This window comes from Aythya fuligula, chromosome Z, assembly GCF_009819795.1.
Source record: "Aythya fuligula isolate bAytFul2 chromosome Z, bAytFul2.pri, whole genome shotgun sequence".
In the NCBI taxonomy this organism is placed as follows: Eukaryota; Metazoa; Chordata; class Aves; order Anseriformes; family Anatidae; genus Aythya; species Aythya fuligula.
Genome location: NC_045593.1, coordinates 47,979,144 through 48,123,322, shown reverse-complemented (window position 1 = coordinate 48,123,322; position 144,179 = coordinate 47,979,144). Strand labels below are relative to the sequence as shown.

Genomic DNA, 144,179 nt, shown 5'->3' with positions numbered 1-144,179 from the left:
AGGTGGCGGGGCCCAGTGTTGTGATGAACAGAGATAAATCCAGCTGGAGGCTGGTCACTAGCAGTATCCCCCAGGGCTTAGTGTTGGGGCCAGTCCTCTTCAATATCTTCATCAATTACCTGGATGAGTGGACTGAGTGCATCAAGAGTTTGCAGATGATACCAAGGTAGGTGTGATCATTGATTTGCTTGAGAGCAGGATGGCTCTGGATAGGCCAAGGCTAACTGTCCGAGGTTCAGCAAGGCTCATCAAGGTCCTGCACTTGGGACACAACAAGCCCACACAGCACTACAGGCTGGGGGAAGAGTGGCTGGAAAGCTGTCCAGTGGAAAAGGACCTGGGAGTATTGGTGGACAGCTGTTGGTGGACTGAGTCAGCAGTGTGCTCGGGTGGCCAAGGTCAACAGCACCCTGGCTTGTATCAGAAATAGCATGGCCAGCAGGACTAGGGAAGTGATCATCCCCTTGTACTCAGCTCTAGTGAGGCTGCACCTCGAGTACTGTGTTCAGTTTTGGGCCCATCACTACAAGAAGGACATGAAGATGCTGGAGCCTGTCCAAAGAAGGGCAAGAAAACTGGTGAGGGGTCTGGAGCACAAGTCTGATGAGGAGTGGCTGAGGGAGCTGGGGTTGTTTAGCCTGGAGAAAAGAAGGCTTGGGAGAGACTTTCATGTACTTTACACATACCTTAAAGGAGGTTGGAGTGAGGTGATGCTCTTCTCTGAAGCACCAAGTGACAAGACAAGAGTAAATTGCCTTAAGTTGTGCCATAGGAGGTTTAAATTGGATATTAGGAAAAATTTCTTCACTGAAAGTGTTGTGAAGTATGCTTCACAACTGCCCAAAAGTAGATGAGTCACCATCCCTAGAGGTTTTCAAAAAACATGTAGACGTAGTGCTTAGTGACATGGTTTAGTGGTGGACTGGGCAGGGCTAGGTTAAAGGTTAGACCAGATGTTCTCAGAGGTCTCTTCCAACCTAAGTGATTCTGTGATTTATTTTTTCATGTTGTTGTTGTTTGGTTTGTTTGTCACATATCCTCCTACTTTGGGTAACTAATACAAATGAGAAATGCCTTCTTGTCTGATTAAGAGTTCTCTGCAATTTGCCCAGATAGGTGTCCAGACGGGTCTTGAATATCTCCAGACTCCACAACCTCCCTGGGCAGCCTGTTACAGTGTTCCGTCACCCTCACTGTGAAGAAGGAAATATATCAAATTATATAAAAATTACATAGATATCAAATTATATATAAAAAAATATCAGATTATATAAACCAAAATTCTGCATGCATTAAGCAGACACACACACATAGACCATCAATTTTAAACTTATTTTTCTGGCTTAAATTTCTGACTAACTCAAAACAAACAAACAAAAAAAAACTTTTACTTAAAACATACGTGGTAAAATACACCTAATTTAAACAAAACAAGCCTGTTCGTTTTTTTATTACTAACGTATAGAAATTTGGGAGCTGGTGTAATTTAGTGATAAAAATGGATAATGAGAACTGGAGAAACACATGGAAAAGTTAAGGTTATATGCTGAAAAATAGCAGATAACCACTGTTCCAGGGCTAACACCTGCATTAAGCTGAACTCTCCTTGTATTTAGTCTAGTGTGATACCTGGTGAGATTGAAATATCCATTCTCACAAGTCCTCAGGAACTGTGAATCTCTTTTTGAAGTAAACCATTAAAGATTTAGAAGCAAAGTCTGAACCCTGAAAGCAGGTCAAGAGATAGGACTTCACAATGTGGGCACAAAACAGGGCAGGGAGAGGAGGTTACAATGCAGTTTGCCACCTTTTCCTTCTCTCACCTTGCAAAGCTAAGGACCAAGCTTGTCTCCTGCTGCTGGATCTCCAAACTGGTGACTGAAATTATTTGCTGACTACATTTTGTAAATGAGTACAGCTGGGATTATCCAGACTGCACACAATTGTCCCATCTAGTTCTTTCCTTTAAGCTCTAGCAGATCAAGTACTTTCAGCATAGCACCTAGTGTCCTCAGAGCTTCTGCTGCGTTTTGTTTTGGCATGCAACAATTACATAAGGATGTTCTAGGGTGGGATTGAAATCAAATAACTCAAGCCTATTGTCTTCTTTCAAAGGATAAATGTGCCAACGCTTTCCAAAACAAATCTGGTAAACAGATTATAAAGGGTGGCTTGTTTGGTGAGCAAGAAGCATTCTACCTGGATTTCCAGGCTGCAATTCTCTGGCTTTTCCAAAGGTGAGCAGAGCAGACAATTGAAGAACAGAATAAAAATTGTTAAGTCTAAGTTATTATACTTTTGTGCATCACTAGACAAAATATGCTGTGTAGCGAACAGTCTACATTGCAGGTCCATGTCAGGCAGAATCAGGTCACTTCTTCAGCTGTACTGGAGAACAGAGAGCAACAGATTTTCAGCCCTCCATGAATACAAACTCTGACTTAAAGCAGTACTAGGGTTTATATAAATTTATAGCAGACAAAAAACTGCTCTGCAAAGGGGCCTGACATGGCAAAGCAGCATCTGTGTGGAGAAAAACTTAATTCCAGTGGGTGTACTGGTTCCACCCCAATAGTTCAGTTCCCACAGCCATACAGCCTCCACCTACCTCCATGCAGCTCCTTCCAGCTCTTGCTCACAATTCTGCTATGCCCCCTTGACCCAGTTGAAAGCATGTAGAGGCCTGCTTCCATGCCAGAAAATTGGTTTGGGGCATTTGCTAGGAGATGCAGTTTCTTTCATAACTGTAGTTACAGCTACGTGTACATCAAACAGTTCATTTCTTGTTTCTATACGTGGAATGCTTCTGCCTTGGTCTCTGCATGTGCTCTCTCCTCCTTCTGCACCACACACAGTAAAATACTCCACATATATTCAAATTCTTGTGTGAGCTTAAATGTGCAATTGTTTAGATTTCAAAACAGTTACCACTTGGAAAAGGCAAGGTCTGTTCTCCTAGAAGAATGTGATAATGTGTCAACTTCAAATCTAAACTGAGACACTATTAACATGAACACTAAGTAGGTGATAGTTGTTAATTAAGGGTTTTAGCAAAAGCAGTGCTCTTCCTAAACACAGACTAGCTGCATTGCTGAATAACTGAACACGGAACCAGGGTTACAGATGTGTGTGTTAACATAGATAAGTAAACAAGGACTGGGACACCAGGATAGAATCAAGAACTCAAATCATTCTCTTTGTCTGCCCTTCCAGTTTTTTTTCTGTTCACCACATAGGACTACCTGTCATAGCTACCTTAGGAAGCCATAGGAAAAATACACCTGATTTTATATCATGGAATTCTGCTTTGGTATAACTGACAATGATGCAGCCACACACCTTCAATGTACACATACTACACTGAGTCACAAAATGCATTGGCATTGCATCAACTTACTTGGAGTTCCACGGCAGCCTTCAAACATCTCAGTCTCTAGAGACGGCGTTGTTTTTTTATGTTATTCCAGAAGAAACTGTGAGCAGAGAGGGCACACTATTTGCACTACAGGTTTGGAACCCCAAGTTACCTTTTGAGGCTTGGAAAATTGTTTTTAATCTCAGAGTGAGAAATAAACATAATGAGTAGATGGCTGTGAAGAAGAAAATTTGAACATTGACTCAAAATATCCTCTTTTATGTCCAGGCAGACAAGCTTATCTGCTAAATGAAAGACAGAGCCTCAACCTATCCTGTTAGTAACTTGGGTATATTTTAAACCAAAATACCCAAAGTACAGAACCTCACTAAACAGCCTGATTCAGATCCACTTGTTTAAAATAATTTATTTTAATACCATTCTGATTCAAGAATAGTAATACTAGTACATTTTATATTTTCATGGAAATTGCATATTAACATTGTACGGATAAAAGTTGAAAACTGTTTTCTTTGATGCCCTATACTTACATCTCAGATTATTAATATACGAAGATTAGCTATGGACTATGCAAAACAATCCTTTATCATCTTATAGGATATATTCATTTATCAACATCTTACAAATCTACACAGGAACAATTGCAGTGTCAGCATGGCACAGATATTTTCAGGACAATACTTGTCTTATTCACCACCTGCCTGTAGTACTTTATCTAGTTGAATTGTCAGGACTCTTGTCTAGGACCCAGTGTTGCAGGAGTCTGAGAACACTCTTGTGCTAAATTATTTCAACTTGCAGCTGAAGTATTTCTTTGGGATTGTACCACTGTGATTAATTATTATTACCACTATTATTTAATACAAACAGCATATTCCATAGGAACTTCTTCAATGCACAGTGAGAGACTTCAGAGAGTCATGAACCGTATTGAACTTGATTTAGGGAATGTTCAATGAAATTGAGGAGGTAGAATGCGTAAATACATCTGTTTGGGTTCACTTATTTCTATGTCTATCTTCATAGAACCTGACAGAACAAAATTTAGGGTTGCTCATTTATTATTATTACCAACACAAAGAACACGGAACTGCTAGAGCCGACACTTATCAGCATCTGATCTTAAAACACAAAATTAAAGTTTAAACTTTTAATAAAAGATTAAACATATTAAACTGATAAATTTATGTTCAAGAAATCATTACAGTATTTGAAGAAATTCCCAAGAGGGCAGTAACTACTTTAGATCATTATTCTTCAGCCCAAATTTCAAAATTTTATTGTTTAGGTGTGACAAAATTGTTAATTTCATTTTTCCTATTTCTAGAGAAAATAAAGGAGTTTTGATAACGATCACTATTTTCTGCCTATTTTCTGGTATTTATCATGGTTCCATCACATTCTGGCGTAAGATTTGCAGTCGTTTTTTTTGTTTGTTTGTTTTTTGTTTGTTTGTTTGTTTTGTTTTGTTTTTTTGTTTTGTTTTGTTTTTAAACCAGAGCTCCCATAGAACCATCTAGACAGGAGACACAAAGGCTAAAATATGCAAGCCTGTGTATTCCTTTCATTGCAAGTCATACAAAAATTGCAATCACATGGAAGAGCAAACTTTATGCTGGCCTTGTCTTTGGATCTATCAATGTGTTCTGCTGAACTATACAAATTGTAAAAGTGACTAAGCTGTTCTTACTGTTTAATGTATCTTATTACAACAGTGCTCAGTACTAACAGTAGCCACAATATATGTTCTACCCAAGAGACAAAAACTAAAAGTACTGAATTTAGTACCATATATCTGACTTCATGTGGATCAAAGACCTTTACTTTTGATTCCAAAACATAATTCCAGACCAGTAAGAGGTTGTTGGCGGACAAAGAATTTCAGAAGTCATTTGGAAGGAAGCATGACTGTCAACCACAGGAAATCGCTCTACTAGGCAAAAATTGGCATACGTGCTATTTGGAAGACACACTGCAACCCTAGGTGAAGTGCCATCAGCCAGAGCCAAAAAAAACACTTCCTACTTAGCCAAACATGTGAACCTTGCTTTGGACAAAATGTGAAAGAAAAATGCAAGGCTTCATCAAAGTATTTTGTCAAAGTAATGTAAAATTAATACACCTTTTGTAACAGTTATTTTGCTTTTATTCTTTTCCTAACAAAAACATGCATTCAGGCTACTCCCGCTTTTAGCGGCTAGATCCAATGACAGACTATTAGAATTGCATTAACAGCTAAATAATGTAGTATTTTAGCACAATTTAGAATGACCTGAAATTCTGCAACTAGATAAATGAACTGCTTTTTGCTCTGTAATACACAGAAAAATATTCTTGGCATTTTATTCTTGGTTCAGTGTTCACTATTTGAACCACAAACTGACAGTGACTAGTTGTTGGAACTGAAGTGGACCATATCCCACTTAACTTTATTTAGTAATCATGAAGAAAGAATTGAATTATAACCTTCAGGTATGACTGTGACACAGTTTTGAACTGAGAATAGATGTTAAAAAAAAACATTGTAGTTCTGTCTGTTTTTCTGTTCTTCCACAAGCCAGGTAGCAGCAGTATTAGGGCAGGAGAGGTACTGCCAAACAGCATTCAAATTATAGATAATACATTGTCAATGACAACTTTTTTTTTTTTTTTTTTTTTTTTTTTTAAAGTTAGTGCCCTTTACTGAAAACCACATAGGCACATGGCTAAATCTCAGTGACCATTGCAGTGAGATGAATGCAAACTTAACTTCATCTAAAATCCCTTCATTTTTACTATTTCAGTTACTGTTTTGAGGGTCCCTATAAAAGCATAGGAAACTGTCCACAGCATGATTTTGTGGTGTTTTTATTTTGTTTTAACATCAGATGTTGATTTGATATTTTAACAAATAGCATTTACAATTCAGGTTAATATGTTGATACATTTAGTTCCCAATGAACACTAAATTAACACCAAATTAACAAACCTTTACTATTATCTCACTGAGATCTGCCCCTCTAATTTCATGTGGTGCTGCTAATAAGTATTCTCCACTACCCTATATTTTAGTGTAAATTTTTAGTGTAAATTTTTCTCAAGTATACATTAATTTAGCACAAGGGAAACAAATAATTCAGATTCTAAACACTGATATGCAAACCCAGCCCTCAATGAGTCTCAAAAAGATATTTCATAATATATACTTTAAATTCATCATAAGTTAAAATTCAGCTAGGAAATTTATGTTACTGAATCAACGTGTCTGAATTATTCAAAGGACCTGATTAAATCTGAGTCTTAAAATCCTGCATTCTTCCATTTGTGTACACACAATGTACCAATCTACCTGGGTCAAAGTGATGCCTGACATCTGCCAATAAGTTACTGTGGATGCTCTTGCCATGATTTTCCACACTCAGGTACCATGTGTAAAAACTTTTTCTGAAATACTTTTATTATTCTTTTCTCATCTCCTGTTTGAAACGCATTTGCCATTAGCTGGTCCCAGAAGATCAGGCACAGCCTGCACATTACTTTCACGGAAAATTCACTAGAGAGCTTGGCATTCATTAGCTTAGAACCTGAGAATTGTTTATACAGTTACACAGTGAAAATTAGAAGTTGCCTGCAGTATCCCCACAGTTGTCATTTAAAGAACAGTTATCACAGAATTTTCTAGGTTGGAAGAGACCTCAAGATCATCGAGTCCAACCTCTGACCTAACACTAACAGTCCCCACTAAACCATTTCCCTAAGCTCTACATCTAAACGTCTTTTAAAGACTTCCAGGGATGGTGACTCCACCACTTCCCTGGGCAGCCTGTTCCAATGTCTAACAACCCTTGCGGTAAAGAAGTTCTTCCTAACATCTAACCTAAAACTCCCCTGGCTCAACTTAAGCCCATTCCCCCTCGTCCTGTCACCAGGCACGTGGGAGAACAGACCAACCCACACCTCGCTACAGCCTCCCTTGAGGTACCTATAGAGAGCGATAAGGTCGCCCCTGAGCCTCCTCTTCTCCAGGCTGAACAAGCCCAGCTCCCTCAGCCGCTCCTCATAGGACTTGTTCTCCAGGCCCCTCACCAGCTTCGTCGCCCTTCTCTGCACCCGCTCAAGCACCTCGATGTCCTTCTTGTAGCGAGGGGCCCAAAACTGAACACAGTACTCGAGGTGCGGCCTCACCAGAGCTGAGTACAGGGGGACGATCACCTCCCTAGCCCTGCTGGTCACACTGTTCCTGATACAAGCCAGGATGCCGTTGGCCTTCTTGGCCACCTGAGCACACTGCTGGCTCATATTCAGCCGACTATCCACCATCACTCCCAGGTCCTTCTCTGCCTGGCAGCTCTCCAACCATTCCTCTCCCAGCCTGTAGCTCTGCTTGGGGTTATTGCGCCCCAGGTGCAGGACCCAGCACTTGGCCTTGTTGAACTTCATGCAGTTGACTTCAGCCCATCGGTGCAGCCGATGATATGAGATGCTCTGACTCACAACTCTTGAACATTTGCCACATCTAATATTTTTGACTTTAATAACTTAGTTTCTCTGGAGTACTTGCTTTTTGACTTGGTGCACATGACCTCTTTTACACATTTCCTTCCACACAGACACACACTCATCAGGGGAGAAATATTTTTTCCTACGTTAAAGGAGAGTGACACAGTTACAGTAAAATCATCCACACACCAATTTCAGACCATCCTTGCTGAGATTCCTCATGGTCAGACAAAGATTCCTCAAGAAAAATAAAGAAACTGGATGACAGGCAAGCCAAGGCCCCGGGCAATGAGGACAGAAAGAATGTTGCAACCAACAACACAGAGATGAAATGGGAACACTTCAGGCACAGGCATGTAAAGAAGGGAGTATGCACAGAACAGCTTCATGGGGAAAGGTCCATTCTGGGGAATCAACGAACAGGTGCATCTCAACTAATACATGCAGCATGGGAAACAAACAGGGCAAGTTGGAAGTCTGGGATGATAGAGAGGCCTCCTTGGCATCACAGGTGTGGTGGGACAGCTCACAAAACTGGAGTGCTGCTGTCAATGGAAGCAGACTCTGGGAAGTGCAGGCTAGGACAGTGAGGAGGGGATACTGCACTTTGTGTGAGAGCAGCTGGAGTTTGTGGAGGTCTGCCTTGGTACTGTTCAGCAGCTAGTAAGAGCTTACAGACCAAGAATAACAGCAGACCAAAACAGGCACTCTAACAGTGTGTACCTGCTACACACCACCTGATCAGGAAGATGACGTTAACTGGAGAGATAACTTACCTTCCAGTGCCAAATTTAGAAATCCAGGGGTAAAGAGAACCTAGCAAGACTTACATAAGTGTTCCCAAATATAAAACCAGAGAAAGTATTTCATCAGTACTGACAACTAAACATCTCATTTTCAGATTAGGTTGTTAAAAAAAAAAAAAGAACTTTAGACTTGTATACTTCACAAATGTTTATTAAAGCAAACAATTTAATTTGATTTTCTTGACAAAATGTGTTAATCCCCAGAGAAGATCACCACAAAAAATAAGTTCGTGAACGAGATCTTTACTGTACAGATTTTGCAAAATAAGTTATTTGCATAGATATTATAGTGCTTCTTCATTACTATCTAAAATAGGCTATTCTCTTTAAGTTCTTCTGTATTATCAGGAGTGCTTTGGTTCATTCATGGTTCAGTAGATAAAACACTACAAGTAATTGTAAAATAAAAATTGCATTTTATGACTTACTGGAATAGCTAATCTTCAAGTTGAAAACAAATTTTGTTTTCAAGCAAAGATAAATAATGCAGCCTTACCCTTCTTGTTCTGAAGATGACAATCATTTGAGAGCTCTACAAAGTTTTCCATGATTTCATCTCTCAACTTATATTTAGCTAGAAAAATTCTGAAAGATATCTGCACCCTCAAGCCAGTTCCGAAAACAGGATAGCCCTTTGTCTCTGATCTGTTTTCTTCCCTTGTCAGTAATGACTTCTCCAGTTTGTTTCACAATCACCAGTTTAGGAATTGCTGTAATGTTGTATTTCTTCTTCAGATCACTGAGAGAAAAAAAAAAGTTAAAAATAAAAGACATCATTAGGAATCATTTTAGGAAAACTAGTCTCTCATGAAGGGTACTTGGGTTGCTACACATGGGAGAGCAGAAGGAACGAGTGTCTGGACTTTCTCAGAGTTTGAGGTACAGCACTGGGTAGTATAGAGAGGTGGACAAGGCTGCAATATTATTTACCCAACCTGAACTGGGAGTTTACATCGTGAAACTTAGCTGAAGGAGTTGCAGCAACCTTCCCATAACTGCTGTTCGTAGTCTCCAGAGGAGCAGAGACTGACTCCCGGGGACCATAAAGAGGTCCAGGAAAGTGTGACATACCTTTCCACCTTGTTTTTGTTAGCCAGAACCAGGTGTCTTCTAGTCTGCTTTTGATGGATGGGAGGAAATACAAGAGAACAATCTCACTTAAATTAGAATTAGCTATTACTCCAGTACAGATATGTTGAAGTGGGCCAACTCCATAAAGGTATTTCCTAAAACCTTCATTAAAGTATGGTCCGTAATTCTTCACTGTAAGAAGAGATTGCAGAAGTGTCTTAAATTCCTTCAGTGAAACAGGACTTCTATATAATGAAACGTAAACAAAAGAAAAATTGGAAGCAGCACCACACAGAAGTTGATCAAGAAAAAAATTCAACTCCTCTCTCCATCATGCAGACATTACTGATAGTGGCCATTTCTCAAAGTCAAGAGACAGAAATCCATATAAATTACAAGTAACTGCCTTAAACAAATTAAACAAAACAGTTAAAATACAGGTTAAAAGTTGAAAAGCCTAATAAATAGCAGTGTTCCATGGGAGAAATCAGGATCTATTCAAACAGTTGATGAGTAGGTAACCCAAGAAAAATCTGTGAGAAAATACTTATGAAGGATGGCTTTCAACAGGACAAAACTCAATACTGGAAGTAAAATAATACTTGGGAGAAAGAGAGACAGAACACAAGACATCCAAAGAAAAACAAAAATACCGATGTCAGCAAGAATGACTATAAATCACACACCAGAGATTAAAATGCAGAAATAGCAAGCTATCAGCCACACATCATAAAACAGACTTCACCGACTGTTTCTGTAGATGAGTTGAAAGATATGAGTAAGATGTAAATAATAGAAACATGCAACAATAGGGGAGAATGGAGGAATACTACCTACTAAACCATTTCAGCTGATCATGACATTTGAAACTGAAAGGACAAGATGAAAGATTTCCAGGGAAAACAGTTTAACAGCAACAACAGCTTTTGTTTACTTCCTACAGGACAAAATAATGAGCAGAGAGAAAAAGGCATATGCATTTATCTTCATAGAAAGACAATCTCTTCTACACAAGAAATTCCCCTTAATGATGTTACTGGGATACAGAAGAAATGAGTTTTGTCTTCTGGTAAATTATTAGTTCCAGTAACAAAGGAAAATTTAGGACACAAGCCAGAAATAAAACAATATTGAGACTACAACTTAAAAAAACACTAGCACTAACAATTTGTTGGCATTACTTTTATTTATTAATAACACAGGGCATTGAAAGAAGTTTGTTTTTTGGCATCACAGGACAGAGTTCATGTTCTATTTCATTGGACAACAAAAAAAACAGTATGTTGTTGAGCGTGCTGTTGAAAATAGGAGCCTTGAATGTTTTAAGGAACTCCAGAACCCATTCACAGTCCTGACTCCAAATCAGGCAGAAAAGCAGAGATGGCATATTTGAAGTTTCTTCCCTTGCTTATGACAACACTGCAAAAACAAGTTGTTTCCAAATACACAAAACAGCAAAAAATACTACTTTCACACAGCGGCAAAATAAAAGTAAACTATTTGTTGGATACAAACAGGAAGGGAAACGTTCACATTGACTGTCACAAAGTCTGAACCACACCAGTGTCTTTTCCCATTGTTTTCAAATTAAGTGAGACAGTCTGAAAATTATCTGCTTCCTACCATAGCATGCTCTCAACACGTGTATCCAGATGTTCAGATCAGAGACCCGGGAATCAAACTACGTAGATGCCATTAAATTTGTATTGTTCATTTTGGAAGGCACAAGTTCTAAAAATGCCTTCTAGTCACCCTGAGAAGTGACATTTCACCTTATTAGTGGTATGAATGCAAGAAAACATTTGTAGGCATTGTTAGAAATAATAGATGTTATGCATATAGACATTCTCTACATTTTTCACTGAAATGAGGAGTCTTAAAAATACAAAAAGCAAATCCTCAGCAAAATACGGGCCCAGACAAAACATTCCTGAAACACATCTTTCCATCTTTATTTTTTCCAGGAGAAGGAAAATCCCCAGCAGGTGAAGGATACTGCTCTGCCAGTAAGTTGGCAGAGCAATAATACAAGAAATATTAAAGAAGAAACAATACAACCATCTAACAACAGGTTTGCTTGCTCAGACAGTTCTGGAATAAAAACAAGCTACCAAGAATCTCCACAGACTGTTTTGAAGTCTGCTAAAATGGGAGGAATAAACCAGTCTGAAGCAAGCTCATGTAGAAAGAATGCAAAAGGTCATCACCTCATACCACTGGTATGAGTAACAAGATGGAAGATGTGTTTTGTTGGTTCAGCAGACAACCAAATAGTTTGAGATGCCTAACACAATTGTAGCAGAAACAGAACAGTAGGAAACTGATGTTCATTTCCCATGGAGACTGGATGTAACTAATCAATTGCTTTGCTAAGAGAATGCATATACAGCTTATCCACCCCAGCACAGCCTCTTGTTTACACAGCTCTGGACTGAAGGCTGCTTGCATCAAACCAGACTGAAGCATGCACACAGATTTGGCCTATGTCCTATGTGTTGTGCACAGCTGGTTATAGGAATGGACCTGAAGATGACTGAGGAACACATCTGCAGATAATGCATCTTCATCACCATTAATATGGGTAGAGGTGTTTATGAAAGCTTCTGAAAACCTATTAAGATGACCTTCTCTCTCCTATGGGGATCTCAGATGTTGTGACTCACCTGCCCAGAGAACTATATGGACCATCCACGGGCTAACTCCAAAGACAATTTATGGAGTCACTACCTGCAAGCAGAACATCACATGCTAAAGGGAAATTCAATTTTCTTGCAGTAAAATAAAGTGATGATAACAACATTTTCAAAGATCAGCTGCTGAGATATTCCGAGGTAAGTGTAAAGGTACATATAGTGTCTTTACTGACTAGGGAAACAAAAAGACAATTCAGAAGAGGAAGCTATAAAAAAAAAATGATAGCTAAGAAAGACTGAATGAGCAACTTTTGCTTAGTCACAGAGAACCTTTCAGTCAAATCCTTGAAAATGGCCTTGGCCACACAAGAGAGCAACTTTCATCTGCATATGAAATACAAGAAATGAGGATGTGAAGATTATTCAGGCAAACTGGAACCCATTGCAACTGTCAGGCCTCTGATTCTTGTGAGAAGTGCCTACTGCTGGGCAGTGCTGGCGCAGTCATGGTCTTGTATTTCCCACACTGCCCTGCCACTAAGGAGGCTTGGGGTGGGCAAGAGTCTGGAAAAGGACACAGCTAACCCCAAATGACCAGATGGATGTCCTGTACCTTGTAGCATTATATTCAGCAATAACAGCTGAGAAAAAGGAGGGACATTCAGATTTACAACATTTGTCTTCTTCTTTGGTAAACGCTGTGTGTGATGGAGCCCTGCTTCTCTGGACATGAATCAACATCCACCACAGGGAGTACTAAATGAATTCCTTATTACAAATTCCTTTGCTTGTGTATGCAGATGTGCTTCATCTTAAATTGCCTTTATCCCAAACCACAAGTTTCCTCCACTCCCATTCTTTCTCCCAGCACACTGGGCTGGGTGACAGGGAGTGAGACTGAACATGCTGTCATGTGGTGCTTTGCTGATACCTGGGTTAACACAACATATGTGGAATAATTTTATTTCACTGGTTAATATCTACACATGAGGGTTTCTGAGAGATAGACAACATGGGGCAAAGTCATTATCAGACTGGGAATATAAATAGCATGTTCATACACTAAGGTAATTTTGGCAACATTTAAACAGCTTTCACCTGGAACTGCTTTTGCTCAAAAGCAACAGACAGCTTGCTAATCCACTTCCACAGTGCACGCTGTAATCCACAGCCATGTGTGTTCTTTTAGCAACAAACTTACTCCATTAAGTGTGATGTCACTGTTAAGTGACTAACAAGCATGCACATTGCAAGGATGTGATTCTGTTTTAGTGTCTGATGAGATTTGGGATAACAGTCTGAATAGATAGAACAGGCTACAGCTCAGCTCCTCACAGATAGTTTCACCATCCTCAGATACCCCCACAGCTGCCAATCCACACTCATCTACTCATCTAAAGCTTCTTAATATAAAACATAAGCATACTTTTTTCCCAGATTTTTTTTTTTAGGATTCCAGGTTTCACTGAGGTGTGTCACCCATGTACCCAGTTAAATAGTCTGCTTGGCAGCCTGAAGATCTACTAGCTTGCCACAGACACCTACCTACAGAGAATAACTGATTTCATAGCAGATAGCAGGGCTCAGTATAAACAGAGCAGTCTCCTCACATACCATCATGTAAACAGCAGTCCTCATTTACTAACATTAGTTGTTAACAAATGCTCCCTCCCTCCTTTTCTCTTGTTCTCTACTGTTCCCGCTCTCCTTCTATTGCTCATTTCTTTCTAAATCATCTTTGTCCCCACTTCTGCAAGGATCAAAAGCTTGTGCCTGCAGCAGCAGAATCAACATTAAAGCCACAAGCAGTCAAGGCACCAAGAGCAGTATTTCCTGTTAGTCATGGCACAGATGATATGCAGCAGCAAAGATGCAGCCCCCACGTCAGGGAAACTGGGGAAACTGTCAGAGCTGACAGCACAGGAGAGTCCTGAGATCCTGCTCTGAATTCAAATTTTTGCTTCTCTGCAGGTACATACACTTTGCACACCGCCTCACAGGCTATTTCTAAGTAGGCCAAAATTCATCCCCTATAATCTCCATGCCTCCAGATATGAAATGTGTTTTATCCAGCTTCAGGTTGGCTCTTTTGTCCCTACAAAGGACTTCGGTATATGCTGCAGATGTGTATCTTAAACACTAAAGTCACCAGCTAAACTATTTTAACTAATATACAAAGTATTAAAATATCAAATTGTTACTAGGTTTAGAATTGTGTTCTTAGAACCAAAGCATTTAGCCAGAATTGAAGTTTAACAAATATGCATCCATCTTGCCTAATGTCCGTACGGTTCATTCTGAAGCCAGATTGCCAGCTAATTCAAACTCAGCTTCTTAAGCACATCCACATAGATCCTTATAGTAAAATGCAATAAATCACTTCAAAATCGTTGCTTTCTCATCTCTCTCTATACTTTGTTCGTCCATGAGCCTCTTCAAATGCTACGTTCGTGCAGCTGCCCCAGCAGCACAAGCCATGTTGCTGTAGATGAGTCTGGAGGTCATTAAGGATTTCCACAGACAAGCCGATTAGGTTGCCACCATACCTGTGTTCCACGTGACTTGGGCAAGTCACAGCAGAGTCCGGAACAAAACCCTAATCCACAGAGCCTGAAGCTGTAATTGCATTCCCATGGCCTATGCCAAACAGCGTGCTGCATGCAACACTACATTGCCTTCAGGAAGTTTTCCTGAATTCTGTTAGTATTAGTAGTTGCTAAATACAATTACTGCCCGGGGAGTATTTGGAGAATTATGGAAAAAAAGCTCCTTTTTTAAAGTCTGTTTTTGAGTCAATGGAAATTGTCATTAAAAACAAAAGACCTAGCACTAACTGGTTGCTGACATCCAGGAATGAGCCAAGAAAGGATGAAATAATTCCTGGCTTCAGGTTGTTTGCACTGGAGGTTCTCCAAGTGCACCGACCAAACAGTGTTAGTAAACCCACACCGACCTGAGCGAGCAGCTCGGGAATATGACAGCTCTGTCCTGGGTAGCACGCAGGTGCGGGCCTGGTGTTAAATGACCTCTCTAAGTTACTGGAAGCACTAGAATTGTGTTCTTCATCAACTTTAACTACGTCTCCTAATTTTTTTTTATGCTTTAACATCCTAGTCCATGTTTAAAAGTGACCCAAACACCTTGACTTCGATGACAGCTGTAGCAATGACTCTGTCAGTGTACTTGTACGCGATTTAAAGGGGAAACATCCTTCAGCAGTACTGAATTCACTGATCTCACTGAACACCACCTTGCTGTGCACCCCCCGGACCTGTCCAAGCCCTCCAGCTGTATTCCCCTGCAGCCGGGCGGCTCTCCCGGCTGCCCCCCGCCACCCACCCGGGGCGGGGGTCGCCGCGGTACTCACTGCCTGTAGGGGTCGTGGAAGGGCAGCGCCAGCCAGTCGCCGTGCATGGCGCGCATGTAGCCCGCCATCTCCTCGGCGCTGTGGTCGGAGGAGACGAAGACCACCTCGAAGGGCGCGGGCGGCTGGCTCTCCTCCAGCAGCTCGGTGTAGAAGTCGCAGAGGACGGGGGTGAAGTCGCGGCAGGGCGCGCACCAGCCGGCCGAGAAGTACAAGCCCACCACCTTGTTCTGCAGCGCCTCCTCGGCGTCCACGCTGCGCCCGTCCCTGCCGACCAGCAGCCGCCCCGCGAACACGTCCACCATCTTGGGTGCCCCCCGCCCCGCGGCCGCTCCGCGACGGGGAGCAGGACCCCCCCCGCGCCCCGCCGCTTTTATAGCCGCCCGCCGCTGACTGACAGCGGAGCTGGCCAATGGTCGCGCCGGGATGGGCGAGGCACCGCCCCCTCCCCCCACCGTGAGGCGCTGTTCGGGCGGTAACGGGCAGAAGGGCGGCGGGTGGCGGCGGGTCGGGGTCTGACCCAGAGCTGACTTTTCACGTGTTTCTGTGAAGGTCAGGCCTTACAACTTACTGAAAATAACGAGCGTGAGCAGTAATCCCTCCCGCACCAACGTCAGGGCTCATCAGCTTGCCCTGGGGTTCACCCTCTCTCCTGGGAAGGTCTCACCAGAAGAGTTTGGCAGCTTTTGTTGGGTATTTGACTCTGGATTGCTCTCTAGCACGGGAAACGTTCTGAATTTTGCTTGTATAAAGGTCTGTCTGTGCTCTGTCCGAGCCGAGTAGAAAGTCACATTCTATTCCAGTGCAGTTGACGTGTTTGGCTTGAATACTGCTTATCCACCAGATACTGTGATAGAAATTAATAAAAATAGCATTACATTGCAAGTGTGCAATCTCTTCTGCCTAAAGCAACTTTTGAAGAAGAAAAAAAAAAAAAAAAGAAGTAAGTCTTGGTTGTAGAAGACTTCTAAAATTTAATTAAAGGGGTGTGACAGGTTGATACACCTGATGCATTGTCTTATATTCATTAATTACACATCTGATTAAAAGAGAGTATAGCTTAAACAAGAAGTATCAATATTTCTCAAACCAAGTGCTGCTATTTACAATGGATACTTCAGGTATCTAAGTATGGAGCTATCATATAGAATATTTCACATTAAAACTGTGTATGCAAATGCTTTCTAGGCTGGCTGTTGCTCCTATTTTTCAGCTGCTGGCCCTCAAAAATCCAGCGATTTTACTTTGGGAACAGAGAGTTGTGACAAGTGTGTATTGTGATTTGAATACTGGAGTGGAACTAATGTTAATCATAACAAGTGTGTGGTTAAGTATATTGCAACTAAGTCCACAGTGAAATGACATCCCACTTCCACAGAAGTCTCCTGATCATCTACCATCTATCATATACATCTACTGACTGTATAGGATGCACTGTAAGAACTGAGATACTGGAAGTCAAAATTCAAATCTAATTTATTACAGGAATAAACAGAGCACAGGTCCTCCCTGCCCCTTTCTTCCTGGATCTTCATGAAATTTTGACCTGACCCACCTTTTTGGTTAGTTACCCTCGCTTTCTGTCCTGAGTGAAAGAAACCAGTTCTATCTTTAAAAATTTGGGTTTGTCAGAGAAATCCTAAAGAAGCATCACAAAAATAACACAACAATCTTATTTAAGTATGCTTTATCAAAAGTAACTGCGTGGTTGGATCAATATGATTTGAGAGATCCATCCACCTGTTCTTTCTCTCACCTCTTTTTTATTAAAGGAGTCAAGGGTAATACAAATAAACTGCTAATGAAAAGGCTGCTTGCTTCTTATGCAAAAGTTCATGCATCTTTAAAAAGGCATAATCAGGAGTCTAGTTATTATTATTCTTTTACAAGAGATTTAAATACATGCAAATTACTCTTTAGAATCAGAGTATTTTAACTTATGGCATAGTATCTGACTAATTTGTAATTACTATTCTGGTATTTCACTGAACAAAAAAAAAAATGCTGTGGGCATTTGGAAAGAGTTTTTGATTCATGTGCAATATTTATCCATGTTCATGGATGGCTGATTTATGCTGTTTTGTTTGGATTTGAAAACATCCCCAAATTTTGTTTTCAAAACAGAAGTGATACGTGAAACAATGTAATCATTGCATTTCTCCTATCTCCTATTAATTGTTTCTCCAAGTTTTGAAAGCTGTTTTGTGCTGTTCTCCCTCAGACTTCCACCTGATATCCAAAGTAGAAGATAAAAGCTGTTATAAAAATTTGCCTGTGTTTAAAATAGCACACAAGGGAAGTTCAGCTAACAAAATCCTTCAGATTGCTCTACTGTCTGCCTTCGTGAGACTACCCTCGAAAAAGGACAGAGTCGGGGCCTCCAGAGCCTGGAGAGTCACAGGAAAAGCAAGTCGAGGCTTCCATAGGTTTGTTGTTGGTGTTCCTTCCAGTTTCTCCTTCAACCAGTGAGAACATTTTTCCTCAGTTAATTATGAACTGAAGCAACGATCCAAGGAACTTGTGACCATTCCACCTCTGTATTTTAGAAAGCCATTTAGCCAGAAACTGCACTGTTCCATGAGAAAAAGACTTATTAAGATTGTCTTCTAGGCCTCTGGGCAAGCAGGGAAAAGTTCCCAGGTACCTACAGCTCCATGGGAGAAAAAGCTGTGTGCAAAAGGCTTGAGCTGACAGCTGTTTGTACTGGGGTTTGTGACAAAAATAACAAGCAGACAAGGTAATCCAGGCTGACAGGGAATACAGCTATAAATAATACAGTGTTTTGCGGCTCCCTCTATTTGTAACTCGCTGAAAGCCTGCCACCAGGCAAATCAACCACCACTTATTTCCCTCTGGTTATTCTTCCAGCTGGTAAAAACAATGATCTTGTATATGAGAAGAAAATTGCACTGCCTTCCAAAATCACTTCAGACTGTTTCCCCATTCCATAAGCATACAAGCAAGAGAGGACAGGAAAAAAATAAAAAATGAAAATAAAACTTGTGTGGAAGGTTGTATGGATAGAGCACCCTGTCTATACAGAAGATAGGCACATGCACTCATATTAGCATTTAAAGAAAATTATAAATTATTAGCTGATGTGCTCTAGGTTATAAGCCTCAATGACAGTCATGATAAAGTTCTTGAAACTGTATAGTAAATAGCTACAGAATGTTAGAGAAACCAAATACCTTCCCCAAAAAGCTGAGTGTGATAATCTTTGTCAGGACATTACAGGACATTCACAAAAAAAACACAGTATGATATCACAGAAAGTCTTATTTTGCACCTGCTCTTGATCTGAGTGTTTTGATGTTGTGGAACTTGAGGCTGAGCCTGGGAATTGTAAGGTTGAGTCCTTATGGGTTAGGGAAGTCCAACAAGGCAAGCATCCTGGTGGGGGTCTGTTACAGACCACCAAACCAGGATGAGGAGGTGGACGAGGAATTCTACAGGCTGCTGGCAAAAGTTGCAAAATTATCAGCTCTTGTTCTCATGAGGGACTTCAACTTCCCAGACATACCCTGGACATGCAATACAGCTCAGAGGAAGCAATCTAGGAGGTTTCTGAAGTGTGTGGAAGGTAGCTTCCTGACGCAGCTGGTTAGTGAGCCTACCCGAGGAGGTGTCCTGCTGGACCTTCTGCTCACACACAGAGAAAGACTGGTGGGAGATGTGGTGATTGGGAGCTGCCTTGGGCAGAGTGACCATGAAATGGTAAAGTTCTCTATTCTTGGCAAAGTCAAAAACTGCAGTCTTGGACTTCCGCAGGGCTGACTGAGCTGTTCAGGACACTGGTTGACAGAGTGCCTTGGGAGGTGGTTCTGAAGTGCACAGCAGTCCAGGAAGGCTGGGCACTCTTCAAGAACGGAATCTTAATAGCTCAGGAGCGGTCTGTCCCCACGTACCCAAAGATGAGCCGTTGAGGAAAAAGACCATCCTGGCTGAACAGAGAGTTGTGGCTAGGGCTTAGGAAAAAATGAGTGTTTATGATCTTTGGAAAAGAGGGCAGGCCACTCAGGAGGACTATAAGGATGTTGTGAGGCTGTGCAGGGACAAAATCAGAAAGGCTCATCTGGAGCTCAATCTGACTACTGCTGTTAAAGACAACAAAAAATATTTTTACAAATACATCAATGCAAAACGGAGGACTAAGTAGAATCACCATCCTTTAACGGATGCGGGGGGAAACCTTGTTACAAAAGATGAGGAAAAGGCTGAGGTGCTTAATGCCTTCTTTGCCTCAGTCTTTAGCATCAAGAGCAGTTGTTCTCTGAATACCCAGCACCCTGAGCTGGTGAAAGGGGATGGGGAGCAGAATGTGGCCCTCACTATCCATGAGGAAATGGTTGGCGACCTGCTATGGCACTTGGAGGTACACAAGTCAATGGGGCTGGATGGGATCCACACAAGGGTGCTGATAGAAGTGGCAGAGGAGCTGGCCAAGCCGCTTTCCATGAGTTATCGGCAGTCCTGGCTGCTGGGAGAGGTCCCAGTTGACTGGCAGCTAGCAAATGTGACGCCCATCTACAAGAAGGGATGGAAGGTTGACCCAGGAAACTATAGGCCTGTCAGTTTGACCTCAGTGCCAGGGAAGCTCATGGAGAAGATTATCTTGAGTGTCATCACGCAGCACTTACAGGGCAACCAGGTGATCAGGCCCAGTCAGCATGGGTTTATGAAAGGCAGGTGGTCCTGCTTGACGAACCTGATCTCCTTCTATGACAAAGTGACGTGCTGGGTGGATGAGGGAACGGCTGTGGATGTGGTCTACCTTGACTTCAGTAAGGCCTTTTACACTGTTTCCCACAGCATTCTCCTCAAGAAACTGGCTGCTCGTGGCTTGGACTGGCATACGCTTCGTTGGGTTAAAACTGGCTGGGTAGCTAGGCCCAAAGAGTTGTGGTGAATGGAGTCAAATCCAGTTGGTAGCCGGTCACTAGTGGCATCCGCCAGGGCTTCGTACTGGGGCCGGTCCTCTTTCATATCTTTATCGATGATCTGGACGAGGGCATTGAATGCACCCTCAGTAAGTTTGCAGATGACACCAAGCTAGGTGCGTATGTTGATCTGCTTGAGGGTAGGAAGGCTCTGCAGGAGGATCTGGATAGGCTGCACTGATGGGCTGAGGTCAACTGCATGAAGTTCAACAAGGCCAAGTGCCGGGTCCTGCATCTGGGGTGCAATAACCCCAAGCAGAGCTACAGGCTGGGAGATGAGTGGCTGAGAAGCTGCCAGGTGGAGACGGACCTGGGAGTATTGGTTGATAGTTGGCTGAATATGAGCCAGCAGTGTGCTCAGGTGGCCAAGAAGGCCAAGGGCATCCTGGCTTGTATCAGAAACAGTGTGGCCAGCAGGGCTAGGGAAAGGATCGTCCCCCTGTACTTGGCTCAGGTGAGGCCGCACCTCAAGTACTGTGTTCAGTTTTGGGCCCCTTGCTACAAGGACATCAAGGTGCTCGAGTGAGTCCAGAGAAGGGCAATGAAACTGGTGAGGGGTCTGGAGAAACAAGAGCAGCTGGGGTTGTTCATCCTGGAAAAGAGGAGGCTCAGGGGCGACCTTATCGCTCTCTGCAGGTACCTTAAAGGAGGCTGTAGCGAGGTGGGGGTTGGTCTGTTCTCCCATGTGTCTGGTGACTGGACAAGGGGGAAAGGGCTAAAGTTGCACCAGGGGAGGTTTAGGTTGGATAGTAGGAAGAACTTTACTGAAAGGGTTGTTAGAGATGGAATGGACTGCCCAGGGAAGTGGTTGCGTCACCATCGCTGGAGGTCTTTAAAAGTTGTTTAGATGTAGAGCTTAGGGATATGGTTTAGTGGAGGATTTGTCAGTGTTAGGTCAGAAGTTGGACTGGGTGATCTTGGAGGTCTCTTCCAACCTAGATGATTCTGTGATCTGACTGTAAAGTCAGATCTGTAATACCAGCATGGACCAAGTTTCACTTTGTGATGCATCCCAAGCAGGACAGAACCTGTTTTGGCTACTAATTTTTTTTACTACTATTCTCATTAGAGGTGCTAAAGCTATTGTGATTATTTTACTCCCTGGTTTCCATCTCCTGATAATAATGGAGCTCTTTATTCGGAACATGTGAGCCTTTCTCAAGGGAACTGGTGTTTAGCTCAGAGATGACACTATCAGAAAGGTTGTAAACAATACTCATCCAGAGGAAGCCTCCTGGTAGGTCCCAGGGTAAAATAACTGAGATAAAAATCATCTACCTCTTCCACAGCTGGCACTGTTCTAAGTAGTAAAGGGTTTGATCCAATAAGCATTTCCAGTAGGTAGTCTCTAAAAAGTCCAGTTATCGCTTGCAGTATATAATATTATATACTAGTATATACTGAAAAGTTGTTAAATTTCAGTTGGTTCATAATTCTTAAGCAGTCCATAGGGAACATGTGCCTGTGTAACACAACTGGACAAGCCATGTACACACAGAGTGAAGATGTAAGGCAAGAACTGATTAAGTGTACCCAAAAGGCAGTGTTACGTGGGTGAGAGCTTGTTGAGCTTGTTAGACTTGTATTCATTTTAATCGTTAGCATACAGTATATACAACACATCTACTTAATAATACCCCAATTTAAAAATAGAAGTGACAGACCTGATCAAGGTGAACTTTATTTGGGCAAAATTAAATGTAATCCCTGAAAAGCCAGATTAGAAACTGGCCCTTGGGCATACCACTGTGTTTAAACTGCTAGTCAGAAAGGCAGTCCACTAAGGAGACACCAACAGAAGGAACGCATAGATTGAAGGAAAATGCCAGTGGATTAATTAATTACATAAATAACAAGAATAGATGCAACCACATGAAGTAGTTATTTTTTAATTCACAGACACAACATGGACATTGAGGAGGTCCTTTATGTATTTCACAGTAATAAGCTTTAGAGAAGAGAGTTAGTGTAATTGAGTTATTGATGAGAAAACAGTTAAAATTACTCTCCACAGTGTACACAGTGTCTTCCAAAAGGGAAGGAAGAAAATCCTTTTGATCTCAACCCAATACATTGACCAGTGACCTGTGCGACGAGAGACCACTGCACAAAGATACTGAGCCAAAAGTATTCATTTTTTTCAGGTACAGTCTGTCAGCTAAAATAGTTATAGGATATTCATAGCACTCTTTAGATTTGACACATTTGACACTGTTTTCTAAGCTGAGATCAGAAGACCTGAATACACAGGCCATTATTATATATTGCAGTAATATAAATACTTTGTGAATGTTCCTTAGCTAATATTCTTGGATCTACTCTTCGCTATACAACCTCACTGTGTTCCAACAATGAAAGAAGAAACAATTACTATTTTTTCTTCTCAAGTAGGAAAATTAACCAAATCAATAGCATACAGGTTCTTTAGATTACAATTTTGTATGATTATAGAATCACAGAATGTTTTGGGTTGGAAGGGACCTTAAAGACTACCCAGTTCCAACCCCCCTGCCATGTGCAGGGACACCTTCCACCAGACCAGGTTAGTCAAAGCCCCATCCTACCTGGCCCCTGAACACCTCCAGGGATGGGGCATCTACAGCTTCTCTGGGCAACCTGTTCCAGTGCCTCACCACCCTCTTAGCAAATAATTTTGTCTTAATATCTAATCTAAATCAACTCTCTTTCAGTTTAAAACCATTAGCCCCTGTCTTATTACTGTTATTCAAACTGTCATGTGCCTAATGACATACTGCAGCCATCAAAAGGTGCCTGGGTTCAAAACCAACGTAGCTGAGCATCGATAATTTAGCAAAGTTTTACTGATTTCTTCTCACAGTATGAAAATCCTGATTCAAGCATCCTTTGTATCTAACTTCATCCTGTGTATCAACCTGCCAAACAACATTAGGCTGTCCCAGTCAGTGCTGCAGCATACCTGACTTCCAAACTGGTTCAGTGGGGAAGCAACTCAGAGGGATGTAACACAGCAGCAGCAGCAGGGCAACAAATGACAGCATTTGTACCTGCAGCAACGGAAAAATACTGAAATAAAAATCTGCTCATGTTCATTTGAAATTAAACACTTCCCTCTTCATTCTTTTGCTTTTTTATTTAGTGTAATTAGATATCTCTTTGCGATGAGACCTCTGACTCGTCCATCCCTTCTAGGGTCGGAATCATCCAGCATTAATGAGATCCTGTATTTTTGTGCTTTTCTGGGTATACAGGGCAGTTTGAGACTTCCTGCAGAATCCAGTTTAGTCCTCTAATGACGCTAGCAACCACCATCTAATCCTATTTGTTTCCAGAGCCTTTGATGGAGAAAGGCAGCCTGGCTCTCACAAAGTCTTGAGTATGAGGGACTCCAGTGTTTTGCTTCCGTTGCTTTGTTTCAGTAATTTGGTAGGCGCATATAAAAGTAAATGGCATCACTCTATATAAACACAACCTCTGGCAAAACTCAAATAATGTGCTTATGTCATGGAAAGGACGGCCAGCATCTACTTCTGTCAACCTTGTTAGCAGCCTCTATCGAGACTGACTTTGAATAATTTAATTAATGCAAGGATTTCAGGTGACCATTCACAGTATTGTTTGATGAGTTGAAAGAGTTTTATTTTAAAGAATACAATGATGGTGTTGTTCTTATTTATAGAAGGGAAGGTGACACTAATAAAAAGCTTATCATGTATAGCATACTTTCAGCATATATATATATTTAGCTTGATCCTTAAAAGAGTACTCAGAACGATCTATTGTTTTATTAGATTATTATGTTCATGACAGATACATACTACAAAAAATGAACACAAACACAGAGCATGCATTTGAGTACTTTTTTTTTTTCTTATTCCACCTGTTCAAGTTTCCCATTCTGTAACTTCCTTCATTAGCAAATAAAGGACCAAGGCCTGGGAAAAAATAAAAACAAAACAAAACAAAACAACAACAAAAAACAGCCAACCCCATGCAAGTATTTCGAGGATGAAATCTAGAATACTCTTCTGAAAAAAATCAAGCTGCCAATGTAGCTGACACCTGCTTGTAGGAGCTCCTCATAGGAGCTTTAGCAAAGCACATTGACCCTACTGCAATCACTTGTCTCAGGAGGATGCATACAGAGATAGTTTTCTCTATATATCCTTATTTTCTTAAGCGAATCTCTGCTTTTATTGATTGCAGAAAGGGAATGTTACTTTCAAGCTGAGAGTCACTGTTATTTGTATTGAACAAGCTTTATCTAACCACTATACAATCCCAAAGAACTTCCTCTTGTACAGGCATACACAGAAAATGTGACATTTGCATGCCTTTAGTCTTATGCCTTTTAATTTTAAAACCATTAGAAACCGAGAGCTAAGACAATTAAAACACTTTTTTTTTTTTTTTTTTTTTCACTGAGAAATAATTAACACCAGATAATTGGCATAGGTTGGAAACGCCACTTAAAAAAAAAAAAACAAACTAGGAAGTAACATTGAAGGTCTGTTCTTCTAGTTAATATGGGTTTAGAAAGCAGCAACAGTATTTGAGACCTCAGGAATAACTTTCAACTTGGGTGAATGAAAGACATCAAAGACTCAGGTGTTACCTGTTTAGTCTCTCTATCATCGTCTTTGAGTTTCATATAATTACATCATTTTCAACTACACACAAAATTATCCTAGCTAGCCAAAAGAAAACATCATGCATAAGGTTGTTGAATAGAATAAATTCTTATGCTCTTGAGGTGGGTTGACCTCAGCTGGCCACCATGTCCTCATCAGCTCTCTATCACTCCGCAACAGAACAGCGGAAGAAGATAAGATGGAAAAGCTTGATGGTTGAGATAAAGAAAGGGAGGTCACCTTCCAATCACTATCATGGGCAAAACAGATTGACTTAGTGAAAATCATTCTAATTCATTGCCAATTACAAGTAGAATATCAGTGTAACAAACACGGACAAAAAAATACCCCTTTCCCCCACACCCACCATACACACTCCAGGGCTCAGCCTCACTCCTAAGCCTCCTTCTTCCTCATACTCCTCTCAACAGCATAGGCAGGATGGGGAATAGTGATTGGTATTGGTTCATAAATTTTTGTCTCTGCTGCTCCTTCCTCCTTATGCTCTTCCTCCCCTCCAGCATAGGGTCCTTCCCACAGGCTGCAGCCCTGCAGGTGCTGCTGCAGCTTTGGTCTGCGCCATGGGCTGCAGTCCTTCATGAGCGGACTGCTCCACTGTGGGCCACCACACACGGACAGCCTTTTGGCTGTGACCAGGAAGACCTCTTTTATGGTATTACTCAGTCATTTGCTAGCAATCACAATGCAGTCCAGGAGGCTGTTAATCCTGAAAACAGGATGGTGCCAAGCCACAGGAACTGGTCACTGGAAATGGGGCACTGTGAAGAGGTAGAAGGTCAGGCCTAGGATGTAAGGACCTGGAGGCTCTATGGGTCAGTTAGCTGCTGCTAGGAGGTCAGATGTGTTGCCTGTACAGTTAGGTAGTTTAGTTTTTTCCTCATCCCCCCAAAAAATAGTCAAACCAAAAATAGTCAAAAAAGTCTTCAATGTTCACAGTGAAACCACATCATGTTCCACAACTCAGGTTGGCCACAAACTCTTCCCGTGAGATGCACTTAGACCTCAAAAACAAATAACAGATTTTTAGAACAGGAGGAGTCTATGGTGGCTCAGAGCACTGAGGCAGAGCCTTCCTTCTCTCTTGTGAACCATCTTGCAAAGAGCACTACAGCATGCGACTGGACCAGCCTTAATCTGGCCCAGTAATTAAAGGATTATGGCTTCAGAACTGGGTATTTATCTCCTTACAGCTATGGCAAAGAGCCAGTAAAAAGCTGATTCAGTTCCTGTTGTATCTTGCTGGAGCCTGCTGTCTCACTGCCATCCCAACGTGTGGTTCAGAATTTCAGTCAGTTGGCCCAGTGATCTCTTCACTCCACAGCACCCTTTTCTCTAGCAGACATTTCTGCACCTTTACGTCGCCATGCAGCCATTTCAAATTAACGATTAATGCAAGCATAAACATAAAAAAATAAAATCTCAAAATTGTGTTAGTTATTTCTGAGGTGCTTGCCACCAATATAATCAGATAATTTGTTGAAAAACAGAGATACATCAGAAGGCAGAATCTACAGGCTTCAAATCTCTCTTCAGCAGTAAGGTGCACTTTCCCTTGCCCTTTCTTGACCCAAATAGAAAAAGTCATCAGCATCACTCATCTCTGCAATTTACATCCTGTGTTGAATACTAAGAAGGTTTTTACTTCACAGAGGAGCATCTCAGCACAAAGCAGTAAGGCAAAACATAGCTTTGAGGGAGATGACTGCATGCATCACATTTTCAAAAGTGAGATTTTTAATACTAATCATGTATTTCCTTACCTTCTACAACCTACTGTAGTCTCAAGCCATTTAGATTTTCATTTTCACACTTTCAGGTTATGTCCAAGTGTATGTTGTTAGCAATAATTAGCAGTAATTTAAGCTAGATGTACTTTTGTAATATGAATATTATTGGCTAAGTTGTAAAAATTCAGAATCAGGAGCACATATGATGTTAATTTACGCCATTTGCCTAAGCAATTTGATTATGTTTTACATACAAGAATTTATCCATGTTAAATTAATTCTGTGGAAGCCAGAATGATTTGACTATTCTCCTCATGTACATTCCTAGACTTTTAATATAAAAGACCAGCTGAATTATATTTGGATTTACCCCATTAGAGAACATTGACCATCCCAGGCAATAGTTAAACTTTTTTCTTTTCAGCAACATTTAAAACATTGTTTATTATATACTTTCAGCATCTTTTTGGTTAGCTATATTTTTATTCTCTTGGAATGAGCTCTTATTTCTGGTTTATGATTCAATATACTTCTTCCTTGCTGTCAGAAATACTCTGACTCAATAAGGCTAGGTTTACTTCCTTGATTTTGAAAAAACAACAAAAAAAAAAAAAAAAAAACAAAAAAACACCTACAAACCAAACGGAAACCCTGCCCCATAATTCTAATTTCTCGTTTTATTCCTTCTTTCTGCCAGCTTCTCAGTAAACAGCACTAGAAGAGAACTTTGACAGACAGAACAAATATTATTTGAAAGCAGGAAAAAGAATGAGTGAACAAAACATGAGATTCACAACGAAATATAGTTTCATCCTTTCACAAACTAAGTGTGGGGTAAACTAGGAAGAATGGTTTCTTATAGTGCTGTTGCTATCCTTTTTACACCTCTGAGCACAGGCTCTGATTTATATTATAGGTTTCTTTTGCATTGCTTCTACTATTGATTTTTTCTTTTTCCCTTAAAGCTAAAAAGAAACATAGAATCATGGAAAAGCCTGGGTTCTAAAGGACCACCAAAGATCATCAGGTCCTACCTCTCATGGGGAAAGGGAGCCTGCATGAGATTGTCTAGCACCATCCAACTGCATCTTGAAAACCTGTAGTGATGGGGACTGGATTCTACCACATCCCTGGGGATGTTCCAGTGGTTAATTGTATCATGATAAAACCCCTCCTGATGCAGTGTGTACCAGATTGCCCCATTGTCTTCTTCATGTGGCTCACTGTGACATGAGCGCCTCCATCCTAGTTGTAGCTACCCTTTAATTAGTGGAATGCTCTAAGATGCCCTCCCATTCCCCCCGCCACTTCATGGTGAAAGACCCAAATCCTTCATACTTTCCAGGGCAGGCCCCTCCAGCCTCTGTGATCATCTTTCTGGCCCTGCTTTGGACCCTTTCCAGTCTGTTCACAACTTCATCGAATGGTGGGGACCAGAACTAGACATGGTACTCCATGTATGGCCTGAAAAGCGTCAAGTAGAATGAATCTCCTAATTCCGCTAGTAGTATGCCCTGCACATGCAGTGCAGGATCTAATTTCCCTTCATTGCTGCAGCAGCCCACTGCTGACTTATGTTCAGCTGGTTGCCCACCAGGACCCCAGGTCCCTTTCAGCAAGGCTACCCCCCTAGCTACAGAGGTCCTAAAAGGTTGTTTTGTTTTCTAATTCATCACATTCACGAGTGTTCAATGGACATCTGCTTTTGTAAGTTAAAAATGTCTAGGAGTTAAACAGTGTTTTAAAACCCATTTATTTAGAACTTTTACAGAAAGCACAACAACCAGTATTCCCAGGGCTATGACTCCAGTGGAAGACCAAAGTCTTCATGAAGATAGTTTAAGAAGTCATCCAACAATCAAGCTCAAAGGTATGTATCATGCGTATGGTTAGCGCAGTTCTGCTACAGTTTAGTCCAACTAGTTAGTGCAGCAAGACTGAAAACAGCAAACCAAAACCTGGTTCCAGTGTGGCAAAAGGATATTACTTTTCCTTCCTCATATTTAAAGGACTAAAAACCCCATCACTAAGCCATCATCCACATAAACAGTGTAAGGGAGGAGGGGAAAAAAACACAACAACAACAAAACAAACCTCTCTCCCCTCTCAACATAGTAGCTAGTTACATGAAATAGTATCAATTTAACTTAATTTGCACTTAAAAGTAGCATCAAGTGTGCTTTAAGTTGTGGTGACTTTTCAAGGATAATTACAGAAGAGTATATTAGAATACAACATAAATGGAAAAAAATACACAATGAACCATGCAGGAATTTAGATGTGACATTGTGGAAGCTGCTACTCCACGCTGAAAACAATTCTCTCTGGCAAAGAGAGCAGCCTGATATAATTTAAATGCAGCTATACATTGCTATACAATGCTATACATTGGATAATGATGTACAGGGACATGGAACCCTGGGCAACCTGGTCTAGTGGAACGTATCCCTGCCCACGGCAGGGCCAGTGGAATGAGGTCTTTTAGGTCTCTTCCAACCATTCTGTGATTCTGTGACAGTTTTATTATTAGAAACAAGACTCTTAAATGTCAAGTCAGGGTGGCAAATTCTTAAAAAACAAAAGAAGCCTGCTCAAATCAGATGGAAGAAGTGCATCTAAGAAGCATGCAAGAAGTTAAAATCTTTATTATCCAGTGCTTAAGGATGAAATAACATACCTACCATTTTCTCAACCCTGTTCTTACTTCTCCTTTGAGACCTCCATTATCATAAATTCCATCAGCCCAAGCTCCTCCAAAATACCCTTACTAAAATTTATCCTTTCCTATAAGCAGTGGAATCTGCTGAAGTCATCAGTGGATCAACTGCATACAGCATGAATACTGAAAAAAATATTTTAGTTTTCAAAGTAAATATCTCACCGAGCAAATATGAAAATAATATTTCTTTCTGAAAATAGCCTATTCAAGGAGGAACCTGGCAGATGCGGAAGTGGAGTACAGCAGAACGTAGCTCCAGCTAGGATTCCCACCCCCAGCTCAAAAGTCTGCTGGCATTACTGTCTTCAAAACAGACGTTTAAACTGCTTGTAAATGACCTCCTAAGCAACCAGCTTTCAGGGGCACTTTTATATTACTACAGTAACAGAGAACTAAAATGTCTTTGTTTTCATGATTACTTCCTTTATGAAAAGATAAAAATTACTACAAAACTGATGTTGATTCAACAGCTGTAATACAGAATAGGTTTGGGCATTAGTTAAAATGCTTGTATATCTATTTTTAACCTTAATTTAATGTAGGCAGCTCACACAGATTAACATCCGCTTTTTGATGATGCTTTTGCTCAGCACAAGTCTTAGATTCTCCCTAATTGGCAGATATATGCAATATGCACAGGGACCAGTCTCTCAGGCAACACGATACAATAAACAGGACACTGAACTAAGGGAACCGAGGAAGCTTGGGTATTCATCCCAACTGCATACTGGTATGTTGCATAATCTTCAGCATATATCTAATGAACTTGGTGCCAAAATATGTATTTCAAGGTATCTATACAATACTTTCCATCGTGCTATGAAGGAAGAGGGCAGAATAAAGAAAATCTCTTCAATATTGAAAGCCTGCATTAGTAATTTACCAACATAAAAGAAATAAATCTTCACATGATAGTCTGAAAAACCTCCATGGCTTAAGAAAACTTGAAGCATGGTGATGTTATTTCTATTCATGACTCATCACCTCTAATTTGGATCTACTTTTTAATGGAAAAAGAATTAAGCACATTAATTTGAAGCAAACGAATGTATCACTTAAACATTGCCAAATGCTTCTATTGTTCACCACCACTGAAATACTTTTTGTGTGCTCTGGAAATAGATGCTCCCTCACAGAATAGTGTAATCCCTCAAACAGCAATTTTTCTGTTTGGTAAAATACAATTTAAGCAGTATGCTTTACACCATAGCCAAATTCCATCTTACCAGCGTTTATACTCACTTGGAAAAAAAGAGTAAAGATTTAGCTTTACAACCAACCTTATTTCATAGGGTACTATACCAGCATACATGGCTCAGCATTAAAATAATAAATCTTTTTTAATTAGAAAACTGAAGAAACTGCTTCTTCACAATCTGAAATCACATCACTACATTTTGCTCATGAGAACAAAGTTTACAGTCATAAGTTGCACATAAAGGGTTTATTTTAAATGTTTTAAGGATAGAGTTACATCATAATTATAAAAATTACTTACAGAATTAAGTAACAGATTTAAAGTGTTTATACTTCTAAATGCAGAGAACAGGGAACTGTCTACATTGTTCAAAATAAAATAAAAATAATGAAACCAAGCTCTAAAGATGAAGTCATTACCTAATTTTAAAATGTGAACACGAAGACCTTTGAACTATACACATACCAAGAACCATCCAAATTGCACTAATGATGTAAAATACAAAAAGCACAGCATTTTCAAGGAACCAGAAACTGTTTTTAATGTAATTCTATCCCCCAGAAGCAATTAATCAATTCTATCTGAAGATAAAGCCTCCGTTTTTAAATGATTTATTTAATGAAGGCATCTACCTGTTGCAATAAAAAGGGGTTTCCCCAGAGTCTATTCCTACCTAGTTTAGGGTTTGGCACTCAAAAGAAAAATAAAAAATGTAGTGTTTTACTGATCAGTTGTGGTCTTATTTATTCTTTAACAGATTATGTGGTCCCTTCAAATGCTGTATGACACATACAACTGGAAAATTACCTTCCGTTGGCACTATGCTCGTCTCACCGGTGCATTTAATCCTACTAACAACCATTAAAACAGCACAATAAGCAAATTCACAAAAAACTGAACACAAAATAAAAACAGAACAAAACCAAAACCTAAACATTTTTAACATGCAACTTTAGTTTGTTACATTGAACGTTCTAACCCTCTAAGCATGCAAAAAAGGATGGTCTGCATTTAACTTTTTTTTTTCTTTTAAAAAGTTTTACATGGCAGCCTGACATCACGCACACGCACACACACAATATACAACAATACTACAGCAGGTAAATGTGAAAGGCCAATAACTTTTATACAAAGATCCATGGCCTGTGCCATCACAAGCCCTATGTAATTTTGGAAAGTAATGTTGAACCCCTAGAACAAGGAACCAACATTTAGTTACCAGGGTAACGCAAGCACTGCATGCAGATCTGAAACATGAGCCTAAAACAAAGCCCAGAGCAGATGGGCAGGGAGTGGAATTAGTCTCAAGCCTCAAAAAGGTGGTTTAAGCTAACAAAAACAAAACCAAAAAAAAAAAAAAAGAAAAGGAAAGAGGAAAAAAAGATTAAAAGAAATACCTATACAACAGACAATGGGGACATCTAAAAACAACCATAAAATTTACAGTTTATAGATTATACTCTAATTGGCATAATATGTGGTGTATTGAAGTGGCTTGCAGAAAACCCACAAATGCAAGCCTAATGCTAAAAATGTTCCAGTAGACCTAAACCTCAGACATTTCAAACCAAACCTTATATTCCTCAGATGTATAGCCCCAAATTCAGTGTACTAGGTTATTTGTGTGTCTTGTGTATAATCAATACACTCACTCATTCTTGTGCCACAAATATCAACTTGGGCTCATGGAGCCAGGCTCAGCTTTGAGATTTACATGCAGGACTCTTAAGAGTCAATAGAAAACACATAACAGATCTGCAGGATGAAAACACTGTGTTGCAAATCTGCTCACTTTGTTCAAAACACAAGGAACATTTACGACTTGGGTACTTAGAATTAGGGACTGCATTGAGAAGCTATTCACTGAAATACAATAGCCTGCCTTTGGTTGCCCATGATGAAATACTGGACATAATGCAATATAGTAGCAATGGACAAAGAATTAAGGTATCATATTTATATGGTGAGTATTAATTACCATTCAACAGCATAATGAGGCACAAGCCTTAAGGCTAAAATATGAAATAGGCAAAAAAATGGACAGAAAGGGGCTTAAACCACTGAGTCTTCGGTATCAAGAATACCCACAGTTGAGGTCATACAGACCTCTGTTCTCTGATTAACAGCACCTCTCCTGCATCCTTCCACTAATGGCGTAAGGGTGGATATCAGTGTATTTGTTCCTTCCATCAGCAGTGCTGACCGTCTTCACAAACTGCATTTCTGTGAAGCAGTTCTTTGAAACTTGCAGAGCTCTGCCTTAATGTAACATGACAATTTTGTTGCTGTGCTGATCATTGTTACCATTCTGATACTTTCAAAAGCTGCCACACTTAAACAAAAGAAACAAAACAAAAACAAAAAACAAACAAACAAAAAAAGCACACACACAAAAAAAAAACCTTAATCTTCATTTACAACTATCTTGCAAGATTAAAACCGTGAAAGGATTTTGCTGTTGTGGGCTGCTATTTACATCCACAATCTAATGCAGATGACTGAACCACTGAGACTGCCTATAGCTTCCATTAGATAGTACACCACTGGCATGCAGAACTCTAGTGTTCATAGAATTCACGTTAACAGCATACCTCAAAGCAAGTACAATGTACACCACAAAAGGCAACAGGTTTAAGCTGTAGATTTGTCCGGACACTCCTTATGTGGGAAAGCCAGAAAAAGAGTAAGTTGGGAAGATGCCTTCTTAAAACAAAATGGTTATACACAAACAAACAAAAAGAAATCAATCAAACAACAACCAAAAAAGGAATGCAACAGACTGAGCAGAAGGCAACAAATGCCTCTCCTTCTCTAAAGTTGTCTTCAATAAAAAAAAAATTACTCCCACCTCCCCCCTTTGAGATTGTATTTACCGTGTAAAATATTAGCTACTGTTAGGCATCTAAGTCCACACACAAACATTCAGGTTGCTAGGTTTTGATATTAAATGAGAGACTACTGATTGCCAATGCGTAGTCTAAAGTCTTCCGAAGTAGCATATATACCGCTAAACTTGTGGCACCAAGCACTTGGGTTTTGCTAAGAAGTGTATATAACAAACAAATACAGAAATACAACATTTAGGATTGAAGGCAGCCTTGTTGCACGTATTTACTGGTTCCTACAACTTGTAAATATGGGCCATTAACCTGCATTTTCTAATTAACTGGTTATACAGATTAAATATACTTTTATAGTTTAAAGCCTTTTCACTGAAAGGTGCATAAGTCAAACATTTGATATCCTACTGCCCTGTGACTACTGAAAATGCACAAGTATTTCCACGTACTGCAATTCTTATAAAGCTGAATTTGAAATAAAGTGTAGAAACACAGCAGATTGGTGTTACTTGGGTTAGGCACTCCTTAACTCTGCACAAACTGTTAAAACCCTTCTGAAAAGTCAACTCTGTCCCAACCCTGAAAACAAGGACTGCCAGAAGCCAAGAAATTAAATTTAATGTTACAAAAGAAGGCATATCAAAATATCAAACTACACTTGCATGTGGCAGTTGAACAGGTGAGTGCAAGGTTGAAGAAAGTTAAAATCTATGAAAAAAATTTAGATTAATGATTACAATACTAGATCAACTTTACACAGCTTGAATTTGCAGCTGTTCTTTGCTTTTAACTCCCTCCTGCCCAGATATATTGACTTCCTTCAAGAAAAGGAGTTCTCTTACACAAAATGTGTCACGTTCACATACATTTTTTTTTGTATTACTCAGAACAAAACAGTTTTGCTGGCAGAGATTGTGGGTTCGCAGGGACATTTAAGCTTTCATTAAACTGGAAAGCAGTCAAGTCTTTGTGTCTACAAATTTTACATTTAATAGTTCCACAAATTTGGCAAAAGTTCACAATGATGTCTAGGATGTCTTCACCAAATCGTAGACATAAATATGGAAATCATCATCAAACTTGATGAAATAGACTGATGGTTTGGCTTCAACTTGATGAATGACCATGCCAGTCCTTTTTGAGCCATCTTCTTTGGCATATTCCACTTGTTTGCCTACCAGGCTGTCCACAACTTCACCTGGTTCCCGTTCTGCAGGAGGTGAATCATCTGTAACACAAAAATAGTGTAAGTTGGCAGGGATTGATGGTATTTCAGTATGCAAAACAATTGCAGAATCTTCTGCAAAATGGGTAAGGAAAAAAATCAGAAGGCTTAAATACAGAGTACACTGAAAGTAAGCTTTGTTCAGACAAGCACTTAGTAACTGTTACACTTCTGGAAACCATAGTGGTCACCCCAACCCCCCTTTCAATTTTATGAAGTCAAAAACAGCACTTTCGTTAAAGGGGTAAATCTATCAACATGAAGATTTAAACAGAAGTTATCCACAGAAATTTTCTATAACTGAATTTAAGCCACCAGCAGAAGGTGACACTGTATCTACCTCATTAGCTGCCACACTAAACCTCCCTTCTCCCTATACACGTTATTCAAAATTTGAATGTATGCATGCCCTTTCAACAAAAAAACCTGTAAGATGTCTAGTAAATGTAACCTTATTAAAAAGGGCTTTTGATCCCATGCTGGAATAGATGTCACTAGTAAAGTGTAACCATATTATTTGCTTGTCTAGCAAAACCTTCCCAGAAATATCCTTGTATTTTCAGCAATGCCTATGCCAAATGTGGATGCAAAAAGGCATGAGTTATAATATGCCAATGGGGGTTGGTTACAAGGCAATTACAGAACAAATGTGATCAGCAGTAAAAGCACCATACTTGAGAATCGGAAGCTAACCACACCAAAACATACATTTATTTCTCAGTTTGTCTCTTTTTTTGAGTACACTTAGAATACACTTAGCTCAAATTGTGTTTTGTATTCCAGTGAGGAATTTTCTTAGTAATGGTCCAACCTGCTGTGGCTTTTATTCTGGAAATCCTAAGCCTCTAAAATACTTTGTTCGTGCTTGAGTTGAGAACCCTTTACAGATTTTATCCGTTCTCTTTTCAATTCTGTGAGTTGTGAAAGAACTCCCAAATAAGTGAATGGATTGGCTTGACGTAGTTACACAGATTCTTCCCCAAACTTATGAAGTTTCTCTGCAAATTTTTATTTCAGATTTTCCATAAATGCATCATCGTACATAGTTATCATCCTCTTAATATCAGCTTTATGTAAAGAGTCTTTGTTAGCCTAAGTTCAAGCTTAACACATTTTAATTTAGAAGGAATTATGTAATGTTGATCAAGTTGTAGTGTAATATCCAGAAATGCATTTTTCCCTAAAAAAAAAAAAAAAAAGTGATGCTGAAGGGGAAAAGGGGAAAAAAATGCCCTGGAAGTTTTAGTTACAGTACTATGGAAAGTTCTACCAAACTAACATAAGTACTTCCAGGTAGATTAAAATCTGATTTGAAAAATACTACCCATAATATCCAATCATTGATGTAAGGACACAAATCAATCTATCTGGAAAACATTCAGATTCACAGAAGGTAGCATATATTTGAAAGGTTTTGGAAAGAGAGTCAAGCAGTAGACAGGTGCTTGCCTTATTTATTTAGGAATAGGAAGGTCACTTTTTTCATTAATGTATGTGGCTTACGCTTTTACAAGTGGCAGATATATTGCTTTTGTTAGGGTTAGGGAACAACATCTAAATAAACGATTACTATTGACGAGAAACAAATAAATTGCACTTGTCTATTTAGTCAGCAGACTGCATGTTATCAGTAGTATGTACATCTGAAGGATTCACCAAATCAGTTTTACCTAATACTTCCATAGAGCACTATATAGCCTTCCACTAGTTACCCAATTATTAATTCACTTTGAAACCCAAATCATTTGTCAGGGAAGTGTTTTAGGTACATGGGAGAAATAAATCTCTTCTCTTTTTTATACTTGGCTATCCAAATGCTTTGAACAATATTCATTCTGTGAAAATTCTTCTACATAACTAGGAAAAACAAAATAAAAATTTTCACTTCAAAATACAAGGAAAAAATATCCCTCTCATGTACTGAACTATTTTTCTTGCTTGGGTATTGCAATGTGTTAGACAAAACAAGTTTTCAAAAGATTAGTGCTTCTTTCTTTACTGAAAGTTTTCCCTCACTGAAGACACCTATCACAACTAAAGTAATCTGGTTATACTAACAGGCCCCAAAATATTATTCCTATAAGAACTAGTTCAGAAATGCAAATCAAGAGCCATTTCTATGATCTGTGATACTTCTCACTATACACAATAGTGAAAAACTTCTCACTTGCCCGTTTCTATTAAAAAATCCAGAGTACATATTTTCAGCAGAATTAGGAATAAATATGGAAAATGGCTTTCTTTTGCTACTACGTCTGCTGATTAAAGTAAAATGTGTCAACAGCTAACACAGGTGATCTTGGTTACACTGTTATCTTGGTTAGCTCTCATATTATACTTCATTTAAAAAAAGGGATGAACAAACAAGATCGTGTCCAAAAACAAACTCTCATGTCCGTAAATAAATCATAGCCAAACAATAATATAAAAAGGTGTCACTTTCTAATAGAAAAGGTGTAACTGGCCTACTTACTGGAATCAGGCATAATGCGAAGGTCACCTTCTTTATAATCATCTAAAAGTTGGTACATGTACAAGACAGGATCTTTCTCATAGGTAATATAAAACCACGTGTTCATAATAGGAGCTCGAGCCAAAACCATCCCCCTCCATTCATCTTTTGAGCCATCCTCTGTCTCAAACATATGTTCAACAGCTTTGCCAATCATTGTGTCTGCCAGGTGGGCATCACTAATCCGAGATGAAGCTGAAATGACAGCATTTCATAAGTACATTCATAAAACAATTTTTCACGATTCACGAACAAGTTTGATTGGAAGTTATTTAATTCAAATATAAAAAATGCTGTCCATTCCAGAGAGTTTACTATTGAAGAAAAGCAGAAAAATGGAGTTATTAAAATAATAAAAACATTGTATTGCCCAAGAAGAAGTAATTACAAAAAAAGGTAAAGGAAGAACAACTGAGGATACAGCAATGAAGACTTTTTGCATTTTAACTAGGTACTCGACAGGGAGAAGGGCAGCCAGCCAAGAAGAGTACGGAAGACCAAACAGTTCTATGAAGTTTTTAATGGAAGTTTTTGGACTGGTTCTCCTCTAACACCACTCTAAAGACAACTTCTGATTGGTCTGCAGTCCTAAGAAATATCAGCTTAGTCCTTTCGTGGGTTAGGAATTAACTAGGTTAAATACTGAACTCTTTTGTTTTTGTTTGAAAAAACTTGCAGTTTAATAATCCAGTACTAACTGTGACATTTATTAAGTAACGTTATTAATCAAGTTATTTTACTCTGAAAGCATTTCCTCCTGTTATTAGAAATACTTAGCGGAAGAAGTACATGAGAAAAAATATCAGACACACAGAGCAGACAATATAACCAAAATGTCTTACATTTCAAATTTTTAACAGAAATACCAAAGCTAACTTTTCATAAACTCAAAGTGTAAAACCCTAAACAAAAACTGCAGAATATACTGCACACTATTTAAAGACAAGAGATACCACTGTACTCACTGGTATCATCAAATCTTTGTGAAATCAAGAAAATTTAAATAGAACATTTAGATTACCTCCCATGTGACAAAAATGCATTTGACTAATGTAATTTAAATAGTCAGATGTTATCTTGGAGATGTCGTGAAAGATTAGTAGAGAACATTTAATAGTAAACGTCCGTTTGTATGTATCTAGGAAAAAAACCAACACTTACCAACTCTGTCTGGAAGGACTTCAAGTGCTGAAACTCTTTCATCCTTGTGCAGTTCTAGTCCATACACACAATCAAATCCATCATACTTTATAAGATAAAGAGAGGGATTTACAGGAACTTGATCGAGAACTGTGCCCTTCCATTGTGTTACAGGTCCACTCCCTTCTTTCCATCCATGCTGTATTCTGCAGCCTACAATGTTTCTTCGTGGCTGAGAAATAGGTTTGCTTGGTCCCACATTGTTTCTATGCTTTCTGTACACAGATACAAACATAATATTAAACAAGTACATATCCAAAATTCTATTCCAGACAACAAGTGTATACTTTGTTTTAAGGAGATATAAAGCATATCATACTATTGGGAAAAAAAAAAAGGAAGTAGTGGAACACTTTTGACATGCTTCAGAAGGTCAGTTTCGTAAGTGTCCTTTCTAAAACTAGTTTGCTTAAGAACTAAGTTGCAACACTGAATGTAAAACTCACCTGAACAGGTCTCAAAGCACAAAGTTACCTGACAGTATTACAACTTTACTACCTCGTTGCTTTCTCTGTACAATAGTATTCCCTTATCCTGGGGGAAGAAATTGGTGGATATAACTGGTGGATGACTAAAATTCTTCCATGGCTTTTTTTTTCCTCCTGTTACTTGTGGTTTCAATTTAGGTTCCTTTTACACTTACATATATTTTTAACTTCAAGACATGTCAGAAACAACATTCCTCTAGCATTCCTTTTTATTGCAAAACAAGAAAAATGATGTGCAACAGTAATAGCAATAGATGTGATACTCTTTAACATAGTAGAATGATTCAATGTATTTTTCTGTTTTTCCTTTGTATTTTCATGGAATTTGCATGGCAATTTCTGTTGAGTATCACTTGTTCTAATCAGTGGGCATGTAAGCTGGCTTGAAATTTCAAACCACAGAAAGCTTTATACAAAGCTTTATTATGCAGTTATTAAAAACATTAATTGACAGTTTTAAAAACAAATAAAGAAGCATCTGAACATTTTAACAGCATACAGGTGATAAAAAAATATTATTTCTATTTTAGCATGTTACAATACGGACATTAATTCCTAAAATGATTACTTAGAGGGTTGCCTGATCAAAATTATTGTGAATGTCAACTAGTTCTAAAACAAGTTTTTGGATTAGTTACTACTAGTACAACACTTCATTTAAATGACAGTCAAATATGCACACCACCAGCATTCTTAAAAGCAACATGGAAAGAATGAATACCAATTGCGAAAATAAAAAAGTATTGTTGCCTAGATTAGGGACACTAACCATAGATAAGTCTCTAGAAATGACGAAAGCTCACATGTATGATATGAATCCAAAAACGACCAGAAACAGTCATAACAGTGAAATCTCACTCTTAGAGTAATGATATATAACTATATGATATAAATATTTCTATGCATACGAACATATAGAAATCATACATCAAATACATAGAAATACATAGAAATCAAACTTTATCAAAAATAAGATGTATCATTTTTTCATCAGCTTGTCCCACCTCCAGATGAATTTCTTAGCAGTAAGTTCCATAGTATTTGTCAAAATGCCCCATTGTGACAATTGGACTTTTTCAGGATAACCATGTTGTGTTTGTACTCCTAACTTTGAGAGCACAAATTATAAACTCTGCCAGTTAACTGATACCTTCCCATGAAACTGGTTATAATTTTTATGCAGAAAATAGAACACATTTTCAAATTCTTGTTCTTACTTTTTTTTTTTAGTGTCAGTCATGCTTTACTATGAATGACCAAATGAAGGAACTAGTTCTTGTCATTGAAATGAGTTTGTTTTACATGCAACTAATTTACTTAGTTCTAATGAATCAGCCTTCTATTTTGAGACAGAATAAAGCAAACTAAAGGTAAAACAGCTCATTGAACACTGACGTAATAATGTCACAGTTTTTGACAGTTTGTCTATGTTGCCAATTACCTGATTGTTGAAAAGGGTAAAATACACGGTTTATTTTTGACCTCACAGTTGATTTTACTTTCTGACTGTAAAGCGTAACCCACTTTAATGTTTAAACTGTAACAAATGAGAAGCTTCACAGACATTTTAAAGAATATGATGGAAAAACGCTACAGAAGAGAGTTCAGACTGGTAACTACCTTTTAAAATGCCTCACAGAGCAAAAAGCATGAGGTGCACAATTGCCAGTCAAGCAATCCAGGTATACCTGCAGTTCAAGTTGTTTTTGAGGGCTGTCCTACTTACTGAACAGCCATTCTTTTTCATTTGCAGTGGTTTTTAGTGAAAAAAAAAAAAAAAAAAAAAAAAAGAGATCTTTAAACAAGTAAATTGACAAGGAAAATCTACTTTTTCTTGCATCTGAATATGTGGTAAGAGAGTATAGCTTCCTAAAAGACAATAGGTAAAAGCTACCAATGTATTTTCATACAAGACAACAGTAGTCAACCCAAATCTCCTCAAGCGTACACTGTCTTGCTGATACACCAAGTAATACAAATGTACATAACCTTCTGAGATGATATACCTGGAAGACCCAAAATGTTTTACTTCAATTTTATTAAAATTATCCTTAAAAATACCACAAAGATTTCCTCAAAGTTTGATGTAAGTTTTCCTAGATATGTGAAACCAGAAAACAGCAAGTCCTGGAAACAGCTCTTGACACATCAGATATGTCCTCATCGTAAATGGCCCTTCAGTCCCCAAGGGTTTCAGATCCTCTTCCTTATCTTGAAGGCATTATGCTGGTAAACAAAACCTAGTTATGTGAAAAGGTTTCATTATCAAAACCAGATAATTCATAAACTTGCTAGAGACTACACAGGTAGAAAGAAACCTTCATAGGTTTTGAAGCTGTGTTTAGATGGTCCTTATACAGACTTATTTGGCAGCTGCCACCAAGAAACCAATGTAGTGCAAAATTACTTAGGACTGGTAGCAGAAAATCATTGCCTTATGGTTGTACTTAGAAGACAAATGGGCATTTATAAAAGGAGCATGGCGATTCCCACTAATCTAAAGTTGTCCATTTAGGTATTTTATTTTAATTATTTTTGTGTTGATGTTCATCTCAGAGAAACACCACAGGGTAGAACTAAGGAAAAAAAACAGCAAAGGATGAAAGAAAGCCATAACTCAGAGTTTGCAAAAAAGGCACAACTGAAAAAAAAAATCTGGGAAGAAAATGCTAAAATAGTGTTGGAGCAGCACAGTAAAAACAGTCAGTAAAATTTCAGTCTTTCATGGTGTAAAGTAGAAAAGTTATTAAAAATAGGACACAGACTTACTACAATTGTGACCTTACTACAGACAACCAGCAAAAGCAGAATGGCAAGAATTGTTATTTACTTTTCACAATATTAAGACTATGAGGCACATCAATCGAGGCAGAAGCCTTAAGGTATTTTCCATTCTCCTTCAAAAGCCGTAATTCAGTTGCAAAATTCATCTTATGATGCTGCAGGAGCCATGAATGCAAGTTAAAGTGGGCTCAGAAATTCAAAAGGCTAGGCTCATCGCTAATTAAACACTAGGTACAACCTGTGCACTGAGGTCCTTGAATTGTCAACTACACAACATCTGAGCAGCATATGAATAAAGGACTGTTTTTATATGTACTCTAGTACTCTTTCCTTACGCAAAGAAGGTGGAAAGAGAGTAAGATCTGAGACACTACTGACTGATCTGACACCAATGACATCAGCTTCACATTCAGAGATCATCACTACCCACTGACAGAGCATTTGGAAGAAGTGTCCTTTTGTAACTGACCTATAGCCATGGGAACCCTTCCCAGACGGCTCAGCAATTAACTACCACATAAGAGTTCAGAAGACTATCCTGTGCTGCTCATTTTATCACTTCTTTGATTACAGAATCACGCCCTCTTCCATGCTCTCAGCTCCTCCTTCTGCCACAAACCTTCAGAAGCCTGTTAAAATCTGCCCTGCCCCCCCCCCCCACCCCCCCAGGCATTCAAGTGCCAGTAGGCTTGTTCCTTATTCTTTAAGTGAGGAATGTAAAAGTCACCTTAACTAAATCAACAACAAAGCATGCATTACTAACTCATAGTCTACTCTAACAGCTCAGAGTAGTATTAGCATACATTTTTAGTCTTTAGTATCCACTAGCTTACTGTAAACTACACATATAAACAATTCTCTACTGTCTCTCATTCTCTGAGGAATCAATGAGCAGCACGCATCTTGGTTTGTTACACAACACCTTTACTAAATGATTCACAAACAATAGAACTAGGCTAAATTAACATAAAGCTAAACTGGATGGTTAAGTTAAATGCTCATCATCATGTCATATAGCCTTCATGCTAAGAAATATATAGCCTATTTAGGTATTTAAAAAGTGTATATCAACACAACAGTAAAGACAAATCTAGCCACCCTCAAGTACAAAAGGCAACCCACCTCTGATAGTCTTCCCATCATATACTCCTTTCTCTGAGCGGTTGAAAAAGAACAAGAAAAATTAAGTTTTAACCAACTCTACCTGCCTCTAGACAAATAAATGTTTCTGTTTGCCTTCTATGAAGATAGACAAGAATGGATAATGATGAGTTGGTGGAAGGGATTAGAGTAGTTTTATATCAGGTGTTGTCTCTGGGAAACAATTATCAAATAAGTTAATCATAGAAAATGCACCTGCCAGACAAATCGATTTGGATTGATGCATGTTCTATACCATCATTACAGGACTTTACACTTCAAATGCAACTAGTAACATTTTAATAAAGTTTTTAAAAAGTTTCACACTTAACCAGCCCAGATTGCTCCCACCAGAGATGCAGCCATATACACCTCGCTGTTCAACACTGAGATCAGTCATGTCTGGAGTACTACCTCTGTTTTCTCACAGCTACACACCAACATTCAGCTGCTGCTGCTATTTAAATATGTTGAACGGGAAACAATGCATGCTGCGAATGTATAGTATAAGCAGGTATCCTTCACACACAAATAGCAGCCTTCTCACAGAAGTACTTCAGTATGTTCTTTACTTTATCAAAATGAAAAACGCCCAGTTTCTGGCTTGCAACTGCTTCAGATTTCCAAAGTAATTATAAAATTCTTTTCACAAGACAATTTCAAAGTAACATTGAAAATGCTGTTTAAAGCTCCATTAGTGGATTAGTCTTTCCTATGACCCTAAACACGCATACAGACTGAATACTATTCCATAAGATTTTCAGGAAAAAAACAGAACAATACAGATATATTTCTAGAACAAACCTTCAAGTTACTGACAGCTATGCTTTTGTAAAAATAATGACAACTTACTTGTGGGAAGTTCTTTTCTTCATCATGCTGGCAGAGACTCCTGCATGACCTACAACATAAATGATGACGAAATTATTGAAAAATAAAGCGTGTATACAGTGTCAAAGAAAGTGAGCTTACGTAAGAGTTTTCCTTTTAAGTGCCAGAATGTAAACTATCCAAACACTTCACGTTGTGATCGATCAATCAACTCCCACAATGGGAGAAAGATCTGCAGAAACAGACAAGGACTACAAGCTCATTAATTTTGGGGAATGAGCTAACCACAATAGATACAAAGAAAGCTGAATTTAACACAACAGGGACCTGAATTGTGTTTGTTCTAGAAGAAAGGCCACAACAGTTGAGATGATCAACTCCCTACAACAGTTAAGAGAATCAATTGACTGTGTAACTATTCATCTTTGTGTTAATGCAAATGAATGCCTTTCTGAGTTAGCCAGACCAGCACAAGGGAAGTATCCGTGTGGTTCAGCCTACAGAACATATAAAACAGCAATGAATGAAAAGCAGATTAACAAGCCTTTCATAATAACTAATACAGCAAAGATTCTGTTTGCAATTTCAGGCTGTTATGAGACTGAGTAACTAGAACAGCAATTAAATCACAGAATCATAGAATTGAAGGGGTCAGTAGGGACCTTGAAAGATCATCGCGTCCAACCCCGCTGCCAAAGCAGGTTCCTTAGAGCAGGCTGCCCAGGTAGGCGCCCAGACGGGCCTCAAGTATCTGCAGAGGAGACTCCACAGCCTCCCTGGGCAGCCTGTCCTAGTGCTCCATCACCCTCACTCTGAAGGAGTTCTTTCACATGTTGGTGCAGAACTTCCTGTGCTCCATCTTGTGGTTATTACCCCTTGTCCTGTCCCCACAAACCACTGAAAAGAGGTTGGCCAAATCCCTCTGTCTCCCACACCTCAGGTATTTATACACATAGAGGAGATCCCCTCTCAATCTTCTTTTCCCCAGCTTGAACAGACCCAGGCCTCTCAGCCTTTCCTCATAGGGAAGATGCTCCAGGCCCCGTATCATCTTTGTGGCCCTCCGCTGGACTCTTTCCAGGAGATCCCTGTCTTTTTTGTACCGGGGAGCCCAGAACTGGACACAGTACTCCAGGTGACGCCTGACCAGGGCAGAGTAGAACGGGAGGATCACCTCCCTTGACCTGCTGGCCACGCTCCTTTCAATGCACGCCAGGATCCCATTGGCCCTCTTGGCCACGAGGGCACAGTGTCGGCTCACGGTCAACCTGATCCACCAGGACCCCCAGGTCCTTCTCAGAGCTCCTCTCCATCAAGTTGTCCCCCAGTCTGTACCGATATGTGTGGCTGTTCCTTCCCACGTGCAGGACTCTACACTTGCTCTTATGAGCATCTTTATAAGAACTATTAACAGGAATTCAGAAACAGTAACAAAAGTGCAATTAGAAACTCAAGAGTAATTGAGACTTGACTACAACTAAACAAACTTTTTGACCATATCATTAGCTACCTCTTCTGTGTATGAGACGGACATGAATGATTTATACTTAATGTAACAAGATTGTTTATTAAAAATAAGGGAGTGTTTTGTTAAAAACAATTATTAAAAAATAAACCTGTTCTCACAATGGAACTTCATCATCAGAACAGGAATACACATTCATGTAGTACACTATCATAGACTCATGCATTGGTTTGGGTTGAAAGGGAGCTTAAAGACCATTCAGTTCCACCCCACCTGACATGGGCAATAACACCTACCTACCACTAGATCATGTTGCTGCTCAAAGCCCTATCCAACGTGACCTGGGACACTTCTAAAGATGGGGCATCCACTACTTTGCAGTACTCCAGGTGGGGTCTCACAAGAGCAGAGCACAGGGGGAGAATCACCTCTTTCATTCTGCTGGCTACGCAGCTTTTGATGCAGCCCAGGATGCAGGTGGCTTTCTGGGCTATAAGTGCATGTTGCTAGCTCATGTTGAGCTTTTCATCAACCAGCACCCCCAGGCCCTCAGGGCTGCTCCCAATCCATTTTCCACCCAGCCTGTGTTTACACTTGGGATTGCCCTGGCCCAGATGCAGGACCTTGCACTTGGCGTTCTTGAACTTCAAGAGGTTTGCATGTTCCAATTTCTTGATCCTGTCCAGGTCCCTCTGGATAGCATCCCTTCCCAATATGTTGGCTGCACCACTCAGCATGGTGTTGCCTGCAAACTGGCTGAGGGCACACTCAATCCCACTGTCCAAGTTACTGACAAAGATGCTACATGTTACATAAAACCATTCCTGATGCAGACCCCCAAGGGACACCACTCAAATCACTGGTCTCCACCTGGATACCGCATTATTGACTACAACTTTTCGGGTGCAGCAATCCAGACAATTTCTTATCCAGAGTGGTCCAACCATCAAATTCATGTCTCTTTACCATTTCAGAAAAAAGGATATTGTGTGGGACAATATGAAATGCTTTGCACAAGTCAGGTGGACAACATCAGTTGCCCCTCCCTTATCCAATGTCATAACTACATTGTAGAAGGCCACCGAATTTGTCAGGCATGATTTGTCCCCTTTGTGAAGTCATGCTGGCTGTCACCAGTCACCGCTGTTCCCCATGCACATTAGCATTGCTTCTAGGAGGCTATGCTTCATATGATCCTGTAGGTCACAGGAGGCGAGACTGGCTGGCCTGTAGTTTCCCAGGTCTTCTTTTCCCTTTTTAATGGTTTACATTTTCCTTTTTCCAGCTAGTGGGAGCTTCTCTGGACTGCCACAACTTCTCAAATATGATGGACAGTGACTTAGCAATTTAATCTATCAGTTCCCTCAGGCCCCTCAGATGCATCTCATTGGGATCAGGTCCAATGGACTTGTACACATTCAGGTTCTTTAGATGGTCTCAAACCTCATCTTCTACAGTGGGTGGGACTTTGTTCCCCCAGTCCCTGCCTATAGATTCTGGGATCAGGGAGGTGTGGTAAGAGCACTTGTCTGTGAAGACTGAGGCAAAAAAAGTTGAGTACTTCAACCTTCTCCATATCAACTGTATCCAGGCCTCTTGTTTTACTTTTCAGTGGGGGTAGTTTCTTTTATCTTCCTTTGTTATCCTATGTTCTTGAAGAAACTCTTGTTATTTTTTACTTGTCTAGCCAAGTTCAATGCCAGCTATGCCTTGGCTCCCGACACTCCTAAGCCATATATATGCCTATAATCTTCCCAAGATATTATCCCTATAATATTCCCAGGATACCTCTGGCTCCATTGCCAATGCATTTCACTTTTGTGTTTCAGTTTGGCTAAGGTGTCTTGACTTAGGCAAGCTGGTCTCCTGCCTTTCCTGCCCAACCTCCTGTTTTTAGAACTGAGAGCTCTTGTGCCCTCCAAAAAATGTCTTTTTTTTTTTTTTTTTTTTTAATTTCTTTATACACACAGCAGATGTAAGGGTGGTATGTGAGGGTGGTTGAAGTTACCTTACAGGATCAGGGCCTGCGAATGCATTGCTTCCTGTAGTTGAAAAAAACTCAACATCAACATCCTGCCCTTGATCAGGTGCCCTGTAGCAGACACTAAGCACAAAGTTTCCATTGTTGACTTGTTCTGATTTTCACCCATAAGCTCTTGACCTGTGCACACAAGTTCTTCAATGACAGTTCTCTCCCTGATCAATCAATCCATTTATTTTTCCATGGATGGCAACTCCCCAGTCTTTCCTTCCTTGTCTGTCCCCTCTGAACAGTTTGTAGCCATTGACTGCAGCACACCAGTTGTGTCATTCATCCCACCAGGTTTCCCTGATAGCAATCAAATCAATTTTCCAGCTGGACAGCAGCTATCAACCTCCTCCTCATGTTTGTTACTCATGTTGCATGCATTTTGCAGAATCGTAAAAAAAATATCCCAAGTTGGAAGGGACCCACACGGATCATCAACTCCTGGATCCCCAAAGAACCATCCAAAACCAAACCATATGTCTGGAAGCATTGTCCAATCACTTCCTGAACTCCAGCAGGCTTGGAGCTGTGACCTCTGCCCTGGGAAGCCTGTCCCAGTGCCCACCCCTCTCTGGGTGCAGAACGTTTCCCTAACCCCCATCCTGACCCTCCCCTGTCCCAGCTCCATGCTGTTCCCTTGGGTCCTGTCGCTGTCCCCAGAGAACAGAGCTCAGCGCCTGCCCTTCCACTCCCCTTGTGAGGGAGCTGCAGGCTGCCATGAGGCCTCCCCTCGGCCTGCTCTGCTCTGGGCTGGACAAACCTATGGACCTCAGCTGCTCCTCATATGTCTTGCCTTCTAGACCCTTCGCTATCTTTGCACACCTCCTTTAGAGGCTCTCTAATAGTTTTATGCCCTTCTTATACCGTGACACCCCAAACTGCACAGAGCACTTGAGGTGAGGCCGCACCAGCACAGAGCAGAGTGCGACAATCCATTCCCTTGAGAAGCTAGCAATACCATGCTTGATGAACCCCACCATACGGTTGGCCCTTTTAGCTGCCAGGGCACCCTGTCAACCCATGACCAACTTGCTGTCAGCTAGAACTCCCCCAGATCCCTTTCTGCAGACTCTCATCTCTCAGCCTGTACAGATAGCCAAGGTTGCCCTGTTCCAAGTGCATAATCTGGCACTTGCTCCAGCTGAGCTTCGTAAAGTTGGTGATTGTCCAGCACACTAATTTGTCAAGATCTCTCTGCAAGGCATCTCCACCCTCAAGGGTGTCAACAGCTCCTCCTAATTCATTACAAAAACATTAAAGGGGACTGTCCCTATAATTGAGCTCTTGGGAATCCCACCAGTGACGGGACACCAGTGTGATTTAACCTCATTAACCCCTTTAAGTCCAACCCATCAGTCACCTGTTCAGGCACTGTATTTTATATTTGTCTAGCTGTACACTGAACATTTTGTCCAGAAGGACTCTGAGTTATCCTGTGCTGGGATTGAGTGTCACTCCTGACTGCTCTAGTAGGTGCACTCTTTGACCCCATTACCTGCAAGTATGGAGTGTCATGGTTTAAAGGAGCATTCCCCAGGTTCATTATCTTTTCATTAGTTATTCTGCAGAGTGACTCTGCAGAAAACTTGCTTTCTGTCCTCAGCTCAAGGATTCTTGTGAACCTGTGCCTAAGAAGAGGGGCCCAAAACACTTCCCAAGGTGAAGAAAAAGAAATTTAGAGGTATACAAAAGTAAGAACCTCAAGGGAGAAGGTATGCAGACCACTGGGAACAGGCCTTTGCCATGCTCAGTAACTTACATTGTGAACTTATTTTTGATATGATCCATGCTCTACAGACAGATTTCTTCTCTCTTGATTTCACTTAGGTCAAAATTTTTTTGACTATGCATACACAATCTCCACATAAGTGAAAAGTATCAAACCAAGAAGTATTTATAATAAAAGTCTGCTAAGGTTTGAGAGGTGAGTTTTACTGTTTTTGCTGTCAGGTGAAGACAAAAACTTGACAGGTGCTGAAGAAACTTGTTTGTTCATGCAGTTAAAGCTCTAAACCAAAGCTAACTGACTGACCATTGCTCAGGTCCTCACACTAGTACTTTGAGATAGCCCTCTTCAGATAAATAGACAAGTTACATTTATATATAACAAACTTAGAAGAAAGTAAGATAACATGTATATGAAAATCCTAGAACAAACCCACGTTGGTATTGATTACAAGCCTGTTGGCAATAAACCACCTTTAGATTTTATGTTGGCTGAACTGATGTCTCAAAAAGACACGTTTATTTTAAAGACCTCTCAAATTAAACTAGTGAATTGTGTAGCACTTCACTCAGGTGAATCTCAAATTGTAGCAAGAGTTCACTGAATCATGAACATTTATCTCACCTACAGGACCTCTAGACAGGAAGATTGAACACCACAAAATCCTTACATTTAATATATTCTAGCCAAAGGCAGAATTATCTGAGAAATCATTCTGCCTAAATCTTTCTTTGTTCGAGCAAATAGTTCAGCAATAGGTTTTTTTTTTTTTTCATTGTGTTCAATGAAAAGTTCAACAAGCAAAGTTTTTTCATTGTGTTCAACAAAGTTCAACAGCATCCAGAGACACTCTGGAATTGTAGCTAGACTTCAACGTGAATGGAAAGTAAGTGCTCAAGATGTAAATAGTGCCACTTTATTATTTATCACTCTGGACAGCATCCAGGTTACTGCTAACAAGATATACTGAAGCAGTACATCAATAATCCATGTAATTTTAGTGAGGATTCTGAAAGAAAACGGGGGAAAAAACGTGCACAGCTCATGTAACAGAACAAAAACTCCATTTAACTGCACCATAAAGCACCTATATTGTCCATCTGTTCCAAAATGAATACTACCTGACCCATGTCAGGATTAAATGTGCATGTGTATACACACACACACATTTTAAGCAGCTGAAACAAAACAGCCTTTGAATGGCCTTCAAATAGATGCAAAAACATTTCTCTTAAGTGGTAAAATCCATCAGGACACATTCCCAGAAGAAATACTTAGAGATGTTGTTCCATTTTTCTTTTACTTACGGGAGTTAAAAAAAATTGAAGTAGTAAGATATTCTAAAACATTAAAAGATTTAAGTATTATGTATTAATTTTTTTTCACCGAAGATTAAAAGGAGAAATAAATTTTCACCATAAAAGATGCACAAGAAACTTATTTTCCTGTGACAAGCGAGGCAAAGGATTCTTCTTTCCCTATTTAGAATTACCAAGAGCTTGTAGATCTCTCTACAGAGCTATTCACTTGTAAATACATGTCATTTTAACGAATTACACCTATGAGATGTTACATTGATGTGTCTTTGATATAAAACATTTGAAAGCAAATTTAAAAAAATATTATCATTTAACATATGCATATATTGCTGATTTTCTCCTTCAGCTAATGATTGTGGAACATAAAGCAATAACCCAACCTACATAAATTCTCCCCAGATATGTGGTACTATCACAGCCACTTGATTAATCTAATTATGCTTCTATCACATTCTCTGTCAAGTGCCCGATTTGCAGCAGGAAGATTTTTTTAAATCCGTATTTAAAGGGCAATATCTTCACAAAAATCTTTCCAGAGAAAAAAAAAATCTGTGTACCAAGCATTTTAGGGTCAAGCAGTTTGGTCACAAGCAGTAATGTGACTTCAGAGAAGTTAACTATAATTAGAGAATACTAATTAACATGCTAACTAGAGGACATCCTATACATGTATACCACAAATGCCATTGACTGAATGGGTTTAAACTTTCTTTATCTCCTCTGTATTATGGAATGACAAGTTCTAACTAGAACACTCCATGATATGCTATATTTTACGTAACATTGAAAATGCTCTGTACGACTAAATTGCTCTGAACATAAAAATAAAAGAATAAGTTAACACTGAACAAAAATTAGAAGTAAATGGATTTGTTTTAAAGTTCTTTTTAACAAGCAGCAAAGACTCTAACTTTGGTGGATCTGAGAAAGGGGAAAATATTTATGGCTCAAGCTCTTACATGCTTAGTAATATGTATTTTTCCTAAAAGAAAGTGAACACAAACATAACTCCTAGTCAAGAGCAACAGAATTAAGCATTTAATTGTCACATGCTGTTGCATTAAGGAGTACTTTCATCAGAGTCAAACATTTGTATCAAAGCCCTGCCAAGGACTTAGCATTGAGAAAGTTTTGCAAAAGTTTAAAACATTGAATAAGCTGACACATAAAACAGGTTAGGAATTGCTGTTCATAAATACATTTACTGCACTAGCACTAACATACAATGATAGTGCTAGCAAAATGCTATCCCAGCTATTCCACACAGAAGTGAAGACACAAAGCTTACCAAGCAAGCATCCCTGCACTCTTGGAAGAGAAGGAGCACAGATCATCGACTGCCTCTAAGTCTCTTATCTCCTGCTTCTCCAGCTTTCTTCTCACTTTATCTAACAAATGCTAGCGCTAAACTCTTCTTCCCAATGCTAAGACTTTTTCCACACTTTCCTTTTTGAGTTTATATCCTAACCTTATCTGTTCCTCCCTGCTGGAGTGATGTTTGGCATAGTTTACAGAATCACAGAATCATCTAGGTTGGAAGAGATCTCCAAGATCACCGAGTCCAACTTCTGACATAACACTAACCAGTCCTCCACTAAACCATATCACCAAGCTCTACATCTAAATGTCTTTTAAAGACCTCCAGGGATGGTGACTCCACCATTTCCCTGGGCAACCCATTCCAATGCCTCACAACCCTTTCAGTGAAGAAGTTCTTCCTAATATCCAACCTAAACCTCCCCTGGCGCAACTTTAGCCCATTCCCCCTCGTTCTGTCACAAGGCACATGGGAGAACAGACCAACCCCCACCTTGCTACAGCCTCCATTAAGGTACCCATAGACAGCGATAAGGTCACCCCTGAATTTAGGTGGAGATTTGAGTACTGTAGTCATATATGTTTAGCATGTGCTTCATTAAGTTAATACCATGCAACCGCATGTATCAGTACAGACTGTGGGACGACTTGATGGAGAGGAGCTCTGAGGAGAAGGACCTGGGGGTCCTGGTGGATGACAGGTTGACCGTGAGCCGGCACTGTGCCCTCGTGGCCAAGATGGCCAATGGGATCCTGGCGTGCATTAAAAGGAGCATGGCCAGCAGGTCAAGGGAGGTGATCCTCCCCCTCTACTCTGCCCTGGTCAGGCCTCACCTGGAGTACTGTGTCCAGTTCTGGGCTCCCCGGTACAAAAAAGACAGGGATCTCCTGGAAAGAGTCCAGCGGAGGGCCACAAAGATGATACGGGGCCTGGAGTATCTTCCCTATGAGGAAAGGCTGAGAGGCCTGGGTCTGTTCAGCCTGGAGAAAGAAAGACTGAGAGGGGATCTCCTCTATGTGTATAAATACCTGAGGTGTGGGAGACAGAGGGATTTGGCCAACCTCTTTTCAGTGGTTTGTGGGGACAGGACAAGGGGCAATGGCCACAAGATGGAGCACAGGAAGTTCTGCACTAGAAGAAGAGGCAGTCATCATTTAGCCACTGTCACTTGACTTGTGCTTGACAGCTTCCTTTGCCAGAAACACTTAAAAAAGAAACAAACAAATTAAAAAATATATACAAAAAAAAATAAAAACAACTATCCTACTACAATTTTAATTTATATCACTTCCTGCCTTCAGAATCATTTTATAAATTCTGACAAACTCAATTATTGCTATTTTTCTTCCCAAAGGAAAATGTGATCAGTCTCAGTAAAATTTCTCCTGTAATAAGCCAGTGTTCTCTTTCCTGACTTTAAAATTAAGTATCTGCCTTTAAAATAAAATCTCATGCCTGATCATTGTTACAGAGTGGCCTATGCAGTCCCTCTAATGACAGCTGCCTGCTGTCCTACCTATCCATAATCAAGTAATAAATAACAAATAATTGCATCCCCACATTTGCTTCTCCAAAAGAAACACAGTCCATCAAATACGGTAAAAACCAAAAGCAACAATAGGAAAAAGGTCAGCAGCTGTCTGCTTCAAGAAAACAAAAGCCAGAGGCAATACACAAGCCTACACAGCAACTGTGCTAAGAGTTGAGGCTGACCAAATGCATATGACTTATGGGTTATATTTAAATAACAGTTCATCAAGTTACTAAAATTTAAGGACTTCTCAGTTAAGATTAGAAAATTTGATAATGAAAAAGATTTAAACAGTAAATGTTGTAATAAATGTTGTAAATGTAATAAATGTTGTAAATATTATAAAGCAAAAGGAGCAACTAAAGAAACAAGCGTAAATTTATTGATGATTTTGCATAGGGTAAACCACAATGAAATAATAATGGAAAGTGGAACCTTTCAAAAAAAGTTGAAAAATAAAATATATAAACAGTTGAAAGGATAAGTAGGAAGCAGTATTTTCTACAATAAATTTAAATAAAATTTCCTTTTTTTTTTTTAATAGATACTATCTAGCCATGCAATCATACTCTAAATATGTTTAATTTTATGACATTTCAAATCTGTACTGTAGTTTTATTGATAATTTTTATTGATAATAATAAAATATCACAATTGATTTATAGATAAAGTTTTTTTAAGGGAAATGTTAGAATTTTTGTGTCTGAATTTTTTGAACTTGGATGCAGTGATTCACTAATACTTACAAAGTCATCAGTACTAAAGTCAACCTTCAGTACAGAGGTTTTCCTTTTTTTTTCCTCCCACAAATACAATTCTCCTCCCACTGGTGTTCTGCTAGTGTCAAGAAGAAGGATAACTTATCAGCTGTCTGGATGAAAACTCACTGAAACAAGTGACTATGACTCTGCAATGGATCACTCCTTTGAAACTATTTATTAAAAAATATTTGCAGAAGTCATGTTTGAAACATTAATGGAAGCTAATCACATGTAAAAACAAAGTTACCAACACATTTCAGAGAAATTGTCCATCATCAGTTGCTTCAGCATGAAGCAATTAATTGGTAAAGTATCTGAAACCACCAGAATGGGCTACTTCTTGCATATTTTAAAAAGCTAACTGACCTTTTCCAGTGTGAGGTGATATTCATTTGGTTTACTGAGATTTTTAGAAAAGCACTGCTTCACAATGGTTGGTGTTAGATAATATGCTGCACCATGCATCTACAGTTTTTTCCTATGCAGGGCATTAGCGAGTTTCATTTCGGTATAAAATAGTAAGATACTTTACAGCATGAGATAAAAACTATTAATGCACTTCATAGCAGAAAACTGACTAAATATACAAAACAATTTACATTACTTAAATAAGTACTACTAAAAAGCAGATAATCGAACAGAAGAATGAACATTCACCTGTAACATTTTCATCCTCAAACACTGGTTTATAGAATTCTTAACTTGCAAATGGTAACTCCTAGGCCCTGTCCTGCATGCTAGTCCAGACAGAATGCACTGCTGAAGTAGGTAAGAGTCTAGCTTAGTTTCTGCAGGACCAAGCAGCAAAATACTGAACAATACTTGTTTACTCACTTGATGCTTTTGTTGCATCATTGCTGATAATCCTTACTTACCATCACTGGTAATCCTGATGATCCTATAGAGAACCCAAGACTGACTGAGATTTGCCAAGCTGCAAAACTTTAAATAAGCCCAACTGGTCATACAAGTCTGAATGCTAACTTGTGTTTTGCGTTTCTCTGAATTGCTTTTAAATACTTCTGACTAATCTTCAATTTAGATAACACACATCCTAGCAATAGTCTGTAATCTTTGAGATAAGCAAGAGAGGAATTTGCCCCTTAAAATGTCAATGTAATCCTATAAAAAGCTCATTTTGTTCCACTTCAGAATTTTATTTAACATACAGTTCTACTAAGACTTTGATATTATAGACCACTAAATACTTTTTATATACTGGTCTGTAACACTTAAATTAAAAAGACATAATTAAATTTATCAGCTTCTGTAACATGAGCTCTTTTAAGATGGAAATAACAACACCTTTATAAAAGGCAATAATACATTAAAAAAAAAAAATCTACAAAGTAAGAACAATTTTACGTCCTGAAAGCAAACAAACCAAAAAGGCAAACCAAAAAACAGGCTTACCTGCATCAGCTCTGGACCGCTGACCTGGTGATTTTCCAAATGGGGTCTTCATTCATCTGTGTTTAAGTGAGCAGCAAAGCTGCTGGACTAGGGTGAAAATCCAGTTCTTCCCAGATCCCAAGATACCTTCTTCTTATGAAATAAAACAGCTACTTATTAATCCACTATTCAATGAAAAAATTGTTCTTCAAATGTAGAAGATGCACTTTCAGTTATATTGCTCTGAAAAACAAAACAGGTGAAGTATAAGTAGTTTGATTTGAAGCTTCGTTAAAATAAGCATTAAAATAAAACAGTATTTTTTGATTTCATGCTCAATTGGAATTTCATTCATATTCTGTTATTCTGAACACACTGACCAAACAGGGGGCATGTAGGCCAGTAGACAGCAAAACAAACAATAAGGATGCTGCTTTTCCATCATATTCAGTCAAGTTCCGTATCAGATCAACATCAAGTACACACAACATACGAAAGTTTCTTTAAAACCACTTAGCTTAGCACAGGGAAGAACATCTACTAAGCGCAACTTCTTGTTTCAGGGTTTCTACATTCAGTAGGGTTGTGCTTCAGCTCTTGCTATTTCCATTTATTATAAATAAAACACACCCACATAGCAAAGTAACCTTTCCACATAAGGTTTAAAAAAGAAGTCTGCAGAAAAAAACTCTCGAGTTTTGAGGTATCAAAACCAGACTCCATTACTACAACTACCCAAGATCAACTAGCTGAACAAGTCATCGGTTCATAGAAGACCTACAGATATTCTTGGTGATTCTCTACTTCTAAAGTCACCCGAGTCCTAGAACATTCAGTCATTACATTCCTCTAGATGAAGGAGATAATTGAGGACAACTTTTTCCAGTCCTACTGAGGATTTAAGTTACAACAACTAGTAAACTCAAGTCACTTAAAGTGCCAAGTGATAACACAACCATTAGGTATACACAACACAGATTCATAAAAGGAAAGGCTTTTCTCACTGATTTGATAACATATAAGATCATCTGTTTAGTGGATGAAGCGAAGATGGTAGATGTAGTTTTTCCTGGATTTTTACAAAGGCATTTGATACTGTCCAGACGAATTCCATGAGGGACAAACTGTCCAACTGAAACGGGACAGGCACACACCACACTTGGTGTGGAACTGGCTAGACAGCAGATCTCAAAGGCTTTTAAGTGAATGGGACTACATCCTGCTGGTGGCCAGTCGCTAGCAGCGTCCCTGAGGGCTCTATTTTGGGCCAGTCCTGTTCAGCATTTCTGTCAGTGATCTGGATGGAGGAGTGGAATGCATCCTCAGTAAATTTGCTGGTGGTATGAAACTGGGAGGTGCTCTTGACTCCTGGGAAGGATGAGATGCCTTGCAGAGGGATCTAGATAGCACTGGGATCTAGAGCACTGGGCAATCAGCAATGGCATGAAGTTCAACAAATGTCAGGAAAACACTGGGTGCTGCACCTGGGATGGAGTGATGCCAGACACAGGCACAGACTGGAGGCAAACAGCTGCAGCAGCTCAGTAGAAAAGGACCTGGGAGTGCTGGTGACAGCAGGCTCAGCATGAGACATGTGCCCTGCCAGCCAAGCAGGGAAACCACATTTTGGGGTGCATTAATGCAGCAGAGTCAGTTGGTGAAAAATGGTGATTTTCCTGTTACATTTAGCATTGGTACAGCCTCATGTTGAACATTGCATGCAGTTCTAGGCTCCACAACATAAAAGGACGTTAAGGTACATGAAAGATCTCAGAGAAGGCAACAAAGCTGGTAAAAGGGATAGAAGGCATATCCTGTGTAGGAGGCTGAGGACACTATGTCTCAAAAAGAGAAGGCCAAAAAGCAACCTCGTGGCTCTCTCCAACTCCCTGAGGAAGGGGAGGGCAGAGGGAGGTGCCAGCCTCTGCTTCCTGGGAACCCGTGGCAGGACGCATGGGAATGGCACAAAGCTGTGCCAGGGGAGGTTCAGACTGGACAGCACGAAAAAAATCTGTACCGTGAGGGTGGTCAAACACTGGAACAGGCTTCCTAGGGAGGTGGCTGATTCCTCAAGCCTGTCAGCGTTCAAGAGGCATTTGGATATACAACAGATAACATATATATATATATATATATATATGTATATATATATATGACCCGCGCCTGTCCACAGTTAAGAGACACTTAGGTAATACTCTCAATTATGCGTTTTAAATTTGGGTTGTATGCAGTTAAGACAGCAGGTTATGTCAGACCATCCTTTTTAGCTCCTTTTCCTGAAGAAATGTCATTGCTGTAATCATGTTCTCTGTAATCTGTTAAACAAAAGATGGCTTTCCCCCTTTTATTTCTGTTTTGCAGCCTGCTGTCAGTTTTGATACACACGTTAAAACAAAAGAATACCCTTAACCACTGACCAAGCTGAGAGAAAAGGTGTATCTTATGCTTGTGCCTTACTGAGTAAGGGAAGAGACAAGGACATGCCTTCAGCTATGGTCCAAGTGTTACGCAAAATGAGCAAATTTACATCTAACAGCATTTGCCAATTCTTCCATGAATAACATTCATTAATTTCTAGGCATGTTGGAGTATTACAGAGGAATACTCCTAGGAAAAAAGAGCAGAGAGACAAAACTGTTTACCAATTTCTCATTTTTCTATTTTAAGCAAGGATTTGGTAATCAGCAGAGTTTTTAGAAAGATCAGTGTTTAGAAGAATTAACTTAAACATTCAGTCAGGAACTTGTACAAATTTGTGAAATGAAAGTTCAACATTCTTTTAAAGCAGCATATGATTTTTTTCCACATTTCACCTCCTCTCAAAATCTACCACTGTATACACAACAATGCTGAAGGATACCACGGCAACAACACTGGAAGTTTAAACAGCACTTGAAGATGCAAGAGGAAGCAATTGGTTTAACCACTTTACTAGGACACAGGATGAAGATAATTTTTCCTCACCAAACTCAAAAATACTTTATGCTAGATCAAAATACTTTAACACAGAAATATTCCTGATTATGAAAACAAACGAATTCACAGCAGCGTTCTCACATGCTGCCATACCGAGTCTCACAGCCTCTGTGTACCCAGATAAGAGAAATCCATTTTTCCTACAGTCCAGAGAGAATCAGCTGCAATCTAGTATACTTCTCTATTTTTAATAAAAATGAAATAAAATGTGTTTTTCTAAAGGTTGCATTATGAATTCAATTTGTCTTAGCTTTACTCTGACAGTTGTGAAGACCAACTAAGAAGGCTGTTCAAAATAAGGAGTGCTAAGACCAGGTTAGAATAGTACAATCATACTAACAGAATAGGGAGGAAGATGCGTTAGGACTGAAAAAATAGAGCTACGTTAAAGCTGTATTTTTTCCACCATAAAGGTAAAAAGAAAGAAAAAACAGCATGCATACAGACTACACAGCTTTTCCTGTAAGGCAGTTTAACCACCCTCTATAACCTTTTCATTATTTAGAAAAAATTAAACACACATATGAGCTTTTAACTCTACAGAATTAATATAATCACTTAAAATCATACTCTACCTTAACTTTCAGTTCATGTTCACGTTTATTTTTCCATTAAATTACACATATTTCACTGCAGCACATAGCAAAAAATGTTTACTGCATTCTACTGAAAGCTTCAGGACCCTGCTGTTGCCATGGAAGAGGGACGTTAGGTAGCACAACATCATAGCTGTGATAATCAACACAAATGGCACTGAAAACACAGCCTTAGATGCTTCTAACCTTTAACCACCATGAACACAGGTGGAAACTTTTTGTTCAAGTATTGGCAGACTCGCTGAGGCACTGCTTCAGTCAAGGAGGAAGCGTTTGGAAGGAGGCAGAGGGTAGTAGCACATGTTGCTTGTATAACTTAAGACACAGAACTGTAAATTCAAAATATACACCTCCGATATTAACTACAGGCTTCTGCCTTCTAAGGTCTGTTACAGCTTCAAGAGCTGCCAGTGAGCAGGCCTTCTGGCACCACCTAGCGGGCTCTTAACACTTGCTCGCAGCTCCCTCTAAACCTGCACTGACAGTCTGTTCAGCGAAGGATCAGTCTTGCATGTCCCGAGACCACTTCGTGAAAGGAGACATTCTGAAATTAAGTCTGTCAGCTGAAGAGATGTCTTGCTAAGTAACATTTTGATCTGTGCAACTCGGCTCGGAGCTGCTGGTATACACTGCAACTGGAGTAGAACCATGGTTTCAGCACAAGCTACTGGGATGACGCAGGCATCTCAACACAGACTCCTTACATTTTACCACAGGAACAAAAAGGATGATTGCATTCAAGTCTTCTGCACACACACCCTCCCCTAAGCAGGATCTTAATGTTAGAATATCCCCTAAATAACTGGGAGGATAAAAATACATGACTACTTTCAGTTAGTGTTACTTAAAAACAAACAAAAACCAGAAAAACAAAAGCTTTCCCATGCTGTGAGAATTCAACCATTCAAATTACAAGTCTGCTTTGAAGTATAAGTAACCTACAGACTCATCAGCAAATTAGTTATTAAAAACTTTACTTCCTATCACTAAGGCTTCATAGAAGTATTAACAGCTGAGAAAAAAAAGATAAGAGTACATGAACCTGTAAACACAAAGGTGATTTACAGTTGACAATGATGAAGAGCAATACATTTCAACTCTGGATCTATCAACAGACAGACTCCAAATCAAGTGTTTCCCTTCCCTCAATATCCTATACAGTTTTTCTTCTACCCATAGGTGTGTTATTCATCTAGAATTGTACAAAAACAAATAGCACTGGCATATGACTCTGTGTATATATACAAACAAAAATAAACAAATACACACTTAAGAAATAAAATTATTTTCTATCTACAATGCTACATTGATGCAACTGCAGATTATTCAACAGAAGACCGACAACCTGAAACTTGTGCAAATTACTTTTTGTTGATAGGGTGCCTCTACATGTGACTTCTAGGGAGAAAGGGACTGTAAACAATATACCATTTCTGCTAAAGGGAAAGAAACACTACTGTTTTTGTTTGTTTGTTTTCTTAAGTATCTTCATATTCATAAAGCAAAGAAAAAGTAATATGATGATTTTATTAAAGGCTAGCACAATAAAATGTTCCACTAACATAACAGAAAAAAATATACAATTATTTTGGACCTGAAAAAATTGTTTTAACCTTTCAGCAAACTCCTGTACTTTGTGTCCACTGCAAGAGACAGCACACTGCAGTTTTTGATTATAAATACCTTTTTATTAGCATAAACAAATGGAAAGATTAGATAAAAATTTTAACATAACAAAGAAAAAGTGGACAGTTTGTAAATTCTGGAGACAAAAACTTCCCAATATAGCACAGAACCAGAGAAACTGAGATCATTTAGGAATTGTAGAAAAACAAAAAAAAGTAGAAAAACTATAAGCAGTATATTAATTTGACAATTATCCCAATACTCCCCCCACAGGTATTACTGACAACTCCAAATGATTTAGAACAAGACAGGTAGACTTCTAAGATTAGTATGCTTTGTAAAGCTATCTCAGGCAACTATTTGAACAAGTTTTGTCTAAGCCAGCTTTCAAGCACAGGTCTTTACTGTAGCTTTACTGAAATTAAAAACGGTATTTTGGGTGAAACCTGGAGTTTTTTGTTTTGAAGTACAGCAGGGAACTTATGTATTAGTATAATTTTGCAACAACACATACAAATGGTAGCTCTCGAAGACTGCATTTAAAGGTCTTACACAGAAAATAAAAAATAAAAAATCCTCCAAGTACCATTTCCAGTGTTTCCTGTCTCTACCTGTTTTTTCCCTTGAATTACCAAGATGTAGCTGTTACTGCAGTAACAGAATAATTTTTTCTCTATTTCCACTCAATTTTCATCATAATGTATACTATTAAAACACTTGGTCTCCCTTACTTCATCCAACTTAGCATTTAAGAGCTCTTATTTTTGCAACAGATTTAATTTAAAACAAACTCAGATGGAGTACATAATTCAGCCACTCTGTAGAGGCATCAGGATGAACTTCATTAGATCCAGTAGTACAAACTGGTATTGTAAATAATTTTGGTATTTTAAATTTCAGGGGCTCAGTGATCACCCTTCTAATATCAAAATACCATCTCACAAGACTAACTTTGAGAACTTTCATACTACAGTTCAAAACTGTACTAAAAATGTTGGTGCAGAAAGCATAAGAGCATAGGATTCTCACCCTGCATCATTATAATGCACCTATTTCTGGCTTTAAAGGATTGTTACAGGTTAAATGCTAAAAATATGTTATTTCCTCTGAAACCTTACAGAATAATTTTTAGCCTAGTTTGCATTACCCTTACGCTTACAGAAATAGATGCTGCAGGCGATGAAAGGTACAGAAGTTGTTAAGCATGTTCCTGTCTGCATTACAGCACCCACCTCTTAATATTCTACAACACAAGAAAACAAATAGGATTTTTCAGTTTCTATGGAAAAACACCAAACAAACCAACAAACGAACAAACACAGGGTGATCGTATCCAATTCTTCCATCCTGGACAACTGCTATAAATTATAGGAAGTATATACCATATGCAATTCAAGGACCAAGACTGGCTGTATTTTGCTGGCATCTGTCCCTTGAAAAGCTGTATGTTACTTGGAGAGAGAATGGTTCAGGAAATTAGTTCTTCTAAGCACCCTATAACAAAGGGCAGGGTATTTAAGACAGTCACAGAAGTATACATTGCAGTTGTAAAACAAAATATCCATATGTGAAAGGCAAATATAAAATGCAAGACATTCAAATGTTTTCCCAAGAACGTGGGATGAATCTGACTAGTGCCACACCCGTGAAATTGCTTCCTTCAGCACTGTTTCTAGAAAGCTATAATGGTTAAAGTCTCTCCAGATATTAAAAGCTACTGTTTTATTAAAAGCTACTGTTTTGAAAGCTTAGGTATCTAGAACTCAACTCTCGCTTTGTAGGAGTTCAAGTTCAGGAGTTCAAAGATAGCAAAGTGGCAATTTTTAGAGCTTATCTAAACCCTACCACAATCGGGAGTATTTTAGACTTCCCTGTCATCTACAAATTACAGCAATGTCATCTCATCCTCATGTGACTGGCTTGATATGGTATGTTAACCTTAACAATAAAAAAAATCTACATCCAACATGAATGTAGGATTCTGGCTTAAAAATGCAAGAGCTTCTAAAAGTGATATACAATAGTTGTAGTTCCAAGGGGTTTGCACGAAATGCACTGCATTTATACATATCAAAGATTTCATTGAGTGGGTCACGAGTAAAACCAGTGAATATTAAGCTTGTCAAACAATTTGTCCTGAGATGACGCGACTAGCAGGTGAGCTGTCTGTCACAGCCTTATGGCTACATGCACATCTGTCCAGTGAAAACACACATGTACCTCAGATCCATTTAACATTTTTTTTAAAAAAAAACAAACAAAACAAAAAAAAACAGTCCAGACCTAGTACAGATAGATAGCTAAAATTAGTCAACATTTAGGCACATGAGCCCAGCATGCACTGTAGTACTACTGCACGTGAACTTCACATTATTTCTTTCCCTTTTTCTCAGTATTCCAGAGGATGGCAAAGCTGGTAAAAGGTCTGGAAGGGATGTTGCATGAGGAGAGGCTGAGGACACTTGGGTTGTCCATTCTGGAGAAGAGGCAGCGGCCAAGAGGTGACCTCAAAGTCCCTCTGCAACAACCTGAGGAGGGGAATTGCAGAGGGAGGTGCCAGCCTCTGCTACCTGGGAACCCATGGCAGGACGTATGGGAATGGCACAAGGCTGTGCCAGGGGAGGTTCAGACTGGACAGCACGAAAAAAATCTGTACCGTGAGGGTGGTCAAACACTGGAACAGGCTTCCTAGGGAGGTGGCTGATTCCTCAAGCCTGTCAGCGTTCAAGAGGCATTTGGATATACAACAGACATGAATAACATACTTTAACTTCTGGTTAGCTCTGCAGAGGTCTGACTGTTGGACTGCATGGTCTTTGAAGGTCCCTTCCAAATGAAGGATTTTATTCCTTTGCACACACTTTTATGTGGATGACTGAATATTTTAAAACATTCAGTCATGTGTTCAAGTAGGCTTATGTACGTTTGAACACATCACAAGAGAACTGGTATTTACCTTTAACGTTACCAAGTTTTAGGTTGTACCAGCTTGAATTTTCTGTCTTCAGTGGGGGAGTAAAAAGCCTTTAGAACAAATTGTCCAGAGGTTCTTAGCAAACAAAAGCAGAAATTGAAGCTTGATCCATCAAAGAAATGCCTAGAAGCATCTGAAAAATCACAAAATTGTTTGTGTTGGGAAGAACCTGAAAGATCATCTAGATATTTTTGATGTGGCCCAGGATACAATTGGCCTTCTGGGCTGCAAGCACACATTCCCAGCTCCTATGCAATTTTTCATCCACCAGTACCTCCCAAAAGCCAACTCTGCAGGGCTGCTTGCAATCCATTCATCACCCAATCTGTATTGACACTGGGGATTGCGCTGGCTCGGGTGCAGGACCCTGGACTTGGCTGTGTTGAACTGCATGAGTATTGCACAGGCCTGCCAAGGTTCCTCTGGATGACATCATCTTAAGTTTCCTATATATAAAGTCCAGTAAGAATTTCAGTGTAATGTGAAAAAAGTCCTATTTATTAAACCTCCAATCTCTGTTCAAAGTAGTTCAAGATACCACTGTGCAGGAAGCTTTAGCGTGCAGTTATGAAAATGAAACCCTGCTTTCTATGTCTACAGAGCTAGGAGGTCAATGCTTAACAAAACAAGCCTTGCCATTATGAGTTTTCTACTCTAGCATGAAGTTAACATCAGAGGATAAAGGATTAAGCATAGAATTTATTAGAATTTACTATAATTTTAAGAGGTAACTTGTTAACAGGGCAGTTTAGAAAAACACCTTTATATTCATGCTGACTTTATAATGGTCAAAGGACTACTTTTAGAAAGCACTATAACTGGACATTCAGAACAAAGCAGTGTCAGAATTAGCAGTTACCCTAGACAGACTGCCACCCAGAAGTTACGGAATAGAATTGGATGTCTCTGCTACCTAACACAGAAAGATTCTTAACTCATCGTGTTCTCAAGCAGAACCTTGATGTTTACGTATGTGTCATCTACACATTATGCAGCATCAAAATTTAATTACAAAATAACTACAAGTGAAAATTTTGACACCAATATCATTGGACATAAGTTTTAGGTTTAAACTTCTGACTTGGGTCACATATCAGTCATTTTATGTGTTTAATTGCCTGATGCTACTACAGATTCTCTTAGGAGTAAGATCTGTTAAACTGAAGTGAAAGTGGGAAGTAGAACCCCAGGACATTTTCAATCAAAGAAAACTGATAAAGCTATTTGCTTTACAACATATAAAGTTACGTAATAACTGCAACATGAACAATTGTGGCCTTCACTACTAAAACTCCAAGATAAACATTTTACTTACTTTCATATTTCACAGTAATGAAGAAAATGCTCAAATAACATCCAAGCTAAACACACAGACAAGAAGCAGCACACAGTATTTGTGTACTTGTGAAATATCTGTGGAAGTATTTGAACCTCATCTATGAAGTTCAAAAAAGAAAACAAGCCTGGACACACCTACATTAAATTTGACTTTTTTTGGTGTACAAAACATTGTTTGATAAATGTGTAAAGCGCAATTCTTATTCTACAGAAGATTATGGAAAAATTTCCCGTTACTCTACATTGCTAAATCAATACAATTCCTCCCCTCCCCCCCCCCGCCCCCCAGTAGGATTCCTGGTACTTGCTACAACACATTGCTTTTAATATTTGTTTAATTCTTACTTAATAGCAAAGTCTTGCACCCATTAGATTTGCTTCACTCTAGCATCACAGAATCACATAATATCCTGAGCTGGAAAGGACGCACAAGGTCTTTGAGTTCAACTCCTGGCTCCACACAGGACCACATAAAAACCAAACCATGCATCTGAGAGCAGTGTCCAAGCGTCTCCTGACCTTCACCAGCTCAGTGCTGTGACCACTGCCCTGGGCAGCCTGTCCCGGTGCCCTACCACCCTCTGGGTGCAGACCATTTCCCTACCCCAGCCTGACCCTCCCCTGTCCCAGCTCCATGCCGTTCCCTCGGGTCCTGTCTCTGTCTCCAGAGAGCAGAGCTCAGCGCCTGCCCCTCCGCTCCCCTTGTGAGGGAGCTGCAGGCCGCCATGAGGCCTCCCCTCAGCCTGCTCTGCTCGGGGCTGAGCAAACCTATGGACCTCAGCTGCTATGTACATGTCTTGCCCTGTACACCCTTCACCATCTTCGCAGCCCTCCTTTAGATACTCTCTAATAGTTTTATGTCCTTCTCATACTGTGGCACCCCAAACTTCGCACAAGTACTTGAGGTAAGGGCAGAGTGGAACAGACACCACTCATTATAATGTTATAAAAAGATTAAAGGAGATTGGCCCTAAAATGGAGCCCCATTTTACTGTGGAACCCCAATAGTGACTGGCTACCAGACTGATGTAATCCCACTTACAGTAACCCTAAGTCCAACAAATCGCCCAGCTGTGCACTTCAGTTCTGTACTTCTCTGAACACAAAAATACAGCTAATTTTTGCCATGTTCTCTAGAGCTATGCTCCTCTCACAGTTCACAGTATTTTCAGTACAATGATAACGCTGTTTGAGATGTGAGATAAGCCCTAATGATTGCATAACAGAAAGGCCTGTTAATACTGTATAGGTACAATGAAGCACTTCTATTGAAAGTATCAGGTTAAGAAGTCTCTGCCACTGTCAGCACCCACCTCGCCTGGCTCTCCGCATTCATTACGCATCAGTTATCCTTCCAGATTGCCTAGGTCTCTTTATCTGTCAAAAACATGTTGTTGCACTATAGTTTCTAAAGCTACCACTCCAAGCGTGTTCAATGCAAGCAAAACAAGCTTTTCACTCCTTTTTAAACATGGTTTAAAGACCTTACTTCCCAAGCACTGCCTTACACCCTCTTCCTGTATTATTCCCTACAGATTCCACTCTTCCCTGCATATACTGATATATTTATATATTTGCACACACACACACACAAATTTTTTTTACATAGTTCCTCACACCAATACTCTCGGAATCACTGCAGCATTTTTTTCTGTCTAAGCCTATTCGTAAAGCTGGTTATAATACATGCTTGCCTGGGGTTTAGGTTTTCTCAGTGAGGGCTACTTGTCACAAATAACTTTTAGCCATCACCCCTGAGAAAACCTGCATTTCAGTCAAAAACAAATCTATTAAAATAAAAACACACAAAGCAGAACAGAGAATACAAACAGACAAAGCCTCTCTGGTCTTCAGCAGCACAACAAATGCCACATTCCCAAATTATGGTCACAATCCTACCCAGCCCACACAATGCTGGATAGAAAGAAAACATATGTAAGAACTTAGAGAGAGCTCTGTTGCCAAACCCCAGTAGGTCACTGCTAAATATGCATGAACAGGAATTGCTCACTGTTTAATTGTTCAGAGTTGATGTTCTTCATTACTACTTCACTATTTTTTCATTAGTAATAACACCATGTCCTTATCAAAGACATATATATACACATATACACACACTCTTGAATAATTCTGTTACACCTCTCTTATTTAAAAGGTCAAATAAGATCCAGAAGGCTACAGTTTCTCCAGGGAAAAAAAATATTTTTCTTTGTTATATCATCATGAAGACAAAGAAGCAATTTTGGTTGAAACTTTCTTAGAAGTTCAGTTAGTTTAATGCATACATCTAGCATTAAAAGGAGCAAACTTTAATGGTCCATCTTGGGCAAACAAAAGCAATTCCAAACGAACACTTCCAAATTTAAACACAAAGCAGCTTCCAGCATAAACAGAATTGCAGTACCACAAAATTCTATATAGCTTCTGTAGCATCACTTACCAACCACAGTACCATCCTGCCAGCATGCCATGTTAATTCCAAAATGCAGTAAGTGAAAACAATTTTAAATCTCTAATCTTACACCAACCAGTTCTGACCAACTGCTGAATACTGGTCTTTCCATCTTTTCGTTAGAGAAAACATGTTTCTGCAAAGTTTTCAAATCAGATTCTCCTCCCTCTTTTCACCCATTGAAGTATCAGTTACAATTGTTGTGGTTTAACCCGCCGGCAGCTAAACACCACACAGCTGTTCACTCACCCTCCTCCCTCCCTCTCTGGGATGGGAAAGAGAAATGGGAAAGTGAAGCCTGTGGGTTGAGATAAAGACAGTTCATTAAGACAGAAAAATAACAATAATGATGATAACAGTACTAGTAACAATAGTGTGTACGAAACAAGTGATGCACAATGCAATTGCTCACCACCTGCTGACCGATGCCCAGCCTATCCCCGAGCAGTCCGGCCTCCCCATTCCTATCTATTGCTCAGCATGACCCCATATGGTATGGAATACCCCTTTGGCCAGTTTGGGTCACCTGTCCTGGGTCTGTCCCCTCCCAGCTCTTGCTGCACCCCCAGCCTGCCCGCTGGCAGGACAGTGAGAAGCTGAGACGTCCTTGGCTTGGTGTAAGCACTGCTCTGCAACAATTAAAACATCAGCATGTTATCAGCACTCTTCTCATCCTAATCCAAAAACATAGCACCCTATCAGCTACCAGGAGGAAAATTAGCTCTGTCCTAACGGAAACCAGGACAATTCACAATGTCACCCGCATTCATAAATTGTTTGTATAACAGAAGTTCTGTTAATTCTTCTCTTCCGTTCATTCAGCTCTTAAGTCACACTCATTGCAGTGTATCATAATAACGAACCTTAAGTGAATCTTAATAATGAACCGCATTTGTCCAAAAACTTAACCTGATACTTGACAAGTCATAGATCACTTTCAGTTAAATATTGAAGAGTTTTAAGCCATGCTACTGCACGATGCAGGACACATGCAAGCAGTTACACATATTCTCTTAAAGTTATAGAAGAATAGGCGTATATATAAGCTTTCAAAATAGTATTCGAAAAAATAGTTAGATAATCCCAGCATAATTTTTCATTACAATGCATAGAACTCAATGGCTCGTAGTTTTGATTTTAAATTATGAGTCACAACTTTAAGGACAAACAAAACGAATTTGGAAGTGTTTTTCACATCTCCTTCCTGTTTAAAAAGTGTAATTTTACCAAATTCTGCAAAATGGACCAAAATGAGTTAATATTGTTAAGGAACAAAGTGCTGTCAAATAACACTTTATTAGCCCTAATCACATCAGCCTTTATCTCTTGATGAATTAAAGTGACTGAAAAGAAGTTGTCCTAACCATTCAGAGCAAATCTCTCGGAAGAGAGCTAATGAAAATCACTGGTAAGAATGAATTTTAAGCACACGTATCCATACATACATTACTGGTTACAGCAAAATAACTATACTAGTAACTCAGGATGACATCGTCACTTTACAGGTTTGAAAGGTGGAACAGCACTACAAGCAGAAAATATTTATCTAGAACAGATGAAAACAAGTTAAAGTGTGATTATCACATAAGCACTTCACATACACTAACCAAGCAACAGTTTTTAGGTATAGAGAATTAGTAAGATTGTCAACATTTCTAGTGAAAGAGATAAAAGTTTTCCTGTTTTATAAAGTCAGTGAATTAAGACTGTCAGTTGCAGATCAACAGGAAATCTGTTCTTGTTCCCACCTTGGGAAGAAGAGAAATTGTCCCTTGCCCTTTCTATGGGAGGCAGTCACATAACATTGTTCTTTCTGACTAAGTATCTAAAGACAGATGGAGAAGAACTATTTATCAGAGAGTGCAGCGTTAGGACTCATTGCAATGGCTTTAACCTAAAAGAAGGTAGATTTAGATTAGATGATAGGAGGGAATTCTTTACTCAGAGGGTGGCGAGGCAGTGGAACAGGTTGCCCAGAGAAGCTGTGGATGCCTGGATGTGTTGAAGACCAGGCTGGGTGGGGCTTTGAGCAACCTGGTCTAGACAGACGTGTCTCTGCCTATGGCAGGGGGGTTGGAACCTGGTGGTCTTTAAGGCCCCTTTTAACCCAAACCTTTCTGGGACTCTATGACCTGCTTATTGTTCTTGCTTTCTTGAAACAGTGCACACAGGCACACAATTTGTGACAACCAAAACCACTTTTTATTTTTATTTAATTAAATGGTATTAAGAAATGCTTTAGGCATTGTTAATACCATTCTAAAAGCCAAACATTCCAGCTGTGAACACCACACTAAACACTTGGCCCAGCTGTCCAGCAACTCAGCATCTACCTCTCATGATGCACTTAGTAGGATCTTAGCATTCCAAAATCATTCTTGATCTTCTCTACTAATACAGCTATTTCTAGAAGATCTTCAGAAACACAGTTCCTCATGCTAACTAGTTCCATTAGCAATGCATTGGATTTTTGATTTTTATTTTTTTAAATGAAAGATTACTATAATGTAATTCAGCCTTGGTCATGTGAGCTACACCTCCTTACAAAAGAGTCACAAAGTTGGATCTTGCTAGTTCTCTAGAAGAGAAGCTAACTTTTCTAGGTATAAATATTGAGGCTGAAAGGTTCCCCAGACCATCAGCTTTAACATTCAGCTTGTGCAATCATCTTTTAATATTCTCTGTTTCCAGTGCATTACAGATCTTTTCACACACAGAGCTGGCTGGAATCAAGTTCCACGACCAACACTGCTGAGGTGTCCTACTAACCCAGTATAATGAAATCATGAAAAGGTAACATTGTGATTTAATGTAATCCTATTTCTGTAAGATTTTTTTTTTTTTGTCATACTGGTAGAGTTAGAGGATATGCCTTGCCGTAATAACACAAGAAAAAAATGTAATATTTGTTAGAAAACAAATCTATCCTGTTCCTTTAATTTTCCAGGACACCAGCAGTTGGGTTATGACTTCACTAACAAGTTGGTGAATTTTATTTCTTCCATTAGAAGCCTTAACACCTAATTCTACTAATATGCCAGTGGTCCAGTCCGAACACAGTAAGAATATGATGATCCTGGCTATCCTAAGACTAATTTATCACATTGTTCAATTCTCTTCATATGATTTAAGAAAGACTCTTTGTTTTGTTTTAAAAACAGGGGCAGGATAACATTTTCCTCTACAGTAAACAAAATGATCCACGCCATATCACCAAATTAAAAAAACTTGTTTTGAAACAAACACATACCCTAACAAAAAAGCAAGTAATTGACCGAACTCTCGAGTTTTACTTCAGTTATCAGCATTTTCTTTTGTTTCTAAAAATAGTGATTACCAGCTTATATAAAAACAAGGCAACAGTTTTCCTAAAGATGTCTGCATTACCAGTCTATAGTTTTTCCAGATGTTTCTGAGCTATTGTGTATGCTGAAGGCTTCACAGACAGGTAAGTGCTTTCCCCCTCCCTGTAAAGCATATAATGAAACAGCACGTTAGAGAAGCAGACCATTTTGAGAAGTCTTCAAGGCCATCTATTTTAATCTCTTTATTTGACAGAATGCTGATTAAAGCTCAACCCATACTTTCTAAGTTTTGTGTTTCTATACTGTTCCTATACATTTTCCATCTTTATTTTTAAGGAAGTATGCTGCCTAAAAATCTTCTGTCAAATTTTGTAAGCATGCTTCCATTTTACCTTTTGTATCACTAATGGAACATGAATGAAAACGAATCCCAGAAGATGTGCTAAGCATGGTTTGTTTATCAGAACTGCCCAGGAGACCATGGTACATTTTATGTCTATAAGAACCATCAACAGCTGAAGAAACCAACCTACTGAAAACTACCTCTCAGTACACAACCATAATTTATTTTTGGTACTTAACAGCTTCCGTAAGCAGGTTAAAGCAAACAATGTTTTTCATTTAAAGAAGTGATTGATGAAATAAAGTGACTTTGTTCTTTTTCAAATCAACGTGAGAGCTGCTTTGCTTTTTAATTCATATGGTACAGGGCTATTCAATAAGATTTCTTTCCTGAAAAGAGTATGAGAAACTGATTTACTGCATTTTCCCATATATTCAGCACCTACCACCCGCCAAAGTGTTCCACAAGCTTTACTGTCATATCCCAACCATGCTAACTACTTCTAAGTGAAAAATTTACTGTTATAATAAAACAGATATTTTTAATAATCTAAACATTTAAATATTTGGATTTTCTATGGAACACCTATAAAGACACATTAGCAGATTACGCAAGGAACTTTTGAAGGCTTACAGATATCCACTGATGTAAATTGCAATAGCCAGCCACTTGTTTCAATACAACTCCCCCACTATATCTCACTATGTTTAAAAAAATACTTCTAATAGTTTTAACATTTATTTTCCCAAAAGAACATGCAACCATTGCAACAGATCCTTATGGAGCAAAAATACAGTAATTTTTTAAAATACTGGTAGTATTTTTAAATGACGAGTTCATGAAAAACTGCCAGTCCAGAAATTTGGTGCACACAAACACCTGAAATATCACCATATATAGTTGTGTTTTTTTTTTCCCCCCTTTTTTCTTTTAAAGTGTATCTTAATACCTGCACAAACGCAGTCAAGGTAAATTGACTGTGAACTTCAGCAATGAAATTCCTCTTTTGCCCTCACAAGTTTTAAATGATATTAGTTGATAAGAAAGATACCTCTCAGCCCTCAAATTGGCAGCATTGAAATGTAGCTTACTAACTCTAAGCAGCAAAACAGTTCAAGACATAGGACAACTCACTATCAGTTATTGAGATCTGTTTCCTAAATAATGTTAAAACATTGGATAACTTATAGCTAATATAAGCTCAACAGAAAGCAAGAAATCCATACAGATAATTGTAAACAGACTTGCACAATTTCCAAACCACTAGAGGCTGATACTGCCATTGAAACTGGTCAGGGAAGAACACTTAACTAATAAAAGGAAGAATCATCTGTTGGTAGAGCAGATATTAGTAGAAATCTTCAGAAATATTAAGCTTCCATAAAATTTGTGAACATTAAGCTGTCTGTAAAATATTCTAGCACAGTTCTTTTCAAGTTGTAGCCTTATTCATGCATTAGGGATAGCAATTACTGAAGTCAAAGCAATACAAAAAACTTACATATTCAGTCTTGTGTATAGTCAGCAAATTAATGCATTCCTTTGAACTTTAGGAACTTGCACACCATGCAGACTGCCAAATGCGGATATACCCACGTATACTAAAACTGAGTGATCTTCACAACAGCACTGTAAATGCAGATACACAAGACCGACTCCTCTTCTCCCCAGAATCTTCTGCTACCAAATGAGCTAGCCAGAGGCCAGCTGATTTTTCTTTTTGTGGACTTAAAAATATGGATAAAGAAGGACAGAAAGGGGATAACTAACTTGGCTTTCATTGAAAGAAAAGTGTATTTCTAATGTGCTTGATCTGTTTTTCAACATTTTTTCACGCAGAAGTCAGAGAAGATACATTATTCAGACCAGTACTGCTACGTAGAAATTAGCTCATCTGTTTTCCAAAGTTCTTGATCTTTCCTTGACAGGTGCACCTAACAAGAGATGTTCACTGTGCCTGATGCAGCTCAGTAGTTCATAGATCAAGGCTCTTCACACTGTTTTGGGCTTGAGATAAACTATAAGCACTTAAGGAACCTCTGATCAAATCATTATGGTAATTATGTGCTGCTCTACACGTCCCTGCAGTTCTTCAGAGGACAAAAAAGGCCAAGAAAGACTTGTAGCCTTTTTGTATCACTTTCACTGTAACTGGTGAAGTTGGGTTTTATATCCAATCTTTAAGTACCTATCCTCAAGTCATGTTGGCTGACTGTAAGAAACTGACCACAGCAAACAACCTTCAGTAAACCAGACATGCTGTCAGTATGTCCGCTGATGGTTACCATTCACTATAGGCACAGGATTTTTCTTCAAAGACAGACATCAACACACACATAAAAAAAAATTAAAAGCACTGACAAAACTGAAGTGACAAAAATCATTAAAGAATTAAATTCCTGAGGAAAAAGGGGTGGGAATGGGTAGTTACGTATTCAAAAAGTAATGAGGAAAAAAAAAAAAAGACAAACTGTTTGAAGTTTTATATCACAGTAAATAAAATCAGTTTTCTGCAGTTCCCCCCAGGTATCAGGAGAAAGGACAACTATATGACTACCACTTTAAGAACACATTCATAAATAACTTTTAGTTCTTTGGGTTAAGTTCTCCAGGAGAACATATTACAAAGCTTTAGAGTTTTAGTCTGCTTTTAGGACTTATCTGCAGTAAAGCCAGGTACCATGTATTTGTCTAAAATCAAACGGATTTAAACATAATGGTTTCTTATTTGACTTGCCTACCACATCAGCAACATCACACCAATACTTGGCTAAGGGACTGAATGACATATTGCCATATCTCTGCCCTTTGAAGAATTCATTGTTTACAATATTAATCCAAATAACACATACCAAAACAGAACACAAAAATCACAAAAATTTGATTTGAACTTTGGTATTAAAAACATGCACGCTGGCTGTTCCACTATCAACAGGAATTGAGCTAAAAAGGGTGAAAAGAATAGGCTAATGTCCAATGTGCTTACAAAAGCTTACTTAAACCAACAGAATATACTCATCAACATAAACTGAATTTCCACCTGAAACTACGTAGAGGATTTTAAATTAAAAAACTAACTATGGGTCTGTTCCCTTTTAAGATGTGGAAAAAAAAAGCGTAACACTTTTCTATATACAAAACTTTCAGTTATTCTTTGGCAGAACTAGTTGTGCCAAAGAATATTTTGCCCATTACTGCAATAGTATGCATGCCTTCAGTACCAGAACACTGAAGACACAATCATAGAGCATTTTTAGAGTTTTTAAATCTGTACTCTACTCTCCTCAAGCAGTTTGGCTAAGCAAAAACTTTTGTTTGTTCTGGAATGATTTGTCTATGCCAACAGAAGAATTAGGAGAATAGGAATTTAACAGTTTGATTTCAGGATCCTTCTGTTCTAGTATGGAACCAATATAAACAGCTAGTTTAGCCAGCTAGCTTTAAAAGTGGTAAAATTTATCACTCGGTAATATTAAAGATATGACTTTCTTTTCATCCCAGTACTTCAGCTCTTCTTGTGACTTTGCACAATATGCCAAGACTCTGAAGCACAGTGGACCTTTTAAGGTATCCCACAGTTATTCTTCATGGCAATGAAGAACTACTCGCTAAGCCTTGTGTATGTTCCAACTCTACTGACTGATCATTTAATAAAGGCACAGCCTTTAATATTAAAAAAAATAAAATAAAGTCTTACAAGGCAATGCTCCTATCAACAATTTGAAAAGACTGCGTATTTTTTCAAATCCATGAGAACCTTCCCTGGATCCCTTTACCCAAAGGTAATCATAAATTACTCCTAATTGTTCAGTCTACTTCAAATTACCTTACATTTAACCACAGGGCAAGAACATGTATAGGCATCAAGGTAACAAGCTATTACATGTCCACGTAATTGCCTTAAGTTGCACACTTTACCATCATGGTAAATACAAAGTACTGTAGCTTCTGATTACGGATAGGCCATCCTCCTCCTCCTCCTCCGAACCCAACAGCATATGCACAGAAACAACCCCTGCCCAGGGTACGTGTACTGTAATAAGGTGCTGCCAATCATCATGCGCTCGCACTCATTCTGTGGTAAATGCAACTTCTAGTAGTATAATGCAAATTTTGTCCTTACTCATTCTTTTACAGATTGAGTTGACCTAACTCATTTTTTACAGTTGTAAGCAAGCTTACTCAGGTTGGTTTGGTTAACAGTTACAATGACAGATCTCTGCAAATCAGAGAGGGAAATGCCTGTCTGAAAAGACATTTCCCTGTTCTCTTTTTAAGTGTCTCCTCAAAGGTGCTACTTAAGTCATTAGCTTTTGTTTGAAGGGTAGGTTTAATTGCTATTCTCCAAGTCTAAAATGTGCTCTAGTCAAAAGGACATCCCAGGCATTCTGAAGAGCAAGCCCAGGGCAAACATAGTTAACCCTGCTGTTAGAAGATAATGGACTGTAAGTTGCTACACTTAGTCTTATGTTAATTAATCATTGTAAATCAAACTCTTGGGTTCACATTTCTTCAGGAGACTGTTTGATCTTTCACTGACATTTTAAGTGTCCAATAGTCAGTTCTCAACAATCCAGACTAGCAGATGCTGCTACACATTGCTGCCAACACTGAAGGAATGTAAGTTTGATACCATAACATAAAGGAATGGAAAAAACAGACTTGCTGTATCACAGACCACTTTCAAGCTCTTTGATTTACCAGTGGACTGTAAGTAAAAAATTTGTCTTTAACATGTGTTTTGAGAACCTCTAAGTCCAATGCATTTGGATTCTAAGGTGTACTGAACTAAGCCACTGTGACATTGAATTTAAAATAAGCGTAATTGAAGTGTTTTCCTAAGTCAGCCTTAAAATTTGTGGCACCAGTTTTTTAGAGCAAACATTCTGGTGACATAGTTGAAACTTTCCCTAAGCCTTCTACAACTTTATTCACCAAGGTCCTCAACCAAGAACATATTTTGTTCCCTTCTTTCAGGAATGACAGTCCAAGGTTTAGAAGTTGTTGATTCTTAGGGTCTACATTCAATTTCTGTAGCTGTTTTATAATTTACTCACAGCATAATCACTTTACCCAAGATGAGCAGTAGCAGATTACCAGTCTGGAGGGAGCTAGAATTCAGTGTCAGAAGACATCAGTGTCGGATAGTAAGTCAAGTATTTATGTAACATTATTTAAGATCTTTGCTACAGCAACTAATCTACCAATTTTAAAAGTAGACAAAATCAATGCATGTTTGAAATTTTTATCATGACAAGCTATTATCCACAGCATTAATTAAAAGAAGTCAAAATTTAATTGCTACAAACCTCAACCTAAATAACGAATAAGGATAGACAAATAAATAATAATTTGGCAATTAAAAAAGATACAGCTGCAAAATAATTGGTAAGAGGGACAATGCATTTACAATGCATTACCTCTATATACAACCCAAAAGTTGACAAGTTGTTCTATGAGCCCGTTTATTCTTGGATTTGAGACATGCATGCCTATACTTCTCCCACAATCAAAGTCATTGTAACTACAATCATATCAGACCATTGAATGCATCAGGGGCACTAACTTGAATATCTGTCATACCCAAATATTGACTGCCCTTACGTTATTAAAAGTCTGTTTCTTTTAAAATTAGTTGGGGAAAGGAAAGGAATTAATGAATTAGACAGTGGGTAAATCAGGACTCAAAAAGCCTCCTCGTCACGTAAAAAATGAACGGATAATGTCATTAAAAATTACTGTAAATATTAACATCTTGCAAGCTGCTACATGACACATGATGCTGCATGATACAGAGATCCTAAGTTGCTAGTCAAAGTGCAAAAAAAAAAAAAAAAAGAAAAAAATGTCTCCTTACATGCCTGATTCAAAGAAAAACTTACAGACATGATTAGACAATTTAAATCATCAGCAGTCAGTTTTACCTTATCTTTGAAATGGAGAAAAAAGAAATGGGACTCCCGGAAAGTATCTCTTGTCTTTTATTTGCATCTTGAAAAAAAATAAGCAACTAGTCATGAACTGAATTTATCTTACCTATTTTCTTCACCTCCAGCCATTTTAACTTAGCCAAAAGCAGTTCTCATGCAAATACATTAAAGTAATTGTTTACATTGGAACAGTAAGTCACTTAAGTGAACGCATTTGCAGGTAAGAATGCCAAGACTCTTGCCACGGCAGCCAATGATATGTTATTTTTCAGACCAACTGCAGAATATTCACTTTGCTTCTATGGTGTTATTATAAATATCAACCTAAACAGATTATCAGCTTTAGAAGGTGAATAGCTGCAATGATTGTCAAACAATGATTGTCAAAGTTGTCATGTGTAGTAATGGTAAGGCACTGAAAACAAAATTCAGCGTTATATTAGCAGCTACAGCTAAATACGTTAGTTTTTGTGTGCGTTCTTCCTCCCAACCCTGATAAAATTGTAGGGTCAGGGAAAGAACAGCACTTTAAAATAAAAACTGTTACTTGTAGAAGAGCAGTAAAGCTGTAGAGAAAAAAAAAAAAAAAAAAAAAAAGAAATCTCCAATACTGATTACTTAAATATTTAAATCAACACTGGATAAATGAGCAAAGGTATGATAAGAACTTACTAAATTGTTGATTATACTGTTTTATTTATTTTCTTTGTATGAAAGATGAGAACCCTCAGCATTAGAACACTACATGGTATTTTCTTTGTTTATATACAGATCTTTCAGATTTTTGGCAGAAAACACACCACATCCTGCAACGGTCGAAGCTGATAGGGAAGGACAGCTTGCAAAGAGGAAGATGGGAAACAATTCTGAAAGTAATGGTTTTCCCCAAAAGCAGTGAGGAAATCAAAACAGATCGAACCTCATACAGGTTAATTCTCATACTTTTTAATAGGCAGATAAATACACAAAGAGCTAGATCTGAAACTGCTACCTGCACACTCATTAAGCTAATTGGATCTTGAAGTATTTAAAAGGCTGTAGAAATGTTTCAAGTTGCTTTGTGAAAAGTCATTCACTGAACTGTGGAAGAAATGTATTTTAGAGAATACCTGCAAGAGTTTGCGTATATGACAGCTTTGCTCAGAAATTAGAAAAACTAATCTAAAAATCAAGGAATCCACTTAAACTCAGCTGTCAGAAACAGCCTGTAGCTCAGTCTACACCAACTACTCATCCCCCTTTTTAGAGGTGTCTCCCTCCCCTCCCAAAGCACAGTATCTATTTCGTTGGGAATCAACACTCCCTTTGTGGCTTTTGGTAGAATTAGGTGCTTGTAAATGCTATCAAGAAGTTATTCACAAATGCAAGACACAATTCAATACAGAAGCAAGATAATTTTATTTGGGAATTGTATTTCAAAATGTTTTTAAAACTGGAAGTACTGCCTGTGAATAAATTTGCTTGGCTTTGAGGAACTGCCTTTACAGACAAGCAAAAACAGCTGCCTCCAACATTTAATTCTTGTCCTGTCATAGTAGAAAGGTGAAAAATGAGGGTAAGAAGGAAGTCAAGCCCCTAAAAACAAAGTGACTCTGAAGTACTCTTTATTCCCTACCATACCTTATTTGTCTCACAGAAAACATGCATTCCTTTCTTAGACTTGGATAATAAGCTCTCATTAAATATCCTGGCATTGAAATTACTTTACTGTGTATGTAATTACTTTATTGCACAAATGGAAAAGAAATGAGAAAGCACATTCATCAAGATAGGACTTCAGAGCAAGAACTTTCAGCTGCAGCAAAAGGTAGGTATAGATCTTTCTCTTCTTGTTAGCTTGGTAGTCTCTGCAGAAAGCTTTGTGTCTGACCTGAAATAGATTAACTAACAAACACATAATTATGCCTTTTTTCCTGAAATTTTACAACAGTCTAGGCATTGATAATAACAAAAAAACAAACAAACAAACAAAAAAAACCCCACCTTTTTGTGCAATTTTTTGACCTTTAGTGCTTGAAATCAGATCAAATCTACACAACTATCAGACATGGGGAGAAAGAAATCCAGAAAAGGAAAGACAGGAAAGACCAATGAAAACACCACCTCAAAAGGCAGGGTATCCATCCCCATAAAACCAAGACAGGCTTCCTAGAAACCTGTCCTGTAGATAAACAGGGTGCACACAAAAATAGGGAATTACTCCTCTGCCTTTCATGCTGATCCCTGCTGTGTGCCCACTCCACTCAAACATACTGTCTCCGAGCAACATAGTTAGAGGCCTAAGCATGACTAGAAACTAGGATGTTTACACACAAAGAATCTCACCCCACTACTTTTTCTCCTTCAGTTAACTTTTATACACCCAGGGAACAAAGATAAAAGAAACATCTCAAATGAATACATTTCATAGAATCACAGAATATCCTGAGTTGGAAGGGACCCACAAGGATCATCGAGTCCAGCTCCTGGCTCCACACAGGTCTACCCAAAAATTCAGACCATGTGACTAAGCGCACAGCCCAATCGATTTTTAAATTCAGACAGGCTTGGTACGGTGACTACTTCCCTGGGGAGCCTGTTCCAGTGTGCAACCACCCTCTCGGTGAAGAACCTCTTCCTGACATCCAGCCTGAACCTCCCCTGCCGCAGCTTGACACCATTCCCGCAGGTCCCACCACTGGTCACTAAAAACAACAGATCAGTTCCTGCCCCTCCACTCCCCCTTATTGAGCTGTAGACCATGACGAGGCCTCTACTCAGCCTCCTCTTTTCCAGGAGGAACAGGCCAAGTGACGCAAGCTGCTCCTCGTATGTCATCCTCTCTAGGCCTTTCACCATCTTTGGATCCCTCCTCTGGGCACTCTCCAACAGTTTCAACTTCCTTTTTGTACCGTGGTGCCCAGAACTGCACACAGTACTCGAGGTGAGGCCGCACCAGCGTAGAGTAGAGCGGGACAATCACTTCCCTCTCATATAAATCCTTCCTGCATGTACCCTAAAACTTTTATCTGTAATGCAATGAGTTTCCTTCATCATCCTGTCTCCATCATGTTTGCAGGAAGGTATTACTATTTTAAAGTGTATTAATAATGGATGCAAAGTAAAAGTCACATGTCCCTAGTGATATGAAAAAAAATTGTCTCATGATCCTCTCTATACAAACCAATATAGGTAAAACAGAGAGTAGGAGTGAATCCCACCCCCAAACTTAAATTATTAGGCCAACACATGATCTGGAAAGTTGCTTTCCCTCTCTGCCTTAGAGCTAGCAACTAACAATACTCTTTTGTGTGTTTTTTTTTTTTTTTTTAAAAAAAAAAAGGAGGTGCGGAATACTGACAGGCATAATTCACCCCAAGATACACACTCCTGCAGTCAAGGGACTAAAAGAGACTTCTGTCCTTATTCACCCCTAGAAGACTTTTTCTCCTCCCTTCAGCAGCAGAGAGAGACTATGACCCTGAGGACAGCCCCTGTGAAAGCTCTATCTACCAACATGACATCAGGCACAAGCTCTGGTTCATTGTCACATCAAATCCTTGCCTATTCCTTAACTCTAGAAGAACTTATGATAATGATTTTTTTTTTTTTGTTAATTATTTGAATCAGGGAATGACAGACTTTTCTGATAAGCTATTTTTTGAATATACTCTTGTCATAGCATTCAGTTTAACTGATCAAATCTCTCAAAGCTGCAGCTCCACTGATGGCAAAACAACCATTAACAAATTCGTGTGTCATTTTTCAAGATGAAGACAAAGATCTTCCAAAAGCAATTAATGAACAAGAAGTTATTATGCCCATTAATAAAGCTCCCTGCAACCGAAGGATTTTGAAAAGGTAGTAAATTAATCTCTAATGTATTTGCTCCCATTTTGATTTCACTTTGCTATTCATGTGACTGCATAAAAAACTATTACAGAAGACAATGGGCAAGCAACTGTCCAGAATTAGAGACATAGCCAACTGCCTTGTGAGTAGAAGATATAAATTACATGACCTACATCCTCCAAGCTTTATTTTCATTGTATCATTCCTACCAAAAAAAAAAAAAGAGTCTGTCTACCCTCCAAAGATTTTTACAATGAAAACTGGAGCATATAAATCGAAGACCAGTGACTAAGTTACAGACGCAAAGAAGAACAGGCACGATGTTCATCAGTATCTGATAGGTACGTATTATTGCTTACTGGAGACCTGAACACTGTGATGAACTTAAGCAGATGTTATGTTTTTCAAGGTATTTGAAAAAGTTGCCAAGAGAACTTAGCAGAAATGTCACCAAGGAAGTATTCCAGAATATGCTCTCTTCTATACTACTTAGCTCACAATACCTAAATTAAATCTAAAATGATAGAAACTTACATACTTAAAAACCTCAACAGCAAATATAAGATTATACCCCTTATTTAAGTTAATTTTTTCAACACACTGGTGAAGAATTTTGCATGGGGAACATACATACAAATGTAGTAAAATGGGTTTTGCAACACATAATTGTTTGATTTTAATAAATACCAGATGAGAAACCCAACAAATCTTCCAGTTTTCACCCACTGAGGGTAAGAGAACATGATCTAGTAAAATTCATTTTTAGATTTAAATTGGATTAATAAAGAAAAAAAAAGTAATCTGATTTTTTTGAAAGGGTGTCAAAGTGTATATAGGTGAAATTTTGCAGCCTTCAGGATGATCACTATAGATCATCTAGAACAGCTTTCTATGCTTCACAGCAAGTAAATTAACACTACCAAAAAGAAGTACTAAACCCCTACTTTTTTTTATTTAACAAATGACTGACCACATCTGTGCAGAGCAGTATCACATAGCAGCAGCACCAATGTTAGACATGAAACTACCAAGTAATGTTATACTTTACAATTCAGCAGAGTAATTTTAAAACAGGTGAAAGTCACAATCATTCTGTGTTCATTAATTGCTTTGCTATAACAGGCATCTAGGAAGGAAGGAAAAAAAAAAGACAAGTAGCATAACATATAGGGAAAAAAAACAACACTGGAAGTACACATTCCCAGGGAACTGTTATCTTAACAGGCTACTCCCAAAGTTACATGGTTACTGTGTCAGGGTTGCTCATGATACAAGACTACCTCTGAACAATTAGGAAAGCTCTTAAACCAAAAGGGTGAAAGACCCACCTCTGACCTTAAATGTAGCAACACATTTTACAAGTGCACTTTAATTCTCTAGCATTTTCAAACTTGGAGACACATGTGGTCTGAGACTTCACCAGATTGGCTCCGCAACAGTTTAACACTAAATCAAAGAAAGGAGAAAAAAAAAAAAAAAAAAAAAACACAACTTGGGAAAAGGATCATGAATTGTTTTGTTACTGCACTCTACTATTACTAGTGATTGAACCCAAGGCTTTTCAATTGGGGTAGCTGGCACAGCCAAATGGGGACTACCAGCTAGCTGCAAGATGATCAAAAAGTAGTATACACATACAGCTGTGCGAGAAGTGAAAAAGGAAAAGAGAGATGCCTTCAAACACAGCAAGAGGGCTCAGCAACTGGTGACCATGATAAAAAAAAATACTCTCCCTGTACAAGGCTACTGTTAGCAATGTCAGAATAAACACAAAATTAATAGAGAACACAGTAACGGAGTATTGCTCAAACTAACATCTGAAATGAAAAATCTAGAGCTCAACTGTCATTCTGTATAGGTTAATTATTTACTAGATCATTGAAATCCATACAGCTACTGTTAAAAGACTTATAATCTCTGACCACTATTTGTAGCTCAAGAACTTGAATATATTAAAGCATTCAACAGTAATGGGAACAAATGAACAGCAACAACAACAAAAAGCAATAACCAAGCAATCAAAAAAACCTATGAACTTGACCTTAACAAAAAGGCTATAATAACCTACCTACCTGTGCCTACAGCATATTATCAGTTACTGTTATTCCGTAGACAGAGCGCAAAAAAATAAAAAATAATCACAAAAGGTAGTCCAACCTCTCAAACACCTTGCAATAATGGCAAATATCCGAATACAATTAGCTAGTATTTAGTCACCACAGTTACTGACTACAACTTCTAACTCAGCAGTTTGTGGAAGCACAACAATAACATTTCCAAGTAAGCATGTCAAAACAGACCTCATGTAGCATGGTTTTACAGCAGTTTTACAACATGGTAACAAACAAAAAAGAAACACATAAAGAAACCTAATAGCCAGAAACATGTACAGAAACCTAATAGCCAAACCAAAACACCTCCTAAATTCTGCTTGCCTTCAGCAAATTCACATTTTACGCTATAATAGGAAGTAAAATCCAACCACTACCACACCCTGAAAGAACTGTTTGAATTAAATGTTTTCACCATCACTTGAAAACTGCTTTAATGATGTAGCCCTCTCTGTCACTAGAATCAACTGTTCATACATAACTGCAAGTTAGTTAACTACACTGTTTTGAGGAACTCAACACTTATCCATGTCATAGAGATACAGATGGAAGTGGTCTGAACATTTATACCACGTTCCAAATTCCTTTAAGTCATGTGGTATGCTGACATCTAAGTAGCATCTGCATAGCAAGTGGGACACATCTTGATATACAGAAAGTACTTACAAGGAAAACCAGTATCAAGAAACATCAGCATGTTTATGACTTCCAATCATAAAACTAACAAACTTGGGAGAGTAGTCAGACAAGGAAAACGAGAAAAACAAACTATATAAATATATATATTAGTTTTTTGTATGTATAAATTCTCTCACACTGGATATGAGAAGCAAGCTATCTGATCATGTTAGAAAAGATAACCCTTCCATAACAATTAATTTTCTCCTTTGGTTCAGCTTTATTTAACAGCTTCTAAAGATTTTTATTTTTTTTAATAATTCATCAAATAAGTTTTAAAGTCATTTAAAAAAAAAAAAAAAAGAAAAGCACATTCTGATGCCTTACCAGCAGGAAATCAAGTTTTACTTAATACCTGGGGGAAAAAGAGGGAAGCAAGCAGGGAAAAACAAAATGAAAGCATCAAAAGTTCACAGCAACAGACCTTAAAGTCTACAAAGACTGGCCTTTTCTTTTTGCTTCCTCAGAAATATACTCTTAGTGAGATTCTTTCCTTTGCTAAACACTAAGCAAATAAAGTGTTACATTAAGAAAAACACTTTAAAGCAGTTATTGCATCAGCTGGATGTTTACAGATCTCAACATGTCAAAAAGTGAATCTTGGCAATGGATGACACGGGCTAAAAAGTCAATGGAAGAATACATGGATCAAAATAATACAGAGGAATTACTGAAGCATGAGATCAACTAGAAGTACTTGTTACCTTCAAGACTTTACATTTTAATTGGTAATTTCACAGAAACTGCATCACAACATATTTGATTCATTGAAAAATATTTATTGTAAAAAAAAAAAAAAAAAAAAGACTATTCATTTCTACAGTAGCAAGCAAACTATCAAAGTTAACTGACTTTTTCCTCAGGTTTATTTCCCAATATGAACAACTGAACAGTTTTGGAAAAGAAGGTTTTACCGATACTTAGTTTTTAATTTGGCTAAAAATAGCCCAGTGTTACCCACAGTTACAAAAACACTGGAGTGTCCTCACTTAGAAGCACCAAACACACAAAGATTTGGCAAGTTATTGAACTAGATTGGCTCATCATGGGACACTTATTAAAGCAACAATATTGATTTTTGACCAGATCATCAACACAAAAAAGACAGAAGAAAAATCTTCCAGGTATCACACAAAAGAACAATTCCAACTTAGAGCAAAGATGTTATAAACAATATATAACTTCAATAAGGCTAACAAATCATAGCTGCGTTCTACAGAATAAAACAATTCGTAGCAAAACTAGAATGTACTAGAATAAGAAATGCAACTAAGTAGAATAAGAAATGCAACTAAGTGGTTCTTTGCAATCCATATCCATCCTTAAATGGGTGGGTTGTGGACAGCATATTTTTATTTTGTTCATTTTGTTCAGTAGCCTAAGGAACAGGCTTAAGTACCCAAAGGTCTATTCAGATTGAAGAGCTGCATACCTCAGTTTCCCTTTGGTACCATCTCACACTACTAGCAGAAGAGTGGTGACTCCAAAATATTTAGTGGCTATTGTAATGAACGACAGATTATTTACTGCTAGTACAGTATTCTAGTGGCTTTACCAAAATTCTTTTCTTGAACAGGTTGTTAAATGTAAAGAAGAGTAACTGACTGCCGTAGGAAACTAATGATATATCAAGTTACAGACTTCTGCTCAGACTTTTCCATCTGAGTATTACAGTTGGCTCAGGAGCCATGACGTAGATACACATTCCAAAATGATCTTGTAACTTGGATGACTCCACTCAAGTTTTACATTGTTGTAAACTCATTACTACAATTTATTTTCTACTCATGCCCGTTAATCAACACTTGCTAACATGGATAGAAAAAGCAGGTGAGAAGAGTCACAAAATTAAAAAGTATTTATATATATTACACTGTAACCCTAGAATTAAGTAACTATGTATCAGTTAAAAGCTGTATGACTACGCCATCCCAGTGCTTCTCTACTAGAAGCTTCCAAAGCCAAGTAGACAAAGACGACAGAGCTAGCTAGGACATTTGTTACTTTAGGGCACTGCTAAGGTATTAAGAGAAGCTGGGGCAATCCACATGCATATGCTTTGAATAAATCCCATGCCTTCAACCTTTGAAGAATGAAACATTTACTGTGAGTGACAATAACACGTCTTGAAAGCAATAGGAGGCATCCACCTCTGCATCATCACCATTCTTCCCTACAGTTACATCCTAGATATAAATCTGTTCACAGTAGGTCATTTCAGATGTGCCCAGCAAACTACCTTATTTTGGTTTTAGGCCATAAGAAAGCAGTAAAATAAACAGTTTCCATCGAAGCCATAAGGGGGTGCTCTGAATAACTGAGGTTGGGAGGGGTATCGAACTGAACATTTGCCTTGCATTAGGAGAGGTCAGAAGCATGCTGTCTTGTTTTAGCTCAGGAGCTCAGTTAAGTCATGATGCCATGCCTTTTGAACAAAAAAGGAAGCTGGAAGGCAGGAGTGCGCCTTTTAACAAAAAGGAAATGCTTCAGTTTGCTATTGTCATCACAAGGGCAAATTAATCTGTGATAAAAAACTAGCAGCACAAAGACCTGGCAAGCGTTAATTCCAGTTTTGTACCCCATGATCTGCCAGCTATTTGAGATATTGACAAGATGATACAGGGAATGCAACAGAACACAAAAAGCCTGTGCTGCGTTTTTTTTTTTTTTGTTTTTGTTTTTTATCTGCACAATGCCTGTTCTGATCCAACTAGTTCAGCTCTTTTAAATGTGACTGTACCGAGTTGATACCTTACACTGAACTACACCCTGAAACGAAAGAAATGGCCCTAGATCATTCTGTAAGTGTAATACAGTATTTCGTCTGTGCCAGCACTTTGGTGCATCGGCCTCCCCCCACCCAAAAAGCGAAAATGATACGCACATTCCAATCGAGCCTCTCTCAGCGGGGCTCAACCAGCTCTCCCCCTCCCCTCCTGCCCTCCCCCCGGCCTTGCCAGGTTCCCAAACCCCTTCTGATTTTTAGGTTTCATTTTGTGGTAAACAGCAAAACGAAAGGAGAAAGCTCCCAAAGCGAGGATCCTTACCCTTGAAATCCCGCCATGCGCGCAATAAGGAGGGTGAATTGTTTTTCCTCCCTTTTTTTTTTTTTTTTTGGATGGGAGACGAAGGAGAGGGGGGTGGGGAGGGGGAAGAAACAAAAGCCTAATCGGAGATGAGGCTAAGCGGCGGAGACAGAGGGAGAAGGCGGAGAGCCTGGTGGAGGAGCAGGGCGAGCGTCAGCCATGTTGTGTGTGTGTGTGTGTGTGTGTGTGTGTGTGCGTGTGTTGGTCCAGTATTTACAAACCTGCAGCTGCAGCAGCGCTCGGAGCGAGGGGAAGGAAGGGAGGGAGGGAGCAGGGCGAGGAAGAAGGGAGGGAGGGAGGAGAGCGCGAGAGGCACCGGGAGAGCGAGGGCAGGGAGGGAGGGAGGGAGGAGGGGAACAGCGGCAGCAGACAAAGGATCCCCGCACTCACTCACTCACACTCACACATACACACTCACACACCCGCTCGGGGCGCCTCGCCCCCGCTACCCCGGGGGCCGCAGCCGTGCGGGCGGCCCCTCGGCGGGCCCCAGCCCGGCGGTGCAGTGCAACGGCTGGGCGGCGGAGGGGAAGGGGAAGGGGAAGGGGAGGCAGTGCTGTGCTGTGCTGTGTGGGGGGGGGGGGGGGGTGCACAGCCCGCCCTCCCCGCCGCGGGGGCCGGGCGCCGAGCGGGGCCGCAGAGCACGGAAGGGTGGCGGTGGCGGCGGCGGGGCCGGGGGCGGAGCGGAGCGGGGAGGAGGGCAGGGTGCGGGCCGAGCACATCGCGGCGGCCCCGGGGGAGGGGAGGGGAAGGGGGGAGAGGGGAGGGGAGGGGGAGAGAGGGGAGGGGAGGGGAGGGGAGGCCGGGCCGGGAGCGGCGGCGGCGGCGGCTCCCTTCCCGCACAGCGCCTCCCTCCGGCCCTGCCCGGTACTGGGCCCGGCCCCCCCCCCCCCCCCCCCCCCCCCCCCCCCCCCTCCGCCGCCGCCGCCTCCCCCCCCTCGCTCACCTGCCGCCGGGGCGGGCGGCCCGGGGGTGCCAGCGCTGCTGCAGCCGCCCCCCCGCGCCTCGCCTCGCCGTGCCTCGCCGCGCCGCTCAGCTCAGCTCCTCCGCGGCGGCAGCGGGCTCGGCCGCTCCCCTTGTCTCGCCTGCCCCCCGCCGCCGCCGTCGCCGCCGCCGCCTCCTCCTGTTCGGCTCTGCCACATTTGGAGCCCCCCGCTGCCTACGCCAGCGCAGCCGGCAGGATAGAGGCCTGCTCACCTTCCTGCCAAATAGTGAGCCAACCGCAGCCGCCCGTTCAAAACAGGGCCGGGCCCCGCCCTCCGCCGCCCCTCCTCCCTCCCTCCCTCCCTCCCTCCCTCCCGGCCGCCCCGCCGGCGCGCAGGCGCACTGCGCCGACACAACTGCGACAGGAGCGCAGGGAGCGCGCCCCGCCCCGCCGCTGGCGGGCGCAGCGCGCATGCGCGGCCGCTTCGCCCACCGCCCCCTGCTCCCCTGTTACTGGGCGCCTCCGCTCCCCCCCCAATCCAGCACCCGCTGCGCCCGCCGGGTGGGGGGGACGGTGCCGGGAGGAGAGCAAGGAGACCTCGGAAGGGCGAAGGCTGCGCTTGGAGTGAAGCTGCCTTCGTGTCGCAGGAGTGGTGGCATCGCTTCGTGGGATGGCGGAGCGGGTCCCTCGGCAGGGTGCCCTACAAGTGTCCTCCTCTGCTTCCACGCAGCAGGGAGGAAAACAGAGTGTGTGTGTGTGGAGCAGGGGTGCACCTCCAAAATCCCAGACAAACAGCAGCAAGAGCCTTAGGGACAACTTTCTTAACACAGTCTTCACTCATGACTCCCAGCTTAAGTTGATGCTCCCCACTTCTGTCTTCATTACACTGAAGGACAACACCTGAGATGGCAGCTGAGAGAAAACCTGTGGCAACTGTCAAGGCAGTTGTTTGGAAATTACCAGACAAGTCTCATCTACCGAACCATCAGTGTTAAATCCAGGGACATCTAGAATAGGGGCAGCAAGCTTCTCGTCTCTTACAGTGGCCATCATTTTCTAATTAAAGAAACGTGCACAGTCTTGAGGGAGTTAAATACAAGGAAGAAATACACTGAGACATACTAGAGGTTGGCACAGAATCACAGAACGGTTTAGGTTGAAAGGGACCTTAAAGATTACCCAGTTCCAATCCCCTGCCATGGGCGGGGATGCCACCCACTAAACCAGAATGATCAAAGCCCCATCCAGCGTGGCCTCAAATCACCTCCAGGGATGGGGCATCCACAGCATCTCTGGGCAACCTTTGCTGGTGCCTCACCACCATCTGAGTAAAGAATTTCTTCCTAATGTCTAATCTAAATCTACACTCTTTTAGTTTAAAGCCATTTTTCCTTGTCCTACCACTACAGTTGGTGACAAAGACTCCCTCCCCAGGTTTTCTGTGGGCCCTCTTTAGGTACTGGAAGACCACTATAAGGTCTCCTTGGAGCTGTCTTCTGCAGACGGAACAACCTCAATTCCCTCAGCCCTTCTTCATAAGAGAGGTGCTCTAGCCCTCTGATCATCTTCATGGCCCTCCTCTGGACTCATACAAATATTTGAGTGTTCTTGCGTTGAAGGCCCCAGAGAAGAATGCAGTTCTCCGGGTGGGGTCTCACAAGAGAAGAGAAGAGAGGGACAACCACCTCCCTTACCCTGCTGGCCATACTTTTGATGCAACCCAGGCTACAGTTGGCTTTCTGGGCAGCAGGTGGACATTGCTAGCTTGTGTTGAGCTTCTTGTCAACCAGCACCCCTTGGCCCTTCTCCTTAGAGCTGCCATTCTCCATTCTCCACCCAGCCTGTATTTGTGCTTGGGATTTATACAGGACCTTGCACTTGGCCCTGTTGAACCTCATGAGGTTTGCACAGGTCCACCCCTCAAGCCTGTCCAGGTCCCTCTGGATGGCATCCCTTCCCTCCAACATGTTGACTGCACCACACATCTTGGTGTCATCAGCAAACTTGCTGATGGCGCACTCAATCCCACTGTCAGATGAAACCATGCATAAGCATCTAATCATGGGCCAGAAAAAAAGAAGAATCACCTGTAGATGTTCTGGTAGAAAAGAGGATAAAAATTTAGATGGAGTGATGAAAATGAGTTGTGGTGTCATCAAATCGTAGTCCCTCAGGGTTTGCTACATTGTTCAAGCATGGAAGTCCATGAGCCATTCATAGCTTCAGACTAACAGAGAACAGAATGGGAAACATTGATGAGTAGGATGGTGTTCTCTGACAAATTAAATAATTGGTCCAACACTGAAAGCGGCTGAGCAGCTGAGGCATGGTCTGCCTCAACAAATGCAATGAGTGCTTTTTTTTCAGGGTAGGCCTTGGCAAGCATATCAGACACAATATGATTTTTTCTTTAAATCTTTGTAAGACAAAGAAAGTTTAATGCATCAACAGAACAATGAAGTATTGTTAGGTGTAGGTATGTAACTAGCAGAGACATGCAGTCAATGTACAAAAATGGAAAATTATTTTTGGAAATTATTTCAAGCAAGTCTATACATTTGGGATCTGTATAGTCAGTTGTAGCAATTGTGCAGGAAAAGATCCAAATTCCCAATCATAGTCTTTTTTTGAGTGAGAAAATAAAATATCAGACCATAAGTGTTCAAGCATGTATATTTTGCTCAAAACAGGAGAATAAAGAATTTAGAGAGCTCTAGGGTAATTTCACAATTCTCTATTTCTTCAAAGACAGTATGTAATGGTTGGAATTCTTCTTGCAAAGGTTTCCCCCAGAATCTGGGAGATTATCCATTTACACCTTGTAGGAATAGAAATGTTGTTTTTGCAGAGTTACATTGTTTAGAAGGAGGGAATGTGGTACTGAGATATGCTTACAGTGATAAGAAAGCTTAGCAGGCGACCTTGTAAAATGCAGACAACCAGACTTTAGGACAATTAGGTGAAAATCACGGTGTCAAGTCAAGTCAGATAAGTGAAGAAACATTACTACTTCAAGCAGTAAAAATGTCAAAAGAAATTTGAAATTTAACAGGCCGGCAACTGAAGGCCATGCATTGTTTGTGAAGCATTAGATAGATTGTGAACCTGGATTACCCACTCAGTGGGGAAACAGGGGAGGGTCCTGCCATCAAAAGGTATATAAACTGTGTTTTGGAACTAGTAGGTGCACTCTCCTGCTTGTGGGGTGCCTGCCATTGCAATCGTGAATAAATTACTACTTCACTGAGATCCTCGCCTGAGCCTAAGTTATTGGCTACGGAGTGTTTCTCACACACCTTAAGGAAACTTTCAGCAAAGATAACTAAAGATACAGTTCTCCAAGACCATTAGAAAAAAAGTGTGAGTGTTTGTGTGGAAGAAAGGGGTTCATTCTCTTAGAACAGTGAGGTAAAGAGAATTACATACCTGTCTTGAGGTTTTGTGTGGGATGGAGTGCAATTCTCTGTTGTCTGGTTTGGATCTTCTTGCTTTCCTTCTATGCTTCTACTTATGCTTCCACAATGCTTCTGTCTTTCCTACATATAGACCCTATAGTTAAGTGAAACACCATCTTTTTTGATTTTCATGTATTGAGTCCGTAGCTTTAAAACTCTGAGGCAGTACAAACACAGAATAATAAGTTTTCTACTAATCCAGGATTGAGTCGGGGCAGTTGTAGTGGTCTTCTCCTGGGAAAAAAAGGGAGGTTCCAGAGAGCCATCACTTTGGGAAGCCACCTAGAGCAGGATCATCATAAGCCAGTAGCTCTTCTTCTCTCTTTTTGGGTACTGGGCATTGTCTACAGAATACTCTGTGTTTATGCCTGGAGGGAGAATTCATGGCCATGCATTCCCATGGCAGACCTATCAGTGGTCCTGAGCTGGCCAGAAAGTCTGTCCAATTGATTGAGAAGGCTTGAGATAGATTGCCCATCAAGGCCATTTACCCATTCTTTTGTATTGCTAACAGCTGCTGCCTGACTCATCCTTAAGCATGGCTGGGCAAACCTAAGTGTTTAACCCTTGCAGCTTTGGATGTGATGGGGATGTTCTGCTTCAGCCGGACTCAGACTGCGTGAGCTGGGATTGCTTGAGCACAAGCCTGGAGCCTGCATTACGCTCCCCGCACAGTCTTTGCTGGGCACCTTCCAGGGTGTTTTTCTAGAAGAACTGTGAGTGATTGCAAGTCAGTGTCTCAAGCTGTACAAGTTTTCATTTTGGTCCAACAAGCCATCCAAAATTTTGTGAGAACTGTGAGTATTTGAATTTGTTATTATGGGATGGAAAATGATTGAGAACATCTCTTATGGGAGAGCGACCAATTTAACAAGGTCTAACACTACTCATAATGCCTTGCTCCTGCCTACCTTAGCATTGATGCTAGAAATATATTGTTATGGAAATAAAGGGTGCTGTTTTTCAAATTGCTTTTACTGCTCTAACTATTGATATAAGATGGACTGAGTGAATATGGTTCACTTTGAGAACCTCTCTCTATGTTGAGACATATACCACATAAAATATGTGATAAGAATTGGTAAATTTGAAATTGGAGCTTAATAATGGCATACTGTTTAAATGGGGTTGTCAAATCGGAAATCCCATATGAATGTCAGAGTTATTACAGGAACAGCTGTTGAGAAATGCAACTATTTGTTTAATTTTCCTAGATTTAAATGACAGTAATTGCCAGGAGCTCTGACACAAAACTTTACCAACCTAGGCAATAGAGCAGTTATTCTTTACTAAATTGAATATACATGAAGATAGTTTGTGGGGTGTGGCAACAAAGAAGGATTGTTTCTCTAGCCTTTGAAGATCACAAACAACACCAGGACTCATGTTCATGACAACCTTCTGCATTCATACTTTTAGAGATGTTTATTTATTTGTTTGTATAGTGGTTCATCTCTCTAGAAAACATTGCTAAGCTCTACTTTGTTTGCAAACAGAAGTGGATTACAGGATAGACATTAAATAGTCGGCATCTGAAATTGAGATTATGAAAAATCAGTTGTTTTGTATCTGGATGTTAAGTAGCATTTATCAATGGGCTGCATTCAGTTAGAGATATCTCTGTCATGGTTGTTATTTGATCAGTTATACCACCTCTGTAAAAATTTGACCTATTCTAGCCGTTCCAGCCATGACAATGATTATAATCTTTAATATTTCCTGAGTTTGCATACTTAGTATAGCCGTATGTACAATACATGTATTTGCCAAATACTGAGTACTTGAAAGCAAAAACAATTCATGATTTTCTAGAATATTTTCCCACATCAGAAGTCTTCTACCAATATCGCACTGTCTGCTGTCTAGTTGATTTACAGCATCACTAGCAAACAAGCCTGCTCCATTAGGACCTATAAAGTTCTGCAAACCTCTTTTAAACTTGAATTTGTATGTTTCTAAATGCCTTGGCTTGTCCTGTTTTAGAGATACATTTAATTGGTGATGAAAGGATTAAACCCATGGAGAGTTTGATTTTTTTCTTCCCAATGCCAAAGTGTAATTCCCTTTCAGACTTTCCGTAAAGATAATTTACACTTCCCCAAAGTGTTTGTAGGGGATAACTGACATCTTTACTGGATGTGGTTCCATTCAGTGGGATGAGCCAATGTGAGACTTTCTATTCAAATCTCTGTCTTTAATAGCCCAATTGAAGGACTTTGTCACACACTGCTATAGGGACAGACAGATTCTTTTAGGGATCCTCTGTAGAATGAGGACTGGCCACAGAGTTGTAGTTATGTGTAGAACATTACTACAGGTATGCTCTGCTGGGATAAAAACTCTCTGGACAGCCATGCCCAGAGAGTAGTGGTGAATGGAGTGAAATCCAGCTGGCGACTGGTCACCAGTGGTGTTCCCCAGGGGTCGGTGTTGGGGCCCATCCTCTCTAATATATTTTTTGATGATTTGAACGAGGGAATTGAGTGCACCTCACTAATACAGGTCCTCGAGGCCCTGGAGCACATCCAAAGAAGGGCTACGAACCTGGTGAAGGGCCTGGAACACAAGTGCTGTGAGAAGCGGCTGAGGGAACTGGGCTTGTTTAGTCTGGAGAAGAGGAGTCTCAGGGAAGACCTTATTGCTGTCTACAACTGCCTGAAAGGAAGGTGTGGGGAGCTGGGGGTCGGCCTCTTCTCGCAGATAACTAGTGACAGGACTAGAGGAAATGGCCTCAAGTTGTGCCAGGGGAGGTTTAGGCTGGAAATTAGGAGACATTTCTTCTCAGAAAGAGCAGTCACACATTGGAACAGGTTGCCCAGGGAAGTGGTGGAGTCACCATCCCTGGAGGTGTTTAAGGGAAGGTTGGATGTGGGGCTTAGGGACATGGTTTAGAGAGAGACATAGATGGTAGGGGGATATTTGGACCAGATGATTTTGGAGGTTTTTTCCAGCCTTAATGATTCTATGATTACATGAAAATTTTAGCAATCAGCATAGGTTATTATCTGTGATTTCTAGTATTTAACATAGTTTATTTTTACACAGAATTTCTAATAATTGGCATAGCTTACCATTACGCAGAATTGCTAGCAACTAGTGTAATTCTCTTATTATCTAGAATTCTGAGATACTGGACTCTTCAGTCACCTGGACCCTCTGAAGACTCAGTCAAATTCTTAATGATCAGTGTGTGATCCAATAATCATAATCTATACCTAAATGAACATGAGTCACTCAGTTGATCCTTGGAGGAAGATAGCAATGGTGGAGGCATTCCTGACCACCAGGGAAACAAAGGTTTTTCTGTCCAGTAGCAGATCTGTTCCAAGTCCCACTTAGGATGTGCTGCTTCTTGATTTTGTATCTCAAATACTGTTACAATTCCCTGTTCCATAATGGGTGTCATCACACACTGGTGACCTAGTGCTCGGGCTTTGATATCACTGGTGGGCTGATGTTCTTACCACAGTGCCAAAAACTGGGAGAGAAAAGGGGGGTTATATGTGATCACCCCCCTTACAAGTTATGACAGCTTGCCTTACAAAATGGTGTTGGTTATGTTAACCATATTACGAAGGGCCAGAAGAGTGTACCAGTCACAGAAGTCCTTTCTGCAACAATTCGGCTAGTTTTAAGACAGGTGAGGGTGTCTGAACCAAAGTACAGTTCATCTCTTTTAAGACACAACCTGTCTCTTTTAAGACTTTAGGCCCTGTTACAAAAGCAAAACTAAAAGGAGAACTTGCAGCTCAAGCAATAGGTGACAGTGCTGCCTCATGCTTCTCAGTATAAACATCATAGGTGATGCTGACATCTGGGATTTTCCCTGCATAATTCCACAGTGGTTTACAAGACACAATAATTCCCTTCTGATCATCTATGAAAGTGTGTGTGCTATAATAAAAGCATAGCAAATCACCAGAGGCACATGGGACTATCAAGTCATCTGAGAGTATGGAAAGTATGAGAGGTCTATTCATTTGTTTCACTCATGCTGTTGCCTTTAAACCATTGCATATAAGAGTCCAATCCAATGTACTACTTTGTATAGCAACTCCAAACCGGTAAAGGCACAGGTCTTAGCTCCTCATCAGTTGTTTGGATGTTTTTGTCTGTTATTACTCTCATTGCATTTATCAACAGAATTAGTAAATATCACTGCATTTTTTTTTGTTTGTTTGTTTTTGTGAAGAGTAGAACTAGAGAAGGATGTTTTGGCCAAACCCTCACCCCCATGCCCCAGTAAAGGACAAAGTTGTAACAGAAGTGTTTGAAACTATTTACATTTTAATAGCTATTACCACACTGTGCAAAGATGAATTTTAAGTTACTCAAATCTGCTCAGGGAACTCACCTATGGGTGCTTATCTTTGGCAGATGAAGGTTCACTTTTTCATTTTTTCAACTGAGAAAAACGGAATTATTTCCTCCATAGCCTACCATGCTTACCCTGTGAAATTTCAGCCTGATAAACATCAGGACTAACCTCATCCACAAAGTAGACTGGTCCATCCCACTTACGTGTCAGAGAATGTTCACAGGGTATTATTTCCCATACATTACTGCCTCATTTACACCCCACATAACTGGTTTTCAGTCACATGCTAACCTTTCATCCATATCCATTTGGGCTTTCCCCAGTTGTCTTTCTACGTGTTGGTGATCCCTGGTTATTTCTATGTTTCTACCTACTCATCTGTAATTACTTTATGCTTGGGTCAGGTAACCCTATTCCAAAACATGAGGACCTAGGCATTCTCCTTTGCTGCCCCATCATAAATTAGGACTATAATCATGAGTTGCTTTAGATTCTCTCAGTTCCATGAAAATGATGGGGAGTTTCTCATCCTAATTCTTGCATTGCAGTTAGCTTTGCACTGTTTTTCTAAAGCTTCCTTAATTGTGTGGTTTACCTAAATGTGAAGATGTGGAGTGCCTGGCAGTGTAGAACCTCTGCTTTATTCCTAGGGCTTTGCACAGTTTGTATATAACTTTTCTGACAAAGGGGGTGCAGAGATCAAAATCTATTGTATGGGGCAGACTCAATTATAAAAAGATGTTAAAAAAAAACTTCGCAGTCATGGCTGCAGTGTTGGTTACTTAAAGGTTCTACTACAACCAAAATATATATGTTGTTTTGAACTGTCACTGGCAGAGGTACCCCAAAGTCAATCAGCTGACCATGGTCATTTAATATATCGGTGCTGGACTGGAACTTTTACTTCTGTGCAATCTGCGTTGGCCATAGACAAGAAAGTCAGTTGTCATACTAGCAGTATACATTCATTTTTATATTAGGCCTCCACCTAGTGTCATTCACTCTTCTTGTGGTGTAATAATTATTACTCTCCTTTATTGTGGTGAGTTGATCTGATTTATCTTTTCCTTCTTCAGCCAGTTCTTTAAACTCAGGATCCCTTTCCAAGAGGATGCTAAATTCCAACATGACTCTCCCAGTTCTGCCCTGAACACAAGTTGTGACAGCTGCAAGCAGGATAGTGCTCTGTGCTGTGCTCAGACTTGTATACAGCTTTCTTGGACATATTATTGACCCTGTTTCTTATTTCCAGTGTGCTGTTTCAGTTTGCTATTCACTATGTTCAGGAGTGTGTGTGGTTCTGATAACTCCTGTTTTCATCTGGAAAAGATTAGCTGTTTGTTGCCATTCATCTCTGTGCTACTGGCTTGCCATCTGAAGTCTCCAGATTCCTTGTTAATTGAACATGAAGGCCAGACTGTTGCCAGCTTTGATCTAGGCTGAGCCATAAAAACCACCAGAAGAACATTTGACAATTCAAATTCTCAAAACTTCCAGCAGTGCCTGTGGCTCTATGGTGGTTTTACCCTGCTGGACAGCTAAACTCCACCAAAACCGCTCTTTCACTCCTCCTCCTCAAAAAGATGGAAGAAGAAAGTATGATGGAAAGATAAAAAAGGATCACGGGTTGAGATAAGGGTAATTTAATTAAAGAGTAAAGGAGGGGCGGGGGAGTGGGGTGAAAGGCCACATGGAAGCAAAGAGGGAAGAAAAAAAACAACTATTCTCTACTTTTCATCAACAAGCAATGCTTGGCCATGTCCTGGGAATCAGGGCTTCAATACACGTGTCATTTTTTTGCGAGGACAGACGTCTTCATAACAAGAACCTCCTCCTTCCCCTTTCCCACCTTTTAGTGCTGCGTGTGACCTCATATGGTATGAAATATCCCTTTCCAATCGCCCTCCACTAACCACCCATATAGGACTGTAGATTCCTGGGATGGAGTTTTGACTACAGCATTGATATTGCTGACATTATGATGAGCTAAAGCTACTGTCTGATGTACAGTTCTGATGTTGCTAACCTGACTCTCCTTGTTTTTACCTGACATTACTTACCTTAAAGGGGAATGTACAGTTTTCATCATCACTTTGGACCTTCCAATTACATAACTCCAATATTTCATACACTGTACTAGGATGAGGCAAACCTTTTCACATGAGCTGAACTTCTATTCATTTACATCCAAAGTCTGGATGCATAAGCCTTGACTTGCCTGTTTGAATTTGAGAATTGATGGCTCCAGTGCTTTCATAGGATCCAGGTAACTGGTGAAAAGGGGAGAGATGAGTCTGAGTGGGCTAATGCAGTAGCTCTTTGTAAATATATAAGTGCTTGACTCTGTTCCTTTTCCCACATCTTTTTACAATTTCTCTTGAGTTGCCACTGTAGAGCCATTTTTTTTTTTTTTCTTTCTCCAAAGGGCTTTGTAATGTCTTGGGAAAAAGTAATTAGGCCTAAAAATGACCATAACGAGTGAATATTGGTTAGTGCAGAATTTTTGTAGTGTTTCCAATTTATGAACATCTAAGGACCAACTATTTTTCACCCAACAACATCTCTAAGTATTTGACTTAGTTTTGAACTAACTGAGCCTTTTGCCATTTGATTTTAAGTCATATTTTAATTGAACAGGAAGTACTTCTTCTCTGTCTTCTCTGAGTTCTTTTGTTCTCTCCTTGGTGTGTGAGTGGATTAAAATGTCATTCACAAATGACATTACATACTGCTTGGGTTCTGATCACAATTTTTCTGACATATGTGATTACATGTGTATAGACAATACTGAAGGAAGACTAGTAACCTTGGGGGTGTGAGTGAATGCAAAAAGAAGTCCTGAAATGCAAAACTCACATTTGTAACAGAAAGCCTGCTGCAAGGGTACAAGGGTGTCTGTTACAGTAATAATTACTTACAAAGACACTGCTGCAATTGCTGTCACAACTTCCTTTTATTTGGCAACTACAAGAGTTTCCAGAGTGTACAGGCAGTCAAAGCTCTTTAGACCAAGCTTCGAAGTCTGATCTCCTTTGTGCACAGGCCACAGAGGAACATTACAGATTGTCAACATCTCTATGAGAACACCTTGATGTACAAAATTTTCTATTACCTTAATTACTACCTCAGTCTCATCTCAGTATTTATATTTTTTTTTCAAGTTGCATGATTGTAAACTTCAATCATTGTATCAGCTTTAATCCTACCACACTCCGTCTTGTTTTGTGTCCAGGTTTTCATGAAGTTACCTGCCCAAGCATCATCAGTTGTGGTTGCAATGGGTCCAACAATGGTAGTGCATTATGGCTATACACAACAGAAATGACTTGGTCCTTCCTCAAAATACCATTAAAAAGTATTTGACAAATCCACTGTAAGATAAGTTTGATACACCCCAAATTCTTCCTTTTGGGCTTTTGCTAATAGTGCTATATGTTATTCCCTTTAATTTGTCTGGTTGTAATGTGATGTTTTCCCAAACTGGGGCATCCAGATGGCCTCCATTTTAGCTACTTAAAAAGACCTGCTCTTGAGGTTTTCTGGCTTGAGTTTACCATAGACAGTGCAATAATGTTCACGGATGCTCCTGTGTCTGTTAAGAACCTGACACAGTGAAAACTCAGTAACCAAAGTTACTAAGCAAGTATTCTTTATTACAGCACTGGGTGTGTGGGGGATCACTCCGCCTAACACACACACCAAGGGTTACTGGCAGTGTGCTTATACTAGTGCCATATATATATATTCATTGCATTTCCCATATGTCTCTTGTGTATTCATCATGTCTCTGAAAAATCATTAACATAGGTTTCCATCCCTATTCACATGCATTCTGGAGATCTTGGGTGATTGTCCAGTGTACGCTGGTGGTCTTTTGATGATGGCCAGAAGTCTTCCTCACTACTAAACTTGTGACCTTTCCTTTCTTTGACAGGATTCAGCAGTCAAGCCAGTTCTTTCTGGTTCCATTATCTATGAATACAGTCTTTTACTCCCTTATCTTTGGCGTTGTCCTGTCATTGTGGTTAACATGCAGTTGTGTTAGCTAAGACCCACAGAATCAACATCCTTTACGTTGTTCCTTGTCTCAAACTAAGCCAATTTTCCCAGGTTCCTAATGGCCATTTTGACTGAGTATTTTCCTCAAGAATTCACTGGCAAAGGTATCAGGATTTGTAGTGATTTCTGGTGGAAGGTGCTCTAGTCCCTGCTTCATCTTTCCATCTCTGTGAAAGCTTCCATAAAAGTATCAATAGATCGGGTATAGTAGATCATTATATTCTCATAGAATGGTAGAAATACAAGGTTGGAAAGGACCTACAGGATCATCTAGTCCAACCATCCTCCTATCACCAACACTAAGCTACTAAATCATATCTCATAGCACCTTGTCCAAGCGCTTCTTGAAGTCTCCAAAATCATTCAATTCCTTTCAGAGTAAATATCTGTAAATATAATAGTAAAGTAAATATAGAGTAAATACACAGATATTCTGTGTATTCCAGAGATTTTGTAAAGGGATTTCCATAGGCTGACGTGATCTGCATCTTTCAATGGCCTTGTTTTTCTTTATTGACATGGTTTTGGTTATAGGTTGGTCTCCTCTGGCTAAAGATTAGACTACTGTGGGTAGAAGTATTGAAGTTTGGGTTTTATGAAATCTTCTATCCTGTCCCTGAAGCTGAGTGAGGGCTATGATTAGAATAAATCACAGTTTGAACAGCTTCACAGTTTTTCCCCTGTGACTGACTATGCCTCCTGATGATTCCAGTGTGCTACGACAGTGCAATTACTCTCAAAAGAGAGGATTATGACTCTTAACTGGGAATAACGGGGATAAAATCTGTTGCATACACCTGCTAAGGTTTATGTCTGGATTGGCTAAAGTTTGTAAGTCTTCCCTAAGCATACGTGTATCTCTGTTAAACAGACTTCCATTAGCCAAGTTGCATCTCCTCCATATGGATACATGCTCTGCTCTTGGTTGTACCAATTAGAGTATTCCTATAGGAAGGGCCTAAGCATTCTGCAATGGACCCTCATGGGGCTTCCACTGGATAATTTCCCATCGGACACTTGCTTTGCTATTTCCCATTATTCCAACCCTTTATGTCACTATAGTGCTAACTGGGTGAATTCTCCCCAGCTCAGGACTGGAAGGAACTTCTAGCAGTATGTCTTTGGGAGAACGTTGACAAAGTCTGGAAAAAAAAAAAAAAATTGACTGAGAAAGTTCAAGGTTTAGAAGAATATCAAAAATTCCTTCGGCCTTCACAACAGCTACTAACACTTCACAGAATCACAGAATCACAGAATTTCTTGGTTGGTAGAGACCTCAAGATCATCGAGTCCAACCTCTGACCTAACACTAACAGTCCCCACTAAACCATATCCCTAAGCTCTACATCTAAACGTCTTTTAAAGACTTCCAGGGATGGTGACTAAACCACTTCCCTGGGCAGCCTGTTCCAACGTCTAACAACCCTTTCAGTAAAGAAGTTCCTCCTAACATCTAACCTAAAACTCCCCTGGCTCAACTTAAGCCCATTCCCCCTCGTCCTGTCACCAGGCACGTGGGAGAACAGACCAACCCCCACCTCACTACAGCCTCCCTTGAGGTACCTATAGAGAGCGATAAGGTCACCCCTGAGCCTCCTCTTCTCCAGGCTGAACAAGCCCAGCTCCCTCAGCCGCTCCTCGTAGGACTTGTTCTCCAGGCCCCTCACCAGCTTTGTCGCCCTTCTCTGCACCCGCTCAAGCACCTCGATGTCCTTCTTGTAGCGAGGGGCCCAAAACTGAACACAGTACTCGAGGTGTGGCCTCACCAGAGCTGAGTACAGGGGGACGATCACTTCCCTAGCCCTGCTGGCCACACTGTTTCTGATACAAGCCAGGATGCCGTTGGCCTTCTTGGCCACCTGAGCACACTGCTGGCTCATATTCAGCCGACTATCAACCACTACTCCCAGGTCCTTCTCCACCTGGCAGCTCTCCAACCATTCCTCTCCCAGCCTGTAGCTCTGCTTGGGGTTATTGTGCCCCAGATGCAGGACTCGGCACTTGGCCTTGTTGAACTTCATGCAGTTGACCTCAGCCCATCGGTGCAGCCTATCCAGATCCTCCTGCAGAGCCTTCCTACCCTCAAGCAGATCAACACATGCACCTAACTTGGTGTCATCTGCGAACTTACTGAGGGTGCACTCGATGCCCTCATCCAGATCATCGATGAAGATATTAAAGAGGACCGGCCCCAGCACCGAGCCCTGGGGGACGCCACTAGTGACTGGCCTCCAACTGGACTTGGCTCCATTCACCACGACTCTTTGGGACCGTCTATCCAGTCAGTTTCTAACCCACCAAAGCATGCGCCAGTCCAAGCCAAGAGCAGCCAGTTCCTTGAGGAGAATGCTGTGGAAAATGGTGTCAAAAGCCTTGCTGAAGTCAAGGTAGACCACATCCACAGCCTTTCCCTCATCCACCCAGCGCGTCACTTTGTCATAGAAGGAGATCAGGTTCGTCAAGCAGGATCTACCTTTCATAAACCCATGCTGACTGGGTCTGATCGCCTGCTTGCCCTGCAAGTGCTGCGTGATGACTCTCAGGAGGATCTGCTCCATGAGCTTCCCTGGCACTGAGGTCAAACTGACAGGCCTGTAGTTTCCCGGGTCTGCCCTCCGGCCCTTCTTGTAGATGGGCGTCACATTTGCTAGCCGCCAGTCAACTGGGACCTCCCCCGATCGCCAGGACTGCTGATAAATGATGGACAGTGGCTTGGCCAGCTCCTCTGCCAGTTCTCTCTGTACCCTTTGCACTTCATGCAAAGGAAATTTTCTCTTAGATCTGCAATGATTGAATTGATAAATTGATTACATAGCTTTAGGTTGCTTCTGCTAGGAACTAAGCTGCTGTTCTAGCTTTCTCTAGCTCATTTTCTAAACCCTTCTCTAAGTCTTGAACTTTTTCAACTTCTAATTGTTTAGTTTGCAAAGGTCCTATGTACACAAGCCCTAAGATTTTCTTTTCTGATTAAGATGGTGTTCTGTTAATTTTATCCTCCTTGGATTTTGAATTTCTAAGTTCTTCACCTCCTCATCTTTTTCTCCTAGTTGATCCTATGCATGATGTGAGGCATACAACAGAGTCCAAATATCCCAAGTGTCAATTTTATTTGCTTTCAGTTTGGTCAATTTGCAATGTCTAGTGTATGTTTCACACGTAGCAGACGTAGAATCTGCTACTTTTGACAGTTGATGCTCCATGGGCATTTCCATCATTTAATCATCCACTTATAAAGGTTAGTAACATTTTTTAGCTTGAGCTGCATGGTCTATCTTATCACTTTCCATACTGCCTTTACACAAACAGTGTTGAGAATTTTGTTGCTTCTATAGGTTATAAAATAAGAAGTGTTAAGAGGGACTTCTGTAAGAACCAATTCTAGAGTTCCATTTTTATTTTTTACCTGGAGGATGCAGAAAACCACGCTAAACCTGCACAAGCCATCCGCTTTTACTGAAGGACCTGTCCCTCAGTTTATGGGCTGCTGAATAAAACTAAGATGTGCATGCTCCTTAGGACAGCTTCTTGCATGAAATACTGTTTGAGAACAACTAGGATCATCTTGGGGACAATACCTGAAATCATCAGACCACATGTGATATCCAAAAAAGTCATTTGTTGAGAAATTTTTGCACTCACTTGCAAGGAATGTGTTCATTCTAACACACCTACATTATTGTTTCTTTACCCTGTAAAGGGAGGAGAAATTAAAAAGGAAATTCCAGACTATAGCATCTAATTCTGGGCTGAGTTGCATCTAATTCTGGGCAGTTGCAGTGGTCTTCTCTTGGCAATAAAAGAGAGGTTCCAGAGAGCCAGTACCTTGGGAAACAACCGAGAGCAGGATCATACTTAGTGGTGCAGAATCTGATTGGAGGCCTGTACCTAGCGGTGTGCCCAGAGGTCGGTACAAGGTCTTGTGTTGTTCAATTTATATATCAACAACCTGGACAATGGAACAGAATGCATCCTCAGCAAATTTGCTGATGACACAAAGCTTGGAGGAGTGGCTGATAACCTCAGAGGGCTGTCCTGCCATTCAGAGGGACCTCAACAGGCTTAAGAGATCGGCTGAGAGGAACCTCACGAAGTTCAACAAGGGCAAGTGCAGGGTCCTGCACCTGGAAGGAATAACCCCAAGCACCAGTACAGGCTGGGGGCTAACCTACTGGAGAGCAGCTCTGCAGAGAGTTGCCCTGAGAGGTTGCGGCGTCTCCTTCTCTGGAGATATTCAAAATCCATCTGGATGGCATCCTGCGCAATGTGCTCCAGGTGATCCTGCTTGGAAGGGGGGTTAGACTTGATGATCTTCCCATGTCCCTTCTGAGGGATTAAAAATGTTGGTTTTGCACAGAGTTACATTGTTTAAAGGTAAGGAATATGATATTGAGGTATGCTTGCAGTGATAAGAAAGCTTAGCAGAGGACCTTGTAAAATGCAAAACCAGACTCCTCAGAGCAAATCAGATGAAATTCTCAGTACCAAGTCAAGACAGATAAGGGAAGAAACATTACCACCTCAAGCAGTAAAAAAGTCAAAAGAAATTTGAAAATTAACAGGCCGGCAACTGAAGGCCATGTATTGTCTCTGAAGCATCGGATAGGTTGTGAACCTGGATTACCCAGTCAATGGGGAAACAGGATAGGGTCCTGGTCGTTGAGAAAGAACTATATATATAGATATAAACTGTACTTTGAGACTAGTAGGTGTGCTCCTGCTTGTGGGACACCTGCCATTGCAATCATGAATAAAATTGCTACTTGACTGAGATCCTCACCTGAGCCTATGTTATTGGCTACACTTCCAACCTTGCCATTCTGTGATTATCACAAGCCAGTAGCTCTTTCTCTCTTTCTGGGTATTGGGCATTGTCCACAGAATACTCTGTGTTCTTACCTGAAGGGAGAATTGCATGGCCATACATTCCCATGGCAGACCTATCAGTGGTCCTGTGACCCCTGAGCTGGTCAGAAAGTTTGTCCAATTGATTGAGAAGGTTTGAGATAGATTGCCCATCAAGGCCATTTACCCATTCTTTTGTACTGCTAACAGCTGCTGCCTGACTCATCCTTATGCAGGGTAGGGCAAACCTAAGTGTTTAACCCTTGCAGCTTTGAATGTGACCTGGATGTGAGAGTTCAGCCAGCCTCCAGCTACATGAGTCAGTGGATTGACTGAATGCAAGCTTGGAAAAAAAAAAATCTCCCAGTTAATATTCAAGGATCACCTCCTCCAAGCTCAGGAGTGATGCATCTCAACAAAGAGGAAGTCAGGCAAAAATGCCAGGAGGCCTGCATGGATGAACAAAGAGCTCCTGGACAAGCACAAGCAGAAGAAGGGGGCCAACAAAGGGTGAAAGCGAGGACGGATAGCCTGGGAGGAAAACAGAGAAATTGTCTGAGAAGCCAGGGATCAGATCAGGAAAGCTGAAGCCCTACTAGAAAATTTGGCCAAGGATGTCAAGAGCAATAAAAAAAAAAAAAAAAGGTTTTTACATCTACATCGGTGATAAAAGGAAATCTAGAGAAGTTGTCAGTCCTTTGTGGAAGGAAACGAGTCATGGTTGCCTGGGACATGGAGAATGCTGAGGTACTTAATGACTTTTTTGCCTCAGTCTTTACTGACAAGAGCTTCAGCCACATGGCCCAAGTCCCAGAAGGCAAAGAGGGACTGGGAGAATGATGGAACTACCCACTGTAGGAGAAGATCAGGTTCAAGATCATCTAAAGAACCTGAAGGTCCACCATAGTGTGAGAGACACTCTGTTGCCAATAACATATGCTCAGGTGAGGATCTCAGTCAAGTAGCATCAATTCATGATTGCAATGGTGGGCGTCCTGCAAGCAGGAGCGTACCTACTAGTCACAAAGTACAGTTTATCTGCTGTATTTCTCAATGACAAGGACCTTCCCCAGTTTCCTCATTGACTGGGTAATCCAGGTTTACAACCTATCTGATGCTTCACAGACAATACATGGCTTTTAGTTGCCAGCCTGTTACTTTTCAAATTTCTTTTGACTTTTTTTTTTTTTTTTTTTTTTAATCTTTGAGGTGGTAATGTTTCTTCCCTTATCTGTCTTGACTTGATACTGAGAATTTCACCTGATTTGCTCTAAGGAGTCTGGTTGTCTGCATTTTACAAGGTCCTCTGCTAAGCTTTCTTATCACTGCAAGCACACCTCAATACCATGTTCCTTTCCTCTAAAAAACATAACTCTAAGCAATGTAACATCTCTAGAAAAAAAACCAAAAAACTCTTTCTTATGTGGTCACATACATCCAGTAAATGCTTTTCTGTTGAATATCAATTTAGTACTTGTCTTTCTTACTCCTCCTGCCATATATTGGGTATTCCCAAGAAGCAGAATGTCTGGTACTTACTGTGCTTATGTTACCAATTCTGGTGCAAAAACATTTTTGTTCCCACAATAGGATCTGATAAGATTCATTTGAAGGTTCTCCTGAGAGAACTGGTGGATGAAGTTGCTAAGTCACTGTCCATCATATTTATGAAGTTGTGGCAGTCCAGTGAAGCTCCCACTGAATGGAAGAGGGAAACATGACACCCAGTTTTAAAAAGGGAAAGAAGGAAGACCCATGGAAGAACAGGCCAGTCAGTCTCATCTCTGTGCCTGGTAAGATCATGGAGCAGATCCTCCTGGAAACTGTTATATATGGAGTGGTAATCCATGTCAAGAAAATGGTTGATATTAATAAAGAAGGGGGAGATTTGGGAATGTGGCCATGGGGGTTGGAAAGCCCCGTGGTTGAGATAACATTAGACTCTTAACGATGAGGCCATCAGGAATATAAAAGAATTTAGAGGGAACAAAGAAGGGTGATTCAGGAGACTCAGGGTTTCATGTTCTCTAGCCATTAAGGCATGGAAGTTTCTGGGTGTTTGCCGTTGTTGTTATATGTGAAGTTGTTTGACCAATGAAAAGTTGTTTTGAAAAGAACTGCTGTGGAGAGAAGGGTATGAGAGAGGAGCCTGCCCTCAAGAGAAAAAAAGAATAATAAAAGGCAACACGATGTGATGATGTCATCAATAATCATGGGAAGAACGGGATACATAAGGCCTGAAGACCGAGTTGCTTTACAATTTAAAGCAAGACATATTGTTCAAAAGGAATGGAAAATGGAGACTTGTTTGTAATTAAGAAAAAGAATGGAAGATGGAGACTGTTAAGTCATGGAACTTAAAGGATTGTTTGTTATCTTTTCTGATTGTATAGGCATACTCGGGTTTAGTATGTAAAAGCAATGTTCTGTATATTTAGAATGTTTGATGTTTGTGTGTGCGTGTTGGTGGAGCATAGACTCCCCACACACCCAGTGCTGTTTACTTGCCTTTTATACCTTTTATAGCTTTTATACCTTTTATAAATATTTGTTTTATAAATATTACAAAATTCAGGTTGAATTGAGACTTCATTTATAATAAAACTATGCTAAGGCACGTGGAAGATAAGAAGGTGACTGGGGACAGCTGACATGGCTTTGCTAAGGGCAGATAATGCCTGGCAAATCTATGGAGACCTTCCAAGATGGAATTATAGAGTTGGTGGATAAGGGAAGAGCAACTGACATAATCTACCTGGACTTGTGCCAAGCATTTGACGCTGTCCCCCATGATATCCTTGTCTCTAAATTGGAGAGACATGGATTTGATGGATGGACCACTTGGAGGTTAAGGAATCATCTGGATGTCTGTGTTGTCTGATAAAAAATTATGATTCATTACCTGATGTGCAATAAGTCAATCCACACACTAGATCTAGAAATTATTTGTTTCAGAATTGTGCAAGACTGGGTTCCAGGTGGTTTCCCACAAAGTTGCTACACATTCAAACTTTTGATGCCATTCTTTATACAATACCTTATCACTGCAAATACACATTTGTAGAAGCCCATAGCCTCTGGTTGGTTACACAATTCACATACAACTGACATGACAGAATCATTCTGTGTATCCTCAGAGAAGAAGGGTCCCTTGCTGGTAAGGGGTCTCCCAGTGTAGGGGCATGATTTCTACTATATGATGAGACTAGTTCACAGCTAATTTACACTAGAATACTTCTAATCTTTGTTTTTCAGCCAACTATTCATATTATGTTGATTGGTGTCTGTTCAAAGGCATAGTCAGGATGTCTCCCTCAAGAATGTCAACATAATGGTCTTCTTGATTAGCAGTTCCTCACTTAGTCATCCTTTACACATTGCCAAGGCCTGGGTCATCTTGCCTTCCCTTAAAATACCTATTTGTATCTCTTTCATACAAAACAGGATTAAATATCTACTGCTATCAGTTGCATTCAAAGTGCTGCAGACAATGGTTCAATGTCCCAAGTAGAGTCCAGCAACATGTAGTGTTCCTCAGGGGTCAGTATTGGGACTGGTGCTGCTTAACATTTTTGTCGGTGACATGGACAAGGAGATTGCAACCTCAGCAAGTTTGCTGATGACACTGAGCTGCATTATGCAAGCAACACGCTGGAGGGAACAGATGGCATCCAAGGGGACCTTGGCAGGCTTGAGAAGTAAGCCTGTGCAAACCTCATGAGGTTCAGCAACGCCAAGTGCAAGGTGCTGCATCTGGGCTAAGTCAATCCCAGGCACTAATGCAGGCTGAGCAGAGAACAGAGTGGGAGCAGCTCTGATAAGAAGGACCTCTGGGTGCTGCTTGATGAGAATCTCACAATGAGCTGGCAAAGTGCACTTGCAGCCCAGAAGGCCAATCATGTCCTGGGCTGCACCAAAAGAAAGGTAGCCAGCAAGTCATGGGAGGTGATTCTCCCCCTCTACTCTGCTCTTGTGACACCCCACTTGTAGTACTATGTTCAGCTCTGGGGACTCCAGCACAAGAAGAACATAGAATGAGTCCAGAGTAGGGTCACATGGATGATCAAAGAGCAGCTGGAGCACCTCTCCTATTAAGACAGACTGAAAGATTTGAGGTTGTTAAGCCTCGAGAAGAGAAAGCTAAAGGGAAATCTTACAGTGGCCCTCCAGTACCTAAAGGGAGCCTGCAAAAGAGCAGGAGATGGACTCTATGTCAGGGAATGTATTGAGAGGACAAGGGGTAATGGTTTTAAACTAAAAGGGTGTAGATTTAGATTAGACATTAGGAAGAAATTCTTTACTCAGAGGGTGGTGAGGCACTGACACAGGTTGCCCAGAGAAGCTGTGGATGTCCTATCTCTGGTCTGCCCTATGGTCTGGTGGGAGGCGTTCCTCCCACCCCAGCTAGCCACCCCTATCTATTGCTCAGCATGACCCCATACGGTACAGAATACCACTTTGGCCAGTCTGGGTCAGCTGTCCTGAGTCTGTCCCCTCCCAGCCCCTGCTGCACCCCCAGCCTGCCAGCTGGCAGGACAGTGAGAAGCTGAAAAGTCCTTGGCTTGGTGTAAGCACTGCTCTGCAACAATTAAAACATCAACATGTTATTAGCACTCTTCTCATCCTAATCCAAAACATAACACCCTACCAGCTACTAGGAGGAAAAGTAATTCTGTCCTAACTGAAACCAGGACACCCTCTTATTTCAGATGCAGGCAGTTAGACAGTTTAGTTTTGTTGGCATTGTGAAATAGGAAAATAGGTTGATAGAGACACTGCCCCAACCTACATGGGCAGCAGAGATGGTGACTTCTGATCAACTTATTTGACTTCCGGGGGCAAGTTTACAATGAATCAGTTCTATTTAGAATCGAAACAAATGTCAAAAATAGGTGGAAAATCATATTTAAAATAAATTAAATCGATACTTCAATCCTACTAAAATTCAAAAACTAACTGAGGCTTGAAAGGTTTAATTAGTTCAGCCTCAGGTTTATTGGGTTGAATGAATTCAATCCAGTTAAAGGGTTTCAAAAATAAACCACTAGTATTAGAGAGCTGGAGGATTTATTGTAAAAACGTATAACATATATAAAGTGAGATTCTCATTCTCAGTACTTGGTCAATATGGGGAAATTCTAGGGGAAAAATATTTATTTTTTTCATAGTTAAGTCTCAATCCATACTTAGATTTTTCTTCCAGTCAGTAAAATTCTTAATTTTTACTAGAATAGTTACATACCTTTTGTAATTAATTGATTCCTTACTATGTGTCAAGGAATGATAAACTCCTGAAGGGGAAAAGGAGTCTATTAAATGTGCCTGGATGGAAAATACTGATATTAGCCAGACATCCTTTTAAAACAGATATGATTTTCTGTCATGTAAGGTGAGACCCTTATTCACAGATTTTCTTTGGTCACAGCAAGAGAGAATACCAAATGAATCATACTGCTATTGCAGAAATTTAAACTGTTCTCCTCCCATTCTTACATCTTCCCTTCTACCTTTCACTTACACACAGAGGTAGTAGTCCTCAGGCTTTTGGTAGGCAAAGTATAACATTCCCTCCCTCTCAACCCCTTGATAATTTCTGTAGATAGAAAACTCTGTGACAGACAAGAAAGATCATACTCCAAAATACATCTTTTCTTCATTATTTCTTTTAGATGGACTTTGAAACACAAGAAGCTTGATGAACTTAATTTGCAAATACATGATACTCATTTTCATCCTGAGAATTTGAGAATTTTTGCTCTAAAGCAGGTAGAGAAATATTTGAGACACATAGGCTGTTTATTTAATGTGTTTTAATACTTTCCAAGAGAATTTAAGAATAATATTTTAAACATACAAAAAGAGAAAACAACAACAATAACAACAACAAAAAAACATTGTGAGAAATATCAGATAAAAAGGCATAACATCCCAACTTTACCTATTGGTAGCTTTTGAAGAAGATACGGAAGCTCTATTATTTCAAAAATTTAATACTGAGAGAGGAGTGAAAAAATAGGAAATGTTGATCCATTTTTAAGCAATTAATTTTATTTACATACAAGATAGAAAATATGACATAGATAACCTTTATGTGATTTTGCATATAGTAATGTTGGATTAATTAACAAATATTCAGATTGTTTCAGTTTTCCACAGTATTTATATAACTTTGTATTTATTATTCTTTTTCATTACATTTTTATGTATAATATCTTCATTACCTTTTTTTTTTTTTTGGAGGGGAGGTAAAAGGGGAGGTGATAATTATAATAAAGTAACTTTAGTTTAGATTCATTTGCTAGTTTTTATGCTTAAGTGTAAAAACAAAATTGAATACTAGTCTATTCTGTGTTGATACTGCAGATGGAGTACGTACATAACTTGGTAGAATGATTTACTGTATTTTAGTGCTGTCTCAGCTGTGATTGTCTAAGGATATTAATGGTGTTGCCTTGATACGGATATTTTTCAGTAAGCTTATAGTAGGATGATGCACAACAGAAGAAACGGCAACCTACAGACTACTAGGTGTGCTTAACACATGTACCTTCTTAAAACCAGAAATGATCTAAAACATGCACTTGCACAAAAGCCTCAGTTACTTTGTATACTTCTGCACTTGCAGTACCACCTGAAAAGGATGTCATGAAATCAGGGAGATTCATGAAGGTAGTACCGTTTGAGAGGCTCAGCATAGAAAACAAATTAAAAAAAAATAATAATAACCTATAGATAACTCATACAGTTAATTATACACTATTGCATTTTGAAAGTTCTGTGAGAATTCAATAAATATATTGAAAGAAAATTTGTGTGTTACAAAAATCCCATTTCCCCAGAGCCCAAAGAGACTCATTAGAGCCAGGCTTCAAGGAGTCTATATAACAAATAGAACCAGATTGCACCAGGCTAGTGGGTAAAAAGACTTACCAGAAGACCTTCACAATCATTTTAATAGGTGCCTTCTACAGCTGAGCTAGCAAAATATAGGAATTCCATACATACGCTTACCAGAATGTGATATAACCCAAGTTATCATTAGTCTTTGTGGAAACTGCATGGATTATAGCTACTGCTGATCAGCATTGAGCCAGACAGTCAGTGGAGGATAGAAACACCTATTTAATTATAGTGTATTTTACACAGAATTATGACACTTTGTGCCTAAAAAAACTTCAAAAATAAGCCTGGGAGAAAACATTCATAGAAAGAGACTAAAAATCCCTAACTAGTATTAATAAAAATACTGGCATGTTGTTTTTACATGGTGTTCCTCTATACATGGTCTAAAATTTCATTTATTCATAACTAGCACTCATTTTTTCTTAATCCCTTTCTAACATTTTCTGGACCCTTAGTGGTGTTGACCATGGATTTTTTTCTCTCTCTCTCTCTTTTTTTATTTAATCTTGATTAGTACAATTCAGTTAAATTTAGATTAAATATCTTGTTTCAGTGTGTATTATTTCTGTTTCCTTTCCCAAAATAACTTAAAAATTATTCTGTTTTGGTTCTGCCTCCAACTCCCTGTTATATTGGTAGAAGCAATAACAGAAATTACTTCATATATAAATACCTAGTCGAGTTACTGTAACCTTAATATTCTTGTGGGCATAAGAGTCTAGAAGAGCACTGAAGGCTTTCCCATGCTTTTTGTGCCAGACCTAACTAGACTAAGTGCGTTGATTATTCATGTAATGAAATTGTGTAGTCTATAGTCTAAGATCATGTCTTCTCAGCCTGTTTTCATTGAATAACACTATTGGAATAGACAGCTTGAGTACTCTTCTGAAGTCTGGAACCAACATGTAGCACACAATACATATTTCTATTACACAGTTAATATACAGTTCAGTGATGACAATTCAAGGTTCCAGCATCTGCATATCAAATCTTTTCTGTCTTTCTTAACTTGAAGGAGAAACATATCTAGCATTTAGGTTTCTATTGAAGAAAGATTGTTAGTACTCCCTTCATGTGATAGAATTAAGTGGTCACTGCCATTCTAGATCAGCAGTTTCTTCCATTCATTTCTATGTGTCACCTTTGCCATTTAAACGCTTTGAATGTTTCCATGTTTTAAACTTTTCCATGTTTTAAACTTCCAAACTTTTTAAAACGTTTTCCATTTTAAAAGTAAGAATTAACACAAACTTTTCACGGGTAAGTTGATAGCTCTGATTTAAATGTTCTTCTTCTTTCAGTCTTCCATAAGCATTTGAGCACTGATTGACAGACTTCAGTGTGCTGTTTCAGATCTTGCATAAGTATTATTAATCTGGGCACTCATCTCTTGAGACAGAATTGAGTAGTTTACAGCCTGTGGATGCTGGAATGTAGATAGTTACAAAAAATATCGTGTTTTAAACAAACCAGAAGTATTTTCATTCAAGTGTTATATTGAGGAAAACATATTTTTGTCAAAGGAAAATGAGAATTTCACACACTTCCACAGTGATAGGAAACTACTAACCTGAAATTGGGTGTTCACTGGGAAGAATAAATGTGCCATAAAAACAAAATCAATATAGAAAAATATGAAAAGTTGCCTCAAACAGTTCTGGCTTGAATTAAAGTGAATCAAATATATCTAAAATAAGTGAAATAGCCTCTGAGAATTTATTCTTCTGTTGACAAAATTCTGAATGTAGGAGTTTTGACCAACTGATGGCCTTGTACTTTAGCAAGCAAATTCTAGGTAATACTTTAATAGAGTAAGGAAATGATTTGAAAAATACTTAGGCAAATTGTTCCTATTAATTTTTGATACAGAATGAATTTGTTTTCATTAGGAAATTAAAAACAAATGATACTTTCCTACTATTAGATGTTTAGAGTTATGCCACAAAAAAAGCTTATGTTTCAATGTAGTCTTATGTACTAGTAGAAACTAGCAGTATTAGCAACAGAATTATGTTTGAATTAAAGCACAAGTACATGCTGGGCAGAGAATGGATTAAGTGTAGTCCTGAGGAGAAGGACTTGTGGGTGTTGGCTGATGAGAAGCTCAACCTGAGCCAGCAACGTTTGCTTGCAGCCCAGAAAGACAACTGTGTCCTAGGCTACATCAAAAGATGTTTGGCCAGCAGGTCAAGGGATGTGATTCTCCTCCTTTACTCTACTCTTGTGATTACTCTGCCTGGGGTACTGAGCTCAGCTCTGGGGCCCATAGCACAAGAAGGACGTGAACCTGTTGGAGCAAGTCCAGAGGAGGGCCACAGAGAAAATCAAGGGGCTGGAGCACCTCTCCAGTGAATACAGACTGGGGGGTTGTTCAGCCTGGAGAAGAGAAGGCTCTGGGAAGACCTTATAGCAGCCTTCCAATATAAGAGAGCAGGAGATGGACCTTTGTCAGGGAGTGTATTGAGAGGACAAGGGGGAATGGTTTTAAACTAAAAGAGGGTAGATTTATATTAGACATTAGGAAGAAATTCTTTACTCAGAGGGTGGTGAGGCACTGGCACAGGTTGCCCAGAGAAGCTGTGGATGCCCCATCTCTGGAGGTGTTCAAGGCAAGGCTGGATGGGGCTTTGGGCAGCCTGGTCTGGTGGGAGGTGTCCCTGCCCCTGGCAGAAGGTCGGAATAAGATGATCTTTAAGGTCCTTTCCAACACAACCCATTCTATGAGTTTACAATTCTATGAATATCTTTGGCTGTAGTTGTAGTTGTAAATGTAGTTTTATGTTGTAGAAAGAGTGAGGAAAATGATCCTTGAAGTTTTCTCTCTGTGGTTCCAGAGAATTCAAAGATACTTTCTCCATCATGTTGGTGGAAAATAAATATTTTTGTTTTGTTTTGTTTTGTTTTGTTTTATTTCACTTTACTTTACTTCACTTTACTTCACTTTATTTTACTTTACTTTATTTTACTTTATTTTACTTTACTTTAATTTATTTTACTTTATTTTGTTTTCAGACTACTAATGAGAGGAAACAAGTAACATGGACTGGTCAATTAGCAACACCTGCTTGCACCATGAGTGGAAGGAGAAAGCAGTCAGAGTACTTAGAGATGTGAAACGAGGATTTAGGTTGTGGCTGCATTTTCCTCACTGTCAGAACAGTAAGCTATTCCTACCTCCCTCTGCAGCTTGTTGTCTTCATCTCACCACCTCCTTCCTACACTGTATTGACACAGCTGCTTGAGTAGCATTAGGAAAATTGTAGATTACATACAGACAAGCATAGGTACATACAGGAGAAGTTTGGGGTCAGCACCACCGGCTTAAAACTCTTGACAAATGACTCTGTCTAGATGGAGGTAGTGTATTACAAAGGTTTAGATTGTTTTTAATGAGAGGGTCTGAGTGTGGAGAATCAAAGGGAACAAACAGTACCAGAAGAGATATGGATATGGAATGAGTTAATGGCACCTATTTTAGCAGATCATCAAGATCCCTTCAAGTCTATGTGTATAATCAGAGCATCCTTTGGAAGACAAAGGGCAGTCAGTAAATACCAGTGATTCACAGACACTGGACAGCATGAAGGGTCTATCAGATCTTAACAAGAATGAAAATGTACATCCAAGTCAGCACTTCATCAACAATGTTAAAAGAGACCCAGAAGAAGTATGGAGGAATAATAGCCTACGCATCACCTAGAAGTCTGAATGCTAGAAAGACACCTAGCTGCACCCTTGGCAGCACCTGATTTTTGATAAACAATTTGGACATGCACTTCTTGGTGCTTGGTGGGTATGAAAGTGTGGGTGATTTATTTTTATTTTTATTTTATTTTTATTTTTAATTTTAATTTTTATTTTATTATTTTTTTCCTTTCCTACAAGGTCTTATTATGAGCTTTGTTGCCAGTGTTGCAATATTCTTAGCTATACAGAGCTTTATGTAGTGAAAGGAATGTTGAAAACTGGAAGAACATTTGAGGAAACTTGAGGCTATAAGTAAATAAACTAAGAGTTTCTTCTTAGTTTAGAAGATCTTTAATCTCCACTACAGAATTACAGAATGGCTGAGGCTGAAAGGACCTCTGAAGATCATCGAGTCCAACCCCACCCTGACAAGCAGAGTCATCTGCAACACACTGCATAGGATCACATCTAGGTGGGTTTTGAACATCTCTGGAGAAGGAGATTCTACAGCCTCTCTGGGCTACCTGTTCCAGTGCTCTGTTAATGGGCACAACTGAAAAGAGTCTGGCCCCATAGCCTTTACACTCTTCCTTCAGATATTTATACATGTTGATCAGATTCCCTTTCAGTCTTCTCTTCTCCAAGCTCAAGAGGCACAGCTCTCACAGCCTCTCCTAATACATGAGATGCTCCAGTCCCCTAATCATCATCGCAGCCCTTCACTGGGCTCACTCCAGTAGTTCTTTGTCTGTCTTGTACTAGGGAGCCCAGAGCTGGACACAGTACTTCAGGTGTGGCCACACCAGGGTTGAGTAGAGGGGCAGGATCACCTCCCTTGACCTGCTGGCAACACTATTCCAAATGCAGCCCAGAGTACCATTGGTCTTCTTGGCCACAAGGGCATGTTGCTGGTTCATGGTCAGCCTGCTGTCCACCAGGACATCATTTTACTTACCTAAACTTGTACATTACACTCCAACAGTGATCTTCCAGGTGAATGGACATGTGGTAGCATTAACCAGCCAGATACTTCCCAGACGTGCACAGCAAAACAAGTCATAAATCACAGTGGTGTAAAACCTAGCTAGTTATAAAGAACAATTTGCTTCCAGTGCAAGGGGACAGATCCTGGAAGGAGGTGCCCAAAACCAGTGTGGAATCTTCAGAGTTTCAAAGCTCACCCAAACAAGTCCCAAGGTAATGACATATATTGTTATTTTCTAAATTTTTTTTCCTTTTTTTTTTTTTTTTTTTTTTTTTCTTTTTTTTCCAAGATAATATATCAAGGAAGTATTAAGAAAATGTCACTTTACTATTTTTTTAGTCAAAAAAAAAAAAAAAACTGCTTAGAAATTTGTTAGCTATGGTGGCATTTGATAACCTTTACCAAGTAGTTTGTCCAGAAATATTTCAAAATATCAAACTAGACTCTTTCGTTAATACAATAAAGACTAACATATTTCCTTCTGTAGAGATCTGTTCATTTATTCTGCATTTTCCTAGGAAAGTTCACCCCAGTAGGCTCTAGGAGCAACCAGGATTAAGTATCTCACTTATCATTTTAATCATTTTAGTTGGTGAGATGAGAGGTCTTCCCATGTGTTCCACAGCACCAACTCTTTTCCCACAGCAGTCACATTCTTCTGCCTTGAGTTGCATAAAATTAATGGCATAGATTCATCTCAACTGGTAAAATAGCACGAGATACAAACAGAGGAAAATATAAACTAATGAAATTAATTATATATGTATATATATTTTAATACAGTATTAATGCAGTCGATCTGTATATGTTAAAGTAACTAATTTCTTTTTTTTTTTTTTTACTGGTAATTCTTAGTTTTTTTTGTTTGTTTGTTTGTTTGTTTGTTTGTTTTTTACTATAATTTCAATCATAGCACAAGCTCACTGAAAATGCAATGTCTAAAATTGTTCACATTTTTTATGAATTTCATTCAGAACTTTTTCTTAATGGTTCAATACATTAGGAATTTTATTCTACCAGCTTGACTTCAAAATCATAATAAATCTGGGATCAGCACAAAGTGAGACAATACACAAAGTGAGACAATTTTCCTGCAAGTTTGAATTGTTTCAGATTTTCAAATTATACATATTCTCAGCAGTGCAGTACAGTTCATATTTTTATGGTGTTAATATATTGTTTAAGATACTGTAAAGGATCTTAGCTATAATTGGCTATACATCTCTACAGTGGAAGAAGCAGAAAACAGCTGGTCATCTAACAATTCAATCTCTATTTGTATTAAATTATTTGATTAATGTGGGATTAAATTGTGAGCATGGAATGGAAAAAAAAAAGACAAAACTGAAACTTGAAACTATTTAGAGAAGAGAATTGAGAGCACATCTGATTTTAAAACATCTTTGTTATGCTCCATATAACATGATATACCTATTATCTTACAAAAAAGAAGGGCATATGTTGGTAGTAAAATTGGGTCATAGTGAATGAGTATCAATCTGAAGATAAACACTTTCTACATGCAGATACATACGCACACATGCACAGAGTTAATGGATAAAAAACTTTCAAGCATTAAATAAGCAGCAGTGAATGATACTGCAGACAGATTTAATATAAATGACTTGACCAAATAAGTATAAAGGGCACTGAACATGTCTTTATTTGGCAACCTTAAAAACATTTCACTGTGTCCATATTACATACCAACTGCAAGAGACCTGAGGGGATCCTTATGCATACCCTGGATTCTTTTGTGGTGCAAAATTTGTGGGAGGAAGCTAGCTATGACTTTGTAGTTCCCCTGCAGTATGGACCATGAGTGAATCAGAACTGCGGAATGGCCTACAAAGCGCATCTGTTATGTATTTAAATTCATAAAGCAGGTTTAGGGTAGCAGGATACAATGCCTTCCCAGTCTTCTCAAGTGGCTAGCCTAGGAGTGCTCCTACTCTACCAAATCTCATGTGGAGGTGGGCAGTATTGTTAATGCTTTAGGGAAAAATAACTTCTGAGATGTCGTAGTCTCTATGTATTTCCACGCTTTGATGCTCAGAAATGCTATTTTTTTTTTTTCAGTTAAATGCCTGACAGTCTGAGAACAGGACCAAACTAGCTGCCTCTTATCTACCTTCTCATGCTCTGTGTACAGAGAACTGATTTAAGTTCATTAATTATACAGATAAGTGCCTTACTGGGTCCAGAACAGTTCTCAAATGGAGAACTATGTGTTTCTTCCTATTATCAAGAGCAAAACCAGCAAATAAGTGAACTTTTATGGTTAAACTAATGTTTAAAAAATTGATTTTTCAATGAATGATTTTACGGTATTAGTTTAGATACAGTACAGTTTAGGTATCTTTACCATAGAGGAAACAAGATAGATTTTTTTTGTTTGTTTGTTTTTCTCTTTAAAGTCTTTGCTGACTAAATTTTGCCTCTGCAGTACCTCGACTTTGTTGCTTGCAGTGTGTCATTGTTTTGGCTGGGATGAAGTTAATTTTATTTGTAGAGACTTGTATGATGCTGTGTTTTGGATTTTTGATGAAAATAGTGCTAAGACTCCAATGTTTAGTTGTTGCAGAGTGGTGCTTACACTAAGTCAAGGACTTTTCATTTTCTTATACTGCCCTTCCAGAGAGGAGGCTGAGGGTGCACAAGTAGCTGTGAGGGGACAGAACCAGGACAGATGACTCGAACTGGCCAAATAAATGTCCTACACTACATGGAGCTATTCTCAGAAATAAAGCTGTGGTAAAGAAGGAGGAAGTAAGGACATTCAGAGTGGTGGCGTTTGTTTTCCCAAGAAACTTTTATGTGTGATAAAACATGCTTTTCTGAAGTGGCTGACACCAGCATGCTGATGTGGTGAATGAATTCTTTGTTTTGCTCTGCTTGTGCACACAGCTTTTGCTTTGTCTAGTGATCTGTCTTTATCTCAAGCCATGAGATCTCTCTCTTTCACCTCTCTGATTCTCTCTCATGCCACCTGGGGAAAGTGAGTGAGTGGCTGGGTGGCACTTATCTTGCTGCTGAGTAGCCCTTGTTCTATATGGCTATGTGACTTTTGTAAAGCTTTCTATCAATAATTATCTAGGATCTATCTGAATCTAGAATTTTTTGTTCTGTTGATAATTGATGAATTGATGAATTTAAAAAAAAAAAAAAAAAAGTGGGAGGAGGGGTTGTGCGCCAATACAGCCAAAGGCCTGTATAACTAAGCAGAACAGTGTTGATAGATAACAACTGACTCTACTGCTTTATCCTTATACCTTCCCACCCCCTTTTGCTGTTTCTTCTGACGTGAACAGTGTTAGGAGGAAATGAGTTCAGGGGGATGATAAGCACTTAGAAATTGTTCATAATTATGTCTACTTGGAAAAAAACATGTTTTTCTGTACAAGAAAGGCAAGGTGAAGAGAACAGTCAAAGAAGCACCTTTGGAAGCACAGGGATCAGTAAATCCATTTTCATGAACAGTGAGTATTTACATGGGTTTGCAATCTTGATAACCAGCAATGCTACTGAAAATGACTTAGAGGTAAATTTCAGCTTAAACATGAAGTAATTTCAAATTGTTCATCAGTGACCTGGATGAAGTGTCAGAGTGCACCCTCAGCAAGTTTGCTGATGATACAAAACTGGGAGGAGTGGCTGACAAACCATAGGGATCAGGAGATCAGGACAGACTGGAGAGTTGGGAAGTGGGGAACAACATGAAGTTCAACAAAGGCAAGTGCAGGGTCCTGCACCTGGGGAGGAATAACCCAAAGCACCAGTACAAGCTGGGGGCTCACCGGCTAAAAAAGCAACCCTGTGGAGAAAGACCTGAGAGTCCTGGTAGACAGCAGGATGAACTTGAGCCAGCAGTGTGCCCTTGGGGCCAGAAGCCCCTGGGCTGCATTTAGAAGAGTGTTGCCAGCAGGTCAAGGGAGTTGGATCCTCCCCCTCCTCTTAGCCCTGGTGAGGCTACACCTGGAGCATTGTGCCCAGTTCTGGGCTCCCCAGTACAAGAGCATGAGGACTTATTAGAATGGGACATACAATAAATGTATTTAAGTGATACCGCAGTTGAAAGCAGAACTAAGAACATAATCTACTATACATTTAAAAAGATATTTATTATGTCTATTACACATGGCAAATAGAAATGTCAAAGACAACAGAGACCCACAAGAAGATAAGAACTACTTAGCAGGGCAGAGATATATAGCATGATTTTCCTAATTTAGCAGATAGCTAATACTTCACCAGAGATCCACTTTTACTTCAGTTTTCTATCTGAAAATTTACATTTCTGTAGACAAATTAGTCGTGCATTATGCTTCATGACTAACAGTGGGAGAAAGCATTCCTGCCTTGCAAACCTACTGTTCTCTGAGGAATGGAGAATTTGCTTCAGCACAGCAGGTATGAGTTGTGAAACAAAGATACCTCTTCCTTTCACACTTTTGCATAGCCAGCCGTTTCAAACAAGCTGCCCAAAATAGCTCAATTCTGAAAACATATTTTTAAATCATTGTATGTCTCTATATTTTGTCTGTATACATGTCTCTATATATGCCTATATTAGGGAGTTCTAGCAATCATTTTCACAGAATCACAGAATTTCTAGGTTGGAAGAGACCTCAAGATCATTGAGTCCAACCTCTGACCTAACGCTAACAGTCCCCACTAAACCATATCCCTAAGCTCTACATCTAAACGTCCTTTAAAGACTTCCAGGGATGGTGACTAAACCACTTCCCTGGGCAGCCTGTTCCAATGTCTAACAACTCTTTTGGTAAAGAAGTTCTTCCTAACATCTAACCTAAAACTCCCCTGGCTCAACTTAAGCCCATTCCCCCTCATCCTGTCACCAGGCACGTGGGAGAACAGGCCAACCCCCACCTCACTACAGCCTCCTTTAAGGTATCTGTAGAGAGCAATAAGGTCACCCCTGAGCCTCCTTTTCTCCAGGCTGAACAAGCCCAGCTCCCTCAGCCGCTCCTCGGAGGACTTGTTCTCCAGGCCCCTCACCAGCTTTGTCGCCGTTCTCTGCACCCGCTCAAGCACCTCCATGTCCTTCTTGTAGCGAGGGGCCCAAAACTGAACACAGTACTCGAGGTGCGGCCTCACCAGAGCTGAGTACAGGGGGACGATCACCTCCCTAGCCCTGCTGGCCACACTGTTTCTGATACAAGCCAGGATGCCGTTGGCCTTCTTGGCCATCTGAGCACACTGCTGGCTCATATTCAGCCGACTATCCACCATCACTCCCAGGTCCTTCTCTGCCTGGCAGCTTTCCAACCACTCCTCTCCCAGCCTGTAGCTCTGCTTGGGGTTATTGCGCCCCAGATGCAGGACTCGGCACTTGGCCTTGTTGAACTTCATGCAGTTGACCTCAGCCCATCGGTGCTGCCTATCCAGATCCTCCTGCAGAGCCTTCCTACCCTCAAGCAGATCAACACACGCACCTAACTGGGTGTCATCTGCGAACTTACTGAGGGTGCACTCGATGCCCTCGTCCAGATCATCGATGAAGATATTAAAGAGGACCGGCCCCAGCACCGAGCCCTGGGGGACGCCACTAGTGACTGGCCTCCAACTGGACTTGGCTCCATTCACCACGACTCTTTGGGCCCGGCTATCCAGCCAGTTTCTAACCCAACGAAGCGTGCGCCAGTCCAAGCCAAGAGCAGCCAGTTTCTTGAGGAGAATGCTGTGGAAAATGGTGTCAAAAGCCTTGCTGAAGTCAAGGTAGACCACATCCACAGCCTTTCCCTCATCCACCCAGCGCGTCACTTTGTCATAGAAGGAGATCAGGTTCGTCAAGCAGGATCTGCCTTTCATTTTGTAGGGAGTAAATTTGTCTTCAATGAAAAGTTTAGTTTTTCCTTTGTTTGCAGTGAGAGACTTCCATGACTCATGATTCAGGTATTATTTTTAAAGGTTTGAAGCTAAGACCTCAAATGTTTGTGACTTGCAACAACAGTGGAAAATAGTAGCTTTGTGGGTCTGAGAAATTTGGATCAAGAATGAAGGAAGTCCTGTCTGATTAGGAACAGCTGAAGCTTTATTGACATTTTCACATAGGCATTTGTTACAAAGAGAACCTGAGAGAATCATATTCCTCTTATGTGAAACAAAATAGCACTATGGTGTCACAGCTGTAATATTGAAAACCACAGTGTTTTGTTGTTGTTGTTGTTGTTTTCACCTCACACAGTTGTACCACCATAGAAATCAACAATCACATGAACGTATTTGGATGTTTTCCAAGCAGAGCACAAAATATCCCTGATACTGCTGTGTTAAAAAAGATTCTGTGGATAAAAGTCCAGGCAGAAAGTGTGCAAAGGCTCTACATGGCCCCTTAAGCAGCCCAAAGAACAAAAAGTGAGGGAAAACAAAACAAAACAAAGCAAAACAAATAAACAATAAATTGATTTCTCAAACTTTATCTATCACAAATGTTTTTGTAACAAAAGTACTTTCACCCAAGCAAGCTTGGTTATTTCCCTTTGTTTTTTTAGACCACAATTCTTACACAGTGTGGTTTTATAGCTCTGAGGTGTTACTAGAGCATGAGGAAGCAAAGCAGGTTAGTCTCAGTTCAGTTTTCAAGAATGCATGAAGCAGTATAGATGAATAAAAAAAAAATAACAAATGATCTGAATTTCATAATGAACTACTTTCATTGCCTCTTACAACAGTAACATTTTAAGGGACATACATGTAAATATGACTGCGGACACATTGCCTTTACAGTGACTGCAGGTCTGTAGTCAAAAACACAAAAACCAAAATCCCCCCCCTCCCCCAAAAAAACCACCAAACAACAACAACAAAAACAACAATCATCCCTTAGCTTTTTATTGTTTTAACTGAATCCCAGACCTGGTGATTAGCATGTGGTTTGCTCATTGTAGAGTTTTTTTAACACTGAGGGGCTGGTTTGATGCCAACCCTCAGGACTAACAGAAAATATACAAATGGACTTAATGTTGTTGTTTTTTTTTTTTTTTTTTTTTTTTTTAAATATTTTTCAATTATAAAAATCCTACTGAAGTATGTGCCAATCTAATTTACATCTGTAGTGAGTAAGTTCCAGGAATATCTGTATGAGTCATGGCATTACAATAGTGTGTTGCCATTTACAACCAGCAGTCCATTTTGAAAATTGGAGGCAAAATTCATTTTCCTTTGAATCTGCAGCTAAATGTGACACATGATCTGACAATGGATTGCATCCATCTCTATGGAGACAATGCATTTGTATTGTTTTGACACTTGAGATATAAACCACATCATCTTACCCTTGAATTAAGTGTTGGCAAAAACAACAGTAAAGGTTTCTGATGACTGACATTGAAATACGGTACCACTGCTAATATAAATGTAGAGTAGGTCTCACATTTTTACTGTCTTTATGCCAAAAACAGAAGAAGAATTTTCCATAAATGCTTACTTATGATGGATTCTGTGCTGGATTAATTGAGTTTAAGCATGAAATGTTCGCTGGTAGGTGGTGTAATGAGAAAGGTCTTGCTGGCTAGTTAAAAGGGTGATTCCATTAATGAAAATAATAGCAGATTTTGTCTTTAGTTATTGAAGTCTGATTTAGGAGCAAGAATATTAAATATAATCTTTAAACTTTCCTATATATTATCTGAGAGGAAGAAAAACAGATGACCTAAAAACAGGGATTATTAATCTAAATTTAATCTGAATTCTGGCTAAATTAGCTTTTGTGCAGATTATAGAGAGTTTCAGTTGCTTTAAATATATAGTCCAAAATATTTGGGATTAAGTTTCAGATGAAATTCAACGTCAAATCCAATGTACCAGACTGAGAAAATATTTTCTGTGTACACAGAGAAAAGCATAAGACCTAGGAAACTACAGGCTAGTCAGTCTCACCTCAGAGCCTAGCAAGATTATGGAGTAGATTCTCCTGAAAACCGTGCTAAGGCACATGGAAAACCAGGAGGTGACTGGGGACAGCCAACATGGCTTCACTAAGGACAGATTGTGCTTGACAAATATGGTGTCCTTCTACAGTGGCATTATAGCATTTGGAGATAAGGGAAGATCCACTGATAATGCCAATCTGGACTTGTGCCAAGCATTTGACACTGTTCCACGTGACATCCTTGTCTCTAAATTGGAGGCACGTGGATTTGATGGATGGACCACTTGGGGGTTAAGTAATTGTATGGATGGTCATACTCAAAGAGTTCTGGTCAACAGTTTAATGTCCAGGTGTGGTCAGTGGTGTTCCTCAGGGTTAAGTATTGGGACTGGTGCTGTTTAACATCTTTGTCAGTGACATGGACAGTGAGATTGAGTGTACCATCAGCAAGCTTGCCAATGACACCAAGCTGTGTGGTGCAGTCAACATGCTGGAGGGAAGGAATGCCATCCAGAGGGACCTGGACAGGCTTGAGAGATGGGCCTGTGTGAAACTCGTGAGATTCAACAAGGCCAAGTGCAAGGTCCTGCATCTGGGTCAAGGCAATCCCAAGCACAAATACAGGCAGGGCCAAGAATTGATTGAGAGCAGCTCTAATGAGAAGAACCTGAGAGTGCTGGCCGATAAGAAACTCAACATGAGCCAGCGATGTGTGTTTGCAGCCCAGAAAGCCAAACATATCCCATTGCTGCAACCAGTTTTGTTTTGTTTTGCTTTAATAAAAATCACCTTTACCTTTTCTACTGCCTCACAATGATTTTTTTGCATTAGTTGGTACAGAAAAATAATATTGCTGAACTGGTTGGCAAGTATATCAGTCTCCCTGATAGAAGTGTATCTCTTAAGGGGGCATGCCAGACTCTTCAAGTTATGCCCTAATGACATAGAAAGGCTGATCTTCACTCAGCAGTGTGTTTTATATTGTATGTTGCTATGATGCTGTCTCCATTGCAGCCCATCTCTGAAATGGATCCATAGATTTTTATTCCATATATGTTGACCTCAGGATATTCTTGCATTGTTGACTGTGAAAGTGATAAAGTGATGTGATATAAGAGATCATAGACCTGGTAATTACTCAGATTCTCTTCATTTTTGATATCACAAACTCACTTTATGTATGTATGTATGTATGTATGTATTTATTTATTTATTTATTTTCCCTGATAGTATCAGAGTCCTTGTAGGAAGATAAAAAAATAAATATTTTGTAGCATGGCATTCAGTGGACTTGCCTGTAAAGTGACATGCTGAAAATATTTAAGAAAGGGTAATTAAATATTTATGCTAAAAAAATGTGAATGATAGTGTGGGTTGAAACATGTCTGAAGTAATCTCAGGTGAAATAGTGCAAATATCTTGACTCCATTCACTTAAGTTTGTATTATTTGATGGTCAGAAGTGAGTCCATAGCCATTAATTTAATTGACAGATGATAAGAAATACATTAAATGTTCAATAAAATTTATCTGACTGCTCAGTAAAATTTACCAGCTAAACAGTCATACGGCACTTGGAAATATCGTATGTTTGTGCATTAAAAAGAAAAAAAAAAAAAAAAAAGAATAAATGTTAATCTTTCTTGATGTGGAATAATTGCTGGAGGTGAGTTACTGAGGTTATATGAGGTTATATGAGGTTATATGAGGTTATTGAGTTATTGAGGTTATATGTCCACATCTTAAGAGAAGGTTCAGCACTGAGGAAACTTCCAGGGTGATATGCAGCAGATATGCAAGGAATCCATGACAGTCCCCTTGGCAACATAACCTGCAACCTTAGATATTGGTGACACCAAGGGAGCTTGGTGTGATGACTAAGAGATATAGCACAGAGTTTGGAGTAGAGTGAAGACACCATGGCCAGGCTTTGTGGTATCACTGCAGGAATGGGAAACCTGATGATAGATCAGGTACCATCATCAGTACTATAAAACTGATGGATTGCACGGACAGCCCTGAGTAATAGATAACCAAAATCATGTTGTCTGGGTGAACCTTGCTCATTATAATCTCATTATAATGCCAAAATGTATCTCCATCCCAAAGTCTACATGGCTTCAAGGTGTGACTACCCCTCATTGAGCACATGCTCTGAATTTTTGAGCCTATACCTTTAAAACAAAAGTGAAAAAATTATACCAATCACATTGAAGATGCACCTGACTACAGTCACTTAAGCTTCACCTAAAAGTAATAAGATATTATTAAAATGGCTTAAGTCAGGAAAATGTCAGGGAAGACACCATCACAGACAAACTGAAGGACATTGCTGACTTCTGGGATCAGTCAACTGGCTGAACCTCTCTTCGCACCCAACTCGGTTATATTGAGAGCTTCCCCAGGAAAACTAACATTCTCTATAGATTGGTTTCATAAGTTAGCATGTGTATAGTTGGTTGTGTTCATCATATTCTTGTTATTTGCATGTGCTTTGCAGACAGTGTATTTACCACCGGCAATCCACAAGAACCTGTACTCCTGTTGCTTCAATAAACTACATCAGTCATTTACTGGACTGAAAGAATATTGTGATATTTGTGCATCTGTGATTGTGATTAATGAGACTGGACTTATAGTAGTGCAATACTGTGGTGTTTGTGCATCCATGATAACGAAAATTTAATATATTGAATGTGACTTGACTTACAGTGACAAATTGAGCATCACTCCGAATCCAAGCCCAGCTGCCCCTGGCCCTTTTAAATATCTAAGGACAAGCTGGAACACAAGGGGGTTTAGGTCATGCCAAAGTTCTTTACCCTTTAACACAGCGCTTCGTAATAACTGCTTTTAAGCTAATCTAAAAAGAACTTTTAGCAATTTCCTAATGATTCTCCTCTGCAGGAGGATCTGGATAGGCTGCACCGATGGGCTGAGGTCAACTGCATGAAGTTTAACAAGGCCAAGTGCCGGGTCCTGCACCTGGGGCGCAATAACCCCAAGCAGAGCTACAGGCTGGGAGAGGAATGGTTGGAAAGCTGCCAGGCAGAGAAGGACCTGGGAGTGATGGTGGATAGTTGGCTCAATATGAGCCAGCAGTGTGCTCAGGTGGCCAAGAAGGCCAACGGCATCCTGGCTTGTATCAGAAACAGTGTGACCAGCAGGGCTAGGGAGGTGATCGTCCCCCTGTACTCGGCTCTGGTGAGGCCGCACCTCGAGTACTGTGTTCAGTTTTGGGCCCCTCGCTACAAGAAGGACATGGAGGTGCTTGAGCGGGTGCAGAGAAGGGCGACGAAGCTGGTGAGGGGCCTGGAGAACAAGTCCTCCGAGGAGCGGCTGAGGGAGCTGGGCTTGTTCAGCCTGGAGAAGAGGAGGCTCAGGGGTGACCTTATCGCTCTTTTTAGGTACCTTAAAGGAGACTGTAGCAAGGTGGGGGTTGGCCTGTTCTCCCACGTTCCTGGTGACAGGACGAGGGGGAATGGGCTTAAGTTGAGCCAGGGGAGTTTTAGGTTGGATGTTAGGAAGAACTTCTTCACTGAAAGGGTTGTGAGGCATTGGAACAGGCTGCCCAGGGAAGTGGTTTAGTCACCATCCCTGGAAGTCTTCAAAAGACGTTTAGATGTAGAGCTTAGGGATATGGTTTAGTGGAGGGCTGTTAGCGTTAGGTTGGAGGTTGGACTCGATGACCTTGAGGTCTCTTCCAACCTAGAAAATTCTGTGATTCTGTGATTCTCACATATAGGGTGAGACCTTTGGCAGTTTAAGAAACCTACCCTATACAAAACAGATTTTCCGGTTATAGATAATACTTTAACAACTGTAGCATAGTGTTTAAATAAAGAACCATTAACTGCTAAGAAGATGAACAGAAATAATGTATAGCAGCAGCAGAAAACCTCTTACTTTGTAAAATGGGAAATAAATAAATAAATTCACTACTTAAAATTGTGCCTTTAAGATTGTGAATTTATCTAGGGTTGTCCTCCAATCTGAATTATTCTATGATTCTGTGATAGAAAATATGTCTATCACTCTGTGTATTTTAATTGCAAAATGGAATTCTAAGGAAAACTGGAAGTCCAAAAAAAATACTTGACATTTGTGAATGAAAAACTTCTCAACGATAGAGTTTATTGAATGAAGAATGTCATCCCAAAACAAAGGCCTTTTATCATATCATTATATGCTCATTATTAACATCAAATTACCTATTGTGTAATGGCAATTAATATGATTAATTGCAATTTAACATAATCATTATAAAGCAAATAACCATATTTATTTTAATTTTAATTCAATTTCGTTTAATTTTATTTACATTAAGGCTGGCTTATAACTCCTCAGAAAACCACATCTTATTTCTCAGTTTTTGTTTATTTGTTTGTTTGTATATTTGTTGGCATTGCTCTTCCCCTCTTCCACTATCTTCTGGTCCTCTTATTTCCTACTAGACTAAATGAAGACAACCTATGTTATGGCTCATTGAGAGGGCTTTAAACTAGGTAAGAAGGGGGATGGGGCTGAAACAAGGATTGTTGGAGCTGTGCCAGGGGGAACAATGACAAGGCTGGGGGATAAGGCAATGGCCCAGCTGAAGTGCATCTACACCAATGCATGCAGCATGAGTAACAAACAGGAGGAGCTGGAAGCCATCGTGCAGCAGGCAGGCTACGACTTGGTTGCCATCACGGAGACGTGGTGGGACCACTCTCATGACTGGAGTGCTGCAATGCCTGGCTATAAGCTCTTCAGAAGGGACAGGCAGCACAGAAGGGGTGGTGGTGTGGCTCTCTATATTAGAGAATCTTTCGATGTTGTAGAACTCAAGGCTGGGAATGACAAGGTCGAGTCCCTTTGGGTTAGGATCGGCGGGAAGGCCAACAAGGCTAGCATCCTGGTGGGGGTCTGTTATAGACCGCCAAACCAGGATGAGGAGACTGATGAGGAGTTATACAGGCAGCTGACAGGAGTTGCAAAATCATCAGTGCTTGTTCTCGGGGTGGGACTTCAACTTCCCAGACATATCCTGGAAACACAACACAGCCCAGAGAAAGCAATCTAGGAGGTTTCTGGAGAGCGTGGAAGATAGCTTCCTGACACAGCTGGTTAGTGAGCCTACTCCCTGCTCCGCTACACCTTCTGTTCACAAACAGAGAAGGACTGGTGGGAGATGTGGTCGTTGGAAACTGTCTTGGGCAGAGTGACCACGAAATGGTGGAGTTCTCTATTCTTGGAGAAGCCAGGAAGGGGACCAGTAAAACCGCTGTATTGGACTTCCAGAGGGCTGACTTTGCTGCTCAGGGCACTGGTTGGTAGAGTCCCTTGGGAGGTGGTTCTGAAGGGCAGAGGGGTCCAGGAAGGCTGGGCACTCTTCAAGAGGGAAATCTTAATGGCGCAGGAGCGGTCTGTCCCCACGTGCCCAAAGATGAGCTGGCGGGGAAGAAGACTGGCCTGCCTCAACAGAGAATTGTGGCTTGAGCTTAGGAGAAAAAAGAGGGTTTATAATCTTTGGAAAAGAGGGCGGGCCACTCAGGAGGACTATAAGGATGTTATGAGGCTCTGCAGGGACAAAATTAGAAAGGCCAAAGCTCATCTGGAGCTCAATCTGGCTACTGCTGTTAAAGATAACAAAAAATCTTTTTACAAATACATCAACACAAAACAGAGGACTAAGGAGAATCTCCATCCTTTACTGGATGCGGGGTGAAACTTAGTTACAAGGGGTGAAGAAAAGGCTGAGGTGCTTAATGCCTTCTTTGCCTCAGTCTTTAACGGCAATACCGGTTGTTCTCTGGATACTCAGTACGCTGAGCTGGCAGAAGGGGATGGGGAGCAGAATGTGGCCCTCACTATCCATGAGGAAATGGTTGGTGACCTGGTACGGCACTTGGATGTGCGCAGGTCGGTGGGGCCGGATGGGATCCACCCGAGGGTACTGAAAAAACTGGCAGAGGAGCTGGCCAAGCCGCTTTCCATCATTTATCAACAGTCCTGGCTATCGGGGGAGGTCCCAGTTGACTGGCGGCTAGCAAATGTGACGCCCATCTACAAGAAGGGCCGGAGGGCAGACCCGGGGAACTATAGGCCTGTCAGTTTGACCTCAGTGCCAGGGAAGCTCATGGAGAAGATTATCTTGAGTGTCATCACACGGCACTTGCAGGGCAAGCAGGCGATCAGGCCCAGTAAGCATGGGTTTATGAAAGGCAGGTTCTGCTTGACGAACCTGATCTCCTTCTATGACAAAGTGACGCGCTGGGTGGATGAGGGAAAGGCTGTGGATGTGGTCTACCTTGACTTCAGCAAGGCTTTTGACACCGTTTCCCTCAGCATTCTCCTCAAGAAACTGGCTGCTCTTGGCTTGGACTGGCGCATGCTTTGGTGGGTTAGAAACTGGCTGGATAGCCGGGCCCAAAGAGTCGTGGTAAATGGAGTCAAATCCAGTTGGATGCCGGTTACTAGTGGCGTCCCCCAGGGCTCGGTGCTGGGGCCGGTCCTCTTTAATATCTTTATCGATGATCTGGACGAGGGCATCGAGTGCACCCTCAGTAAGTTCGCAGATGACACCAAGTTAGGTGCGTGTGTTGATCTGCTTGAGGGTAGGAAGGCTCTGCAGGAGGATCTAGATAGGCTGCACTGATGGGCTGAGGTCAACTGCATGAAGTTCAACAAGGCCAAGTGCCGAGTCCTGCACCTGGGGCGCAATAACCCCAAGCAGAGCTACAGGCTGGGAGAGGAGTGGTTGGAAAGCTGCCAGGCAGAGAAGGACCTGGGAGTGATGGTGGATAGTTGGCTCAATATGAGCCAGCAGTGTGCTCAGATGGCCAAGAAGGCCAACGGCATCCTGGCTTGTATCAGAAACAGTGTGGCCAGCAGGGCTAGGGAGGTGATCGTCCCCCTGTACTCGGCTCTTGTGAGGCCGCACCTCGAGTACTGTGTTCAGTTTTGGGCCCCTCGCTACAAGAAGGACATCGAGGTGCTTGAGCGGGTGCAGAGAAGGGCGACGAAGCTGGTGAGGGGCCTGGAGAACAAGTCCTCCGAGGAGCGGCTGAGGGAGCTGGGCTTGTTCAGCCTGGAGAAAAGGAGGCTCAGGGGTGACCTTATTGCTCTCTACAGGTACCTTAAAGGAGGCTGTAGTGAGGTGTGGGTTGGCCTGTTCTCCCACGTTCCTGGTGACAGGATGAGGGGGAATGGGCTAAAGTTGTGCCAGGGGAGGTTTAGGTTAGATGTTAGGAAGAACTTCTTTACCAAAAGAGTTGTTAGACATTGGAACAGGCTGCCCAGGGAAGTGGTTTAGTCACCATCCCTGGAAGTCTTTAAAAGACGTTTACAGAATCACAGAATCACAGAATTTCTAGGTTGGAAGAGACCTCAAGATCATCGAGTCCAACCTCTGACCTAACGGTAGCAGTCCCCACTAAACCATTTCCCTAAGCTCTACATCTAAACGTCTTTTGAAGACTTCCAGGGATGGTGACTAAACCACTTCCCTGGGCAGCCTGTTCCAATGCCTCACAACCCTTTCAGTGAAGAAGTTCTTCCTAACATCTAACCTAAAACTCCCCTGGCTCAACTTAAGCCCATTCCCCCTCGTCCTGTCACCAGGCACGTGGGAGAACAGACCAACCCCCACCTCGCTACAGCCTCCCTTGAGGTACCCATAGAGAGCGATAAGGTCGCCCCTGAGCCTCCTTTTCTCCAGGCTGAACAAGCCCAGCTCCCTCAGCCACTCCTCGTAGGACTTGTTCTCCAGGCCCCTCACCAGCTTCGTCGCCCTTCTCTGCACCCGCTCAAGCACCTCGATGTCCTTCTTGTAGCGAGGGGCCCAAAACTGAACACAGTACTCGAGGTTTAGGTGTAGAGCTTAGGGATATGGTTTAGTGGGGACTGCTCGTGTTAGGTCAGAGGTTGGACTCGATGATCTTGAGGTCTCTTGCAACCTAGAAATTCTGTGATTCTGTGATTCTGTATATCTATACAATCTAATGTTTTGCTTAGCTTCTTTCTCAACACATTAGAAATAGATATCTTGTATTATTCAGCACAAACTGTTACATCTAATGCATATATCATCTTTGGATCATAGATATGTATTCTATTGACATATAAATATAGATGTATCTCAGATATATTAAAACCCATGAAATAAGCTGAGGTGGTTTATTAGACAGTGTATCCAACTATAAGTTACAAGTTCAGCAAGAGGGAACTTTGACTTGGAAAGAACAAAATAAGCTATAGATGAGAGACAGTAGCTTTGGAAACACGTTTCAGAACAAAATCATACACTTCTATATCCTAAATTTAAAGACATTTACATATTGTTTGTAATCTATAACTGTGTAGTTAATACGATAGATAAGGTTTAACAATAGAATCCTATTCCTTCCATCAACGTCAGATCAAAGCCTTATCTTGCAAGTATTTTCTAAAAATTAGTTGTTGATAAAAGGCAGTATCATTAATTGTGTTGTAAAAACACTCTCTGAAAAAAACAGCTCATTGCACACAACAAACTAACACATCTGATAAGGTTTGGTGCTTTTTCATCCAATTAGTAAGAATATATGCTCTTTCTAAGACTGACATCCTGTACTTTTCCCTCCTTTTCAAAATAATGCAACTTTTCTATACACATATCTCTCTGGAATCTAATAATTTCAAAATTGCAAGAACAGTAATCTTCACAGCCCTGCAATACAGAGCTACTCTTATAAATAGTTTAATGAGAGATAATTGGGTCAACTCACAGTTATTTTTCCTGACACAATTTCAAAAGAAAATGATTGCAGAGCCTTGCACTGCTATTGAATCCTGGAAATTTAATTTTGAAAATCAAACATCAAGTTGTGAGTAATTCTGAGAAGAAATCTGGCTACAAGACTGGCAGGTCTGATATCCTGACAAGGTGGGTCTATATGGTCCCTCACTACAAGAAGGACATTGAGGCCCTAGAACATGTTCAGTGAAGGGCTACATAGCTGGTGAAGGGCCTGCAACACAAGTCCTATGAGGAGTGGCTGAGGGAACTGGGGTTGTTTAGTCTGGAGAAGAGGACACTAAGAACTCTTATTGCTCTCTACAACCACCTGAAAGGAAGGTGTGGGAAGCTGGGGGTTATCCTCTTCTCACAGATAACCACTGATAGGACTAGAGAGAATGGCCTCAAATTGTGCCAGGGGAGGCTTAGGTTAGAAATTAGGAGTCATTTCTTCTCAGAAAGAGTAGTCAGGCATTGGAATGGGTTGCCCAGGGTGGAGGTGGCATCACCATCCCTGGATGAGTTCAAGGAAAAGTTGGCCCTGGTGCTTAGGGGCATGGTATAGAGGGTAATATTGGTAGTAGGGTGATAGTTGGACCAGATGATCCTGGAGGTCTTTTCCAACCTTAATGATTCTATGATTCTATGTGGAAAAGCAAGGTCTCAGTACTGCTACTTCCTTACTACATTACTGGATATAGCAATTGTATAATGCTATATATATTGTTATGTATAATGGATATAGTACTACAGTACTAGATATAGCAGTTGTATAATGACACTATGATATAGAAAACTTTGAAGGAAAATAATAACTTACTCTGTAAAAATGCTGTGATGAAGACTTGAGTGGTGTTTGGATTTAGCTCATAGTCTATTCTCCCAGGAAGAGTTGGAAAGTGTTGGAACACCTTTGGAAACTCTTTGCGTTTTAAATCCAAAATTGCATTATGTGAAGACTGAAAAAATATCTTTGCAGTCAATATTTTGGAAAAATATACATTCACCTTTGCATCTGCTATTTAACCATGCTGATTTAAAATGAAAGAACAGATCCTTGCATTCCATTCAACCATTTGCAAGAGCATGTAGCACTGAAAAAAATAAAGAAATAAAATTAAGTATCTTGACCTAAGTATTATCAGTTCAAACCATGTAGGATGCCTGAGAGAGGCATACCTTTCTCCTGACCTGCATTAGTCTTGTTTATTTGTAATGAAGAGATTATTAACTTTTAGATATTCCATATACTTTTAAAGGTTGAATTTCCTGCATGTAGCTGTTTCTACTTAAGTGCAATTTCATATACTGTTAAAATAGTGGACAACCTCTATCGAGGTCACCATCATTTCTCTTTTTATGATCATAATTGGATTTAAATGCATAAATAAAATACAGGTGCTTCTTGCAAGATTCTAGGAAATTATTCATTTCTGAGTGTAAAAATACCTGGTTTTGATATTTTGTATTATTTTCACTAGGAAAAAAAAGAATCAAAAAACAATATGTAAAGGAAAAGTACTGTCTTTAAATATTGATTTGCTTATGTATTTAATTTACCAGACACATCAATACAGCACAGTCTAATCTAATCTAAATACTACTACTGTTGTACTATTATATTTAGGTCAACTCATACATATTTCAACAACAGTAAATTAAGATCCTACACACATAATAACATGGGAACAGATTTTCTAATCATAGCAGAAATCCATCAAGATGGTAGAATTTGCATTTAGTGCAGAACTCAGGTTTATATTTTGTCAGTTCAAGCTAATTCAGTATTCAAAGTGAAAGGTAAAGAAACTTTCAAATAAATTATCTTCTCCTGAATTCCTGTCCTCCTAGTTAAAACAAAGCAAAAGAAAATAAAACAAAATAAACAAACATTCAAGTATTGTAATTAATATATAATTACTTTGATGACCCAATAAATAAATATGTGTTCAAGTGATGTCATGACATATCAAATCTCTTGATCCTTTATCCTAAGTTTGTTTTCCCAATGATATTCTGTGGTCTTCAGTCCGGTACATTATTTTTTTAATGCAACACTAGTGTTAAAAGTTATAAATACCTGATCTAGAGGGAGGCATCCCTGCCCATGGCAGGGAGGATTGGAAATAGATGATTTTTAAGTCACCTCTAACACTAGCTATTCTATAATTCTATGAAATACAATTTGTCTCCCATGTAGAAAAGGATGGGATACAGTGGTAATGTGTCTTCGCGGTTTGATATTTTCTGTCTGCCAGATGCTAACTCAGTTGGTCTCTTACCTCCCTTCCTCAATAGGATGGGGAAAAAATAAGCTAGAAAAGCTTATGGGTTGAGATCTTGGCAGTTGAATAAGGAAAGAAAAAAGTTCCACATGGAAACAAAGACAAAAAAAAGAATTTGTTCACTACTTCCCATTGGCAGGGAGATGTCCATCCACTTCCTGGGTCTCAGGACCTCTGTATGCCTAACAGCTGTTTTGGAAGTCAAGTGCAATAACCATGAAAGTCTTTCATTCCTTCTCCTTTCCCTCAGATTTTATTGCTCAGTGTGATGTCGTACAGTATAGGAAAACTCTACAGCCAGTTTAGGTCAGCTGTCCTGGCTGTGCACCATTCCTACCACTTACCCAAACCCAGCTCCCTGGCCTTGGGGGATGGGCACCGGGAAAGACAATGTTATGCCAGCACTGTTCAGCAATAGCCAAAACATTGGTGCATTACTAACACTATTCTAGCCCCAAATGCAAATTACCATACAAGCTGTTGTGAGTAAAGTTAACTCCAACAGAGGCCGACCCAGTACATACACACTATTCCTTTTTTTTTTTTTTTCTTTAATTGTTCTATTTTTTTGAGTATTTACTTACAGAAAGTTTGCTTGGAAATAAATTGTTATTAGTCAGAATTTATAATTGTATCATAAAGTTCAAGGTCCTGTACCTGAGCTGGGGAAATCCCAAATATGAATACAGGGTGGGCGATGGATAAAGAGCTGCCCTGCAGATAAGGACTTTGGGTTACTGGTGGGTGAAAAGGTTGACGTGAACCAGCAGTATGTGTTTGCAGCCCAGAAAGCCAGTCGTATCCTCAGCTGCATAAGAAGCATGACCAGCAGGTCAAGGGAGGTGATTCTCCCCCTCTACTCTGCTCTTGTGAGACCTGACCTGGAGTACTCCCCTTTCCCTGGAAGTGTTCAAGGCTGGGTTGGATGGGGCTTTGGGCAACCTAATTTAGTGGAAGGTGCCCCTGCCCATGGCAAGGGACTTGGAACTAGATGATCTTGAACGTATCTTCCAATCCAAACCATTCAATGATTCTGTGATTCTATCTTTTATATTGAGAAATTATGCATTGTAATAATGTGATGGGTGAACAACTGGCTAATGAGTTAGGCTCAAAGAGTTACAGTAAATGGGGTTATACCAGGCTGGCAACCAGTAACAAGAGGGGTTCAACAGGGCGTCATTTTAGGGTCAGTTCTCTTCAATATTTTCATAAAAAACCTGGATCCAGTACTCAAAGCTATATTAAGTTTGTGTACTATACTAAATTGGGAAGACCTGCTGACTTCCTCAAGGGTAGAGAGGTCTTGCAGAGAGATCTTGACAAATTAGAGGGGTGGAAAACCACCAACCACATGAAGTTCAACCAGAGCAAGTGAGAGGTTTTAAACCCATGACAGAGCAAACCATAAAACACTTACAGACCGGGTGGGGGGTGGGGCGGTGGGGGGGAGAGGCTGAAGAGCAGCTCGGCAGAAAGAGATCCAGGGCTTCTGGTTGATGGCTAGTTGAACATGAGCCAGCAGCGTGCCCTGGCAGCCAAAAGGGCCAACTGTACCCCGGGGTGCATCAGGCACAGCACTGCAAGCTGGATGATGGAAGATTGTCCTAATCTGCTCTGCATTGGTGCAGCCTCACCTTGATCTGTTTGTAGTTTTGGGCGCCACAGTATGAGAAGGACATAAAACTATTAGAGAGTGTCTGAAGGAGGGCTAAAAATATGGTGAAGGGTCTAGAAGGCAAGACATATGAGGAACAGCTGAGGTCCCTTGGTTTGTTCAGCCCAGAGCAGAGCAGGCTGAGGGGAGGCCTCCTGGCAGCCTGCAGCTCCCTCACGAGGGGAGCGGAGGGGCAGGCGCTGAGCTGTGCTCTCTGGGGACAGTGACAGGACCCGAGGGGATGGCATGGAGCTGGGACAGGGGAGGGTCAGGCTGGGGGTTAGGGAAACATTCTGCACCCAAAGGGTGGTCAGGCACTGGGACAGGCTTCCCAGGGCAGTGGTCACAGCACCGAGCTGCTGGAGTTCAGGAAGTGATTGGACACCACTCTCAGACACATGGTCTGATTTTTGAGTGGTCCTGTGTGGAGCCAGGACTTGGACTCAATGATCATTGTGGATCCCAAGGGTAGAATCATAGAATGATTCTCAGGGTATTCTGTGATTATATGCTTCTGTAAAATTGTCCATAAATACAGTTTTATGATGGATGTGTAAGGTATTAAGTCCTTTGGTTTTACAGATATCAAGGGCAGAATGAATAGTCCAGCTTTATCAAAGAAGTAACATTCAGAAATAAAACTGAGAAATCTCAACTTTCCAGTCCCTTCTCTTGCTAAAGGGCCAACTTTTCTCTAAAAATAGACTACATACCATGTGACTGCTCTATATTCTGCATAGGAGATGCTTATATGAGCAGGATGCTTATATAAGGTGTATCTTGAACTAAGAAATTAACCTTGCATTGTGGTTTGAAAATTTTTAAATGTCAGACCGAAATAATGAAAGAATGATATGCTTTGTTGTGTCAGACAGTAAGATGTCCATGAAATCCTATTTGATTCTGTGAAAACAACATTCTGTTATTCAGGGTTAAAACTTGTCGATTTCTTTTCTCCATTGCCATGGCAGCCTTCATCTTCTGCATAATTGCTAATACATTCACCTCACCATGAGAATGAAAACCTCATCTGAAGATTAATTTATAAAATTTAGATATTCATATTGCACACACTTTGTGCCACCTACTGCTTTTCCTGCTACAGTCAGGCATGTCAGAACCACACCTCTGTTTCATTCCATTTCTACTGCTTCAAAAATGAGATGTGAAATTTAAGAGCAACAATGAGCACAGCTAAGTTCAGCTTTATTGGTGGGCAGGTTGTTTGTGTCTTAATGCTGAAGTAGATATATGAATGCAAATTCCAGCTTGAAAGGTCAAAACACTCTTTTTTTATTTTACTTACTAAGGTATGTGAGAAACACTCCACAGCCAATAACTTAGGCTCAGGCGAGGATCTCAGTGAAGTAGTAATTTATTTGCAATTGCAATGGTGGGCGCCCCACAAGCAGGAGAGTGCACCTACTAGTTCCAAAACACAGTTTATGTACTTTTGGATGACAGGACCCTCCCCTGTTTCCCCACTGAGTGGGTAATCCAGGTTCACAATCTACCTGATGCTTCACAGACAATGCGTGGCCTTCAGTTGCTGGCCTGTTAAATTTCAAATTTCCTTTGACTTTTTTACTGCTTGAAGTAGTAATGGTTCTTCACTTATCTGACTTGATTTAACACCTGTGATTTTCACCTAATTGTTCTAAGGAGTCTGTCTGGTTGTCTGCATTTTACAAGGTCACCTGCTAAGCTTTCTTATCACTGTAAGCATATCTCAATACCACATTCCTTACCTTTAAACAATGCAACTCTGAAAAAACAATATTTCTATTCCCACAGGTATGAGAAAGTTGAGAGAAAAGACTCTGCTCCTGGTTGGGGTACTACAGCTGCAGAGTAAAGCAACATTTATTTATTTATTTATTTGTATATATCATAAACCTCTGGAGTAAAGGCAAGACCAATTGACTCCCATTGACTCCAGTAGTATCAGCATTCAATCTCTGTGATAAAAACATAAGGTTGGGGACTTAAAAGTCTTCCTATCATATCTGCAGAAAGTAAGAACTTATTTATATTATTGACATGGAGAACATGTAAGGACCAACAAAATGGCATATTTTCATCCATGCAAACGTGGTGGTTTCGCACTGGTAGGCGGCCAGGCATGACCATGCCTATCTCTCATTCTCCTTCCTTAATAGGACAGGGGGAGAAAGTATTATGACAAAAGCTCATGGGCTGAGATAAGTGCAGGGAAATAACACACATATTGCTGTCACCAGCAAAACAGACTCAGCACAAGAGATGTTAATGTTTATTGCCAGTTAATAACAGACCATAGCAGTGAGAACTAAAAGCAAATTAAAAACACCTTCCCCAAGTCCAACCTCTTCCATCTTCTCCCCCAGCTGGTGCAGGGGAATGGGAAATGCGAGCTATGGTCAGTCTATAGCACTTCATCTCTGCTGCTCCTTCACAGTTCCTCTCTGCCCCTGCTCCCCATGGGGTCCCTCCCATGGATGCCATCCTTCCCCAACTGAGCCTGCAGGGCCTGCCCACAGGCAGCAGCTCTCCAAGCACTGCTCCCACATGGCTCCGTCCCACGGGGTCCATCCATCCATCCCCCAGGAGCAAACTGCTCCAGCACGGGTCCCCCACGGGTGGGCGGCAGCTCCCCCCAGACCCCCTGCTCCTGTGTGGGCTCCTCTCCACGGGCTGCAGCTCCAGCCCGGGGCCTGCTCCTGCGGGGGCTCTCCATGGGCCGTAGCCTCCTCCAGGCCACATCCACCTGCTCTACTGGGGGCTCCTCCACCCATGGGGGGGCTGCAGCGTGGAGATCTGCTCCATGTGGGACCCATGGGCTGCAGGGGGACAGCCTGCTCCACCAGGGGCCTCTCCCTGCACAGCCCGCAGGGGAACTGCTGCTGCCTGCCTGCAGCACCTCCTGCCCTCCTCCTGTTGCAGTGAGCTGGGGGCTGCAGGGCTGCTTCTCACTCCTCTCTCCCAGCTATGGTTGTGCAGGAGTTTTGTTTTTCCCCCTTCCTTCAATCTGCTCTCCCAGAGGCCCACCGAGCATCGTTCCCTGACTTGGCTCTCGCCAGCAGCAGGTCCCTTTGAAGTCAGCTGGAGCTGGCTCTGCTCTGACATGGGGCAGCTGCTGGGCTCTGCTCACAGAGTTCACCCCTCCAGTCCCCCTGCTACCAAACCCTTGCCAGGTAAGCCCGTTACAGATAAACAAACACCTGAACATATTGAGCTTATGTTGGTAAGAGAAAGACACTGCTTTATGTAGATGAAGTTTATTATGGCTCCTGATACTGGGAACATGAATTTTTTTATGTGTCTTTGGAGCTGCCTTTATGGGCAACTTCTTTTTCTTTTTCTTTTTCTTTTTCTTTTTCTTTTTCTTTTTCTTTTTCTTTTTCTTTTTCTTTTTCTTTTTCTTTTTCTTTTTCTTTTTCTTTTTCTTTTTCTTTTTCTTTTTCTTTTTCTTTTTCTTTTTCTTTTTCTTTTTCTTTTTCTTTTTCTTTTTCTTTTTCTTTTTTTCTTTTTCCTTTGCTGTTCTTGTTCTTGTTCTTGTTCTTGTTCTTGTTCTTGTTCTTGTTCTTGTTCTTGTTCTTGTTCTTGTTCTTGTTCTTGTTCTTGTTCTTGTTCTTGTTCTTGTTCTTGTTCTTGTTCTTGTTCTTGTTCTTGTTCTTGTTCTTTCCCTGCCAAATATACAATGAATGTATATGAAGTTTGGGAATTTAAAAAACAAAGAAAAATAAAAACAACAACCTTCCCTTCCCTTCCCTTCCCTTCCCTTCCCTTCCCTTCCCTTCCCTTCCCTTCCCTTCCCTTCCCTTCCCTTCCCTTCCCTTCCCTTCCCTTCCCTTCCCTTCCCTTCCCTTCCCTTCCCTTCCCTTCCCTTCCCTTCCCTTCCCTTCCCTTCCCTTCCCTTCCCTTCCCTTCCCTTCCCTTCCCTTCCCTTCCCTTCCCTTCCCTTCCCTTCCCTTCCCTTCCCTTCCCTTCCCTTCCCTTCCCTTCCCTTCCCTTCCCTTCCCTTCCCTTCCCTCTTGTTTTCTCTTTATATGGGCCCATTATACAGGTGGTCAAAATTCCAACATCCCAAATAGCTTCAGCAGATTGAAGACTTATTACCTGTGCTGATTCTTGTTAACTAACAGTCTTTTATAAATTTTGGGATGACCAAAGATCAGAGGTTTCCATCCAGCACTCTTGACAGGACCTCTTTATGAGGAGCTAAATGTTAAAAATCTATACATGAAAATAAATATATATTTAGCAAACATTTTTAGAGATTAATATAAGAACTAAAAAAGTATTAAAAATAGTGATTACAACAAAATACTAAATTAACAAATTCCTTCTTACCAGCTGTCTCATCTCCAAATATTCATGTTTCAAATTTACTCAGAGGTATGGATTATAGTGCCAACTGCCAAGTTCTGTATCATGTATACATTTTTCACCAATCAGAGTCCCTTTTTGATAAATTAACTAAAATAGTAACCTAAAAAGCAGCCTCTTTTCACCACCAGTATGAATTTTTTATGAAGACATCCTACTGGTACCATAAATAAGGAGAATTGAACAGCTGGGAGAAAAAAATCATGGAAATAAAAGTATCCAAGGACTAGAAAGCAGGATGTTTAGGAAGCTGGGTTTATTTAGCTGAAAGAAGTTAAGAAATTAAGGGAAATTTAACAATCTTCCAATATGCAGAAGGCTGTTTAATTAGGAATGGAATACTTTAATCTATATACCCATGGAGGAGAAAAAAAAAAAAAAAAAAAAAAAAAGATTAACTTAGATTGTGGTAGATAAGAAGTAGATAAGATATAGTTTGTAGAAAAGCAAAAACTGAATGCAAGTAAGTGCAGGAACAAATTGGTTAAAGAAGTGGTAGAATTGCATGCACACTAAAGGAAGTTGCAAGCAAAACAAAAATGATCTGCCAAGAACAACATAGGTATGTTGTCAAGGTTTCTCCCAGCCAATTTTTCTATAGTTCCAAGGAAAACATAGAGGAAAATAGGGAAATAGTTTACTGTTGTGACACAGAAGAAAAGTGACACAAGTGAGTTACACTGCTTGAGAAAGTGTTACCATAGAACATTTCAAAATATTCTGAAGCAGGATGAAAGTGGTTAAAGGGAAGCAAGATTGGGCTTGTTCCTACAAAATTATTAAACAGACTTCCACTGTAAGGTGGGTCACTAAAGATAACTTTAATGAGACTTCCCTGTCCCTAATCCTTGTCATTTTCAGATGATGTCTCCTTGGTTTAAATATTTGAAAGCTCTCACCAAGATTCACTTGGGAATATCTAAAACTACAATGTTGTTTGTTTGTTTTCAATAAAAATAATATTTGTTATGAGTGCTTTTTTTTTTCAGAAAGATTTATTTGAATTATTTCAAATAAATTTCACCTTTAAAGAATTGTTCAGCATGGATACTAAAATATAAACAAAATTTGCATTGCCTCACTGTGCTCTGTGATACTACCATTGACTTAATCAGGAATGGATACATCGTAGGACCTGAATGGCAGAAAAACTAGACTTTATTGACAGAGATGTCTTTTAAACAGCAGTTCAGTTTACATGCTGGAAAGGCAGACATCTTTTTTTTTTTTTTTTTTTTTTTTTAAAGAAAATCAAGGAAAATCATCATAATTTTTAACACATGTTAAATTTGGAGGGGCAAGGCTCAGAAGAAAAGAACTTGAATATACTCCTTCCTCTCAGAACATCAGCTACCAGGGTTGAAGATGGTTGAAGACAATACCATTGTAAACTAGAAGGAAAGCAACATTTATGACTTGAAACCAAATTTCTTCTCCAAAAATGTGCATTGTAAAGACCAAACTATCAATACTCCGGTCAATGTTATTCTGATCACTGTATACACTGATTAAACCTGCAAATCCATCAGAGACACAAGGAAATGCACAGACATTGTGTATGTATATACATTTTTATATATATGCCCTTAAAATCAAGTCACTTAGAAAAAGAATAGGTATTAAATGGAATGAATTTAAAACAAATTTTAAAGCTTAGCAGGAAGTTAAATATATCTTTCTCAAAAGTTATTTATAAAGGAAATGAAAATTTAGTCCTATTACAAATGAAACCAGATGATTTAATGTGGAATACATGCTGAAAAGCAGCTAAAGGAGCACACTAAATGGGCTAAGGTGTAAAATTCCTATACCAGATACTACTTAGAAATATTTTTTTTTTCTGTAAGTATAGAAAATGTAAAAAAGCAAGTGAGTTAGTAGGAAGTGGCAAAGTTCTTTTCATATACTAACCAGCACCTGGCATTGTTAAACTCATTAAGACAATGAAACAAACAATGCTTTTCGCTAGTGAAGGTGGATCACAGATGTGAGGTACAAGAAAGCTAAAACACAAAACTGTCTGGCATTAAGTAGTTGGCAGGGTCCAGAGCAATTTACAAGCCCTTCCTAGACGGTAGACCCCACTGAAAAAGAATGGGAAACTCTATGTCCCGTTCACCATCCCATTTTTATTGTCTGGTTAGCCGGGCATCAATATTTTGTAGATGATGTTACATTCTCACCACATTAAATACCTCATATCTTTCAGCTGAACTACAGTAAGCTAGTGTAGCCACCTGGGGATGACAAGCGCTTAGGAAACTCCAGGTGGTACAGAGCAGGGTACAATGTTTCCTCAGCAACAGCATTACTGGGAGCAGTTGCTCAATACCTGCATTGTTTTCTTGTAGGATTTGTTCCCAACCCATCTCAAAGACCTGGTCCTTTTCTTCTAGTCCCTTCATTGCCAGAGCCCAGGAAGTTTAAAAGACCATATGAAACATGATGGTGAAAAACATAACTGACAGTTTAACTCTTCCAAATCAGTATAATACCCTGGAATGCCAGAAAGACAAAAGTCATCTAAACTCACTTGGCAGCTGGCTTATCACTGTGAAATGAATTTGCTTGAACACTAAGGATCATCACTATCTTATAATTTCCAGGCCATATGCAAAATAGTTATGTGTAACTGTCTTTACAAACATATATGTATATAGGAAAATGAAAGAATCCTTGAACAAGATAATATTTTAAAAATAAAAAGTCCCTCCCTAGCTCACCTCTCGAATAGAAATAAAAACCTGACTGAAAGCCGTGATTGGACTATGTTTTTCTCCTTGGGAACATGGTAACTGTTCACATAACTTCTGGTGGCATGAATCTATGCTTCCAGTCATTTGCTTTGACTGGAGGGCTCAGGTCATGAAAACCTGTATTGAACTTACTAACAAGTAAGTTCACATTTGTAAGTAGACTAAAACTGTGAAAATATATTTGTTTCTCCACATTCTTCTAGTGCAAAGAATGGAAAAATTAGGTTAGAAAGAGGTCCATCTGTATGTTTACTAAGTAAGAGACAGGGTAATCTGAACTACTTGCTCTTTGATCCTCAGATATGTTTCTCTTTTAAAACCTATTTAGAATTTTAAATATTTCCTTTTTGTTATTAAATTGTTCCTTTTTGAAATACTGCTATAATTTCTCATATGATATATACATGCTTTAGAACAGACTAACTCTATCAACGCTTTTGTGCTGACTTTTCTTTAACCTTGGTTACTGACATGCCTGTTCTTTTAAATAAGAAGAGTTTGAGTGTACCCTGTCACTAACTCCAAAGTGATCAA

General features: G+C 40.1%; 2 protein-coding genes across 4 annotated transcripts; both read right to left on the bottom strand.

Annotated features, from left to right (window-relative positions):
* Positions 1 to 8,857: 8,857 nt before the first annotated feature.
* NXNL2 (nucleoredoxin like 2) lies at positions 8,858 to 16,034 on the bottom strand. Its single transcript, XM_032206129.1, has 2 exons — positions 15,733 to 16,034; positions 8,858 to 9,400 (listed from the first exon to the last, which is right to left on the bottom strand). The coding sequence occupies exons 1-2, from the start codon at positions 16,032 to 16,034 to the stop codon at positions 9,232 to 9,234; spliced, it is 471 nt and encodes a 156-aa protein (XP_032062020.1). The 3' UTR covers positions 8,858 to 9,231.
* An 18,348-nt stretch (positions 16,035 to 34,382) lies between these two features.
* SPIN1 (spindlin 1) lies at positions 34,383 to 88,002 on the bottom strand. 3 transcript variants are annotated; one of them, XM_032205597.1, is made up of 6 exons: positions 87,949 to 88,002; positions 55,527 to 55,748; positions 43,986 to 44,034; positions 38,683 to 38,936; positions 37,483 to 37,716; positions 34,383 to 35,012 (listed from the first exon to the last, which is right to left on the bottom strand). In XM_032205597.1, the coding sequence occupies exons 2-6, from the start codon at positions 55,576 to 55,578 to the stop codon at positions 34,813 to 34,815; spliced, it is 789 nt and encodes a 262-aa protein (XP_032061488.1). In that variant the 5' UTR covers positions 55,579 to 55,748; positions 87,949 to 88,002; the 3' UTR covers positions 34,383 to 34,812. The 3 variants fall into 3 exon arrangements, with proteins under 3 accessions (XP_032061488.1, XP_032061486.1, XP_032061487.1); XM_032205595.1 differs by having other exon boundaries at positions 87,698 to 87,996; XM_032205596.1 differs by lacking the exon at positions 87,949 to 88,002 and adding an exon at positions 86,713 to 86,947.
* Positions 88,003 to 144,179: the final 56,177 nt, after the last annotated feature.

Bases quoted from the DNA above. Each gene is read 5' to 3' on its own strand.
- NXNL2 (XM_032206129.1), bottom strand. From the start codon at position 16,034: ATGGTGGACGTGTTCGCGGGGCGGCTGCTGGTCGGCAGGGACGGGCGC. The intron at 9,401-15,732 runs GTGAGTACCGCG...TTTTTCTCTCAG, and splicing joins TTCCACGACCCCTACAGGCA to TGATCTGAAGAAGAAATACA.
- SPIN1 (XM_032205597.1), bottom strand. From the start codon at position 55,578: ATGAAGACCCCATTTGGAAAATCACCAGGTCAGCGGTCCAGAGCTGAT. The intron at 44,035-55,526 runs GTAAGCCTGTTT...TTTATGTTGTAG, and splicing joins GCGGTCCAGAGCTGATGCAG to GTCATGCAGGAGTCTCTGCC. The intron at 37,717-38,682 runs GTAAGTGTTGGT...CTGTCATTTCAG, and splicing joins AGTCCTTCCAGACAGAGTTG to CTTCATCTCGGATTAGTGAT.